The sequence below is a fragment of the Oryx dammah genome, unplaced genomic scaffold (assembly GCF_014754425.2).
Source record: "Oryx dammah isolate SB20612 unplaced genomic scaffold, SCBI_Odam_1.1 HiC_scaffold_17, whole genome shotgun sequence".
NCBI lineage: Eukaryota > Metazoa > Chordata > Mammalia > Artiodactyla > Bovidae > Oryx > Oryx dammah.
This window is the reverse complement of record NW_024070201.1, coordinates 13,828,704-13,950,142: the sequence shown is the minus strand read 5'-3', so window position 1 is coordinate 13,950,142 and position 121,439 is coordinate 13,828,704. Positions and strand designations below refer to the sequence as shown.

General features: G+C 38.3%; 1 protein-coding gene across 2 annotated transcripts; it reads right to left on the bottom strand.

Moving 5' to 3' along the window:
• Positions 1-7,696: 7,696 nt before the first annotated feature.
• MTMR2 (myotubularin related protein 2) lies at positions 7,697-119,680 on the bottom strand. Of its 2 annotated transcripts, XM_040257888.1 has the most exons (16): positions 119,399-119,642; positions 110,550-110,620; positions 76,365-76,470; positions 52,669-52,744; positions 45,617-45,711; positions 45,350-45,460; positions 41,447-41,548; positions 40,300-40,383; positions 30,500-30,649; positions 29,565-29,753; positions 21,268-21,453; positions 18,190-18,396; positions 14,716-14,808; positions 11,777-11,890; positions 9,789-9,965; positions 7,697-9,092 (listed from the first exon to the last, which is right to left on the bottom strand). In XM_040257888.1, exons 4-16 carry the CDS (start codon positions 52,712-52,714, stop codon positions 8,931-8,933), a joined length of 1,716 nt encoding a protein of 571 aa, XP_040113822.1. In that variant the 5' UTR covers positions 52,715-52,744; positions 76,365-76,470; positions 110,550-110,620; positions 119,399-119,642; the 3' UTR covers positions 7,697-8,930. The 2 variants fall into 2 exon arrangements, with proteins under 2 accessions (XP_040113822.1, XP_040113821.1); XM_040257887.1 differs by lacking the exon at positions 110,550-110,620 and having other exon boundaries at positions 119,399-119,680.
• Between the last annotated feature and the right edge of the window lie 1,759 nt (positions 119,681-121,439).

Genomic DNA, 121,439 nt, shown 5'->3' with positions numbered 1-121,439 from the left:
CTTCACATCATGTGGCCAAAGTATTGGAGTTTCAGCTTCAGTCCTTCCAATGAATATTCAGGACTGCTTTCCTTTAGGATGGACTGGTTGGATCTCCTTGCAGTCCAAGGGACTCTCAAGAGTCTCTCCAGTCCCACAGTTCAAAAGCATCAATTCTTCGGCACTCAGCTTTCTTTATAATTCAACTCTCACATCCATACATGACTACTGGAAAAACCATAGCTTTGACTAGACAGAGCTTTGTTAGCAAAGTAATGTCTGTGTTTTTTAATACGCTGTCTAGGTTGGTCATAACTTTACTTCCAAGGAGCAAGCGTCTTAATTTCATGGTTGCAGATTTTGGAGCCCAAGAAAATAAAGTCTGTTACTGTTTCCATTGTTTCCGCATCTATTTGCTATGAAGAGATGGGACCAGATGCCATGATCTTCGTTTTCTGAATGTTGAGTTTGTAGCCAGCTTTTTCACTCTCTTTCATCAAGAGGCTTTTTAGTTCCTCTTCACTTTCTGCCGTAAGGGTGGTATCGTCTGCATATCTGAGGTTATTGATATTTCTCCTGGCAATCTTGATTGCAGCTTGTGCTTCCTCCAGCCCAGTGTTTCTCATGCTGTACTTTGCATATAAGTTAAATACGCAGGGTGACAACATACAGCCTTGATGTACTCCTTTCCCAATTTTGTGCTAGTGAACACATTAACTAGGCATTAAAGAGATTCCTTTTTGCCTGGTGTTGAAATGGAGTTCTAGGATTTTATCTAGACAAGCAGCATGAAATGCAGTGGCTATGTGGTCACGAAGCGTATTCGGCCTTTTACTGCGTTGATTATGCGGTTCGGGAAAGTGGTGGGTGGCATGTGTACTGTGCTGTGGTGGGGTAGAGGGAGGCGGGGCGTGGCAGAGAAGGGAGTGAGGAAACAAGGATCATTTCCTGGAGAAGGCAATGACTCCTCGCCTTGAGGACATCTACAGGATAACTGCAGCAAGGATGCAGGAATCTGCACGTACATGGAGAACTGGAACCAGCTGAGTAGTACTTGTCCATAAAAGTTGAGTTTATGGCAGTGAGAATAGAAGGGTAAGCAGACAAGTGTCAGGAGACTCAGGAGCTTTGACTTAACCACACAAGTTTATAAATTTCATATCTCTAATCACGAAGGAAAAAGACTTGTGCAACCAATAGTCAGATAAAGTTAGAAAACATAGTATAACTGTAGATATAAGAAGTGCTAAGATTGCTCTCCCCAGCTTCCAAACACACCCCAATGGATTATCTTTTAGTTCTGTTAGGAACACCTTTATTACAAGTGTGTTTGTTTTTTGAACACATGTATTACATGCATTACAGAATGGGTATCACTAGCATGCACTGAAATAACACTGCTGAATACAGCATCAAGTAGCTTTGTTGGGAACAATATTATGTCTTCCTAAATACTTAACTACATGCATTTCAAAATGGGTGAGTATCACTTCCAATCCCTGAAATGACACTGCTGGAACACAGCTTGTAAGTAGCTTTGTTAGAAACATTTTTATTGTAAGGAGGTTTTCAAATTGAACAAATTTGACATGTAACATTGTACAAATTCAAGGTGTATAGTGTTACTTTGACATATATATTGGGATATGATTGCCACTGGAGTGCCATTTATCACATTATATAACTACAGTTCAATATTGTCTGCATTCATTACATTGTGCATTATCTCTATGGGTTATTTACTACTTGTTGCAAGTTTGTACCCTTAACGTCAATCTTGTCCCTCTAAACTCCATCTCCTGCTAACTGGTATTTTACTGATTTTTATAAGTTTGATGTTTTTAGATTCAACATATGAGACCATACAGTGTCTTTCTCTGACTTGGCATAATGTGCTCAGGGCTCCATGTTGCAAATGACTGGAATCCTTTCTCAAGGCTGAATAATATTCTGTGTGTATATATCCATTATTTGTATGCATTCATTCACTGATGGATTTAGGTTGCTTCCATATCTTGGCTGCTGTGAACAATGCTGCAGTAAACATGGGAATAATGCATTGTTTTCTTTGAAATCCTATTTTCATTTACTTTGTTTCTTTACCTGGAAGTATGAGATCTATTTTGAATTTTCTGATGAACCTCTGTATTTCACATAATAGTTGGACCAGTTTACATTCCCATCAACAGTGTACAGCTAACCCTTGAACACTATGTCTGCACCCACAGATCCAACCTCAGGTCATATCATACTGTAGTACCTATTGAAAATCACCCAAGTGGACCTGCACAGTTCAAGCCTGACAACTGTAAGGGTTCCCTTTTCTCTACATCCTCACCAACCAGCACCTGTTATGTATCTTCTTGATGATAACCATTCTAACAGTGGTACCTCATTTTATTTTTATCTCCCTGCAGATTAGGCATGCTGAACATCTTTTCATGTATCCATGGACCACTCTGCTGTCCTCTTTGGAAAAATGTCCATTTAGTTTTGCCCATTTTTCATTTGGATTTTTTTCATTGTTAGCAAGTTATATTTTTGTTTAAATATATTTTGGATATTAACCTCTTATTTAATACAGATCATCCCCTAGTATGATCCAGTTCCATTCCAAGAGCACATTCGTAAGTCCAATTTGTAAGTACAACAAAGTCAGCCTAGGTACCCAACTTACACAATTGGTTATACACCACTGCTTTTATGCTTGCTTCTGTACATCCTGGGCTTGAAATAAAGTACTGGATACTGTATGGTAATGTACAGCAAAGTACACAAATGCACACCCACTTGCAGAGGATGCAGGCACATGATTATGTACACCAGACACATGAACTTATGTGACTGGACCTGTGAAGGCCTGTTTGCGTCTTTGAGAGTTCCCAGCTTGAAGGTTTGTTTTAGTGGGGACTTACTCTATGTGGTGTGTAAAAATTTTCTCCCTTTCACTAGGCTATTTTTTCATCCTTTGTCTCTTGCTGTGCAGAAGCTTCTGAGTTTGATGTAGTCTTCTGTTTTCTGCTTCTGTTGTTTGTGCTTTTGGCATCATGTCCAAAAAAAATCATTGCCAAGACCAATATTGAGTATTTCTTCCCTTCTAGAAGTTTTATGGCATCAGGTCTTATGTTTAAGGCTTTGATCCATTTCAAGTTAATTATTTTAATGTATGATTTATGTTAATATATTCAAAGCAGGCCTTCTTTGATTACATTTCAAAAATCGCCCCTCACTGCCTTATTAATATCACGTTAGGCTGTTTTATTCACAACACTTACACTATTTAAGTTTTGTGAATGGTGTTAGGTAGGCATCCGATTTGGGATTCCCTGCAAGTGCAGCTGGTAAAGAATCCGCCTGCAATGCAGGAGACCCTGGTTTGATTCCTGGGTCAGAAAGTTCCTTTGGAGAACAGATAGTTATCCACTTCAGTATTCTTGGGCTTCCCTGGTGGCTCAGACGGTAAAGAATCTTCCTGCAATGCAGGAGACCTGGGTTGGGAAGATCCCCTGGAGGAGGGCATGGCAGTCCGCTGCAGTGTTCTTGCCTGGAGAATCCCCATAGACAGCAGAGCCTGGTGGGCTACAGTCCATAGGGTAGCAAAAGTCAGACACGACTAAGCACAGCACAGGCATCCAATATGGTTTGTTCTGCATGTGTTTCTCCAGTAACCCAGAACTTTATTGAAAAGACTACCTTTCCCCATTGGGTGTTCCTGGATCCCTCATCAAATGTTCGTTGACCAGTGGGCCTCCCTGGTGACTCAGATGGTAAAGAATCTGCCTACAATGCAGGAGACCAGAGTTCCATCTCTGGGTCAGGAAGATCCCTGGGGAAGGGAATGGCAACCTACTCCAGTAACATTGCCTGCAGAGTTCCACAGACACAGGAGGAGCCTGGCAGGCGACAGCCCATGGCGTCACAAAGAGTTGGACATGACTAAGCTACCAACACTTTCACTTTTCTCTCAGTGGGATTTAATTCTGGTCTTTCTATTCCAGTGGTCAGTGTGTCTATTTCTTGTGCCAGTAACATACTGTTTTTATTACTGTGGTTTTGTATTAATAGTATAGTTTGAAATCTGAAAGCATGATTCCCACAGCTTAGTTCTTTTTACCCAGGATTGTTTTGGCTATTTGGGGTTTTGTTTTGTGGTTCCACAAAAATTTTTGGATTGTTTCTTCTGTATCTGTAAAGAATGCCTTTGGTATTTTCATGGGAACTGCATTCAATCTATAGATAGCTTTGAGCAGTAACAGTCATCTTGACAATTTTAATTCTTCCACTCTGTGGGCATAGGATGTGTTTCCATTTGTGTCCTCTTTGATTTCCTTCAACAAAGTCTTTCTTGTAGTCTTCATTGTACAGCTCTTTCACTTCCTAGGGTAAACTTTTCAATAGTTTATTGCTTTTAATGCTATTTTGAGTGGGATAGTTTTCAGGTACTTCATCATTATTATAAAGGAATACAACTGACTTCTGCATGATATAACTTTATTGAAATTGTTGATTAATTCCAATAGTTTTTTGGTTGACACCACGATTATATCCATATAAAATCAAATCATCAGCAAATAGAGAAGTTTACTCTTTTCCTCCTGATTTGCATGCCTTTTCTCTGTCTTGCCTAGCTGCTCTAACTAGGAATTCCAATACTATAATGAACAAGAGTGGTGAGAGTGGGCCTTACTGTCTTCTTCTTGATCTTAGATGCAAAACCTTCAGCATTTCTCTAATGATAGCTGTTGGTTTGGGGCATACAGCCCTTATTGAGGTATGTTTTTCTTTTTACCCAATCTGTTAAAGGTTCTTATCATGAAAGGATGTTGTATTTTGTCATGAAAGATGTTTATCTTTTTTTGCATCTACTGAAATGGTCATGTAGCTTTTCTTTCACTTTATTGACATATTACATTTATTGATTTGCATATGTTAACCCATCCTTACATACTAGGGATCAGTCTCATTTGGTCATGGTATATAATCCTTTTTATGTGTTCTTGAATTTGGTTTGCTAATATTTGGTTCAGAATTTCTGTATCTATATTTAGCAGAGATATGAGTCTAGTTTTCTTGTATCATCATCTGGTTTTGGTATCAATGTACTGCTGGCTTTGTAGATGAGTTTGCAATTGTTCCCTCCTCCTCAGTATTTGCAAGTGTTTAGAGGAAGATTGTGTTGATTCTTTATATGACTGCTAGAATTCACCACGGAAGCCATCTGTCTCTGCAACTTTCTGTGTTGTGGCATTTTTGATTTTTGGATTACTGATTCAATCTCTTTACTAACTACTGGTCTGTCATGGAGATTCTCCTCAGAAACCCAGGGTGTTGCTGAAGAGCAGTGGGACCGTCCGACTGCAGCCTCAGAGCTGGGCAGACCTGTACTCGCCCCTTTCACATTCCCCCTCCTCTGCTGGGCAGGCCAGCGCTCCTGCCGCAGCCGGTTTCGCCACAAACCTCCGGCTCCCAGGCCTCCTCTGGGGGTTCATCCACCCAGTTTCAGATACACAGACGGAGAAATCTCAGGTGTCCTGGTGTGCTGTGCAGGGGCACTCTGTCCGGTTATGCATGTCTGATTCGTTACAGTAAAAGGGAGAGAAAAGGAAGCACTTGTGCCATCATGATGCTGACGTCTTCACTACAGGGTTATCTTGAAGGCACTCCATTTTGGAGACTCCTGCACAAAGTAAGTGAAAAAAAATCACAAAATGGATAGAGAATGAATTTAGAAAAGAAAACGTAGCTTTAATATTGATGGACTGGTCATGTAAATACTGTTATAAATTTTCTTATAACAAATTTCAGGCAATGACCAAACCATTATGGTACCACTTTTGCTAATACTGTTGTTGTTCAGTTGCTCAGTCGTGTCTGACTCTTTGCAACTCCACGGACTGCAGCACTCCAGGCCTCCCTGTCCTTCACCATCTCCTGGAGTTTCCTCAAACTCATGTCCACTGAGTCAGTGATGCCATCCAATCATCTCATCCTCTGTCACCCCCTTCAATCTTTCCCAGCATCAGGGTCTTTTCCAACGAGTCAGTTCTTTGTATCAGGTGGCCAACGTATTGGAGCTTCAGCTTTAGCATCAGTCCTTCCAATGAATATCCAGGGTTGATATCCTTTAGGATTGACTGGTTTGATCTTGCAGTCCATGGGACTCTCAAGTCTTCTCCAGCACCATAGTTCAAAAGCATCAGTTCTTCGGTGCTCAGCCTTTATGGTTCAACTCTCAAATCCATACATAACTACTGGAAAAACCTTAGCTCTGACTGTACAGACCTTCATTGGAAAAGTGATGTCTCTGCTTTTTAGTATGCTGTCTAGATTTGCCATAGCTTTTTTACAAGGAGCAAGCACCTTTTAATTTCATGGCTGCATTCACTATCTGCAGTGATTCTGGAGCCCAAGAAAATAAAGTCTGTCACTGTTTGTGCGTCTATTTGCCATGAAGTGATGGGACTACATGCCACGATCTTAGTTTTCTGAATGTTGAGTTTTAAGCCAGCTTTTTCACTCTCCTCTTTCACTTTCATCAAGAGGCTCTTTAGTTCCTCTTCACTTTCTGCCATTAGGGTGGTGTCATCTGCACATCTGAGGTTATTGATATTTCTCCCAGAAATCTTGATAGCACTTGAGCTTTATCCAGCCTGGCATTTCACATGATGTATTCTGCATGTGACTTAAATAAGCAGGGTGACAATACACAGCCTTGACATACTCCTTTCCTAATTTGGAACCAGTGTGTTGTTCCATGTCCAGTTATAACTGTTGCTTCTTGACCGGCATACAGGTTTCTCAGGAGGCAGGTAAGGTGGTCTGGTATGCCCATCTCTTAAAGAATATTCCAGTTTGTTGTCATCCACCCAGTCAAAGGCTTTACTGTAATCAATAAAGCAGATTTTTTTTGGAATTTGTTTTCTACGATCCAGCGGATGTTGGCAATTTGATCTCTGGTTCCTCTGCCTTTTCTAAATCCAGCTTGTACATCTGGAGTTCTCGGGTCACACACTATTGAAGCCTATCTTAAAGAACTTCGAGCATTACCTTACTAGCCTATGAAATGAGTCCACTTGGGCAGTAGTCTGAACATTCTTTGGCACTGCCCTTCTTTGGGATGGAATGAAAACTGACCTTTTCCAGTCCTGTGGCTACTGCTGAATTTTCCAGATTTGCTCATAGATTGAGTGCAAAACTTTCACAGCATCATCTTTTAAGATTTTAAAGAGCTCAACTAGAATTCCCTCTCCTCCACTATCTTTGTTTGTAGTAATGCTTCCTAAGGCCCACTTGACTTCGCACTCCAGGGTGTCTGGCTCTAGTTGAGTGATGACAACACTGTGGTTATCCCGGTCATTAAGACATTTTTGGATAGTTTTTCTGTGTATTTTTGCTATCTGTTTTTAAAATTTTCTGCTTCTGTTAGGTCCATATCATTTCTGTCCTTCATTGCTAACACTGGATATATTAATAACAGAAATTATACTTACTGCAAAATCAAGAGAAGGGCATAGGTTCAGTCTACTGAGTTAACAAGTAAAAAAATGCTGTTTTTGAGTATTATTTATCAGTTCAAATTGTACATATCTTTTTTTTGGCTGCAGCATGTAGGATCTTAGTTCTCTGATCAGGGATGGAACCTATGCCCCCTGCAGTGGAACAATTCAAATAACATTTCTGCAAATGCAACTTAAGACAACTTAGAACAAGGACAAAGTTTAAAAGTCAGTTGAAACTGTCTTTTAATTAAAGACCCAAGGGACAAGAAGCTCCTTTGTGTTACAGTACATAACATATGGCTCTTATACAGATTAAAACAGACACCAGGGAGTCGAGTGTTTATACCAGCGTTAGACTCTTCCTGTAGCAGGCAAAAAGTGAGGCAGGATTCCCTTTACTGGCATGGAGATTGTAATACATCTTTACATGCAATAAGTTCTTTGGTAGACTTAATCATTTGGTGGAATTACAGAATTTGCAAAGAAAAGTAGCAGTAAAATATTTCATGTAAAATTTGAGCACAGTATTTCTCATCATATGCTCTTTACACAGACTTCATAAAAACGTCAATCCTACTAAACTTTTAAATAGAGCCTCAAAACTCACCAATTTACTTCTGTCTTCAGAGACATACAAAAAGTAAATAAGATACAGTAGGGCAGATAATGAGTCTTTAAAATACGTTTCATGATGTTTCCAATAACTGATCTGAAGGATGTGGAACGCTCTGAAATCCTGGACAGCTGCTACTCTCTCCCTTGCAGTCTCCTCCCAAGCACATCTGTAAGGCATCGTTTTGGAATAGCTACCTAATATATCTTAAATTAAGCACATAAATAATGACGGCAATAATTTTCAACTACTACTACATCATAATATCCTCAATATCATATACCCTATTACATATGAAGAACATGGGTTTTGAATGGTAAAAGTAAATTACTACAAAAAAGACAAACCCATGAAGTTGAGAAAGAAGCATCAACCCATCTTGATTTATCTACACAGGGCCCAGTATGTCCCAGTCCACGGAATGGCAGGCTTGGCTGGAAGACTGATGCTCCACCTTCTGTGCAATGAGCGCTCTTCTGCCAAGAAGTGTTGTTCTCAAGTGGTTTGTGTTTTGATTTTAGCAAACACCAAAACTTCTGAGACAGTATTTTACTTTGAAAATCAGAAACTTGTTCCCACTGTGGAGCCAGGATTCAAGCATTTTAATATTCTTTGGGTGACTTAGAAGATTAGTGTTGTAATCATGTAATTACATGTGAGGTTATTTCCCTTAAACCACCTGCACTGCTACAGTTCTGAACTCATCCTAGAGAGATCTGAAATAAATAAAGTGACTGAAGTTCTCTCACAGACGGGTTCCACGTTCAGAAGCCCTCCTCCTCATGAAGCTGCCACTGTCATCAGAGTTCACGGCGACCGCGTCCCATCAGGCGGCGCTCTCACACGACCGTCTGCACAGGCGTGACGCACTGTGCCGGGGAGGCGGCTCTCTCTGACGATGAGGTTGATCGGTTAGAAATCTCTCTCTGTAGCTCCTCTACTTTCTTCTGAAGCTCTGCCCGTTTAGCGAGAAGCTCTTTGTATCTGTTGTGAATGGGCTCCTACGAGAACAATATACCATAAAGTTACTTAACTAAGCAATCCGGAACAAACCCGAAGTCAAATCATTCTGATATTTAGCTTCATCCCTAAATGTTCAGTGTGTGCTTTCAGCTATGGGACCATGCCCACCTTTCCCGAACAGCAGTAAAAATTAATTTCAACAACTCCAATGACCCGCGGCTCTTTCACTGACCTCCCTGGTCTCCCCAGGTGTTTCCACAGAACACCCTGAAACTGGTGCTTGGCCAAATACAACAAATAATTAAGTAACAACATAATCTAAAAGCCAATACTTAGAGATTTCCTGTCATTTAGTTGCAGACTTTTAGTCCTTTAAACAATTCTAGGCAGCAACTATTCTGTAACATTTTAAAAAATGGCTTTTAACTCCCCTAAAGCCATTTTCCCCAACCTCTAGAAGTTATCCAGCCCAGCACCCTCATTTAACCGAGAACAGAAGACGAGAACGAGCAGAAGTGATCTGTGCAAGGCCAAAAAGCCAGTCGTGACAAGAGCCAGGGAACTACTCATCCCTACCACAGTGCTGCTTCTACTATCCCACCGTGACTGTTAACAGGAAAAAATGGAAATTTTAAATATGCACAGATAACTTTTCTAGCCACTTTAAAGGGGACAAAAGTAATTCATACAACTGCCTGGATAAAACCTCTCACTGGATATTGCAGGGCATATACCTGGGGCTTCATCCGGGGGTTCCACCTTACGTAATATCCCACCCAGAGCTCTAGGTGGCGCATGCTGGCTACTGGGTAAAGGACATGATTGGAATAGCTCCCATAGAGGGGATTGGTGAAGTCTTCTAGCTGGCTATTTATGTAAGACCACAGCGACACGGTCCTCCTGGGAAGATTCTATAAGAAGGAAAAATAGGTTAAGGTTTTCCACTACACAAGCTAATTGTACTTTAGACGAAATTTGTCAAAAGGCATTTGTGATCATTTAAACTGTTTTAGAGGGACAGAACTCAGATACTTTGGCAACAGCACCACTTCGATTAAAATTAGAGGAGTGGAAAACAGTGCAGTTCCCCAAAAAGGCAAACAGAGTTACCATGCCAGCAATTCCACTCTTTATATACATCCAAGACAAGTGAAAACACATGCACAAGCAACCTTGTACACAATGGTGAAAGTAGCCATCGGTCACAACGACCGAAGAGTAGACACAATCCAAGTCCATCATCCGACAGACGGATGAAATGTAACATAATGATACAGCGGAATCCCATTCCGTAATAAAAAGGAACTGAAGTAATGATACATGCTACAAATTGAACCTTGAAAACATTATGCTAATTGAAAGAAGCCAGACACAAAGGCCACACCCCAAGTGATTCCACTTATATGAAATGTCTGGAAGAGGCAAACCAACAGAGATTACAGTGTCTGCTAGGGTCTGAGGGGAGATGGGAACGGGTAGGTAGTAACTACTAATAGGCATGGGGTTTCTTTCCAATGTTCTGAAATTAATGGTGGTGATGACTATACAACTCTAGATATGCTGAAAATTACCAAATTATATGCTTTGAAAGTGAATGTTATGGAATGCAAATTATAGCTCAGTTTTAAAAACATTTTTTTTAAGATATAGTAAATCCTACTTGAGGCTCTCAAAAACTGAAAGTCTCTTTGAAAGTTATCCACTGATTATCTAACATTCAATAAATTCTTGATTGGCTTGTGTGCATAGAAATATTTACTGAAGATGTAAGGGTGATTTTAAAAACTGAATATCTATCTTCAAGGAATTTCTAGTCTAGGAAGCACTTACTACATGGCCATTATCACAGTGTTTTGTATGGTTTATTTTATTTAATCCTCACAATAGTAAGCACTATTCAGTATATAAGTACTATTATCCCTACTTTACAAAAGCTGAAATTAACTTGCCCAACTTCACATAGTAAGTGAAAGATCTTAGATTTGAACCCAGGCAGCCTGGCTCCAGAGCAAGCATTCTTTGCCACTAGGCTTTACAGAAAAGCATGAAGAAACTGTTTGAGAGTCACATTTTTTAGATTGGAAATTGAAGCAGAGGGAGACACTAATCAAGATAATTTAGAACTTCATACATAAGGCAGATGTGTTCTGAGGAACACAGAAATAAAACTTGAAACATAATCATTATACATTTCTTATAAATAATATCAACCACTGAAAAGTGATATCTCTAGGTAAGTGGGGTAAGAAATTTAACTTTCTCCTTAATATCTTCTCAGTGTTTGAATGTTTTATGCTATTATTTTACAATTAAAAAAAAACTAAACTGGTTCATATGTATGAGAATGTATCTGGGAATTGAGCTGTGCATTCATTCAAATGCGTATTTTTTGCTAATTATATCTTGCTGCAGCTGCTTTTGATGGACTTCCATCCTGCAGGGAGTGTGGTAACAGGTACACGAGCACTCCTAAGACACCGCATACTTCAGTTCCCTTCAGCAGACGCTGCCTTCTACCCATCCTCATAACAGAGGTACTTTAAGACAGATCAAGCTCAGACGTGTGGAAAGAAGTGAGCATATTACAGTATATAAAAGAACACATGGCCAAAGGCATCATGCAAAAGAACAACTGTTCAGCTGAAAGCCATCCCAGGCTGCACTCGGCAGAAAAAGAGTGTATATATAGACAGAGGTGGGATGGGCAGGGATCGTGTGTTACCTCTTTGCCTCTCTGCTGTTCACTGTTACAGAGGAATGTTCCGAATAAACAGCTATACAGGTGGTCCAAAATGGTAATCAGAAAATATTCATTGAATTCAAATGCTGTAGGAAACTGCAAATCAAACATCAAAACACACGAAATAATTAGGACAGCTTCCCAAGCATGTTCATCCGTGTACATTGGTGGGTGCTTTGTAAAACTGCTTAAAATTAGGCTAAACAGTATTTAAAAACTATATATTTCTAAGCTATTATGGTATTATTAATATTTGCTTGGTTTTCTGTTCAAAAAATATCACTTTGCTGAGATAATTTCTCCTAATATCTCCTTTTCTTGTACAGTAAGAATCTGAATGTTCTGATCTTGCTGTTCTTCTGTCCATTTATCAGTTAACCCTCAACTTGAGGCTGATCTGACTTGTCTCTCTCTGCCAAGAATGACCATAAGCAACATAGTAAGATTTTTCTTTAAATTTTCAACAGCATAGTTTTTAGGAATTACACTATCAATGTCTTGAGAAAACGAGATGTGCGGCTCATTTAAAAGCCAACCTTACTCATCTTTTCAAGGAACATGCACTCAAACCATGATATCTTATAATCCAGTACTTTGGCAGCCTTTCTAAAAAGGAAAATTCACTCTTTAACTAGGACAGGTGTTTGACTGGATGTCTTACACAACATAATTTGGGGGTAATTTATCAAGGACCAATTACAGATCCAAGGAAGGTAAGGGATTTAGTATAATCCATCCTAACCATTTACTGTTTCAAGAATTATTTGAAAGCTTCTATGTAAGACTGTACCATTTATAGGACTGTGAAAAGGAATTCCATGAATATTTGGATTGTGGGTTTAGTAAATAAATACTGGTGCCAAGTTTTTCTTACAATGATCCCTACCCAATAGTGGATGAAAACAGCATAAACTGCACATAGGAGGGACAAGAGTGAAAACAACTTTGTCTTCAAATTTCCTAATATAAGCAGGATAACAAGGCAAATGTATCTTCTTAAACAATTTACTCTTGAATAATAATTTTTGTGGTTCTGAAGCAAATGAAGCAGGTGATAAAGCACATGTCAACATAAAGCCAATTAATCATAAAAAACTTTGTCAAATTCCATCCATTCATTTACAGAATAAATCCCATCTCCTGTACTGTTACTCTTAAACAGCTTATTTATTAGCCAACCATGAATGCACCCTACATCATTACATAGCAATTCGAAGGAGTTAAGCCTATGATTAGCCTTTTATCTTCTTGGCAAAACTATTAGCTCAGTTATGAGAAAACAGCTTAATTAGTGGAATTTCCTCACAAACACAACTAAAATAGCATTATTTAAATAGAACATTGTCCCTGCTATTGTTTTTAAAATCCTGAGCAGAGAAGGAATATTTTGTTCTCCTTATATGTTTAAAATCTAAAGGGCCCCTTCATCCTGCTTCCTGATCCCAGCAGTGAGAGATGATGATGAGGGCAGGAGGAGACATAGAATCTGGCTGATTGTAACACAACTGGTCCTTTTGATAAATCTGCTATTTAAGTCTCTGCATAAACATTCAATTATTTATAAAACTGGTGACTGCCAACAAATATTATTACTATTTCATATGGTCAGGAGCAAAATACCAAAGAAAAATATAAGCAGACATGTAAAATAAAGTGTATTTATTATATACACTTATATAACAAAATATATATTTTTTTTATTTATACATATATAGTGTATTTTAAGTTCTTCAGTGAAATAAGATTTAACATTACTTAGCAACTTAAGCTCAAAATCAAGAGTTAACTGCTTTTAGATGTATGGCATACAAAAAGTTAACACAATTACTAAGAAAGAAGTATATCTGTCATGTATTCTCCTATGCAACTGGTAAATGTGATCTATTTTGTTTTTTTAACAAACATACCAGAAGCAAGAGTTGCTCCTTTCAAGATACTCTCCCTGGAGAGCAGTACACTTAACCATCAGCGACACCTTTTGTAGTCCCCTGATAAGGCATATTTGATTTTTCCCAACACTGTCAAATACATCTTAAAATAGAATATGGTAATAGTTTAAAGTGGGTCTAGACTTCCCTGGCAGTCCAGTGGGTAAGACTCCACACTGCCAATACAGAGGTACAGCCAAAAGATTAAAACAAACAAACAAACAAAAGTCTTATTTCGTTTTTCTCTTAATGAAGTAAAGAATATTTCATTGAAGCTGAAATATAATGCTAATGCCAAGGAGAACCAGCAAGTGCCCTACTGTCCATTCCCGTGGCAGTCCAACAAAAGACCAACCAGGCTCCCAGTGGTTTGAGGTCTAACAGAACTCCTGGATAAATATCTGATATACCACTGAGCTGTACCTAACTTTTGGGTTCTCAGATCATTTATCATGAGTTAAACATTTTTAAGACATAAACTCTTTACCTCATTAGTAAAGTTTATCCCAAAATAAATCAGGTGTTTTTCAATCTCCTCTTGTATCTTTCCAAAACACTAAACCTAGTCACAGTAATATTTCAAATCATTTTCTAGAATGTTGATAGCTCTAAAGCACATAATCTCTCGCTCTATACCTAAAAACAAAAAAACTGAATATTTTATATATATGCTGCCATGATTTCCATCTAAACACATTTTTTTCATCAAAACTGCCTGAAATAGGATTTCATTTTGAGTTACCTTGACTATTTCATTTCTTTACCTCCTTTAGCAATGTATAAATGAATTTTTGAGTGACAATATTATCACTATTAAACATAAATTTAAAATATTAAATAAAATAATTTAATGTGATAATAATACTTCTAGTATCTAGGAAACTTATAAGAACTTCCACTTTACATGAAATGTAAGACAGTCAGTGACCAAACCCAACTCTGACTGGATAGCTTAAGAGAGAGCTCTAAGAATGGATATCCCAGATAAATTACCTGTCTTGTCATCTGCCAGACACAGTCAATAAACTGAAGAAAGACAGGTGATCTGTCTGCATCTGCATGGTTCTTATCTCCATGGCCAACTCTCTGAAGCAAAGAGTGAAATATTATATGAGCTCTGTAGGATTTTTCACCTTTTGATGAAAGTAATTTTATTTTTCAAGAAAAGTAACATTTTCTCAATATTTTATAAATTCAGAAAATCTTTTTGAAAGAGCACTGCAAGGAAAACAGAAATCACTAAATTCCACCAAGGAGAAATGTCTATTAGCATTTCAATCTGCAACCTGTCCAATTATTTCCTGGCAGGAGACACTTGTAACAGGAATTACAAGTCTGTTTAACAAATGAAGCAAAGATCCTAAAAAGCTGACAATGGGAGACAGGAACAGTCAGACCTCAGAGCCCAGATTTTTGTCCCGAAGATTTACTATGCCCTGAACATTAACAGTTCCCTGCACACTAGCCCCAGGAAGCACAGGTCTCCTTTAACACCTTGGCCAGGGCATGAGGGGGACCTACTGCACTGGAGCTCCAGGCAGTCTTTCAGAAAGAATCACATCAGCACAAACCTCTGAAAACTTTTAAAAAATGCTTGACATCTCCCCTCAAGCATGCACTCACCTACTTTCTCATCTTTTTTCTCCTCTGAGGACCTCTGCTCCAGATGACTGAGATAAACACCTACCTTATACCCCAAGGCAGTGATTCTAAAAGAGTGATCCAGACTTCCAGCAGTGGGAGAGGTCTGTGCGTTCAAAACTATTTTCATAATATTACTAAGACATGCTCTGCCTTTTTCAATGGGTTGACATTTGCACTGTGCCATGCTTAGTTGCTCAGTTGTGTCCGACTCTTTGCAACCCCATGGACTACAGCCCACTAGGCTCCTATATCTATGGGGATTCTCCAGGCAAGAATACTGGAGTGGGTTGCCATGCCCTCCTCCAGAATGGTGTAAAGGTGATGAAGGAAGAAAACTTTTGGTACCTTAAGAGGAAATCAGGAAACAAGGCATTGGAATCGAGCTATACTATAATTACTATGTTTGCCCTACCAAACACTTGCAGTTAAATCAAAGAAAAAAAGCTAATCTCTCTTAAGCCAATGTCCTTGATGAAGCAGTAAAAATTATTATTAACTTTAATATATCTCCACATTGGAGTATAATTTTTTAAGTATCCTATGTAACAAAATGGGAAATACACATAACATGCTTCTGTTGCAGGCTTACGTAGAATGTAGGAAACACAGCTTTTTCATGGAACATCATTTTAACTTGAAAGAACAATTGATATATGAATTATGGTTATTAAGACCTTAATAACTTGTAGATATCTTTTTTGAAAATATACAAAACTGAATGTGTCACTCACTTCAAGGAAAACAATGGACAGTATTTGTTACCAATGATGAAATTCAAGCTGTTGAATGAAAGTTAAATTTGAGGGAAAATTTTACCTGCCACATGAGTTTGATAATACTTAAAAGATTTTTCTGATAAAATTAGTACTAGTATTAATATCTGTGATTTTATTATATATAATGAAATGCATTGAGACTGGAGCTGTGTAAATCAGTAAGCCAGTATTTTCCCAATTACCAACATATGATATGACAAAATCATGCACAGGTAAAAGATCTACTTATTCAAAGTGCAAGACATACCAAAGGAATTTAATAGGACAAACACCAAAAAACCCATCGAGCTAGTTTTAGATTCCACATTACAAATAACCACGAAGAAACTACCATTTGTCAAGTTTTGGCACGGTAGAAAGAAAACTACCCATAATTCCCTGGAAAAAATTAAAATATCCTTTTTTCAACCTATATATCTGCATATGGTCAAATTTTCCTCATATCTTCAATCAACAGAACATATTGCAACAAACTGAATGCAGAAGTAGATAAGAAATTTATCTTCTATCAAGCCAGATATTAAAGAAACTTGTAAAAAATGTAGAATAATGCCACTCTTCTCATAAAGCTTCATGCTTGCCTAACATATTATGCTAGTTACTTTTCTTTAAAATGTTATTCATGCTAATATATAACAGGACTATGGGTTGAATGTTTGTGTTCCCCCAAAATTCACATGTTGAAAATCGAATGCCCAATTTGATAGTTTTAGGAGCTACCAAGGTCATGAGGGTAGAAACCTCATGAATGAGACTAGTGCTCTTATCAAAACGGACAGGCCCCAAAGAGCTCCCCAACCCTCTTCCACCATTAAAGATAACAGTGAAAGGTTGGCAGTCTGCAATCTGGAAGAGGGCCTTCACAAGAACCCTACATGCTGGCACTCTGAGCTTGGACTTCCAGCTGTCAAAACTGAAAAATACAGCAGTCCAAATGGACTAAGAAAATAGATTATTTCCTTAAACAATACATACATTTTAAAAATTTAATTTCTAATATGGAAAATACCGATATAAACAAAGTTCTTTGGGGTCATCAATAACTGTTAAAAATGGAAAGAGGTCCAGAAATCAAAAAGTTTGAGAATTATTACCCTATATTAAACATGTGCACATACCCTCTGAATCAGATGTGCTTTGTCAAATCCTGCTTTCAGATAACAATCAGGAGGGGGAAAATGGAGTAGGTAGTCAGAGTCAGCAATTTAGGAATCCACTGCAGCTTCAGTCTGAAATGTTTATGATTTTGGTTACACTTACATGAACATGTACAGCACTGGATGACTGAAATGTCACTCAAACGGTCTTATCATAGTAAGTACATGTTAGAGAGAGTTGAAAAATATAAGCCATCTGAATGGATATACCATTTTATTTAACAGTTCAAGTTTAAAGCAGCAGACTACCTTTAAACGTCCATTTCTTGCAAGGTTTTTTTAAATAAACACTGCTAGTGGATACTATGGAGAAGGCAATGGCACCCCACTCCAGTACTCTTGCCTGGAAAATCCCATGGACGGAAGAGCCTGGAAGGCTGCAGTCCATGGGGTCGCTGAGGGTCGGACACGACTGAGCAACTTCCCTTTCACTTTTCACTTTCATGCATTGGAGAAGGAAATGGCAACCCACTCCAGTGTTCTTGCCTGGAGAATCCCAGGAACGGGGGAGCCTGGTGGGCTGCCGTCTATGGGGTCGCACAGAGTCGGACACGACTGGAGAGACTTAGTAGTAGTAGCAGTAGTAGTAGTAGTGGATGCTAACAGCTAACATTAGAGACAGTATCTGGGCAAACATATTTCAGAAAGTCTTTCAGCTAACCTAGGAAAACGCTGCCAAAAATCACACTCTCAGGGGCTTCAAGGCCTCTGAGAATCTTACCTCGCGTCTCCAGGATCCTCTAAATAATCTGACAAGTTTCTGTTGAGCAGCTAACCCCATCAGAACAAAGGGTCAGTCTTATGTGGATATCAAGTGATTAAAAGACATGATCCTCACACGCCTGTGTGAGACGCACATGTGATACCCTGAGCCAAGGTTCTTCACTCACAAGCTGAAATCGATGTCCGAAGCTCAGCCACTCCTTTTCCACAAGGACTTCAAACCCTCGGGTGGTGCGGTAGTATCCGTCCAACATGAGCATGGCCAGGGAGGTCAGCTGGGCCGTGCGGTCCCAGCCATCGCTGCAATGCACCACCACAGACGTCTTTCCTGACTCCACCCTGTCGGCAATCCTGAGAGCCCCTGCAAGAATAAGCTGAAAAAAGGGTTTTTAAATGAATTTGTTTTAATTAAATGCTTTATTCCTCAACATTTGTAATAGTTTTGTTCAGAGATAACTATCTCAAAAACAGGTGGAGAAAAGAACATCAGTCCTTTCCTAAAAGGAATTTTTGTGAATGGTGGAAGATACTGACGCTTTGCTTTTAAAACAGAAAAATCTCAAAAATGCAGACTCCTATTAATCCACACAATGAAATATCCAAACAAAAGATAACTTCGGGTTCTAAACAAATCAAGAGTATGACTAATAAGAAAGAAGGATTAAGTTCCGAAGAGATCTATTTCTAATATTCTTCAAATATTCCAACATCATCCATATTTAAGTAAAAATAATATACCAATTGAATTCTTACCTGTTACTTAAAACAGTGATACTTAACCAAATCAGAATAAATATGAAAGCAGTAAAGTTGGATATTATAAAATATTCTACAGTTTTATAGCATTTATTGTACTGTTTTTATACCACACAGCAAGCAAAGCATAAAATTTTAGAGAAAGCCGACTTTTACATATTGGTATGAATGAAAAATTCTCATCGGACCAATATATTATCATGTCAATTTAACTGGTATCTAAAATAACTTCAGGTATTTTGTTTAAATATGCAGGCTCTCTCTGCAAAATAATTTACCTTCTCTGAAGTTGATCTTGATTTAAAACTAGACAGAATTAGATGTAACCTAAAGAGAAACACACAGTGTAATATCCTTTAAACTGAACAATAGAGCCCCCCTCTTCTCTGCAATGGCCCAATCATACTTTAAGAAGAGCATGATTACACAAACATAGATAAGAGTGAAAGAAAAGATATGCTATACTAGGCTTGGAGAATCTCATGATGATCTCCTTTTAATCATAATCGTAGGCATATTTTGGAAGTGGGATACTCCGAAGCAATCTCAATCTTGTCTATACATCAGAGTTATCTGTGAGCATTAAAAAAAAAAGGAAAAAAAAAAAAAAAAAACAAACCCTGGTCTCCATTAATCCTAACTCACTCTTTTAAATAACTTCCACCTGTAAGTCAAATATGGGGCTTCCCAGGTGGCTCAGTGGTAAAGAATCCACCTGCCAGTGCAGGAGACACCAGAGGTCTGATCTCTGGGTCAGGAAGATCCCCTGGAGAAGGAAATGGTGACCCACTCCAGTATCCTTGTCTGGGAAATCCCATGGACAGAGGAGCCTGGTCAGCTGCAGTCCGTGGGATCATAGACTTGGACATGACTGAGGGAATGAGCACACACAGAGCACGTAAGTCAAATATATATGCAAAATTACATGTCATTGATCTAAAGGGTTAGAACAGTCAGAAAGCTAAGACAACAAGGAAGAGTTCTCCAAAGTAGTCATCTTCATCCATTCATTTACTTAGAAGATAAACATTTATGGCATCCCCTACCATGCGGTAGGCACTGCTCACGGTGCTAGAACTATAAAGCAGCAAACGGAACAAAGTGCTGGCCTAATGAAGTTTATATTGTACTTAGATGAGGCCGGCCAGATGCAAAGAAAGAAAGAAACAGTGTGTCAGAGGGCAACAAGTGAAAAAGTACCATCCAGGACTAGGGAGTGCAGGCAGAACTGTCACTGTGTGTGGAGCAGTCAGGAAAGGCTTCTTTGAGAAGTTGATGTTTGAGCAGAGATCTAAAGAAAGTGAGCAGGTAAGCCTTGCAGGTGTGAAGGACTGAAGGAGGAGAAGGCGGTCCAGGCACAACTGTACCTCTTCCAAGGAAATATGTTTCTGTTATAGCCAGTTTTTTGGAGACAATGTTGTACCTGCTAAAAAATGATCTGTAATTTACAGAATGCTGCCGTGAATGTCAGTTCCAAATCAAGTCTTATGGTTTTCTATTTACACATCATACAATGTAATAGACGGTCCCCATGACCATGCTCTCTAACAGAAGAACGTTCATGTACTTTGCTACATTCAAGCTTCTATGTTTCTAGAAGAGAAACAATAATCCAAATAGTTTATAATTCTCAAGAGGTCAATTTAGCCTTCAATTTTTCTTAATTTTAGAGCTCTTAATGTGAGTATAATCTACTCTTTAACACGAAAAATCCTATTTCCATTTATTTCCTAATATTAATATGTGTGCTCATATATTATATAGAGACCTATATATAATATAGAGAGATCTATATTTTGGTAAGCTATGTTATTGAAATTCAGACCTATCTGAAAATATTTATAACTACATTAACTGAAATAATGTTCAGTGCTTCAAACGTTATGTTTAGGCAAGCTGAGGTTCATACAGTCTCCTTCATTTAACTACTTCACCTCATGTGCCTAACCAGAGTGGTTTTCAAAAGCTCTGTAACAATTATTTACTGGGTGATTTATTTACATCATATAGTGCCACCCTGGCTCCTGTGGGGACAAAGAAGAAATATGATTTATCCTGTCCTACTCTCCATGAATCAGCAATCCACATTAACTGACACATAAAAGTAATTAAATCAAGCACATGGGAGCATCTGATTAGCTGGAAAGAAAAGTAAAATGAAAAGCTCAGAGAAAATGGAAATGAATTCCATCTGGGAAGACTTTATCAAAGAAGTGACCCGGGACCTGAAGGATGGGCAGATGCAGATAGGATAGGAAAGAGAGGGGGAAAAAAGTACAACAGAACCAAATGCATAATACAGAAACCTAATTCATTCAAGCACCAAAACTTACAAGTAGTTCTAATTATCAAAGTAGTTATCAATTTTTCACTGTTTAAAAAGGTACTTTCATCTTGATTTCAATTGTAAGAGCCAACACACAAGAGGGCAGAGAAAGTCCTTGTGTGATAGTCTCTAACAGTTTAAAGAAAGAGTAACATATACCCACCTTAATATGTTCCAGCCAGTGAGTAGATTCCAAGTTAGACAACCAGTGGGTCTCCTCAATGTTGGGGTACACAATTTCCTTAAGTTTTCGTAAAGATTCTCTCATAACATGGATATTGTGGATATCTAGAAAAACTAGTTCTGCATTTTGATAGGCATCTTCACTTTCATAACCTCCCCCTTTTGCCTGGAAAAATACATCACAGGAAATAAAAAATGAATGCATATCCATTGTATGATGACATCCTTGAAAGAGTGCCATAAAATACCCAAAAGCATCAAAGCTGATGCATGTCACTGATGGACAGGAAACTCCATGGGAAAATGTGGCTGGCTCAGGGCAACTTAACACAACCACGCTGTCCCACATGTTCTTCATAAAACAAGAATATACATGCTCACCCTGACTTCCACTTGTTGCTGTTATTAAAATTATATATGATAACATATAGGAAGATACTTAAAGCACTATAATTTTACTCTCTATATCTCAAGTCCTACCCAAACATAATTTCATATAGAAGACTGAAGCTCCACGTGCAGGGACATCTGTCTAGTTTACACCTGACCCACGCTTTTCTTCACTTCATCTTAATATTTGCAAAGTGCTTTGCAATCATGGTGACTGACTTCTAGGGTAACTGCACAATTATTATTAAATAAAAAGACAAAACAAATATAAAAGTACAGAGTACTATAGAGTAATACTATCACTATTTTCAAAGAGGTAAAGCTACATCTACAGAATAGAATGAGAAATATTTGGTGTTCACAGTAAGCTACAGCTGGAAAGAAGAACCAAATTTTTCTGGGTTGAATCTTTCTCTGTTTTATGAATAAAATATTCTTTTGCCTTTTGGATAAAATATGCCTCTTATCTCAGGTATAAAATCATGCCTCTTAGAGCACTAATGGAAAAAAAATTAGGAAGATACTGGAACAGTCACTGTGGTTATATAAAATTAAGAGATCACATTTTTGAAAACAATAAAACTTACCTCTTAACCAACAACAAATTAGTGAAGAATAGACATTCAAGTTTCCTTTCTGACACTGATAGTGTGGGAAATGGTTTAGAGTCAAGATGGGCACAAGTACAAAATTAACAGCGTTTCATTAGGTCCCTGTTAACAAGGATTATTCTGGAGAGTCAGGACAGGTCACATCAGGGGCAGAGGGACATTCAAATGTGTTGCAACAAATCCTAGAAACAAGGCAGTATTGCAGCTACACAGATCCTGTCACGGAAACACACAGGACAAAAATGCTCTGGAATAAAGACTCGTACAACTTGATGAGTACGCCAAATGTTGTCATGTAACATTGAAAATACACTGAAAACACTGATAAGAATCCATTTTATGTAAATTATATTTCAATACAACTGGTATTATTTAAAAACAGAGCAACTAGATAGTAAAACCGAAGACACACAAAAAAATCACTGAAGACAGAACTAGAGGACAGAGCATTCCATCAAACCCCAAAACCACCAACAGTCACAAGATCTCAATGCTATCGGGGAATGTGTAAGGAAATGCAGAAGGAAGCAATGCATATAAGATGGACTAGAGAACAAGGGAGTCACAAGAGAGTCTTAGAGTTTTTATTGTTGTTCTGCTTCCTGGTTGTAGCTCTCTTCCTCCAGAACTACAGGAAAGAACAGGTCAGTCTAAGAAGTGCAGCTGAAACCGAGAAGGGTTCTGTCCATTCTAACAGATGAGTTATTAGAGAAACTCATAGATTAAGTGAAAGAACTTGGAAACAAATAGAAACAAAAGGGGAAAAAATTAGAAATAAAGACCAAATTAGAAGAAACTCAAGAGCAAACGAATACAGTGAATGTTAAATTAAAAGAAACAGACAATGAAAAGTAAAACATAAAACCAAAATGGAATTAGAAAGACATAAAAAAGATTCAAGAGAAAGCGACAAATGATGGAGAGAGGCAAAGAAGAGACGACCCAGGAGTAATAGCAGTCCTGAGGAAGAAAGCCAAAACTAAGAAATGAAATAAATACTAAGAATTATGATTAAAGAAAACAGTCATGATGCTTTTAAATTGAAATTACTAATGAAAACAGCAGACATGCATACCTGATAACATAAACCCAAAATACACAGCATGAAGACATATTCTGACAAAATAACTGGACTTCAAAGAAAAACAAAGGAGAAAATTCTTTGCACATCGAAGTAAAAAGATTGACTCAGAAAGAAAAGAAATTTAGTTTATGATCAGACTTTGAAACTTTATGACAAAAAAAAGGCAATATATTTAAGACATTCAAGAAAATCAAATGCAAATCAAGAATTTTATGCCTAGGAAAACCAAGCTGCTTCCCCCAACCCATGTCCATGCTCAGTCGTGACCAACTCTTTGGGACCCCATTGACTGTAGCCCACCAGACTTCTCTTTCCACAGAATTTCCAGGCAAGAACACTGGAGTGGGTTGCCATTTCCTGCTCCAGGTGATCTTCCCAACCCAGGCATCGAGCCCACGTCTCTTGTGCCTCCTGTACTGGCAGGCAGATTCTTTCTGCTGCTCTACTTGGGAAGTCCCTCATAAGCTGCTATCAGCAGGTGAATAACTCAGAATAGTGTTTCTATCAGCTCTGCTCAAAGAAGCACAAGCTGGAATCAAGATTGCCAGGAGAAAGATCAATAACCTCAGATATGCAGATGACACCACCCTTATGGCAGAAAGTGAAGAGGAACTAAAAAGCCTTTTGATGAAAGTGAAAGAGGAGAGTGAAAAAGTTGGCTTAAAGCTCAACATTCAGAAAATGAAGATCATGGCATGTGGTCTCATCACTTCATGGGAAATAGGTGGGGAAACAGTGGATACAGTGTCAGACTTTATTTTGGGGGGCTCCAAAATCACTGCAGATGGTGACAGCAGCCATGAAATTAAAAGACGCCTTACTCCTTGGAAGAAAAGTTACGACCAACCCAGATAGCATATTCAAAAGCAGAGACATTACTTTGCCAAAAAAGGTCCATCTTAAAGGATATGGCTTTTCCAGTAGCCATGTATGGATGTGAGAGTTGGACTGTGAAAAAAGCTGAGTGCCGAAGAATTGATGCTTTTGAACTGTGGTGTTGGAGAAGACTCTTGAGAGTCCCTTGGACTGCAAGGAGATCCAACCAGCCCATTCTAAAGGAGATCAGTCCTGAGTGTTCTTTGGAAAGAGTGATGCTAAAGGTGAAACTCCAGTACTTTGGCCACCTCATGCGAAGAGCTGACTCACTGGAAAAGACTCTGATGCTGTGAGAGATTGGGGGCAGGAGGAGAAGGGGACGACCGAGGATGAGATGGCTGGATGGCATCACCAACTCTATGGACGTGAGTTTGGGTGAAATAGGGAGTTGGTGATGGACAGGGAGGCCTGGCAGGCTGCAATTCATGGGGTCACAAAGAGTTGGACACGACTGAGCAACTGAACTGAACTGAACTTCAGACAAAAGAAAAAGACTAAAAAGACTTCCACGTAAGAACTGGTTGTGTGTACAAAATACAGTTACTTGTAGAAGTCAGAGGTAAAAGGGAGAATAAGTGTACAGAAGGGAGTATAAAGACTACCTACTCTGACAATGTAAATACAACACATGTATTTTACAATGGGAGCAAGTCCAAAAATTTTTTTCCCTAAATGTACTGGGGATACTAGTAACACTGTCTTTCTAGCACCATGGTAGGATAAAGCAAGTAATTATGTAACATAACAAATCTTATCATTCCCTCTGACTTTGAGAATCAGCATTCTTGGTGGGGAAGGAGTTACACATGTAATTTTGAAGAAGTTATGTGAGAACCTACCTGCCAATGTAGGTGACATAAGAGATGGGGTGTCAGGAAGATCCCCTGAAGGAGGGCATGGCAATCCACTCCAGAATTCTTACCTAGAGATTCCCATGGACAAAGAGCCGCCTGGCAGGCCACAGTCCATAGGGTCGTGAAGAGCCAGACATACATATGCATGCACACATGTAAAAACTCTTAACACTGAATTCAAACTGAAAGCACCAGTATGAACTCATGAAGTACTTTATCTTTAAAAATATATTAACATTTCCTGGCTCTATCCATTACCTAGTCTATCCAGAAAAGACTCAGAAATTGGACCAGTCCAGTAGCAAATAAGTATCCTTAGCACCAAATTATGGTTTCAAATACCATCTCCTACTAACAGAAACCAGAACTTCTTAGGGAAATGGCTATTCCAAGTCTGGGGCAGGAAACATACAAGATTTCCTGATGACTCTGCTGTATCTTATCATACCAGATAGCAAAGATTACGATGTGTGTGGCTCAGACACTTCAGTTGTGTCCAACTCTCTGCGAAGCCGAGCACTGTAGCCCATTAGGCTCCTCTCTTCATGGGATTCTCCAGGCAAGAATACTGGAGTGGGTTGCCACGCCCTCCTCCAGGGTATCTTCCCAACCTGGGGATCAAATCCACGTCTCCTGCATTGAAGGCAGATTCTTTACTGATGAGCCACTAGGGAAGCCTAAAGGTTATTTACTATGGTCATGCCAAACACACTCAGGAGGTAACTTGAAAAGTCTCCTTTTGATCAAAGGTGGAAAAAAAATTTTAATACTATCTGCAATGAATCAGAAATTGCTGACTACATACAAACACAATATGCACTTAGTTGTGTCCAATTCTTTGTGACCCCATGGACTACAGCCCACCAGACTACTCTGTCCATGGAATTTTCCAGGCGAGAATACTGGGGTGGGTTGCCATTTCCGACTCTAGGAGATCTTCCTGATCCAGAGATTGAACCTGTGTCTCTTGTGCCTCCTGTGCTAGCGGGCAAATTCTTTACCACTGTACCGCCTGGGAAGCCCCACTGCATTCATAATGTCACTTTAAAAAATTAGTCACACTCCTGGGATGGGAGGGAGTAAATGTATTATTGGGAAAACTGGTAAATAAGGAAAAGGAATCAAGTATTTACCCTGGCTTTCTTATATGAACTGAACTGCTGATTAAACACAATTTAGATAAGAGAAAGTGCTTCTTTTTAGAAAGAGTTCAACTAACAGCTGAAAAGAAAATTATGAACTTAAGAGTATCACCATTTTGCAACCCCACTGAAGTAACAGATCTCAGCACTGAGCTTGATCAGTTGCTAATATCCAAAAAGAAGAATCAAGCACAAATTGTGTGCCTCCTGATGTATCCCCTACAGCTTTGCCAAAGGAATTGAACCTAAATCTGAATAAACCTCTGAATTCATGTGAAGGAAATTCAGAGGACAGAAGAACGGTACCATAGCACAGTCAGCAAAGTCTGGACTGTGGGAAACTCCACAGTAAAATATACTGGAGAGAAGGGGGGAATCAGGGAGGGAAGTGCAAGGGGAAGACTGTAGATGGAGAGACTTAAAAGACATACAAACACAATCTTAACAAGGCGAGGCTAAACTACAGAGACTAGTGATGTGTATACTTCAGTAACAACAGATTAAGTAATGTAAGCAGATGACTACTATAAAAGTTAGGATAGTGGTTACCTTTAGCAGGGGTAGAAGGCAAATCTGATTGGGGTAAGGCGCACATGGAAGGCTTAGTGGCTAGTAAAGCTTTAAGTCTTGATATAGCTCATGACTGCAAAAGAAGTTTTCAGAGTCACACGGTTCCACACATATTCACACTGTTTCACACATTTCACACACTGCTGTATCACACAGATTCACACTATTCACACTGCTAAAAAAAAATACTCTTACCATGAAGATAAAAAATATTTGTGGCAAAAAATATGTATGCTTTTGCAAATTTTAAAAGGGAGATAGAGCAGGTGGATATTGGGTGAAGGTGGTCGAAAGGTACAAACTTCCAGTTAAAAGATAAATAAGTTGTGGGGATATAATGTACAATGTGATGACTATGGTCAACAACACTATACCATATATTTGAAAGTTGCTAAGAGAGTAAATTTAAAAAATTCTCATCACAAGGAAAAAGACACCATAACTACGTGAAGTGATGGATGTTAACTAAGCTTACTGTGGTGATCATTTCACAATATATATATATTTCAAATCAATATGCTGTATACCTCAAACATATACTTTTCTATGTCAATTATATCTCAATAAAACATCAAGGAAAAAGATATCTATCTAGCTGGTAAACTAACTTTCCTGAAGAATGACGGCAATATGTGCAAAACTTTTAAAAATATGAATATTTTAAATTAGGATATAGTAATGGTATAGCTAGGGAACTAAAATGTCAACAAAAGGTACTTGTTTTAGTTATATTTAAAATACTAAATATTAAACATCTAGTATTAAAATTAATATTAAAACTAATATTAAAATTAAAAATGTCAACAAAAGGTACTTGTTTTAGTTATATTTAAAATACTAAATATCAAACGTCTAATATTAGATGATTAAGTAAACAATGACATAGCTGTATGATGAGTACTCTAAAGTATTTCTTAAGAACAGTTATTGGAAAGAAATATTTTTTATAAAAATGAAAAACAATGAAACAAAACAATCAATATTTAATGTATAGAAAAAACAGTGGGAGAAAATATATCAAAGATCAGTAATTACAGGTGCTTTTTATTCCTTCACTTTGCCTATCCCTTCCTGGATTTTTGTTGTCTATTACACATTTTATGATCAGAAAAATGTCCCAATACATAAAATATACCAGTCTTCATTAAGAAAGAGATTTCCATAGTGAAATACATGTGGGAATCATTTTATAAGGAATATAACATTTTGCCTACTCCCTTTTCTGCCTTATATGCTTCTCATCCTAGAAAACATCTTTTAAAAAAATACACTTTTTTAATTTATTCAGCCATACCAGGTCTTAGCTGCGGCATGTGGGATCTTGTTCCCTGACCAGGCACAGAACAGCATTCCCTGCATCAGAAGCATGGAGTCTTACCCACTGGACCACCAGGGAAGTCCCTCATCCCAGATAACGAGTCTCATTCCCGCTAACTCATGGTATAAGTAATTACTGGGAAAATACACTCCAGTCCCTGGGGAACCAGTTTCATATGTACAGTGTCCTGTTTTGCCTTTAAGGGGAAATATTTACAGTTTAACAGGGAATGCCTGGAATTCAAAGTGTCCTCAAAACACTAAACAGGATAGAAATAATTTAAGTATACGCTCCATAATTTAATTAAAGGATGATCAACCCAGCAATGTTTATAATAGCAAAAAAAGAAAAAATAATAACCTAAATAACCAAAACAATTGTGTCTCTTATTTAGTTATAGAATTTGGGGTGTTTTAGTTTTGGAGGGAAGCCGTGTGGGTTTTTTTCTTTGTCTTATCTGTGAGGCAATTTTTTAAAGCTAAACTATCTCTCTTCTCTTTTCTTCTCCGGTAGTAGATTTTTCCAAATGGACCAGAATTTCTGTTTCCACAATGCTAATATTTATTCTATAGCAGAAATCAGGACCACTGCTTCAACTAACTGCCAGTCTTCAGTGTGACTAGCTTGTACAGGCGGAGGCTTGCCAGAAGAGAGCAGCGCTGGTCACTGAGAACTCTGCATGATTCCTACAATGGTGCTGGGCAGAGTTCAGTCTCACAAACTCAGTTTGGTGCCCAGTTTGGAGAAGGGAGAGTCTTGCTCCTATAACAACAGTTTATCAGGTAAGTTTTGCCCCGAAAACAACTCTGTTAGTTTTTATGATTCTCATTTTACAAAAAAGCCAATTAAAGTTACTAAAAAGATTAAAATTAAATGGGATTGACATGTACACACTGATATTTTGAAAACAGAAAACCAATAAGGACCAATAAGCACAGGTTATTCTGATCAATATTCTGTAATAACCTATATAGGAATAAGAATTTGAAAAAGAAAAGATACATGTATAACTGAGTCACTTTGCTGTACACCTGAAACACAACATTGTTAATCAACCATACTTCAATATAAAATTAAAAATAAAATTTTTTAAAGTTATACTATCAAGTAGAAGAGCCAGGATTAGAATCTGTATCTTTAGCATATGAAAAGCCTAAGCTCATCCTACTGCACTGTGTACATGTGCGCACGCTCAGTCACATCCAACTCATTGTGACCTCATGGACTGTAACCCTCCAGGCTCCTTTGTCCACAGAATTCTCCAGGCAAGAATACTGGAGCAGGTTGCCACTTCCTACTCCAGGGCATCTTCCCGACCCAGGGGTCAAACCAGGGTCTCCTGCATTGCAGGCGGATTCTTTACCACTGAACTACCTCCTGACAAACTCATGAAACTGTAACTATAATCTTAATTACTGAAAGAGGATCTCACCTTATTGGCAACTGCATTAACACTTGGCCGGGCGTCGAATATAAAGATTTTATGAGATTGGGCATTGGAGTCCATAATAGCTTGAAGGTATTTTTCATCTTCTTTGCTTCGCTTCCCACTCACCCCTACCATGGGCTGGCTACACCGAGTGATTGTGGCTTGACTTTCAGGATGAATCCATGACAAAACCTTAATGGGAGGAAAAGTGGCAACACACCCTTTGACATGCTTCTCTATTTATAGTTCTTCTCCAAAACATTACTCAATAAAACTCTGTTTTCTAACTGGATTCAAAGCTGAGCCATGAAAGGAAATATGAAGCTGCTATAAAAAAACATCATTTTTCTTTCAAGTCAACTCTGGCATGTGGAAAACGTGGTCTTATTAGTTAATCAGATATTGATTTTGAAGAGTCATTAATTTAAAGTGTTGTCTCTAGGAAAAAATACATTAAAAGGGGCTTAAGTAAACTCCATTTTTAAAGTTCAGCAAAAATGCCCAATTATAGCGTTCAGAGTCTACACATTTTTGTACCTAAAATTATTAGAGCTTATCTTTCCAGAATACAGAAATTCATCACAAATTTGTACGGTTTTCTTCATTCCAGGATTTAAAGGAAGAGAGCATTTATCACTATGACCAACTGTATAAGATAAAGAAATAGTGAATAATACCAGAGCCAACTCTGACTTCAAGTTAAAAGCCATGCAATTCTGAGCAGCTCTTTTATACCCATTTCAAACTCTCCAGAAACCTCTGTAGTCTAAGTCTTTCCTCTGGTTTTAATTTTACTCAATAACTCATTCCCTAATAGCCCCACAGAGGACCCGCTGCTGTAGCTATTTTTATCCTGCACCCAATCCCCCATTCATTATCCTCTGTACTATGTGGAGCACAAAAACAATGAGGAAGCTTCAGCACAGCTTCACACTTACTGGGATACGGCCCCGTGATCTGAAGGAAGCCACTCTCTTCAGCTCTTCATCAGGGATATTTGCCGGAACAACCAAGAGGGCAGGGTAGGTATCACAGAGCTCATATCGTTCATTTATCTTTGTTATTCTCCAGCTTTCATTTGGAATTCCCTACATGTTAAATAAACATAAGACAAAGAAATATCTGAAAACATTACAACAGAAGGCTCCTACTCAACTTCTCTTAAACTTCACTATCCTTCTCTTAAGTTGTTGGAATAGTTATTGTCTGCCTATGGTGATCAGGCTTTTAGGATGAGACGTTATAACATAGAAAATCTGTATTCATTTTGGCACTCAGTTTTATGTTAACAGATTTATTATGTTATTAAATACTGACTGAGTGCTGGGTCTGTCCTAAACATATCAAACAAAGGAAACAGCAAGACTAAAAATAAAAATGTTCTTGTCTTTAAAAAGAACAGTCTCATATAGTTTGACTGGATGACTGACTTTGCTGCCATTCATCTGTACAAAGAAATGTCTGAGGGCAGGCACTAAGCATTCACTAGAATGCTATGCACATATTTATCACATATACATAAAGTGAATTTTACAGTATTAATGTCGCTAATGTAAAACATATGAGAAAAACAAGAAAGTAACAGAAGGCAAAGCCACCCCCCCAAAAAAAGAAGCAAGAGAAATATTTTTTTTTTAAATACACATCAATTGTTAAACTTTGGTCCTTAAAGGTTAGTTATATTTATAACTGGTATACCACTTCACATATACAATTACTTAATAAGACACTTTAAAATTTCCATCCTCCATTAGTATAGAAAATAAAGCCATTACAGTAAATGGTTAGAATTAAGAAAATACATTTATTTTTAATTTTATTATAACTTTTATTTTTATTTTATTATAACTTTTTTATTATAACTGACAACTCATAATGAACAGAAAAAGAATCGAAAGAAACCAAATTACAGTAGAAAAATGTATATACATTTATTGAGCATTTACTATCTGCAGGTGCTATGCCTACACATGCATGCGCGTGCACACACACACACTTTACTGGACTCAGGTTTCATTAACATCACTGCAGAGATGAAGAAATGGTGGCACAGCTTATAATGTGACTAAAGGTAGTACAAAAATTCCATGTAAATTGTAAACCTATCCTTTTTATAATAAACTACATTGTGCCTCAAGAAAAATTTCACTATTCTGATTCACAAAATTGTTATAAAAACCTGAAATCAAAGTGCAGGAGATACTTCTCCTCCAAAGGGGTATTTCTCAAGCTGTTGCCAAACATCCAAAAAGATACTAAAATTAAGAAGGAAGGGAGGACTTCCCTGTACTAGAGTGGATGGGAATATACCTGCCAACGCAGGAGACAGGGGTTCTATCCCTGGTTCAGGAAGATCACAAATGGCACGGGGCAACTAAGCCATGTGCCACAACTCCTGAGCCTGTGCTGGAACCTGCGTGTTCCAGGACCCGCATGCCGCAGCTCTGAGGCCCACACCTGGGGACCCTGCTACGCAGGAAGAGAAGCAACAGCGACGAGAAGCCTGTGCACTGCAGAGAAAGCAGCCCAAGTCCAGTGACAAAGATACATCGCAGGCAAAAGTAAAAATAAATTAACTAAATTTTAATCAGAAAGAAGGCGAAATTCGTTCCCAGTAATCATGTGATAAATATTATCAACAGAGTTTCCATTTACACTAGGCATTTTATCATCAGTGCCTTACATACTATTTACCCCACTTATTTAGCCTGGCCCTAACTTGCTACCTATGATCTACATATCTCCTTTCCTCTTGCCTTCCTCAACTTTATACTCAGGTAAAATCCAAACTTATTTTCAGAAATAAAAGAAAGGTTTAATTAAAGATGTTTAAAACGTATTTACATGTAATAATGAAAAAAATAATGTACAATGAACTGGTGAGTTTACAGAGGAAATGCTCAATTAAGAAACTTCAGTCCAGTTCAGTCGCTCAGTCGTGTCCGACTCTTTGCGACCCCATGGACTGCAGCACACCAAGTCTCCCTGTCCATCACCAACTCCAGGCGTTTACTCAAACTCATGTCCATTGAGTCAGTGATGCCATCCAGCCATCTCATCCTGTCTTCCCCTTCTCCTCCCGCCTTCAATCTTTCCCAGCATCGAGGTCTTTTCCAGTGAGTCAGTTCTTCGCATGAAATGGCCAAAGTATTGGAGTTTCAGCTTCAGCATCAATTCTTCCAATGAATATTCAGGACTGATTTCCTTTTGGATAGACTGGTTGGATCTCCTTGCAGTCCAAGGGACTCCCAAGAGTCTTCTCCAACACCACAGTTCAAAAGCATCAATTCTTCGGTGTTCAACTTTCTTTATAGTCCAACTCTCACATCCATACATGACTACTGGAAAAACCATAGCTTTGACTAGACGGACATTTCTTGGCAAAGTAATGTCTTTTCTTTTTAATATGCTGTCTACCACTGAGAGACTTCACTTTCACTTTTCACTTTCATGCATTGGAGAAGGAAATGGCAACCCACTCCAGTGTTCTTGCCTGGAGAATCCCAGGGACAGAGGAGGCTAGTGGGGTGCCATCTATGGGGTTGCACAGAGTCAGACATGACTGAAGTGACTTAGCTAGGTTGGTCTCAGCTTTTCTTCCAACGAGTAAGTGTCTTTTAATGTCATGGCTGCAGTCACCATCTGCAGTGATTTTGGAGCCCCCCCAAAAAAAGTCTGGCACTGTTTCCACATCTATTGGCCATGAGGTGATGGGACCAGAGGCTATGATCTTCATTTTCTAAATGTTGAGTTTTAAGCCAACTTTTTCGCTCTGCTCTTTCACTTTCATCAAGAGGCTCTTTAGTTCTTCACTTTCTGCTTACATAAGGGTGGTATCATCTGCATATCTGAGGTTACTGATATTTCTCCTGGCAATCTTGATTCCAGCTTGCACTTCATCCAGCCCAGCATTTCTCATGATGTACTCTGCATAGAAGTTAAATAAGCAGGGTGACAATATACAGCCTTGATGTACTCCTTTTCCTATTTGGAACCAGTCTGTTGTTCCATGTCCAGTTCTAACTGTTGCTTCCTGACCTGCATACAGATTTCTCAAGAGGTAGGTCAGGTGGTCTGGTATTCCCATCTCTTGAAGAATTTTACACACTTTGTGGTGACCCACACAGTCAAAGGCTTTGGCATAGTCAATAAAGCAGAAATAGAGGTTTTTCCAGAAATCTCATGCTTTTTCAATGATCCAACGGATGTTGGCAATTTGATCTCTGGTTCCTCTGCCTTTCCTAAAACCAGCTTGAACATCAGGGAGTTCACAGTTCACGTATTGTTGAAGTCTGGCTTGAAGAATTTTGAGCATTACTTTACTAGTGTCTGAGATGAATGCAATTGTGTGGTAGTTTGAGCATTCTTTGGCATTGCCTTTCTTTGGGATTGGAAAGAAAACTCACCTTTTCCAGTCCTGTGGCCACTGCTGAGTTTTCCAAATTTGCTGGCATATTGAGTGCAGCACTTTCACAGCATCATCTTTTAGCATTTGAAATAGCTCTACTGGAATTCCATCACCTCTACTAGCTTTGTTCGCAGTGACGCTTTCTAAGGCCCACTTGACTTCACATTCCAAGATGTCTGGCTCTAGGTGAGTGATCACACCATCATGATTATCTGGGTCGTGAAGATCTTTTTTTGTATAGTTCTTCTGTGTATTCTTGCCACCTCTTCTTAATATCTTCTGCTTCCATTAGGTCCATACCATTTCTGTCCTTTATTTTGCCTATAACTGCATGAAATGGTCCCTTGGTATCTCTAATTTTCTTGAAGAGATCTCTAGTCTTTCCCATTCTGTTGTTTTCCTCTATTTCGTTGCACTGATTGCTGAGGAAGGCTTTCTTATCTCGCCTTGCCACTCTTTGGATTCAGATGCTTATATCTTTCCTTTTCCCTTCTCTTCTTTTCACAGGTGTTTGTAAGGCCTCCTCAGACAGCCATTTTGCTTTTTTGCATTTCTTTTTCTTGGGGATGGTCCTGATCCCTGTCTCTTGTACAATGTCATGAATCTCCGTCCTTAGTTCATCAGGCACTCTATCAGATCTAGTCCCTTAAATCTATTTCTAATTTCCACTGTATAATCATCAGGGATTTGATTTACATCATACCTAAATGGTCTAGAACCAAGAAACTTGAATGCCATCTTTAACTCATCCAATCAACAATCAATTTTTAGGATTTTTTTTCTTCCAAAAGCACCAGAAAACTTTGCTCACTCCTCTCAAGCCTCACTTCTCTTCTGTACCTCTGCAATCCATTCTCCACACTGCCTCAAAATTCTTTCAAGATGCAAAAGTTATCATGTCATTCTTCTGCCTAAAACTATCAATGGCTACCTATTTCTCTTGAGATACATTTAGAACTCTAGACAGGACTTGACAAAGATCCTCACACCCTTGCTCTTCCCCGCTGATCTCTGGCCACTCTGCAGCATTCTCTGGTGCTTGCTGTAGTCCAGCCTAAACCAAACACCTTCTGTTTCCAGATGGCATCATGTTCTCTCACCAGAGTACTTGCTCTATTAATCACAGGATTCATGACCATATATTTTGATTATTAGTTTATTTCTTTGAATCTGCCACTAAACATGTATCCTTTGGGAGTCAGGATTGTGTCTTTCTGTTTTAGCCACTAACACACACTAGGTGATACATGAATCTGATTAACGAATGAAGAAATCAATGAACCATAAGGAAGCTTCTACAAGAAGAAAAATTGGCTTTTGAAGTCTTCTTAGAAAATACGGAGTCGAAGCTGAAAGGGTCAGATCTCTTCAGATCCTAGTGTACCACCCTGAACCCAGGTATTTAACTCCTCTCTCTCTCTCTCTCAATGTCTTCTCATATCCTTCAAAAATCACTGCCAGGGAGAACTGCTGTAACCACTGAGACTGTATCATCTTCTTCAGAAAAAAACAAAAATGGGCTCTCCCAGTAGCTCAGCAATTCAAGAGACACAGGAGATGAAGGGTCAATCCCTGGGTCGGGAAGAGACCTTGGAGGAGGGCATGGCAACACACCCCAGTATTCTTGCCTTGAGAATCCCGTGGACAAAGGAGCCTGGTGGGCTACGGTCCATAGGGTCACAAAAGAATCATTCAGACACAATTCAAGTGACTGAGCATACAGCACACTTCAGAAAAATGGCTAGGTTGGAGTAGAATCATCGAGGTAAGCCATTACCTTAAGGGCTCTCGTTCTCCTCATTCTTAGAGAAATTGACATAACTATCTCCACTTAAGGAACTGCCTTCCAAGCAGCAAACTGGAGTTGGCTAGTCAGCACATACTTTCTTTGCAGACACTGTTAAAAGACATACTGACAACTGTTGATCTCTGACATACATCTTTCTGCTCTCCACAAAATCACTGCCCTTCAGTTAATGTATCCATTTGTCAGAGTCAATTTATAACCAAATTAACTGGATTATAGCTTTCCTTGTTAGTTACATCTCAGCTCTGAGAATAAAATTCTATTTTCCTTGGCTGTACTTGAGTGCTCTACTTGAGTGCTCTAGATTTGTTAACCAAGATATCTATCATATGATTATTTGTGCAGAAGACCATACTTATTTTTTATTTACTGATTTTTACCATTTTAGCAACCTGATGATTTCTCTTTACCTTACCCACAAATTTCAGAGTCCTCTGTAAATCACTACATGTGCAAAGAGACAATTAAACGAATATTCTCCCACACAGAAAACTTAAATGGTTATTCATAGTTTTATCCATTTTAAAAATATATGATCTAATTTCTTTAAGCACAATAATGGATAAGTCTATGCGTTTAATGGGACTTTCCTTTTGTGTTTCAGCAATAGCACACAAAAAAGCCAACCAATCATGATATGTTTTTAGAGCTTTACAATGTAATAAATACAATAATCATTTAGATAGATTTCTATGGTTTACAATGCACCTTCCTGCATATCACACCAACTCCTCAAAAAATCCATAAAGGTAAGTGAAAAATAAAGGCACTGTGGCACACCTCTAACTGTGAGAACTAAGCAAGAGCTAGAGCTAGCATTCAGAAGTGGAGTCTCGTAAATGCTCTGGCAGCAGACTGTGGTGACAGCTGCACAACTTCATATGGTAAACAACAGTGGGTTGTACACTTTAAAGTAGAAAATCTTATGGTATGTGAATGATATCTCACTTTCAAAGAAAAAAAGAATAGAGTGGCCCATGATTCTGAGACGGTATAATCTCCAAAATGTATTAAATGAAAATGAAATATACAGTGTGCAGAGAATGCTATTATCTGCTTTAAAAATAATAATAATGTACATCATGGCATCCTGTCCCATCACTTCATGGGAAATAGATGGGGAAACAGTGGAAACAGTGTCAGACTTTATTTTGGGGGGCTCCAAAATCACTGCAGATGGTGACTGCAGCCATGAAATTAAAAGATGCTTACTCCTTGGAAGAAAAGTTATGACCAACCTAGACAGCATATTGAAAAGCGGAGACATTACTTTGCCAACAAAGGTCTGTCTAGTCAAGACTATGGTTTTTTCCGTGGTCATGTATGGATGCGAGAGTTGGACTGTGAAGAAAGCTAAGTGCCGAAGAATTGATGCTTTTGAACTATGGTGTTGGAGAAGACTCTTGGGAGGCCCTTGGACTGCAAGGAGATCCAACCAGTCCATTCTAAAGGAGATCAGCCCTGGGTGTTCTTTGGAAGGAATGATGCTGAAGCTGGAACTCCAGTACTTTGGCCACCTCATGTGAAGAGTTGACTCATTGGAAAAGACTGTGATGCTGGGAGGGATTGGAGACAGGAGGAGAAGGGGACGACAGAGGATGAGATGGCTGGATGGCATCACCAACTCTATGGACTTGAGTCTGAGTGAACTCCGGGAATTGGTGATGGACAGGGAGGCCTGGCATGCTGCAATTCATGGGGTCGCAAAGAGTTGGACACGACTGAGCAACTGAACTGAACTGAACACACATTTACAGGCTATGTAGCATAAAATCTCTGAAAGGATATACAAGTGGTGAGTAAAATTATTTCCTAAAGGGAGAAGAGCTGGGACAGCTGGGAAAAATGCTGGCCGAGAAGGAAAACCTTCAAGTATATCCTTTCATATCTTTTGAATTTTATACAGTGAATTACTGAATTCAACTTTTAATTTATAAGAAAGACAAAGGAATACTCTGATGCTCTATCTTTAGTCTCAACATTTATGTTAAAGTTCAAGTTCTTTATATATTTTGGATATTAAGACCCTTATCAGATACATGGTTTGCAAAAATTTTCTCCAGTTCCATAGAGTGCCATGTATAAGGCTATTAATATCCAAAATATATAAAGAACTTAAAAATGACAAAAATCCGATTAAAAATGAGAAAAGGATTTGAATAAACATTTTTCCAAAGACATACAAACGGCCAGAAGACACATGAAACAACGCTGAACATCACTAATGTAAGGGAAATGCAAATCAAAACTACGAGATATTGCCTCAAACCTGTTAGAATCGTAATCATAAAAGAAAAAAAAATCACAAGTGTTGGCAAGGATGTGCAGAAAAAGGAACCCTTGTGCACTGTTGCTGGGAATGCAAATGGTGCAGTCACTATGGGAAACAGTATGGCAGGTCTTCAAAAAATTGAAAATAGAACTACTATATGATCCAGCAACTCCATTTTGAAAACATTAACTCAGAAAGATATATGCTTTCCCTGTCACCGCGGCATTGTTTACAATAGCCAACATAGGGACACAATGTTAAGTGCCCACTGATGAATGAATGAATGAATGAAGGAAGGAAGGAATGAAGGAATGAAGAAAATGTAATATATATACATAATAACATACGGGGGCTTCCCAGGCAGCTCAGTGGTAAAGAATCCACCTACCAATGCAGGAGACACAGGTTTGCCCCTGGGTCGGAAGGTCCCCTGGAGGAGGAAATGGCAACCCACTCCTATATTCCTATCTGAAAAATCCCATGGACAGAGGAGCCTGGTAGGCTACAGTCCATGGGGTTTCAAGGAGTAGTGCACATCTGAGCAATTGAGCACACACCAAGCTGAGTGCCGAAGAACTGATGCTTTTGAACTGTGGTGTTGGAGAAGACTCTTGAGAGTCCCTACAAGGACTACAAGGAGATCCAACCAATGCATCCTGAAGGAGATCAGCCCTGGGATTTCTTTGGAAGGAATGATGCTGAAGCTGAAACTCCAGTACTTTGGCCACCTCATGCAAAGAGTTGACTCATTGGAAAAGACTCTGGTGCTGGGAGGGGTTGGGGGCAGGAGGAGAAGGGGACGACAGAGGATGAGATGGCTAGATGGCATCACTGACTCGATGGATATGAGTCTGAGTGAATTCCGGGAGTTGGTGATGGACAGGGAGGCGTGGCGTGCTGTGATTCATGGGGTCACAAAGAGTCAGACACGGCTGAGCGACTGAACTGAACTGAAACACACACATATATATACATATATATAGTAAGATAGAGAAATCACTCCCTCTCTAAATGGAATTATATTGCTGTCCAGTCACTAAGTCATGGCCAGCTGAGACCCCATGGACTATAGCACAGCAGGCTCCTCTGTCCTTCACTACCTCCTGGAGTTAGGTCAAATTCATGTCCATTGAGTCAGTGATACTATCTAACCATCTCATCCTCTGCTGCCCCTTCTCCTTTGCCTTCAGTCTTCTCAGCATCAGGGTCTTTTTCAATGAGTTGGCTCTTGAATGGAATTTTATTCAGCCATGAAAAAGAGCTTGTCACTCTGTGACAACATGGATGGAACTTGAGGACATAAGTTAAGTGAAATAAAACAGAGAAAGCAAGTATTGTACAATGATCTCACTTACATGTGGAATTAAAAGACAACAATGACCAAAAAAACCCAAACTCATATATAAAGGGAACCAACTCATGGTTGATTATTGGAAGTAGGGGGTCAGGAGTGGGCAGAAATGGTAAAGGAAGTCATAAGGTACAAATTTCCAGTTAAAAAGTAATGTAGTTACAGGGATAATCTAAGGCATGGTAACCATAATTAATACTGTAGTGCATATTTGAAAGTTGCAAAGAGAATAATCTTGAAAGATCGCATCACAAGAAAACAAATTCTGTAACTGTGTATGGTGACACAGTTGAGCTGTTAACAAGTACTGTGGTAATCATTTCACAATACATATAAATATTAAATCATCATGTGATATACCTGAAACTAATATAATGTTGTATGTCAATTATACTTCAATGAAAACAAGGAAAGAAACAGAAAAAAGAGATTATTTTCATTTTCTTTGGTAATAAACTACACCAAGTAGTGTCCTCTCCAATAGACTTTAACGTAGTTAACCCAAAGACAAAGTGCCTAACTCTCCAGCAAAAAGTCAATAAATTAATGGATTTTTAATCTTTTAAAGTCAAAGACCCTAAAGCACCTGTATAGAGTCCAATGCTCTATTCTGACTACTGTATTTTCTAATCTCATAATTCTCTTTTCTGAATGTGTGTATCTGTTTATTTACTCTTTTTTAAATTGGAGTAGAGCTGATTTACAATATTGAATTAGTTTCAGATGAACCACAAAGTGATTCAGCTATGCATATTTTTAAATTTTTTTCCATTATGGGTTATTACTTACAACAACAAAAAACCACATAACTATATAAAGCTGTTTGTTCACTTCTATGCATGAAAGTTTTGTTGTATTAAAGAATATAGAATATCAAAAAAAATTTTTTTAAGTACTTACCTGCCTTCTATACTCCAAAAGAGAGTCATATAGCTTCCACCCATTTTCAGGGAATACTTCTTTATACTCAAAAGCAAAAAGAGACTACAAAAAGTAAACAGAGTTAACAGCTAAAAAAGACCTTTAAGAAGGTAATGAATCAGAAATGCACCTCTATCATACCCCAAGTTTTCACTGACTTATCTGAAAGGATATTTTGTACTGGTATCCTTTTTTTTAAATTGTTGTTTTAAGTGTTTGTTTTGTAATCTTGAAAGTTTGTGTTTTTTTTATCTTTCAAACACAGAAAAGCACAAAGGCCTGCCACCAAGATTTATCAAATGCTAACATATTACCATAATTCCTTCAGATATCTTTAGTAGCTATTTTAGGTTTACTTCTAAATAATGAAAGACATTACATAAAAAAAACAACTTCTGATCTAATTAATTAATTAGACACCACAGATGTCAGCAATTAAGCAGCTTTACAGATTATGCAACATATTATAAAACATACTGAAAAAACTTATTTGGGGGCATGCAATCTGTGTATCAAAAATGAAAATTTATCATTAATATGGACAGAATGGCAGGAACAACTATGATGAAAAGCATTTAAACTTGAGTCAGAAAACCAAAACCGATTCTAAATTTTACTCTTTACTAACTGTGCCACTGAGTTAACTGCTTACCTGCTTCTGGTTTCAACTTTAAAATATGGATAAACAATATTTACCACCATAGGGCTACTTTGGATGTTAGATTATATAAAATAAATGAGTAAACCTAACACTGTTAATAGCACGCAAAAGAAACTCAGTTCTAAGTATATCTTTCCTCCTAATATTGCTAGACTTAACTCTCAGCTCTCAATTAAAAAGGAGATTTCACATACAGCTTTTTCGTCATGGAAACATCCTGGATATAAAGATCACATAATTAAACAATGTCAATCTGCAGGAATAAACCTCAGAAATTAGTCCAGTTTCCTCATTTTATACCTTTAAAAAGACTGGTCCCATAGATTATATTAAACCTAAACTACACATCTGGTTAAAAGGCAAAGTGAGATTGCAAACACCAAGATTCTAGATAGCCTAGACAAGTTTCTTTACACTACACCAATAATTATAATAGATTTTTCAAAGATAGATGAAATCTCTTACCAGGTTATTAGAGACAGGAAATGCATATTTCATTAGATTTTCAAATATTGATCTTCTTGTCCGCCCCTCAGGTTTATGAGCAAATCGTAAATTCCGAATATCCTAGAAAAGAGTCAGGATTCAAGTCACCTATCACTGTTTGCTAACTTTTTATTTAATGAATAAATAAGCCAACTTGGAACTATCTGTGAATGAGGGATACAAAAATATATCAGACAACAGCTCCTGGAGGAAGGGAAGTTACAATGCCTTATTAAGAGAAATAAAATAAACACAGGATACACGGTGGGATTCAGAGAACTGAAAACTCCCTTCTGTTTATAAATTCAAGTTGGGCCACTGAAGGAGGCAGCACCTGATGTAGGCACAGGAGATTAGAGACGTTACATCTGAAATCACAGTATTACACGAGTCATACACACACTGTCAACAGTATGTCCTTCCCCGTTAAAGGCCATTTTCTGTTATGAATTTCCCCACCAAAAATCTAATTAGCTATTGTTACATATTTCATAAAGTCTTCACTCCAATTAAGCTTGGTGATCATTTTCCTATTTATAATTCCTTCTCAGGACTCACTTCCATTGGATCTTTAATTCATAAGTCTCTGGCTAATAGACTGATAAAACCGAAACTCTGCCTAAAGGTCTTCCTCCTTTCCAGGTCCCAGGCTCTTCAATCATCTACTAGCAAAAATTCTGAATAGTTTGGTTGATATCATCCAGGCTCTATATTCAGATATAATACCAAAGTTCCCTTCCCTTATTTGTTTTCAAGTGGGTTTCTATACTCAGACTGAATGTAGATACCCACATTCCAATTTAGTGAGATTTTAGCAGCACGAAAAAAAATTGGGATTAAGAATAATTTCAAGACTATTCATTTTGTTTTCATCTAGAAAGAATTCCAAATAGCTTCATTAAACTGCATCCCGTAAAAATGAGCACAGGAACTACAATGCACTTACAGACATGAACAAGTAGAACATTACAAATCTGATCCAAAATTAGAAAGCCACCTTCTCAAACAGATGTGTGAGAACCTAAGCTTTTTGTCTTTCCTTAGTGAATATTTTTACAACAAATAGATATTCATAATCATTCTGTTAAACACAGAGTTTTCCAAAAGTACTGTAGCAGTGTCCCTACAAACGTTTGAGTTTACTCATAATGGTCTTGCTTTATGGGAAGTTATATTTAAAATGATCAAAATTTCCCAACCACCCTCTTCCATGGCCTCCTATATCCATTCTATGCTGTATTTACTCCTACACCACAGAAAAGCAATCAGGAGACAATGTGCCTGTCACTTGGTTGACAGCTCAGTTCAGTCGCTCAGTTGTGTCCGACTCTTTGCGACCCCATGAAGCACAGCACACCAGGCCTCCCTGTCCATCACCAACTCCCGGAGTTCACTCAGACTCACATCCATCGAGTCAGTGATGCCATCCAGCCATCTCATCCTCTGTCATCCCCTTCTCCTCCTGCCCCAAATCCCTCCCAGCATCAGAGTCTTTTCCAATGAGTCCACTTTTCGCATGAGGTGGCCAAAGTACTGGAGTTTCAGCTTCAGCATCATTCCCTCCAAAGAAATCCCAGGGCTGATCTCCTTCAGAATGGACTGGTTGGATCTCCTTGCAGTCCAAGGGACTCTCAAGAGTCTTCTCCAACACCACACTTCAAAAGCATCAATTCTTCGGTGCTCAGCCTTCTTCACAGTCCAACTCTCACATCCATACATGACCACTGGAAAAACCACAGCCTTGACTAGACGGACCTTAGTCAGCAAAGTAATGTCTCTGCTTTTGAATATGCTATCTAGGTTGGTCATAACTTTCCTTCCAAGGAGTAAGCGTCTTTTAATTTCATGGCTGCAGTCACCATCTGCAGTGATTTTGGAGCCCCCCAAAATAAAGTCTGACACTGTTTCCACTGTTTCCCCATCTATTTCCCATGAAGTGATGGGACCGGATGCCATGATCTTCGTTTTCTGAATGTTGAGCTTTAAGTCAACTTTTTCACTCTCCACTTTCACTTTCATCAAGAGGCTTCTTAGTTCCTCTTCACTTTCTGCCATAAGGGTGGTGTCATCTGCATATCTGAGGTTATTGATATTTCTCCCGGCAATCTTGATTCCAGCTTGTGTTTCTTCCAGTCCAGCGTTTCTCATGATGTACGCTGCATAGAAGTTAAATAAGCAGGGTGACAATATACAGCCTTGACGTACTCCTTTTCCTATTTGGAACCAGTCTGTTGTTCCACGTCCAGTTCTAACTGTTGCTTCCTGACCTGCATACAGATTTCTCAAGAGGCAGGTTAGGTGGTCTGGTATTCCCATCTCTTTCAGAATTTTCCACAGTTTATTGTGATCCACACAGTCAAAGGCTTTGGCATAGTCAATAAAGCAGAAATAGATGTTTTTCTGGAACTCTCTTGCTTTTTCAATGATCCAGCAGATGTTGGCAATTTGATCTCTGGTTCCTCTGCCTTTTCTAAAACCAGCTTGAACATCAGGAGGTTCACAGTTCATATATTGCTGAAGCCTGGATTGGAGAATTTTGAGCATTACTTTACTAGCATGTGAGATGAGTGCAATTGTGCGGTAGTTTGAGCACTCTTTGGCATTGCCTTTCTTTGCGATTGGAATGAACACTGACCTTTTCCAGTCCTGTGGCCACTGCTGAGTTTTCCAAATTTGCTGGCATATTGAGTGCAGCACTTTCACAGCATCATCTTTCAGGATTTGAAATAGCTCAGCAGGAATTCCATCACCTCCACTAGCTTTGTTCGTAGTGATGCGTTCTAAGGCCCACTTGACTTCACATTCCAGGATGTCTGGCTCTAGATGAGTGATCACACCATCGTGATTATCCAGGTCGTGAAGATCTTTTTTGTACAGTTCTTCTGTGTATTCTTGCCACCTCTTCTGAATATCTTCTGCTTCTGTTACGTCCATACCATTTCTGTATTACGCTCTTAAAGGCCTTCCAATGATAATGCAAAAGCATATAAGTAATTACTAAGGCATTAGTTTCAATAAGAGATTGATAAAACTTCTAAAATTGTCATAAGAAAGGATCTTTAAAGTTATGAATGTAGTGTTGTATCCTGCTGGAAGACATGTTTCTCCTTCTTGAGAACCTTCTGACTAATCCTGTTATTTGAAAATGTACATTATGGGAGTGGGTCTGGTAAGATCTTTCTATTGTTAGTTCTAATTCCATTATCTTAAAATGTAAACCAAGGGAGTGGGTCTGATAAGACCTTTACAACCTTGAGACATTCTTCTGATTTACTGTTAACAGCCAACTAAAAAGGTATATAGCTCCCTTTCCTAAGACTAGCAAGGGGGCACTCTCTGTCCCTCTTCTGATGTCTATGTCAGAAGCTTTCTCTGTCCCTTTTTATGCTTTAATAAAACTCTGCTACACAGAAGCTCTTCAGTGATCAAGCCTGGTCCCTGGTCTCAAAGAAAAATCTTCACAGATCACAAATCTAACATTGTTCACTGTAAGCAATAAGTATCAATGCATTTATAGAATGAGTTAGATAATGAAATACAGAAGGTCTACCAAACGAAGTCTTCCCCACTACTGTTTCAGAAGCAGAAAAATTATGAAAACTAAAAATAGGTAAGAGGTAAATACATCATAATCAGTTCTGTCACTACAAAGTACTACGAGTCTTAACTGCTCAGAGCCTTACGTTTCTAATTTTTAAATTAAATTCACAACAGATCACCTTTTTATTACTCCTAAATGTTGTTTTATCCTACTAGAATGATGCTTCTTGCATGAAATCCATTTGATATTTTGGAAACCAATTTCTAAACACTGCCTCTATTTAACAGAAAGTTTTCCAAACAAAAAAAAAGAAAAAACTGCATACATATTACAACATTTACCTTGCACACAGTTTCCAGTCCATAAGAATTTTCACCACGACTAGAAGCACCACCAATTTTTTCTACTCTGCTTATAACACCAAGAGAAGCATCTAAAACAAATGGGGGATCCTAAAAGAAGGGGAAAAAAACACATTAAAACCGAGCAATTAATACTGTATAATTATAGCTGAGAAAAATAATTATTTAACTAAAAATGATTAAAGATGAACAAACAACACACAGATGTACACACACACAAAAAAAATCTAATCCAGCAAGTCTTACCCGTTCCATGCTTTTGAAATATAACCTGTAATTCGTAACAGTCAGAGTTCCTCGTACAGCACCAGTGAATGGACATATATAAGTTACATCTTTGGCTGAAAAGAAAAAAAGCCCACAATTTACTCTCTATTGTACACTATTAAAAACTGCACTCTGATCTTTCACAAATAAAATGTAACAGCATTCTGACCACTAGTTTAAATTATGCTTGAAAATCACAGAATCAGTGATTCCAAGAGACCTCGGGAACTAAATCCGAGCTTCCAACCATGCACTACAATCTGGGGAGGGAAAGCAGAGTAAGTGGGAAGGACTAAAGAAACAGAGGGACATCCTTTACTCTGGACAGACACAGGGAAACAAAGGCAGACACCCTCCCTGATGGACAGAACAGGCATGGCAGTTGGAGCAGTGAGTGGAGAGGGGTGGTGATGGTGGGAACAGCCATCAACGTTTCAAGTCACTATCCCCCCATCATCTAATCACAGCTCCTAGATCTTCTTCCCTAGTCTACTGGTTTTCTTCTGACCGTAGTCTAGTTTGTCAACATTCCTCTGAACATACAATACCTAAAACATAACACCAGTAACTCCTGATCTGATTATCTTTATGGGGAAAATACTGTAGAGAAAAGAAATTGTATATGAACTATGATTTCTTAGAAAAATATACTAGCATAGTAAGAGGGTATTATGTACCTGATTAAGAAACAGATATCAAACTTTGTAGAGAAATAATCACATTGTTAAATTAAATGTTAAATGAGGAATCTATACAGTATTATTTCTTTTTAAAACATGCATTAATTAAGCAGGATAACTTGACTACCACTAGCTCAAAGTATGGAGAAGGCGCTGTCACCCCACTCCAGTACTCTTGCCTGGAAAATCCCATAGACAGAGGAGCCTGGAAGGCTGCAGTTCATGGGGTCGCTGAGGGTCAGACACAACTGAGTGACTTCACTTTCACTTTCATATACTGGAGAAGGAAATGGCAACCCACTCCAGTGTTCTTGCTTGGAGAATCCCAGGGACAAGGAAGCCTAGTGGGCTGCAGTCTCTGGGGTCGCACAGAGTCGGGCACGACTGAAGAGACTTAGCAGCAGCAGCAGCAGCTCAAAGTAATACTTAATATGGTAGCGTTCATATGCCCAATACAAAGGTTTTTCTATTTTAAAATATTCACAAATCCCTGTTATGTCATCATTGCAGCAAATCAGCAGATAAAGGAATATCTTCATTGTTCCAAGAAACTGAGGCACAATTAGAAGCAAAAAACTTCTAAGAACCTTTCAAGGGGCTTCTGGGAAAACTCAGGAACATGAAATATGCTTAATAAGGCATGCAACTTCCTGAGTTTGCTTTCTATTCCTCATTGTGAAGGACTGACTGCTTAGTATGGAATTTGAAATGAGACTGATCTTCTAACATACATTTCTAACCTTCAAAATGGCTCCTTTGGGAATATACAAGTATGAGTTACATTTTTTTAATCACTGTTTCCAATGCATTTCCAATGTTTCATTTAGAGGGAAGATATTAAAATTAAATAAACCCATCATTAAAGAAAGATACATAAACTTGACTTGCATACAATTTCTTGCCCTTATGAATTTTTACCTCAATTGGGAAAGCTTTACTTAGTGTTACTAAAAACATTCCTGGATTCTTTCCAGAGCCAATTTTCTTCACTCACACAAGAAAATCAATCTTATTATTCTGTACTCTTCTACAGGATATGTCCCTCTTAGTCCCAGTCCAAAGTTTTTGCTACAACTTCCTCTTTATTATAAAACCATGAAATACTGTGCTTCAAAAATTAAAAGTACTCTACTAAACACAAGAGCTTATAGCTATGTTACCATTATCATCATTAGGCTCTGCTTTGCTCTGTCCCTTTTATCTTTTTCCTCAGGCTGATAGCAACTAGGTCACTCTGAAGAGAGAATTTATGCCTAGCAGGGCTTGTATGAATTAGAAGAAAGACTGTGACTAGGAACCTTATCAGAGCAAATGACAATAAAACCACCACTGACAGAATTTATAAAGTACTTTTCACCTGAGTATCTGCCTTAACCTTCAAAATCACCTTTAAACATTAAGACCTCTAACTATCTACAATTTTCAGATGAGAACACCAGGGTTCACAGAAGTAAAACAAATCGCCTAATGCTTCAGAACCAGTAACTGCTAAGATTAGGACTTGAGTGCAGTTTCCATGACTGTGAACTCAAACCTCCTTCCAGAGCATCATGCAAATGGCTTCGCTGGTGGCTCAGATGGTCAACAATCTGCCTGTAACACAGGAGACCCTGGGTTCACTTCCTGGGTCTCCTGTATCAGGAAGATTCCCTTCCCCTGAAGAAGAGAATGCAATCCATTCCACTATTCTTGCCTGGAAAATTTCATGGACAGAGGATCTTAGCGGGTTACAGTCCATTGGGCCACCAAGAGTTGGACACAATTGAGTGACTAACTCAACTGTGTCGCTTTTAAGCTACTTTTAAGCCACTCAGGTAACATGGTCTGTCTTCTGTGTTAAAGGGTGAAATACTGCAGTTGGGGCCATCACTACTGCTGATGTGCCCGGGCCAATACCTTTCAACTATTGCTGCTACTGTTAAAGCATTCTGTTGATGTCTCTAACACCACTGTGACTTTTAAAAAAATGTCTAAACTGCAAATTTACATTAGGCCAACTAGGAACGTTAGTTGGTCTAATGTAAATGAATTTTTTATATGAACTAATTTTCTATATGAATTAATACACTCAAGGGTACTCTATCTAGCCTCATGCTTCCCTGGCGGCTCAGACAGTGAAGCATCTGTCTGCAATGTGGGAGACTCAGGTTCGATCTCTGGGTTGGGAAGATCCCCTGAAGAAGGAAATGGCAGCCCACTCCAGTAATCTTGCCTGGAAAATCCCATGGGCGCAGGAGCCAGGTAGGCTACAGTCCATGGGGTTGCAAAGAGTCGGACATGACTGAGCGACTTCACTTTCACTTTTCACACTTTATATTACATTTAATTTTTTGAATAATCAAGTCTATCTGATGATTTGAATCAGAGTATTTATTTAATATATTAGGTATTTCTCTAAATTTTGCAATACTAATACTGCCAGATGCTGAAAGAGCTTAGATTTACTGATCTTCTCAAATTTTCCCTAAACTCACAAAGAATCCATAATAGTTTCTACAGGGTAGACGAATATGACTTTGAGAATACGTATCTGGAAGGGTGAAAAGTACATGCACATGAATATAACGTACGCAATCTGTGCAGAGAAGCACAAAAACACACTCTACGCAATATGAAGGAGGAAAGTGCACTAAGCTATGGGATCAGAGAAGGTTCAAGGAACACAGGCATGAGAGCTGTGCCCCAATGGTTAGTACCCTTTAGATGGGTAGAGATGCTAATACAGCATTCAGTAAAGAGAAGAAAATAAAACACAGACGTGGGAAAGTAAAGCAATTATTTGGACAAAGTATACAATCTGGATTGCTCTAATTTATACTGTATCACATTCTCTTCATTCCTTCTTAATTTCCTCCTCATTGGCTCTTCTTCTACCATATAATTGTAAAATGCCTACCAAAGCTATGTTCTTGGCCCTGTTTTTAATCCATACACTCTGAGTTATTTTCATACTTTCATTTTCAACCAATATCCATATTCCGATGATTCCAAAATATGACTTCGAACCTGATCTCTCTCCTAAACTCCTAAAAGTTTCTCATAGGTACCTGAAATTCAACATAAATACTGTGCCAAGGGCTCATGAAAATTGAGAGAAAAAGATAACACTCAATAAATTTTTGGAGCTTGCTCCTCTGGATCTGGTAACTGATTGAATGTCAGAGCTCAGAAAAAAAGAGCAGCTGAAGATGACTCCCAGATTTCTGCCTTGAGTGAATGGACAACCAGTGTTAATGTTAACTGATGGAAAGAAGAAAAGGAATAAATTTAGAAATAAAGGTGATGACTACAGGCTTGGACATGTTGGGTATAAGGGTATCTATAGAATACCCATGGCCATGTGTCTAAGATGCCGGCATCATTTATCTGTATTAGGACAGAGGTTCACATTAACAGCAACAAATTCTGGAGTCATCAGTAAATACATGGTAGGTAAAGCTACTAACTTAGATATCATCAACCAAAATGAACAAATGAGAGAGGAACAGGAAATAAGCCAAGGATGAAGTCCTAAATGGAGTGCTGCTATCTAAAAAAGAAGCTAACAAAAGAGACTGAGTGATAACGTGAAACTCTTTTATAAGGTCATTTATCACAGTGGAAATAGCATATGCTTTTAGGCTCAGAAGAGGGAAAAAAACTGTCACAGTGCTAGATATAACTTTACTAGCCAGGCAGTCTTCCTATGCCTTAGTTTCTTCATCTGCAAAATGCGATCAGCATCTTTCTCAGAAGGTCATTGTGAGGGTGATTAAATCAGACGGGAAGCACTCAGTAATGGTAATTATCATTATTATATAGTATCAAGTAGTAATAATACATAACACCTTACTGAGTAAGTAGCTCAGGAGAACTTAGGATACCTGAAGGGAGTAGGGGGGACAAAAGGAATGGGCAAGTATTCACCCAAGAGTTACAAGTAACAAGAGAGAAACGCTGAACATGAAGGAACGAAATGAGCCACAGGCAACCACAACACAGAGGACAGGTCCCCTTTGGCCTGCTGGTTTTTACACAAGTAAATGACCCTTGGCTTAAGACTTCCCCAGTGGCTCAGACGGAAAAGAATCTGCCCGTACTGCAGGAGGTGAAAGAGATGTGGGTTCAATGCCCGGGTCAGGAAGATCCCCTGGAGAAGGGAGTGGCAACCCACTCCAGTATTCTTGTCTGGAGAGTCCCATGGACAGAGTAGCCTGTGGGCTACAGTCCATAGGGTTGCAAAGAGTCGGACACAACTGAACGACTATCACTTTCAAGTTCTTTTTAAAATTATGATTGATGATAAAATGAAAGGTGACTAAGAAATCATTTACGGTATTCACCTACACATTACTTTATTTCTCAAAAGCTATGAGTATTTTAACAGCTGTATAATATTCCATTGTGTACGTATGTGTGTGTGTATATGTGTGTATGCTGCTGCTAAGTCGCTTCAGTCGTGTCGGACTCTGTGCAACCCCATAGATGGCAGCCCACCAGGCTCTGCCATCCCTGGGATTCTCCAGGCAAGGACACTGGAGTGGGTTGCCATTTCCTTCTCCAATATGTGTGTATACCACATCTTTTTCTCAATCATCTTACACTATTTCTTTAGAGTTCTTTTGTGAATACAAGCATACAACCCTTTCATTTTTTAAATGACATGGACATGTACTTGCTGTACTATACAGTTAAGTTACAGGTATATTTTAAAGGCAGTATTCCGCTCATTGTTATTATAAAATAATGGTTATATCCCGTGTTGTACAATACATCCTTGTAGCGTATTTTATACCCAATAGCATGTATGTCTTAATCTCCTGCCCCTACACTGCCCCTCCCTCTTTCCTCTCCCTACTGGTAACCACTGGTTTGCTCTCTGTACTTGTGATGAGTCTACTTCTTTTGTTGTTATATTCACTAGTTTGCTCTACTTTTTAGATCCCACATATAAATGATATCATACAGTACTTGTCTCTTTCTAACTGACTTCATCTAGCAGAATGACCTCTAAGTTCATCCACGTTGCTATAAATGGCAAAATTTCATCCTTTTTTATGGCTGAGTTGTATTCCATGTCATACACACACAAACACTCCCATATATACACACAAACACTCCACATCTTCTTTATCTAATCATCTACTGACGAACACTTAGTTCACTTCCATATCTTGGCAACTGTAAATAATGCTATGAACACTGGGGTGTGTGTATCTTTCTTAATTAAGGCTTTTCTCCCCCCAGATATACACCCAGGAGTGGAACTGCTGGATCATATGGTTAGTCTGTATATATTTCATCTTCTTTATCCATTCTTCTGTTAATGAATACCTAAAAAGGAATGAAATCTTGCCATTTTTGAGAATATGAACAGACCTGGAGGATATTATATTTAATATGTCATATAGAAAGACAAACACCATATATTTCCACTTATATGTAGAATCAAAAAACAAAAGAAAGGAATAAATATAACAAAATAGAACAGACTCAGATACAGAGAACAAAGTAGGGGTTATTAGGGGGTAGAGGGGTGGGGAAAGGAGCAAAACAGGTAACGGGGATTAAGAAGTACAAACCGCCAGTTGCAAAATAAACAACTTACAAGGATGTAATATGCAGCACAAGGAATATAGTCAAAATTTTATAATAACTATGTATGCTGTTTAATCTTCAAAAATATCAAATTACTATGCTGAACACCTAAACTAATACTGTAAGTCAACTATACTTTGATAAATGAATATCTTAAAAATACAAAAGCTATGGGTATTTTGTATACTATCACACAAATATAACAAAGTTAAAGCATAAGGACAAAAAAATAGCTTCAAAGTGTGTTTCCAGTCCATACAGTAAGTTAATACTTAGTTACTTAGGTTGGATAAAGAAAGGCACTGACATGCAAAGGACTCACTTTGCAATGTAGATGAAATCTATTTATCCAAAAATTGACAAATTTATTCAGAGAAGGAAAAATAAAGAAAAAGAGAATGTGTTTCAAGAAAAATTACTTGTACAAAGTGACAATTCAATTTTTTATCTATTCAACCCGCTATCTAACTGCACTAATTCAAAATAATAAAATTTACTGTGATGGAATTCCACAACAGTTTTTAAAATAAGTCACCTTCTTTCAAACCAGAAAAGCAGCAAAATATAACTCAATGGCATGTTTCCATTAGTCAAAATCCAAACACAGTCAATAGGTCTAGATTGAGAGCACACTGAAGGCTGGGAAGGCTGTCAGGAACGAGTCTGTCAAATAGGAGGTGTCTGCACAGTGAGCCTGTTCTTTGTACACTGGAAACACTGAATAGTCTGTACAGTCACAGAGGAGGAAATTCAACAAAAAATACCATTACAGACCCATGTCTTTAATATTTTCTCCTGGAAGCAAGGGCGGTTCTTCCATTTCTGCTAATTTGTTAGACTCCCTCAGGACCTGGATTGGAAAAGAGAAGAGAGGGCAAGAAAAGAAACAATTTTTTATTCAAAAGGCTAATTTTTAACTTAAATTTCAACTGAGTATGCTTGGTCTTATTTAAAGTAATAGCGTTATATCACATATACTATTATATGTGATTATAAAGACTGTAATGTTGGCATGTGTAACACATGAAGCTGCTATTTTTCTACAAAACATTTACCGAGTGCCTACTTTGTAGAAGGTGCTACACAAAACACTACATTTTTTATTGACTCCTACAATGGCCCTATAAGGGAAGGTGTCATTATCCTCATTTCCTAGATAAGGAAAAAGAGGCCAGAAGCAACAATCATCTTATAAAAAATCCTATAGCTAAAAAGCATCAGAACCTAGATTTGAATTATAGTTTTGGTGGACTACAAAGCTCATTTTCTTTCCCTTCAGCCATATCCAAGTGCCTTACTGCATTAAGACTTACATAAAATCAAACTTTTATGTAGATTTAATGTTTAGAGGATCTGGAAATGATGTTGATAAAGAGTCTTGTTGAAAAAGAGATATTTAATAAAATAAAGATCAACAACACTTACTGAGGAGTTACCTTATGAAGGGTGTTACACTGGATTCCAAGAATGTAAAGATACAGAATCATGGTTTTCTAATGGACTTACAACCCACAGAACACATGCGAGCACACACCAGTGTGTGCATGTGCACCTGCACCTGTTTTATGCCAAGTATACCCCACGACTTCCAATAGCCTGAACTTTCACCTCTCACTGCCAAACAATAACCTTCACTGTCTCCAATTCTTTACCTTCCATCAGTTCCTCAACCTTCTGCAACCTGGCTTTGCCACCTAACCCAACTTTTTGCAGGGAACCTGCTTTCTCCCCAATAGAAAGTGAAAGTGAAATCAGTCAGTTCTGCCTGACTCTTCGTGACCTTGTGGACTGTAGCCCACCAGGCGCCTCCATCCATGGGATTTTCCAGGCAAGAGGACTGGAGTGGGTTGCCATTTCCTTCTCCAGGGGACCTTCCCAACCCAGGGATCGAACCCGGGTCTCTGGCATTGCAGGCAGACGCTTTACCGTCTGAGCCACCAGGAAAGCCCTCCCCAAAAATCTCCTCATTATTAAAGACAATGGATATTTCTCAGTCTTTATTTCTATTTCCTAGCTACATCTGATACTACCCACACTTACCTGCTCCTTGAGAGCACACTCTCCTGGCTAACACTTCCTTCTCTGGCCACTCTTTTTCAATGACCTTTCTATTCCCTTTTCTTAACCTTACTTATTCCTCAGAGGTTTGTCCCATTTCTCATCTTACTCACTTCCTGTTGATTTCATACCTTACCTATGACCTTACCTCATTTCAATCTATATCGTTAGCCAATATTTTTCTTGGACTCCAGTTCCATACATCCAATTGCTTAATGTCCCTCTCCCTCTATATGTTCCACAGATACTTTGAAGTCAAGAGATCTCAAATCGATCTGTGTTCCATACTGAGCAAGAGGCACTACTAGCCATTTGATTGTCAAAGTCAATTTTGTAGGAGGTGGGCGAGCAGTGGTCTCTATGAGCAGACTCAGACGTTCTACTTCAACCCTGATTTGTTTCATTAGACTGAGAACCAAAACAACTAGAAAAAAGATTCTCAATTTTTTTTTGTTATATAGCATTTGACTTTTATTTCCTTCCATCCAAAAAGTAGACTGACAGTCCTCAAAAGAAGGTAAAAAGGAAGAAAACACAAGGTACTACAACTGCCTTAAAGGTCACCTTCCACAGGCCATCGAAACTAGGTCAGAGGTCTGCAGGCAGGAGCCCCTCTCCTCCCTACCAGACTGTGGAAGAGACACCGTAGTGCACACATTTTTGAATTCCCAACAAAAATAAAATACGAGGCACACACATAATTTTTAACTATCTTTTAACAGTAAAAAAGTAAAAAGAAAGTCAAAATTGGTTTTAATAATATATTTTACTTAATCCAACAACTCAAAAACAGTCATTTCAAGATATAATAAGTATTTTTAAGTAAAAGATACTTTATATTCTTTTACTCATACTAAGCCTTCTACATCCAGAGTATGTTTTATACTTCTAGCACATTTCAATCAGACCAGCCACATTTCCGGTGCTCAACAGCCATCAGTCTAGTGGTGCCTGAATTGAGCAGCACTAATCCAATGACTCTAATTCTTACTGAAAATCAAGTCATTCCCAGGTTTAAGTTGTGCACTTAGGGAGGATGAGACAAAGGGTTAAACATTACTGCTACAGCCCAACACTCATCAAGGTTAATAAAGGAAGAACTACAAAGAACAAATTACTTCTGTTTAATACATCTGCAAGCTGAACAAATTCACTTTTGAAAATTTAATCATTTATTTCATAAAGCAATACCTAAAGAACTAAAATATATATATATATTTTTAACATTACACATTCTAGAACTCAAAAAAGGTCACATTTTTATGGTATCTCATTGCTAGTTCCTGATATAATCTTTTATGTAGTCATAAAAGAAATGTAAGCAAAAAGGAAGAGAGATAAGGAGGGAAGGAGGAGAGAGGGTGGGCCTATGAAGATACAGAAAATCAGGATGAAAACTTGCACAATGCAAATATATACAGACTTCTTGGTTTCAAATTCTAACTGTGCTACATGCTATGTAGGTACTCTTTTCTTTTATCTTTTGCGACTGGTTTATTTAACTTAGCATAATGTCTTCAAGTTTCATTCAGGTTGTAGCATATGTACTCTTAGACAAGGTGTTCAATTTCTTTATGCCTCATTTCCCCCACCTATAAAATGGTCATAATCACAGTACTCCACAAAAGGGTTGTTATAAATTAAATGAGTTAATACACAAAGTATTTATATTAGAGTTGACACAAAAATGTACTTAACAAGTATTTTCCATCAATAACAACAGCAAAATATTTAGACTAACAAGACTGCCAGAATCTGGTAAGAATTTCTACCAATTATGAAAACAAAAGATATAAATAATAACACACAGTATACTGAAAAAATCAGACACATGTGAAAGATCATATAAAGGGAAGATACTTTATTCTGTGCCCACTGTCTACCATTTGATTTGGAAATTCAATGTTCGTGTCACAAAGCTGGACACTGGTTCTCCACCGCACAGATTTACTTCTCATAGTTGTTAGTGTTGTTCCCCATGATCTCCTCTCTTTCTATATTTCTGCATTCAGTAGGAAGCTACAATCCCCGGAAACTATGTGCACTGCAGACAGGCGTGGAGACAGAGGCAGTTCTGGCAGAGGCATGGGTGCGTGATGAGATATAATCTTCATAAGTAAAGCTTTGCAAAGTGAGAAAAGACACAGAGAAATGCATGTCAGTAGTACATGTCAAGAACTGTAGGCTCTCTCATACTCTCTGACTAGAACGTCAGAAAGCAAGACAATGAAGAGAAGCAAGATGGACAGCATTGTTTGGAAAATCTGCACCAGATGACAGACTTTTAATAACAGGTATACACTGGAGGTTTTACATGAACAACTCACTTAGAGCTCAAGATACTGGCATAAAAAGAAACTCAAACAACTGAACAAGGCAGGCCAAGGACAATCCAGACACTTTGTTTACTGGCAAACACTGACTCTGAACAAATCTATCTGTAACAAAACCAAAGGAAAAAAAGGGGGGAGGGGGAGCCTAGAAAAAAAGATTATTTGACAAGAAGTATCAGCTTGAAGCTCAAAAAAAAAACCCAGCAGTTTTCTGAAAATAATTTCTATAAACATTAATAGAAACAATCTGTAAGCTATTTGCATACCTAAAAGTAAATGAGCCATACCCCCCAGGAAACAGGAACAGAAAGGTGAGACAGAAACTAAGAGAAATGGGTAAAATAAGGAACTGCTTACAAAAAATTTTAATGTAATAGCAGAAATAAAACCTGTGCTGGTATTAATAAAGAATTAAATGAATTATTCAGAAAGCAGCACTTATGTAGAGGGCAAACATGGAAAGTCCTCTTAAGAATTTGTAGAGAAGAACAGACATAAAAATCATGAGGGAAGATGATAACCAATAAAATAATTCTATTCCCTAAAGGAAAAAATTAAAACTGGTTAGAAGTAATAATCCAACATGTAACTGAAGAACATGTTTTTGAAATTGAATAAAGAGAGTCGAACATGACTGAAGCGACTTAGCAGCAGCAACAGCAGCAGCATTCTATGTTTGCTGATCAGACTAGTTTACCGTGTTCCAAATTAAAAAAAATCAATGAAGAGAGCCATATATGAGCACATCTTAGCAAAACTTTTTGAACTGTAATGAAAAGACAAACTATGGCTACATAGACAAAAAAATTTTTAAGGAGAGTTTACATACAAAAGCAAAACCCAGCTATCTTCAGGTTTCTCTGTAAAACTGTATCCCAGAAAACAATAAGAAAATGTTATTGGATTCTTAAAGGAAAAGTCTGTGATCACTCTAATACGGAAGTCATTCTCAGATATGCCAAGTCAACAAAAATATAGTGCATGTGTCCTGCTTTTGAAAAAAAGAAAAATAAATTACTTGAGGCAGTAATTAAGCTGAAAAGGGGGAATGAAAATTAAAATATATATAATAAATTTGTGGTATCCAGCAAAGACAAGTTTTACATCCTAACTACCCTGCAGTCAAAACACACACACACACACACACACAAAACAAAAACCAAAAAACATTTACTGCCACCATATAAGTCTTAGTTTCATCATTTATATTATTAAGGTAATATTATATCCACCTTACTAGTTTGTGAATATGAAATGAGATCACTGCATCATAAAGGGACTTGCAAAGTGCTATTAAAATGTAAGAAACACTTATTCACTTAACAGAAGCATCAGCATAAATTGGCACTGTCTCTTGTCACAATGGCTTATTCACATGGTGCTTTATTCCTCTGCTCTAAAATACACAAGGATTAATATTTGAGATAGGATGTCATAATGGGAACCATATATTTAACTCTTGAACTATTAAACTCCTAGACTTAGCTACAGAATAGCAAGCAACTTACTGTTCTAAAGAAAGCAGCAAGAGGAATGATGTTAGCATCATGGTAGCATAAGACATCTCTTGTTTTTGTTGCCCTTTAACATCTAAAATTTGGCATCTAACAATGAACAAAACTGCCTCATGGGAGCTATGGAACCCAGCATCATACGCTGAAGGACCTAGAAGGAGCCCCATCCACCTGCGCAATGCGTAACAAGCAGAAAGAAGCTGGTACAGGATGTGGAGCCAGCAGGAGCCTGTGAACCGACTCTAACCCCTCTTAACTGCAGTACCTGGACAACACGGGACTTGGGCAGATACCCACATATGAGAACGCCTTTATGGAAGTTCAGGTTTCTAAAGAAGTTCTAGCACTCCCATCAGAACAACAAGAAAAACACAAGTTTGGACATTAGAGTGGGTAGGAAGACCTTTGCCAGTATCACCCTTCCCAAGAACATAAACCAGACCAACAAAAAGTATCTCTCAGCTAGTAAAGGTTAGAGGAGGTTAACTGTTACTTCAAGTGCCAAAACAGCAGTGTAAAATGACAAGGGACATGAAGAATAAGGGAAACCTGACACTCCAAAAGATCATAATCATCCTCCAGCAACTTACGGCAAAGATACAGAGAAAAGTGATTGATCCCATAAAGAATTCAAAATAGCCATCTGAGGAAACTCAATGAGTTACAAGAAAATAAAGACAATGTTACAAAACCTGAAAAACAATACATGATCAAAAGGAGAAATAAACAGAGACAAATCATTAAAAGAACTAAACATAGATTCTGGAGCTAAAGAATTCAAGGAACGAAATGAAGAATGTAAGAGAAAGCATCAACAGCAGAAGAGAACAGGCAGAAGACAGAATCCATGGTTAGAGGACAGAACTTTGAAATAACTCTGTCAGAGAGAACAAAGAAAAAGGAATGAAAAAGAATAAAAAGGAACTACATGATCTATAGGACACCATCAAGAATAAACAGCAGAATCATTAGAGTTCCAGAAGGAGAACAGAAAGGAAAGGGGTAATAAAGCTCATTTAAAAAAATAATAGCTGAGAATTTCCCAAACCTGGAGAGAAGGCTGCACATCCAAGTTCATGAAGCTAACAGATTCCCCCCATTAACTCTAAGACACATTATAATGAAACTTGCAAAAACCAAAGACAAACAGAAAATCCTAACACCAGTAAGATACACTGTAACCATCAGGCCATCAGTGGATCTCCAAGCAGAAACCTTACAGGTGAAGAGAGTGGAATGAATGATATTTCACATTTCTTTTAGTCAAAGAAAGAAACTACCAGCTAAGAATACTCTATCCAACAAAGGTATCCTTCAGAAATGAAGAAGAAATAAAAACTTTCTCAGATGAATAAAAGTTAGGTCTGTCACACAAAACCATCACTACTAGATCTGCCCTACGAAAAAAAAGGCTGAAAAGAGTTCAAGTTGAAATGAAAAGACACTAATAGTAACAGGAAAACATATGACAATGTACAACTCACTGATAAAGGTAAATATACAGTGAGATTCAGAAAACTCAAATTCTGTAATAGGACAGGTACATTAACCACTTAATTTTAAATATATTATATAGTTTAAAGGAAAAGACTATTAAAAATAACTAGAGCCAGTATAATTTCTTCATGAATATACAATATAAAATGAATTTTGACATTAAAAAAGCTCAATACAATCCCTATCAAAATTCCACTGACATTTTTCAACAGAAATAAAGATCTTTTGTATGAAACCACAAAAGATCTTGAATAGCCAAAGAAATCTGGAGAAAGAACACAGGTAGAGGCATCATACTTCCTGATTTCAAACTATTTTACAAAGCTATAGTAATCAAAGCAGTATGGTATTGGCATTAGAAAAATACATAGATCAACAGAATGGGATAGACAGCGCACAAATAAACCCACTACTATATGGTCAATTAATTTACCACAAAGTTGCTAAGAATATACAATGAGGAAAAGACAGTCTCTTTAATAAATAGTGCTGAGAAAACTGGATAATCAAATGCAAAAGAGTGAAATTGGGCTCTTAATCTTACACCAAACACAAGAATCAACCCAAAAGGAATTAAAGACTTGAATTTAAGACCTGAAAGCAAAAAATTCCCAGAAGAAAGTATAGAGGACAAGCTCCTTGACATCAGTGACATCAGTCTTTGCAATGATTTTTTTGGATTTGACACACACACAAAGGCAACAAAAGAAAAAGTAAACAAGTGGGACTATATCAAACTAAGGACTTCTGCACAACAAGGGAAACCATCAACAAAATAAAAGACAACCTACCAAATGAGAGAAAATATTTGCAAATCACATTAATTGATAAGAGGTTAATATTCAACATACAGAGAATTCATATAACTCAGTAATGTGTTTGGAAATTTTTATAATAAAATACACGGAGGGAGGAGAGTAAGGATATTAAACTTGGCCAGTCATCTCAGGGAGAACCACTGCAGATCTCTGACAGAGGTAAATGGCATGGTCAAAGAGGTGCACAAAACTAATATGATAAAGATGAGACAATAACAATATAGGAGGGAAACACCAAAATCCTAAATTAGTCCATGATGAGAGAAATAAAGAGGGAGAAGAGATAAACTGCTGGAAGAAGTGATCAAATTTGACCCTAGGTTTATAAAACAAATGCAAACAATTATTTCATCACACATGATGATTTTTACTTGAAGAGAACTGCATTTCAGATATGTCAGTAATGAAACAGGAAACATAGATTAAATGAAAAAAGGAGTTAAGGTCAAAACAAAGAATTAAAAAACACAAGGGTCCTACCTGTCTAAAATGAGAGTAGAGAAACTAAGACAGCAAAGCCACACTGATCAGGCATGTCAGCACTCATATGCAAATATCTCCAGCAGAGAGAAAGTTAGGTAACAGTCAGATATGAGAGGAAGAGAGACATTCCCCTCAGGAGACACCCTCTGGAATACATAAGATGTGTTCTCCTACTGAACCAAAGCCACTAATTGGCTAGCCAATCTGTTCTCGGTCAGCTGCATTAGACGCTGACTTGACTCAGGAGCTCTGGCTATATCAATAGATGATGTTGTTGTTCAGTGGCTAAACTGTGTCTGACTCTGCAACCCCACAGACTGTAGCACACCAGGCTCCTCTGTATTCCACTATCAATAAAGATTACATACAATCTGTTCTTTAATAGCAGTTAATACAATATTTAACCCTTTTCAAAGAAAGTCTATTGAGCACATTAAAATCTTGCTGGTGGAAACAATAAACAAACCAAAAAATCCACATAGATTGAAATTTATAACTTTTTTAATTCCTAAAACAGAATTCACTTTTGCCCTATCTCCAAGCATGTTTCTTCCCCATTTTCTTCCATGGCCTTTTTATCACACTATTTTCAGAGTGCTCAGTAACTTTCCATGAGACTCTAACCAACCTCCCTTTCTCTCCTCTCTGATTAGGAAACTATTATAAAGGAAATTCAGAAACCTTGTCTATAATGATGATCTGGAAATTGGCAAGCTTAGGGGTCAGTTTTCACATGGAATGTAAGATAACAGAAAAACAGGAAAAGAATTCTTTCTGAAATCTGCAAAACACTAAATTATAACCACCTAAAAGGGGAAAAGGAGTCCGTAGAAGTTATAAACTATCTTTCACAGTTTCTTTATGTACTAAAACAGTAAATAATAATAAGAATAAACATCCTTCATTGGATAATTCTAGGAAAAAATCATTTCACATCAATTTCACTTTATCGTTATTTTTTATACTTGACAAACCACAAAGTACGCAAATGAACCATAAAAACCAATCTGAAAGATTCGTGGTGCCCTTAATGCAATCAGAGGGTTGATTTCTGCAAAAAAAAAAAAAAAAAAAAAACCAATCTGAGCAGGGTAGAGCCACACACTGGCATCTGGGATGTATCTTATTGGTTATATATTTGAAAATACATCCAAATTCAAGCACAAGGAAGCCCTTTTTTATAACACTGCCAAGGAAAATTTGGTTTTCAGCTGAAACCACAATTAGTAAGAGCTGGATAATATTACATCATCATCAATGATTCAACAACGACAAAAAAAGGGCGAGTATGCACACAGGAGCAGGCTGGAAAGCATCACTTCATGCTACAGGTTATTTAAAGATAGGGAGAGGTACTAACTGATGTCACCTGGGAACATGACCTTATCTGGAAATACAGCCAGTGCGGAAGCAGCTAGTTCAATGAGGATATACTGGATAGGGTGGGCCCCTAATCCAGTACGACCGCCGTGTATGTAGGACGACATCCCTATGAAAATACAGAGACACACGGATAATGTCACGTGAAGATGCAGGCAGAGATTAGTGTGATGGATCTACAAGCCAAGGAACACCAAGAATCATGGGTCTTCCCCAGCAGCTAGAAAAGAGGTATGGAACAGATTGTGAGGGCTCTGAGAACCTCTGAGCCCTCAGAAGTAAACACCCTCCCAACACCTTGATTTCAGATTACAAGCCTCCTAAAAGGAAAAAAAAAAAAATTTTTTTTTTCTATCCTCTCTCTCAACACTTCTGACATAGATATGTGGGTTTTTCCATATCAAGGAAATCTCCAGTTCTTGGCAGATACCACCTGGGTATTCTACATCTCAGTTACCACACTATCACCGGTGGTTAGTGCAGGTCAAACGTTGTAAGGGCTTAGTCCCACAAGACCGCCCCTACACTTCAAGCACCAATCTCAAACCCTAGACTGTCATCTGTACTTCTGGCCAAACATTCATATAGCAAAGTTTCCCACAAGCTCTTCTTCAGTTCAGTAATTTACTAAAATGGCTCACAAAACTCAGGGAAACATCTTACCTACATTTGCCAAATTTTTATGAAGGACAGCCCTTAGATACCAGTATGTGGTATAAGGCTGTGTGGGATTTCCACACCTTGAAATTTCCATACCCTTAAAGTGTGCACCAATCTGGAAGATCTCTAAACCCCTCAGTCAGGGTATCTTTATGGAGGCTTCACTACTAGATCGACTGGATTACGGCCATTAGTGATCAACTCAACCTCCAGCCTCTCCCCCCCTCCCCAGAGATGGAAGAGGCTGGAAGTTCCAAAAGTAATCAAAGGTGGGTTCCCGTGATAACCAGGCCCCATCCTTAGGGGCTTTCCAAGAGTTATTTATTAACACAAACTCAGGTGTGACCCAAGAGGGTGTATTATGAATAACAAAAGATGCTCTTTACTTTTATCACTCTGGAACCAGAGACTAAAAAGCCAAATATTATAACCAAAGATGCTTCTTTGGCTCTTATCACTTAGAAGACGACAAGTTTTAGGAGCTCTAAGACCTAAAGATGAAGACCTATACATATAAATGTATTTCTTATTACATACTCCAGAACTGTGAGAGAATAAAATTCTGTTGTTTTAAGCCACCTAGTTTGCATATTCTGTTACAATAACCCTAGGAATGAATATACCTGATATGAAGAAAAATTTTCAAGTTTAAATCTTAAAATGCAAGGTGTTCTATAACTGTTAAAACTTGAAAGCAACTGAAAAGTCCTCCAGTAAGTAAATGGACAAACTAACTGTGGTATATTAATTCAAAGGAAGATTAGTTAGTGATGAGAAGAAATGAGCTATCAAGCCCTGAAAAGACATGGAAGAATCATAAAGGTATATTGCTAAGAAGCCAATCGGGCTATGTACTGGATGATTGCAACTATGTGACATTCTGGAAAAGGCAAAACTATGGAGACAGGGAGAAGACCAGTGGTAGCCAAGGGTTCAGGGAGATGGGGGAAGGACAGGGAGGTGGGGTAAAGAGTGCTCTCAGGGTAGTGAAACTACTTTTCATGACACAGTAATGGTAGAAAAATGTCATTATACATTTGTTGAAACCAGAGAATATACAACCCAAGAGTGAACCCTCATGTAAACCATGGATTTTAATTAATATTATGTGTCGATATTGCTTCATCAATTATAACAAATGCAGCATACTAATACAAGATATATCAATAACCTCAGATATGCAGATGACACCACCCTTATGGCAGAAAGTGAAGAGGAACTAAAAAGCCTCTTGATGAAGTGAGAGTGGAGAGTGAAAAAGTTGGCTTAAAGCTCAACATTCAGAAAATGAAGATAATGGCATCTGGTCCCATCAGTTCAGTTCAGTTCAGTTGCTCAGTCGTGTCCGACTCTTTGCAACCCCATGAATCGCAGCACGCCAGGCCTCCCTGTCCATCACCATCTCCCTGAGTTCACTCAGACTCTCGTCCATCGAGTCCATGATGCCATCCAGCCATCTCATCCTTGGCCGTCCCCTTCTCCTCCTGCCCCCAATCCCTCCCAGCATCAGAGTCTTTTCCAATGAGTCAACTCTTCGCATGAGGTGGCCAAAGTACTAGAGCTTCAGCTTTAGCATCATAGATGGGGAAACAGTGGAAACAGTGGCTGACTTTATTTTGGACGGCTCCAAAATCACTGCAGATGGTGATTGCAGCCATGAAATTAAAAGACGTTTACTCCTTGGAAGAAAAGTTATGACCAACCTAGATAGCATATTGAAAAATAGAGACATTACTTTGCCAACAAAGGTCCGTCTAGTCACGGCTATGGTTTTTCCTGTGGTCATATATGGATGTGAGAGTTGGACTGTGAAGAAAGCTGAGCACCAAAGAATTGATGCTTTTGAACTGTGGTGTTGGAGAAGACTCTTGAGAGTCCCTTGGACTGCAAGGAGATCCAACCAGTCCATCCTGAAGGAGATCAGCCCTGGGATTTCTTTGAAGGGAATGATGCTGAAGCTGAAACTCCAGTACTTTGGCCACCTCATGCGAAGAGTTGACTCACTGGAAAAGACTCTGATGCTGGGAGGGATTGGGGGCAGGAGGAGAAGCGGACAACAGAGGATGAGATGGCTAGATGGCATCACTGACTCGATGGACCTGAGTCTGAGGGAACTCCAGGAGTTGGCGATGGACAGGGAGGCCTGGCGTGCTGCGATTCATTGGATCGCAAAGAGTTGGACACGACTGAGCAACTGAACTGAACTGATAATAGAAATATAAATTTCTTTTGGTGATCTATTTTATAATAGAAATATAAAATTGTTGTTGATTCATACATATCAATTTTGGCTTTTAGTATGCCTTGTAATTTTTTGTTAAAAGTTGAACATAATGCATCAGGTAAAAAGAGCTGAGATAAACAAGTTCCTAAAGTGGTGGTTAGGTGTGGAGGCGGAAGGAGAAATGTCCCATAGTCCTGTGTCTCAATCTCTTAATCCTCTGTCTTTTATAAAGACTGTGACATTTATAAGTGCTTCTTTCCTTGTGACTCAGTCGGTGAAAAAAAATTTGCCTGCAATGCAGAAGACCTGGGTTTGGTCCCTGGAGGAGTAAATGGCAAGCCCCTCCTGTATTCTTGCCTGGAAAATTCCACGGACTGAAGAGTCTAGCTGGTTACCGTTCACAGGGTCACCAAGAGTTGGACACAACTGAGGGACTAACACTTTCACAGTCTTCACCTCCACCCCCATAGGACAGGCTGGCCAGAGGGTGCTGCAGTTTGTATTTCTCTTCACCCATGGGGAAGGTTAGAGGATGCTGGAATTGGTTATCTCCCTTTCCCCAGATCAGTTAGGCTCTGACAAAACCCACAGGCTAGGCTAGCAAAACAGGTTCTTTTGAGGGCAGGTTTAAGAAAAACAGAATGTTCTGGACATTTTCAAAATAGCTGCTTTTCCTCTCCCTCTGCCAGTATCAAAAGAATTTTTCTAAGCCTTCACTGTAAGAACCTGGTAGGGCTCCTGTTGGTAAATCTCACAAAACTATGAAGACCCACCTAAGACTGGGACGCCCCTGGAGTTTTTCACTTTCTACTTGTCTATGCTGATTCTGCAGTCCATGGGGTCGCAAAGAGTCGGACATGACTGAGCGACTCTACAACTACCACATAATTAAATATCCTCTAGGCACAGTTTTACTTACTTCTTTACCATCAACTGAATATAGTCATTATTATCCCTGCTGCATCATGACTGTATTAAATATACTTTTATGTTCATCAGTTTTTCCACACTTTCTAATTTTTTAATAATTTCTATATATATTTCTATTATAATTATTTGGCTGTTTTTACTGAAACTTTTAACACATTTAAAGTTTTTATTCTTTTAAGCCTTAATGACATTAATATTATATGTAATATAATCTGCAAATCACATCAAAATAATTACAAACCCAATAAATAGGCTATAGACCACTGAACAGTATAGTAGGCAAGACTCTACTTATTTGTAACTTAGCCAACTGCTGACATCATAAACTTATGTTCAGAAGAGTTGAAGAGCTTTTACTCCGATACCCAAAAATTCTACATAGGAACTTTAAAGGCAGATTTTTGGGGGGGTATCAAATGCTTTTAAGGAAGATTTTTTTGTGTACCAAAGAGTAATGGTGAGGGTAGTAGAAGCACTGGTGATTCTGACTTTTCCTTAACCTTGTTTATATTTCCCATAAATTATTATTACATTATATTGCTTTTATAATTAAAAAAAAACTCTCAAGGTTATTATAAAAGATACAAACTTTTAGAAAGGAGAGCCAATGGACTCTGGAGAGAAAAGTTTCAGTAAAATGGAAATCATAAGGGTATGGTCTAAAGTCATTTCTTTATTAAGCATGGAAATGAGACAACCATGAACATTTTCAAGGGGATTTCCATGAAGGAGGTACACCTTAGTGACTGCCTGTGTCTTTCAAATTCACCTCATATAATTTCTGTAAAGTCTTTCACCATTGCTATGTCTCTGACTTATCTAAGTATCTTCTATCAGAAAATAAAGATCATAATGGGCTAGAAGGGACAGAGGTGGCAGGGAGTCTGATTAACAGACTGAGCATCATTTGCTTCACTAAAGAGCAGAGTACACTCCAGATATGTGAGCAAGTGAGCATGAAAGGAAGTGAGATGAGCACATTTTGTGTAACAGGTGAGACTATCTGAAGAATCCCTATAGAGGTGGCATCATACTTGTTGACAGTGGGCGATACAGTGTGACAGCTGTGATAGGACCAAACACAAAGAACCCTGAACACAAGGCTCAGAAGTCTGCAGTCACCACAGTAAGAAACAAGGATCCCCTTGAAGAATTTCAAACCGGGGTATCACACATGGAAAGTGATGTCAAAGGAAGATGAGCTTTATGACGGTGCATTAGCTTCAACAGACAAAGACAAGTCTCTCAGACATAAGAACTAGGGGACTACTAAGGATGGAAAGTAAAGGGAAATGAGCATTCTTCAGAAGATAACGACATTTTGTTAAAAAAGAAAATAACTGAATATTTCTCATTTTCTTCAACTGATTTAGTCAAAACACTTTTCCTGGGTACCTTCCACATTCCAAATACTAAACTCTAAGGATACAAGAAAGGAAAACAGATACATTCTTACCTGTATATATCTTATAGCATATTCTCTTTTTCTTTCCAGAAAGTTTATTTTTCTTTGAATTCTTATTTTTTGTAAATACCCTCCAAATACTTTAAGTGTGTTTAAATGTAGTAGAACTTTATTTACTTATAATATAAACTGTTTTAGAATGCTCTGCCCTTTCTGCTTCCAAAGTATACCTTTGTGATAGTACCTGTCACATAATAATCACTGATTTGCTTATCTCCTTTTCCACTACATGATTCTAACCTTCACACTGGCTGAGGCCAGGTCTTACTGGATACTTTCTCCTCACTCAAGAAATTTCAAGAGAATGCAGTGAGTTAGTGAATCCTATTTAGTTGTTAAGCCGTGACCCCATGGACTGTAGCCCACCAGGCTTCTTTGTCCATGGGACTTTCCAGGCAAGAAGATTGGAGTGGGTTGCCATTAAATGCACAGATTTCATTGGGAACTATGAATAAAACACAAAATTTTCTTCTTTAGTTTCCTAGATGTAGCCAACAGGTGGTTTCAAATTTCAGTCAATTAGGAGTGCTCCTCAATCTTTTCCACCAATTAAATACAACAAATGGGAGGATGAATGTTCCCAGCATCCCAAGGAACTTTAGGTTGCAACTGGCCACATGTGTGAAATAGATTTTAAGTCACATTGATTCAGGCACTATTCTACATACTAGAGAAATAACCAAGGCTCCTGCCTTTGCAGAGCTTAAATTGACAGAGGTAAGATGAACAGCAATCAAATAAAGAGGAAAAGTTCGTTACCATTTTAGCATAATAAAATTTTTTTTTTAATAAATGAAACTTTTAAAATTTATTTTTTGTATCTTTTAAAAAATACGTATTTATTTGGCTGCATTGGGTGTTAGTTGCAGCACTCAGGACCGCGGCTCACAGACTCTCCAGTGGCGGCACGCGGGCTTGGCGGTTGGGGCGCACAGGCTGAGTTGCTCCCGCGGCATGTGAGATCTTAGTTCCCAGACCAGAGATCTTCCTAACCACTGAACCACTAGGGGGGGCCTTCTATAGCTTTTCTTTTAAGGTTAACACTTTGGGTCTTATATTAACGTTCTCTCCTGACATGTTATAAAGACATTATATTTTAAATTTTTGATTTTTCAATGTTAAGTCTAAAGAATTCAGTTTTTGTGTTTGAATTAAGAATTCAATTTTTCTTCTCCAATATGGCTAACCATATGGCTGATATGGCTGATTACCAAATAGTTCATTCCTCCCCCAATGATCTATTATACCAACTCCAACACAGAGTTCCTATAAATATCTGTTCTTGAACTTTGTTATTTTTCATTCATCTATTTCTGTACTAATTACTTTAGCGTTATATTCAACTAAATGAATCCTCCTGCTTCATTTTTCTTATTAGTAATCTTGACATTTTATCTTTCCATATAAATTTTAGGATCAGCTTGTCAAGTTCTACAGGATAAACTTGAATTTTGTTTGAAATGACACTGAGTTAACTGATATATTGAAAATATTTGACATTCCCAAGCTTTTCTGTCTACTCATATATTTGAGATAGTTTTAGGCTCTTTTAAAGTTTTATAACTTTCTCCATGAAGTTGTTACATATCTTTTATAAGACAAGTGATATAATTTTGTTGCTCTTGTGACTAGAGTATTTTTTAAATCACACTATCTAAACATTTTTGCTAAAGTATAGAAGCATGGTTTTTTTGTTAAATTATCTTATATCCAGCATCAGTGCTAGAAGTGTACATAATAGATTTTTCTTAAATCTTCTGTATCAACAATCATCAATAAATAATGAAGGTTTTGCTTCTTTTCATTCCTTATATTATTTACCCTTTTCTTATTTCACTGGCTAGGACTTCCAGCATAATGTTGACAGCAGTGACAGAAACCAGCGTCATGTTTCTAAGATCCAAGTAAATGGCTTCTAACACACTTCCATTAAGGATGAGGCTTATAATGGAGTTTTTAGTGGATATCCTTTATTTGCCTAAGTTGTTCTTTTCAATTTGTAGGCTGTTAAGAGGTAACATTGGTATGAGGGGTGGTGGTGTTAGTCACAAATAAGGGCTATCTTCAATCAATTTTTGCTCGGGCTATTAAGATAACTATGTATAACAGAAACTGTTCTCCGTTTACCTAACATCTGCTCTATGAGCCTTAACTCATTCTGACTAGACCTGCATACTTACAGAATGTGTCAAAACTACATTCACATATATACTCTAGAAGAAATAATCCAATTATCTGCGACCTTTGGTTCATAAAGAAATATTAATAATGTAACACAAATTTTGAATGGATAATCACATTTGCTTGATTTAAGCCCATTAATATTTCAAGATGAGGAAAGATGGTTATAAACAAAACCCAAAATACTACAACTTTTATCTCAAATATACACATATATAAACTATATAAATACATATACATATTCTGAGATCATATGGGTGAGGACTTCTAAAATAATGGGATAAAAAACACAGAATAGAGTATCAATACAATTTGATTTTGAATTGCAGACAAACATCATCATAAGTGCCATGTCACAAGCATCAACAAAGGGAAGGGAATACTGCATAACCTGACTTTTAACTTACCTTTTAATCACCGTCATTTAAGGAATACACTTTAATTAAAGCCCAATGCCATATAAATTACATTCTGTAAATAATAATAAATATAAATAAATAGAGCCGTGCATTTGAATTTTAAAGTTCTGTATTTCATGAGATTTTAGTCTTTGGTGAACAAATAAATCAACCAAACACAAGTTTCCTAACTTCTTAATTCTACTGTCAAACTCTAAAACTATGTTCTTAGTAGGAACATAGTTGTATTAAAGAAAGCTTGCTTTTTAAAATGGAAAACTTATTTCAAAATAATTTGATGATTAAAATTTTTATATGGAAGGATTTTAAGTTTTTTAAATGAAATTCAATAGGCCAAGTGCCAAAGTAAAGAACAAAGCAAACAGAAAACACTACAAGTATTATCACTTGTAGAGGAAGCATGAATCAATTTACCAAGCCTGAGACTGTGCTCAACTTTTCAGAAACACATCTACTGGATTAAATCTGTATATGACTTTTTCCAGAACAAACTACGCTTACAAGATGAAAAAGTAACACAAACGGAATTCTACCTGAGTAAATACCCCTTATCCCTGACGATTTTTGATTCTGCTTTACTGATGCGGGAGCAAACAACCTTGTTTGAATAGGAAATTCTTAACTAACAGAAGCTTTCACAGGTGTTACTCTATTACAACACTATCCTTTGAGGGAAGAGTCACTTCATGGCAGAAAACCTATACAATCTGATTTAATATTTTTAATGAAACTGAATTAGCTTTTCAACGCATTGTGTTCTTTCTACTTCTATTTAAAAGCTGTTATTAATGGAGCTTATAAAATGCTGAGGCTCAGAGCAGAGATAAACAGTGATGCTCTAAGGAAAACTCAAAGCCCAGAGGTTAACCAACTTCAAATCATCTGTGAATGACAATTTGCAGGCCAAGCCCCTCATCTCATAAACAAAGCCAAACTGTGATCAGTGAAAGAAAAACACATAGCTGTCTGCAGTGAGTTCCACCTATAATTAACTAGAACACTACCATTTTACAGCTAAAGGTATATATACTAAAAGCAAAATATCAACAACTAATGAAACTGAGAAAGGGGAAAAATCAGATTTTATTAGAAAAACCCTCTTTTAGAATTAGAGAGAAAAGCAATTCTCATTTATTAAGGAATGCTGAAAACTGCTACTTCTACCTCAAAAAATGGCTTAAACATACTTCTTTGAATTAAGAACTTCTCACTTCACATTCCCTGGAGAAGCAATGGCAACACACTCCAGTATTCTCGCCTGGAGAATTCCATGGACAGAGGAGCCTGGTGGGCTACCATACACGGGGTCACAAAGAGTCAGGCACGACTGAGTGACTAACAGACACCTCACATTTGAAAAAACTTAGCAGCAAAATCACAGGAGCACAGTCTCTCTGGGTAACATGCTGTACAGGAATATGACCAACCCGAGACCAAATAAAATGGCAACACCGAGCTGTGTGTCTTTAAGCACATCATTTAACTCAGCTGTCCTGAGTATCAAGCTGCACCTCTGTCAAATGGGATAGTGATATCTGTCTCACAGGATTGTTGTGATGAGACAAAGCTTGTATAAATATTTATCCAGGTAACACACTGGATTTTTTTCAATTATGAGAAGCACATCCTTCCTTCCATCCTACACATACAACTGAAATCAGGCTTCATTTCTTAAATGATATTAGATGCTCCTCATTCATCTCCGTCCCATAACTAAAAAAAAGACTGTGATTCAAGTAAACATTATATCTAATTATCAAAGGTATGTTTTAAAGTGAAGGAACATGAAAACAATCACCCTAAACATATTAATTTCCTTTTTTTCTCTGCCTTTCAGGCACCCTACCATGGTAAGTACAGTTAACCTTTGGTGTCCAAAATTATCTTCTCCTTCATATAACATTTAATACTCCTTACTATAACATTTAACAACTGTCTCTTCATTTTTCTAATGAAAATTATCTCAGGGCCCCACTAAATTGTGAAAGATACTGAACTAATAAGGCACTAATGGGGACAATCCCAAAGTCATGGACCTGATGTATAATTTAATAGATTCCTTTAGTATGCTACTGCTAAGAGAGTCACTAACTCAGGACATTTTTGTGTCTACTGTTAAACCTGAAGAGACAATAGCATAAAGTAAGACTACTCCAGACAAACTTGCATATGTGATCACGATTCTCATTATTTCCAAATAGGATGTACGCAAATGATCTTTTGCTTCAGAAGGAGAAAAAAAGTCCTGTGTTACCTTTTTTTGTTAAAAGAAAGAAAGAGGGGCTTCTCCAGGAATCCAGCTTGCAATGCAAGGGACACCGGTTCCATCCCTGGTCCAGGAAGGGTCCCCATGCCATGGAGCAACTAAGCCCATGAGCCACACCGCTGAGCCCAGGCATCGCAGCTACTGAAGGCCTCGTGCCAAGCGCCTTTGCACCCCAATGAGAGAAGCTCCTGCAAGGAAAAGCAGCCCCCGCTCGCCAAAACTAGAGAAAGCCCACGTACAGCAATGGAGACCCACCACAGCCAATAAATAAATAAAAAGTCTTAGAAAAAAGAAAGAAAAAGAGAGGGAGGGTGAAGGAGAGAGGGAAGAGAAAGAAAGTGAGCGCACCTGGTGCCCAGATCAAGCTTTCAAATGCCATTTTCCAATAAAAGAAAACTGGCCCCCTGAGAAACGGATGATGATTCCAGGCTTGAAGTGGGAAGCATCAGGATGAGTGGGAAGCATCTTACAGTGACAAAAAGTAAGGAAGAGTGACTAAACAAAAAACAGACGAGAAAAACAACAACAAAACACCATAATGGGAGTTTGTCAAAGGGACACAAGATCTGACTGAAAGAACTCCCAATCTGAAACTGAAACAAGGTTAGCAACAAAGTAATACTGCATTGTAACATATGAAATAAACATCCATGAGTCTACACTGACACAAATAAATAACTGCATAACTCAATAAATGAGGTCACCGCCACTAAGTCACTCCAGTCGTGTCCGACTCTGTGCGACCCCATAGACGGCAGCCCACCAGGCTCCCCCATCCCTGGGATTCTCCAGGCAAGAACACTGGAGGGGGTTGCCATTTCCTTCTCCAATGCATGAAAGTGAAAAGTGAAAGTGAAGTTGCTCAGTCGTGTCCGACTCTTCGAGACCCCATGGACTGCGGCCCACCAGGCTCCTCCGTCCATGGGATTCTCCAGGCAAGAGTACTGGAGTGGGGTAGAAGAGACAAATCTCTCAAGCAAAAGAAATAAAAAGTGTTCCACTCTATCTGGGCTCCTTAAACATGGACTGTGCATAGTTACTTCCTTTCAAAGAGTACACTGTAAGGGTAAGAAGGGGGGAAGAAAGAGTATTTTATAGTGACAGAACCTATCACTACCTGAACCAAGAGATTAAGGTCAACATTGACAGTGACAAACTGTTGATAGTACATACCACCTTTGATATGATGTGATAAAAACGGTTCTTCATCTCTGTGGTCTAACACATAGCCCCAGTCTAATTAAGGGTAAAACATCAAACATTCTCCAAAGTATCTGACAATGCATGTGTGCTAAATCACTTCAGTCACGTTCAACTCTGTGCAACCCCATGGACTGCAGCCCACCAGGCTCCTCTGTCCATAGGATTCTCCGGGCAAGAATGCTAGACTGGGTTGCCACGCCCTCCTCCAGGAGATCTTCCTGATCATCTCTCTTACCTGTCCTGCACTGGCAGGCAGGTTCTTTATCACTAGTGCCAGAAAGAAAGAAAAGAAAGTAAGTCTCATCAAAAAGAAAGTCTGAAATCACGGCCAAGAAGTGCCTAAAGAGACACGGCTACCAAATGCACTGTGATATGGACCATGGAACACAAAGAAGGACGTTAGATAAAAACTCAGGATATCTGAATACAGCATTGACTTTACTTAATAATAATGTATCAACACTGGTTCATTAATTTTAACAAATATACCATACTAATGTATTGTAACCCTGTAGTATCTTTGCAATTTTTCTGTATATCTAAACCTGTTCTAAAATTAAAACTTTACTCAAAATAAGAAATTAAAATGTTTAACATATAATTTAACATTCAGTTCAGTTCAGTCACTCAGTCATGTCCAACTCTTTTGCGACCCTATGGACTGCAGCACGCCAGGCCTCCCTGTCCATCACCAACTCCTGGAGTTCACTCAAGCTCATGTCCATTGAGTCAGTGATGCCATCCAGCCATCTCATCCTCGGTCGTCCCCTTCTCCTCCTGCCTTGACCCCTACTTTTCCCAATGTAAACCACTCCTACGTACATACAACATCCTGAGGAAATATAGGGGGTCTACTCGCAGCAAGCTGACAATGGAGGCCTTCTTTCAGCTTCCTACAATGTACTGCATTTCACATGTGTGCCCAGGAATTTAACCAAATTTAATGTAACCATAAGGAATTTAAACAAACTAACTCTCACAAGAACACACAAATGGTTTAACATATTTTAGGCAAGAAATAGCAGGTAGAATATAACATTAATAATGTAAGTATAGGCTAGAAATAAAAGCAGTATTTCTCCCATTCCTAATATGAGTTCTTTATCAGTCACATGAGGTTTAAAACGATAATTTTTAACTAATAAAAGCTGATCAGAAGTAGGCCAAAAACTTCAAAATTATCAAGAGGCCCAGAGGCCCTTAATGCATTCTTTTAATGTAATGAATAAACCAGTTAGATACATATATCAAATGTGTATTTTAAATAGTAATAAATTAATGAAAGGTAATAGTAGATTTATATCCACTATCATTAATGATGAGCCCTGCCGTAAATGTATGTTATGCTTCAAGATAACAGTTAATGATATTATGAAGCCTTTTAAATCAGTACAACATATATCAGATTCTAAAAATAAACCTTTATCATTTGTAGTGAAGTTTAAAGTGCTATAACCTATTTAGTATTTTGTGACCTTTCACAAAAGATAATGGCTAATATGCAGACGCCTTTACAGATGTTTCTATCCAGTCTTTTTACATTTGTTGTAAAAAGGAAAAGCAGTACGTCAAGGCTGTATATTGTCACCCTGCTTATTTAACTTATAAGCAGAGAACATCATGAGAAACACTGGGCTGGAGGAAGTACAAGCTGGAATCAAGACTGCCGGGAGAAAGAGCAATAAGCTCAGAGATGCAGATGACACCACCCTTATGGCAGAAAGGGAAGAAGAACTAAAGAGCCTCTTGATGAAAGTGAAAGAGGAGAGTGAAAAAGTTGGCTTAAAGCTCAACATTCAGAAAACCGAGATCATGGCATCTGGTCCCATCACTTCATGGCAGATAGATGGGGAAACAGTGGAAACAGTGGCTGACTTTTTATTTTTCTGGGCTCCAAAATCACTGCAGATGGTGACTGCAGCCATGAAATTAAAAGACGCTTACTCCTCAGAAGGAAAGTTATGACTAACCTAGACAGCATATTCAAAAGCAGAGACATTGTTTGCCAACAAAGGTCCGTCTAGTCAAGGCTATGGTTTTTCCAGTGGTCATGTATGGATGTGAGAGTTGGACTGTGAAGAAAGCTGAACACTGAAGAATTGATGCTTTTGAACTGTGGTGTTGGAGAAGACTCTTGCGAGTACCTTGGACTGCAGGGAGATCCAACCAGTCCATCCTAAAGGAGATCAGTCTTGGGTGTTCTTTGGAAGGACGATGTTGAAGTTGAAACTCCAATACTTTGGCCACCTCATGCCAAGAGCCGACTCATTGGAAAGGACCCTGATGCTGGGAAAGACTGAGGACAGGAGAAGGGGACAACAGAGGATGAGATGGTTGGATGGCATCATCGACTCGATGGACGTGGGTTTGGGTAACTCCGGGAGTTGGTGATGGACAGGGAGGCCTGGCGTTCATGGGGTCACAAAGAGTCAGACACGACTAAGCAAATGAACTGACTGACTTATAAACTACAGTAAGTTATGTAGCAACCACAGCACAATATTTAAGTGACTTAGCTCCAGAACTGGACTACATGAGCAGGAATACTGACAGTAAGATTAGCTATGAGACCTTTGACATGTTATTTAATCTATGAGTTATTGTCATCTGTAGAATGGTGGTAATAATAATTTCTACCTTACAGAATTGGTGGAAGTATTATAAGAGATATTTCACTAAAGCACTTACTTAGAACAACATTTGGCACACGGTAGGCACTCAATAAATATTAGTTATGACTGGGAGTAAAGCATTATGGGAGTATTCATGAAAATCTTTTATACCACTACAGAATTCATTAATTACCTTTTGGCAAAGAACTTAGAAGACATCAAACTCAGAAATGAAACATATGTTTTTTATTTTCTTTTTTACAGATAAAGTTAGAATAGCCTGTTCTAGGATATTACATACAGATTCAGGTCTTTGAGAATGCTCCATCAATGTCTTCTGCCTAATTAGTTAAAAGTTATATTGATAGTGTGGCCACAAACAGCTGATAGCAAATACTTCACTAGGACTTAGGAACAATATACATACCCTCAAATCAGGAGAAAAGTTCTCTGCAGAAGTTGATATGGAGTCCGATGAGACAACAGAAGCTGATTTTGTATGCACTGAATTCTCTGAATGAGAAGTGGAAGCACTACAAGATACAAAAGCACAGGACATTTGAAAAATGGGCATGTTAAAAATTCAGAAATTTTATTAACTGTAACCCCACTGTTTATTAAAACTTCTACTGCCAACCAGTCCAATACTGCCTATTCAATCTTATCTCTAAATACTGATAAATTGCAAGCTCTATTCCTAAGAATAGGGCTAAGTAGTCTTACCATCCACATTCCCTCCAGACAGGCTTCCCCAGTATTTATGAATACACTCCATGTTAATTCTTTCTTTTTATCTAACCATCCAATTAATCACTCAATTATCAGGCCAGTGTGCAAAAATCCATTACACCAGGCACTATGATTTGGAGATAGATAGGGCAAAGCTCTCATGTTCATAAAGCTCACAAGCTTGTGGAAGAGACAGATAAAGAGCACAATGTGATAACCCTAACTATACACATACATACACCCCCAGGTGGACAGAGAGCAGAGAGACAGAGAAGCACCGTGATTATGAATCTGGAAAAAGGAAAAGAAAGTACCTAACTCTACCCAGGAAAGTTCAGGGAAGACATCACAGAGCAGGTGATATCTGAACTGAGTCTTGAAAGATAGGAAATTGCCAGGCTGACAAACAAGCAAGGGAATTCCAAAAATAAACAAAAAACACTAAAAGTATAGAATTATCAAAGAGCACAGAACACTTGAGAAACTACAAATAGTTTGACAGGGTTAGATGAGCAGAAGGGGAAAAGATAATGATGGAAAGACAAGCCTGTCTTTGTACCTTGTAACTTTCCCCCACAACCAAATTGTGTGTTTTTTTAAAAAGCTTGTCTTAAATATCCATTTTTTCCATTACACTAAGTAATCACACTAGATACTTTTATTCTCTTAAATTCTTATAGACCTTTGGATACCTGATCACATACTAACTTTTACTGTTTATTGGTCTCAAGTATGTAAATGTTGTCTCACCAATTAAAATTTCAATGTCCCAAGAAGGATGAGTGTCTTTATTTTCTATAAAATCTACTTCAGTGCCTTTGTATATAGTTAATGTGTATTATGTTTATTAAATTCAAAAATACAGTGACAATAAACTGATGCCACAAACTGAATGATTTACATCATTTCATCAGTAGAAGAAACTTAAATTATTTACGGAAGAACAATCAATGGGAGGAAAACCTCAGACATTTTGAAGTGAAACTTAAAGTTCTGATTAAGAAATACATTTTTCTAAAGCTTCATTCCCAACATATTAAAAGCCTACTTCACACGAAAAGTCAAGATTCTGATATAATAATCCACCTTGAGGTTGTGATATTTAGAAACCACATTTTTGTTTTAAAATTTGTCCACTATAATACCTGCATGTAGTGAGTACTAAGTTATGTTTACAATGTGAAAATCATCTCCTCTCAAATAGTTGTCAGTTCATTTTTATTGAGGTTTGGATACTAAAAATATTGTATATATTTTAGGTGTACCACATGATATTCTGATATATGTATTCACTATGAAATGATCACCACAATAAAGCTAATTGAGACACCACCACCTCACACAGTTACCTTTCTTTTTGTGGTGAGACAATTTGAGATCTACTATCTTAGCAATTTCAAGTATACAATATTATTAAACTATAGTCACTATGCTATATATTAGGTACCCAGACATAATTTATATCTGAAAATCTGTCCCTTTTGATATGACAAATTTTTCCCCCTTATCAGATATGATTTGAAAACATTTTCTCTCACTCTGTCGGTCACTTTGATATAGTCCTAATAGTTTGTTTTTGCTTTTGTTACCTCCCCTAACGGTGGCAAATCCGAGAAACCATTTTCAAGACCAGTAACAAAGAGCTTTTCCCCAATGTTTTCCTCCCAGAGTTTTACAGATTCAGGTCTTACTTTTAAACACTTAATCCATTTTGGTTGATTTCTTGTGTGATGTAATATAAGGGTCCAATTTCACCCTTCTGCATATGGATATCCATTTTCACCAACACTATTCATTGAAGAGTCTATCATTTCCCCACTGTTCATTCTTGGTGCTGTTTTCAAAGGTGGATTGACTGTATATACGTGTAGTTCTACCAATCTGTTCTGCTGTCCACTGTTTTGATAACCACAGCCTTGCAATACAGCTTGAGGTTAGGAAGTGTGATGCCTCCAGCTCTGTTCTTTGTGCTCAAGACCACATTAGCCATTTTGGGTTTTAATGGTTCCATACTGACTTAAAGATTGTTTTTTCTATCTATGTAAAATGCCATTAGAATTTTTATGTAGCATGCATTGAATCTGTAAGTCACTTTGGGCAGCAATGACATTTTAACGAGATTAATTTTCCCAATTCATTAACACAGGATAACCTTCTATCGATTTGTGTCTTTTTCAATTTCTCCCATCATCGATTTATAGTTTTCTTCATACAAGTCTTTAACTTCCTTGGATAATTTTATTCCTTAGTATTATATTTTCTTTTTTTTTTTTTTTTTAATGCTATTGCAATGAATTCGTTTCCTTAGTGTCTTTTTTGGAAAATGCATTATTAGTATATAGAAACAACTGACTTCTCCATGTTGATTTTGTATCCTACTTTCCTGAATGTATTAGTTTTTTGTCCAGTTTTTTTTTTACAATGTTGCATGTATAAAATCATGCTATCTACATTTTTATATATTTATACAATGTGAAAATCATCTCCCTCAAAATAATCACTTCATTTAAATGAATGAAAATGGCAAAAAAAAAAAAAGAAAATGGCATTCCACTGCAAACACTTCAAAAAATTTTTTTTCAAATACAAACATCTCTTTATTAACTATTTCAAAGTATAATTGTGGTTAATTGTTTTTGTGGCCAAGAATCTATAATATGACAAGGGAACAGTCATAAGAATTCTATTATCTTTAGATAATAGAATATCTTTAGCTTTATAGTGTAAGGAAAGAGAAATTGATAGGCTGAGAATGATTCTTTTTTTCTGTACCAATTTATGATTAATTAAAATAACACTAAACATAACATTAAAATAACAAGGAAAACAATAAAAATTTAAGCACAGTACTCTGGCAAATATTGTTTGCTGCCTACTCCATATATACACACATTCCTTTCTTTCCTGATCTGCCTGAGGACAGTTATGGTGAGCCCAAGATGACATGCTTGCTTTTGGTTCTTTTGTGTCTAGGAGACAATGGGACACAATTTTGGTCAGTGAAATTTAAGGGAAGTCTGTTCCATTGTTTTGGAAGTCTTTTAATTTCTTAACAAAGAGGAGTAGAAATAGCAAGGCCCTTCTTAAGCTTTTCCACTTTCTCTTGCCTGGACCAAGAACGCAAAGCTCAGAAATACTGGGCATCCTGTAAATGGGAGCAAGTGTTGGCCTATGCAGGACACCAAAGGGCATAAAGTCCTGGTGAGCAGGTGAATCCACCCCAACAACTCCCTACTTTGGGAGTCTTGGTTACATAAAATAAATGAAGTTCAATTTTTAAAATCACTGTAATGGAACTTCTATTCTGTACAGCCAAACACAAGTCTCTAAGTGTTATAGCAATCAACACTTTACAAAGTCTATTTCGAACAAGCTGAAATGTGTAATACTACTTTTTATGTGTATGACCTGAGAAAACAGAAAAATATGTAAAGGCAACAAAACACAACTTGGAATTAGGGTAGTGCAGACCTAGAAAAAAAACAGTATCAATAGGAATATTAGAGTATGTCCCATTAAGACACCAAACAGTTCTTTAGAGCCAAAATATGAAGTAAACAAATCTAAAAGAAAATAAACACAACCAGGTATTGTAACTAGTACCTTGCAGTCTCAAAGAATCAGTCTTTCAAGCAGAAGTGTGGAAAACAGCCTTTAATTATTAACCTCTTTTTTCAGATACACATAAATATAAATAGATATTATGATCTATAACATATTTGAATAAGCACTAGAAGGTTTTAAACTCCAGGCAAGATACGAGGGGCTGGAGGGGACACACGTGTGACCATATCATAGTACTGTTGTTGTGATTATAGCAAACACAAATACACATACACATACCACTACCATCACCACCACAACTGCTGAAAGTTCTGGTATAAACATGAAGTGGCTACTCAAGACTGAAGGTGGCTACGGAATGCAGAGCTCTATTTTCAAGTTATTTTTCTCTTGTCATATGGGCTTTGTACATGCTTCTGATCCCCATGGCTACTAAGATAATGTAACTTCATTTCCACTCTTCTTTTCCATTTCTCCACTGCTCATCTTGAGGTCAAGCCCTCTATGTTTACCTTTTATGAACTGTTTCATAAATAAGCTCTGTATTTCCCTGAATTCATCCCACTGCTCATGCAACTCCAAAACAGAATGCCCATTTATCTTATCTGGTGGCTCAGACAGTAAAGAGTCTGCCTGCAGTGTGGGAGACCCAGGTTCGATCCCTGGGTCAGGAAGGTCTCCTAGGGAAGGAAATGGCAACCCACTCTAGTCTTCTTGCCTGGAAAATCCCATGGACAGAGGAGCATGGCAGGCTACAGTCCATGGGGTCGCAAAGAGTCAAACATGACTGAGCTAATTCTCTTTCTATTTATTAACATCCTATTGTTACTTACTCTTTAAGACCCAGTTAAAAGGCCGGTTTTTCCAAGAAGTCTTCCCAGGTCATCCAGTGGAATAAAACTCAATCATCTATACTTCTGCCTATACTCTATAATGGCATTTAAATCTTTAGACTAGAGCTCTTTGGTTACACTGCCTCCTCCTTTTAAAAGATAAACTTCTAGAGAATAAGAATTGGCAAGGCATCTGAACTCAGAGCAAAGACTGCAGTCTGCTAATCTCATTAAGTCTGGAGAAGGAAATGGCAACCCTCTTCAGTTTTCTTGCCTAGAGAATCCCATGGACAGAGGAGCCTGGTGAGCTACAGTCCATAGGCTCGCAGAGAGTCAGACATGACTCAGAGACTAAACAACAACAATCTCACTAAGTAACCAATGCCGCTTTGGTCCTCAGTTTTCCTAGGCCCATAAACTTCAACACACAAACTTCAATCCAAACATTCTTATTATCCTTGTCATCGTGAACCTCTTCAAAAATGCCAGACCTTCAAGTCCAACTCTCTCTGTTTCCTCTGTCCATTTTCCCTGCCCAAGTCTTCTTTCAGCTAACTTTTCCTTTACACTGGACTTTTTACGCCATATGGAATAAATTCTCTTCTATCTTCAACCAAATTCTCCCCTCCACCTTTTTGCTTCAGCTGAGATCTCCTTCCAGGAGCCCACTTCTGTGCAGCCTTTTCTAGAGAAGACTCTTGTCCCACATCTAACCAAATCCAAAGGTGAAGCCAGCATTCCCCCAGCTCCTGTCTCATGCTTCCACACTAGTGTCCCTTTTCCATCTCCATATATAAAAGCCTTCTTCCTCCGAGGTGCTTGGTATTCGTGCAGACAACCTCTCTTACTATCCCCCACTCACCTTTTAATCACTGCTTCTCACATTAGCAAAGACTTCCTACTAACCTGGCTCACTTTCTGCTCTTAAAGCTTCTTTCTACTCTGCCTTCATCGCAGCAATTTTAATGTCCATAGGGACAAACTAGCAACCGCCTAGCTCAAAATTCCTCACTTCCTACATTCCTCATCTACATCCCCACCTGAGCAATGTGTTTCTGCAGCACATACCCCACTTTACCATTTCTGGAAACTACCCAGTCTTTGTCATCAAAAACTCAAGGAAACCAGTATCTGACTGCAGATGCTATTCTTTCCAAACATCTCACTTTCTTAACTTTCCCTTCATTGAATCGTCAATCCAGTGGTGACAACTCATCCCTCAACTTCTCCATTTGTCCTTATTCTTCATGCTTACTTTTCTCTCTCCCCTGCTTCACCTCCTTCTCCATCCAACCGCAAATACCCAGTGTAACAGTTTACATTCTCTTTCGGCAAACCCTCGGTGTCCTGTTTCTATCCACTGACCACCCCTGCCCTGCTAATCCCTAAATTCCCTATCTACTTTCTTCTGTGTGAATGGAGTAAATCTTCACGTTGGGGCCATCTTAAACTCACCGTTAGAAACATTAGCTAGACCTCAGGCAGTGCTCAGCAACACTCCCACTTCCCAAGTGAGCTTTCTAAACCATCACCATTTTTTCCCCAAACCAATCACATCCAATCAATCCAAAGTTCTATAGAGTCCACCTCCCTACCATCTCTTGAATGCATCCTTTTCATATCCTAATTTTTACAGTCTAGCGCAACACCTTTTCCCTCAACTACTCATTCAATACATCATCCCAAACTAATACCAAAGTGATCTTTCAAAAACAGATCTGATCCTATTATTCCTATGCTTAAAACTTTTTTTTAAAAAACTGACATATAATAGATACATAACATTAGTTTCAGATGTACAGCCTAACGATTCAATATTTGTATATATTGTGCAGTAATCGTAGAAAATCTCATTAACATCCATCACCACATATATTAACAATTTGTTTCTTCTGATGAGAACTTTTAAATCAACTCTTAGCAACTCTCAACTAAACATTATTATTAACGATAGTCACCATGGTATACATCACATCCCCACAACTTGTTTATTTCATAACCAGAAGTATGTATTTTGACCACCTTTACCCATTTTACCCATTGCCCCCAACCCAAATCGCCTGCCTCTTGGCAACCACCAATCTGCACTCTGTACCTATGAGTTTGGTTTTTGTTTTTCAGATTCCACATGTATTTGTGAGATCATATAGTATTTGTCTTTCTCTGACTTATTTCAGTAGACATAATGCCCTCAAGATCCACCCATGCTGATGGAAATGGCAATATTTTCTTCTTTTTATGATTAAATACTACCCTATAAATAATGCTGAAGTTAATGTGGGAGTACCCTTTCAAGTTAGTGTTTTTGTTTTTCTCAGATCAATATCCAGAAGTCAAATTGCTGCATCACATGATAGCTTTATGTTTAATTTCTGGAGGAACCTCCATCCTTTTTCTGTAGTGGTTGCACCAATTTATATTCCAACCAACAGTCTACCAGGGTTCCCTTTTTATCCACATCCTGATCAGCATTCACAATTTTCTGTCTTTTTGATAACTGCCATTCTAACAGGTATGAAGGACAGGGCAGCCTGGCATGCTGCAGTCCACAGGGTCTCAAAGAGTGGGACACGACTGAGTGACTGAACAGCAACTAAACAACACAGATATGAAGTGATATCCCACTGTGGTTTTGACTTGCATTCCCTGCTTAAACCTTCAAAGGAGTACGTCAAGGCTGTATATTGTCACCCTGCTTATTTAACTTATATGCACAGTACATCATGAAAAACCCTAGGCTAGAAGAAGCACAAGCTGGAAGCAAGGTTGCCGGGAGAAATATCAATAACCTCAGATATGCAGATGACACCACCCTTATGGCAGAAAGTGTAGAGGAACTAAAAAGCCTCTTGATGAAAGTGAAAGAGGAGAATGAAAAAGCTGGCTTGAAACTCAACATTCAGAAAACGAAGATCATGGCATCTGGTCCCATCACTTCATGGGAAATAGATGGGGAAACAGTGGAAACAGTGTCAGACTTTATTTGGCGGGGCTCCAAAATCACTGCAGATGGTGACTGCAGCCATGAAATTAAAAGACGCTTACTCCTTGGAAGGAAAGTTATGACCAACCTAGACAGTGTATTCAAAAGCAGAGACATTACTTTGCCAACAAAGGTCTGTCTAGTCAAGGCTACGGTTTTTCCAGTGGTCATGTATGGATGTGAAAGTTGGACTGTGAAGAAAGCTGAGCACCGAATTATTGATGCCTTTGAACTGTGGTGTTGGAGAAGACTCTTGAGAGTCCCTTGGATTGCAAGGAGATCCAACCAGTCCATTCTAAAGGAGATCAGTCCTGGATGTTCTTTAGAAGTACTGATGCTAAAGCTGAAACTCCAGTACTTTGGCCACCTCATGCGAAGAGTTGACTCATTGGAAAACACTCTAATGCTGGGAGGGATTGGGGGCAGGAGAAGGGGACGACCGAGGATGAGATGGCTGGATGGCATCACGGACTCAATGGACGTGAGTTTGGGTGAACTCCAGGAGTTGGTGATGGACAGGAAGGCCTGGCGTGCTGCGACTCATAGGATCGCAAAGAGTCAGACACGACTGAGTGACTGAACTGAACTGACTATACTGCCTACAGAATCGCACCCAAACTCCTTAGCACAACACCTGAAGTCTTCCATGATCAGGCCTTTGTTCCATATATCTAGCCATAGCTTCACTCAACTGAACCCACTGGGAATGGCGTGCAGACTCTCTTAAGTTCTTTAGCCATCTCATGCATCTGCACCTTTGCTGCTGACTCTGCTGTCTTTCCCTGTAATGTCCTTCATACACTTCCCTGTTTGTCCCTATCCATCTTATAAACCTAACTGCTTCTTCCTTCACTGTACACTGTACATATTTCTATTGCAATACCTGTAAAATTTTACTGTATCTACTCATCTATGAGCTCCTCTTCTCAGACATTTTTGTTGCTTGTGTTGCTATTCCAAGATCCTTCACCATAGATTGTTTTCTCAACTTGGTTACAATAAAATATGTAAAGTGTCTAAAAAAAAGCACCACATGACTAACTGCTATTATTCACAACAAATGTTATTACACAGAAACTACCCTACCCCAAGTGAGATTAGCTGCATAAATTTAAAAATTATAATGACAACGTTGCTGTTTCACTTCTCATTATTACTACTTCCAGCTGTGACATACAAGTCAGAATACAAATATGCCTCAGTGACTATACTCTTAGGTTTATAAGGGGTGGGGGTGGGGAGGAGACAGCAAGGACTATAATTAAAGACCTGGTATTCACAAAACAAGAAATTATATCTTTTGGACAACATTATGTTAGATAATATGGATTCAGAAGTGAAAGACATCCAACTTGAAACTGACAATATAAAATTAACTTTTTCTATACTAAAAAGCTCAAGTGTTCTATAAAGTAATAAAAAGGACACGGTAGTACTACCAGAAGACAACTAATTATGTCACCAAAAATAACCTTTCTCTGGAAAAAATCAGAGTAGAAACTAACGCTCTTTTGCCTATTATGTTTTCCACAGAACTACCTTTCCCAAAACTGTTTACTTCAATTTGACAGCCATTTCAATTGCATGAAGTCATGTCCATTAAGGAACAGTTTATATTTTTTTTTCTTCTTCCCTTCCTTTCTTTCAAATTGAACAGGATTTTTATTTCCCATTTTCATGTCTTACTCTAGCTCAATACACTTTGGATAAAAAAAGCCAGAATCAGCTCATAACTGGATGCTCTCAGTGATGTTAGTCCCATCACTTTTTAATATGTAATATTCAAATCTATAAGAATAATTTTTTTCTAACATCACTCCAACAATTATTTAGCACTTGTGTTCACTATGATGAAAGTGCATATACTGCTACCCAATTACCTCCAAATCAAACTAAGTATCTTAACAGTATTCAGAGTGCCAAGCTACTCCACCATATCTAATTCTAGCTCAAGTTTACATTTCATTCCAGCCAGACACAACTGTTCCTTGCCACTGGTCATGAGAATCAGTCTTAAAGTTAAATATTTTTTAACTTAGTCTCCAAACTGTCTTCTCTTCTGACCAACTCTGGTTTTTAACCACCCCAAACTTATCCTGAAGGTATATTTTCCACAATAAATCAGTCCTGTTATTCTTACTGATTCAATAAGTCATTTCAAAACCTTTGCAATTGGTTATGTTTATATTGAGGTACTGTTTATACTGATTCAATTTTCTCTATCTTGATTCACTGCATAACACACATATTTCTTCAAAAAAATTAACAGTTACAAAACCCTATGTACAAAACTTTGCTGTACATCTGGCTGCAGGATGCAGCTCGTCTCTGGCTGCACCCAGATTTCCCACACCAGATCCAACTCCTTCCTTAACTACCTTCCCCTGACACCTAGAAGAAATGGAGTAGCCCTCATAGTCAACAAAAGAGTCTGAAATGCAGTACTTGGGTACAATCTCAAATGACAGAATGATCTCTGTTTCCAAGACAAACCGTTCAATATCACAGTAATCCAAGTCTACGCCCCAACTACAGGGGCATATAGTTGGAGCATGGACTTTAGCTTCGGCAAGAAGAAGCTGAGGTTGAACGGTTCAGACGTTCTAGAACTAACACCCAAAACAGATGTCCTTTTCATCACAGTGGACTGTAATGCAAAAGTAGCAAGTCAAAAGCTACCTGGAGTAACAGGTAAATTTGACCTTGGAGTACAAAATGAAGCAGGGCAAAGGCTAATTGAGTTTTGCCAAGAGAACACCCTGGCCAAAGGAAACACCCTCTTCCAACAACACAAGAGAAGACTCTACACATTGACATGATCAGATGGTCAATTCCAAAAACAGATTGATTATATTCTTTGTAGCCAAAGATGAAGAAGCTCTATACAATCAGCAAAAACAAGACCAGGAGCTTACTGTGGCTCAGATCAGGAATTCCTTATTGCCAAATTCACTTAAATTGAAGAAAGTACAGAAAACCACTAGACCGTACAGCCATGACCTAAATCAAATTCCTTACGATTAAAGAGTGGAAGTGACAAATAGATTCAAGGGATTAGATCTGATAGACAGAGTGCCTGAAGAACTATGGACAGAGGTTTGTCACTCTGTAAAAGAGGCAGTGATCAAGACCATCCCCAAGGAAAGAAATGCAAAAAGGCAAAATGGTTGTCTAAGGAGGCCTTACAAATAGCTGAAAAAAGGAAAGAAGCTAAAGGCAAAGGAGAAAAGGAAAGATATACCTATCTGAACGCAGCTGCTACTGCTGCTAAGTCACTTCAGTTGTGTCTGACTCTATGCGACCCCATAGACGGCAGCCCACCAGGCTCCCCTGTCCCTGGGATTCTCCAGGCAAGCAACATGGGAGTGGGTTGCCATTTCCTTCTCCAAGGCGTGAAAGTGAAAAGTGAAAGTGAAGTCGCTCAGCTGTGTCCGACTCTTAAGGACCCCATGGACTGCAGCCCACCAGGCTTCTCCATCCGTGGGATTTTCCAGGCAAGAGTACTGGAGTAGGGTGCCACTGCCTTCTCATCTGAATGCAGAGTTCCAAAGAATAGCAAGTAGAGATAAAACAGCCTTCCTCAGGGATCACTGCAAAGAAAGAGAGGAAAACAACAGAATGGGAAAGACCAGAGATCTCTTCAAGAAAATCAGAGATACCAAGGGAACATTTCATAAGGACAGAAATGTTATGAACCTAACAGAAGCAGAAGATATTAAGAAGAGGTGGCAAGAATACACAGAAAAACTGTACAAAAAAAGATCTTAATGACTCAAATAACCACAATGGTGTGATCACTTAAGTAGAGTCAGCCATCCTGGAATGTGAAGTCAAGTGGGCCTTAGGAAGCATCACTATGAACAAAGCTAGTGGAAATGATGGAATTCTAGCTAAGCTATTTCAAACCCTAGAAGATGATGTGAAAGTGCTGCACTCAATATGCCAGCAAATTTGGAAAAGTCAGCAGCGGCCACAGGAAAGGAAAAGGTCAGTTTTCATTTCAATACCAAATAAAGGCAAAGCAAAAGAATGTTCAAAATACCGCATAATTGCACTCATCTCACATGCTAGTAAAATAATGTTCAAAATCCTCCAAGCCAGGCTTCAACAGTGTGTGAACCGAGAACTTCCAGATGTTCAAGCTGGATTTAGAAAAGGCAAAGGACAGAGATCAAATTGCCAACATCTGCTGGATCACAGTAAAAGCAAGAGAGTTTCAAAAAAACATCTACTTCTGCTTTACTGACTACACCAAAGCCTTTGACTGTGTGGATCACATCAAATTGTGGAAAATTCTTCAACAGATGGAAATACCTGATCACCTTACCTGCCTCCTGAGAAATCTGTATGCAGGTCCAGAAGCACAGTCAGAAACAGATACGGAACAATGGATTGTTTCCAAATTGGGAAACAAGTAAGTCAAGGCTGTATACTGTCACCCTGCTTATTTAACTTATATGCAGAGTACATCATGTGAAATGCTGGACCGGATGAAGCACAAGCTGGAATCAAAATTACTGGGGGAAATATCAAAAACCTCAGATATGCAGATGATACCACCCTTATGACAGAAAGGGAAAAATAACTATAAGAGCCTCTTGATGAAAGTGAAAAAAGAGAGTGAAAAAGCTGGCTTAAAGTTCAACATTCAAAAAACGAAGATCATGGATTCCGGTCCCATCACTTCATGGCAAATAGATGGGGAAACAATGGAAACAGTGACAGACTTTATTTTCTTGGGCTCCAAAATCACTGTAGATGGTGACTGCAGCCATGAAATTAAAAGACACTTGCTCCTTAGAAGAAAAGCTATGACCAACCTAGACAGCATATTAAAAAGCAGAGACATTACTTTCCTGACAAAGGTCTGTTTAATCAAAGCTATGGTTTTTCCACTAGTCATGTATAGATGTGAGAGTTGGACTATTTAGAAAACTGAGCACAGAAGAATTGATGCTTTTGAACTGTAGTGTTGGAGAAGACTCTTGAGAGTCCCTTGGACTGAAAGGAGATCCAACCAGTCCATCCAAAAGGAAATCAGTCCTGAATATTCAATGGAAGGACTAATGCTGAAGATGAAATTCCAACACTTTGGCCACCTGATGCGAAGAACTGACTCACTGGAAAAGACTCTGATGCTGGGAAAGATTGAAGGCAGGAGGAAAAGGGGACGACAGAGGATGAGATGGTTGGATGGCATCACTGCCTTGATGGACATTAGTCTGAGCAAGCTCCAGGAGTTGGTGATGGACAGGGAAGCCTGGCGTGCTGCAGTCCATGGTATCACAAAGACTCGGACACAACTGAGAGACTGAACTGAACTGATACGAAACACTGAATTACAGAACAACCTCTGCCCTTGAGACTTCAGCCAGAAACAGACATTATACCACATAGACATATCAATAATACCATAAGAGCTACAAATAAGAATTGGGGAAAAAAACTCAAAGGAAACGGTAATAACTTAAGGATTGCAGAAAAGAAGAAATACATTCAGCTGAACCATTTGAAACTGAGGGAAAAAACTCAAAAGTAGAGGAAGATAAACAAAGTTTCATTTTCCTTCTGGAGTTACTGAGGGTATTTTAGTATATATGCCATATATACAGTATTCCATTTCTATTAAAAACTGTCTTAGGACACTAGAGCAAACATTTCGTAAAAAGACCATGTCTTAGGCCTTCCCTGGTGGCTCAGTGGTAAAGAACGCACCTGCCAATGCAGGAGACGTGCGTTCAATCCCTGATGTGGGATGACCCCAGATGCTGCAGAGCAACTAAGCCTGCAGGCCACTACTATTGAGCCTGTGCTCTAAGAGCCGGTAGCTGCAACTGCTGAGCCAACATGCCACCAACTACAGAAGGCCACGCGCTCTAGAGCCTGTGCTCCACAACAGAAACCATGGTAGTGAGAAGCCAGCGCAGCGCAGCTCATCTCTGGTCTCTGCACTAGTGAAAAGCCTGTGCAGCAACAAAGACCACCACAGCCAAAATTAATAAATAAATAAATAATTTTTTAAAAGAGAAACCATGTCTTACGTGAATGACAAATAATCCTTACACAACTGGTGGGAATTGTTTTTTGACTGCTAGTTCCCAAAAGGTTAAAGAAAAAGTTGTTGAGAATTAAGAAACCAGGATTTTAGTCCATTCTAGCTAATAGCAGTATCCGCAGCTGAGTGACTTAATCCCCACTCTCCATTATAGCTCCATTATCCATGAAAAGTACCGATCAGACTATTTTAGTGCTTAGTTTTTTGATGGTCAGATACCTCTTTGAAAATCTCATGAAAACTAGTCCCTGAACTGTTTCCAATGTCAGCCACTTTAAGGTCAAGAATCACGTCTAGATGGTCTCTTTTAGTTCTAACATAGTCCAGAGCTTCGGAAATGAGTATTCTACCTTTTGAAACAGTCACACAATTATCTACAGAAATACTGAAAAATGAAATTGACTGTCCGAAAGGCATATGTGCATGTATGTGTATATACACGCAAGTGTTTTCTAATTAAGTAATCAGAGACTTGAATAAGTTTTATTTAAGACTCATAGCCTAAACAGAAATATTCCAATATTGTATTTCATGCAATAGAGTCAAAAGGAAACGAAATCCAACAGCTACACTTATTTTAGGAACTCTGGGCTATCATTTTGTAAACTCAACACTGCCAATTATAGATAAACAGAAATAATATTCTATCAAGAAATATTTTCATTGTTATAATATCAAGTGACTTTTATCATAAACTATTTACCTTTCATTGTTTAAATATTTAAACAATTAAATTAAGTATTTTCATTGTTTTTATATCAAGTGATTTTATCAGAAACTATCTTTTAAAATACAATTGAAAAACATTTTAATTAGCTAAGTAATGATTCTTTTTTCCTTTTAAAAAAAAAAAACTGAACCACAGATGGGCCACAGAAGTCTCCACATCGTGTCACTTCAAGCACAATGGAAAGACCTTCACTGTCTGCCTCCCTGGCCCTACCACACATCATCAACATCTTCCTCCATTCAGATGCCTGAGCTTAACAATTCTGTATCAAACATCATAAATTTCAAAACATATCTGTAATAATTTATGGGAGATACCTCCGTAACAATATAGTTTTCTAAATGAAAAATGTCATCAGAATGAACGGGAACACAAGAACACAAGGCCAGTGACTCAGGAGCATTGTCCTTGCCGATGGCTGCCGTGGCGCGGTTTACAAGGCTTCCTGGTCCGTGATCCGCACTCTTCCTCTAACCCGCGGCCTCAGCACACTGGACTCATTATTAGCGTCAGTGGCCTGACTCATTGGGGTGCTTTGCCTCTGCCAAGGTGAAAAAGGAAAACACATGACTTGGAGTAATCTGGGGACTTGCATTTCTGCCAACACACTCATTTTTTTTCAAACACCACATGTGCTTTTCCTTCACCAGTCTCTTTCCAAATCTGCACACCATATTCCATTTCTTAAGAGTTTAGCTGCCTTCCACATTACAGCAAATGGTCTATCTTCAATGGTTCCACTTGCTTAGTACCCACTCCTTCCCCAATTCCTTCCACTTTGGCTTTTGACTCTACCAATTCCTTAAAATGGCTCCTTAATATATTTATTAATGATCTGATTTTTTTTTTTTTTAAAAAAAGAAGGTCTTTTCTCAGTTCTGATACTATAAATTCAGCTCTCCTCACTAGCATATTCTTTTGGTTACTTCATATCTAAGTTTAATTTCATCAATACTGTTGAGCACCTATTATATGCAAGATACTACTATCCTAGGAGTTACTACGTATTAATACAGAGATAAACAACAGGGTTGCGGCCCCTAGTGAACTTTCACTCCAAAGTACTTACTACACAACACAACATAGGATACAAAAAATAAAGAGAAAGAACTTAAGGATCTGGACTAAGGGCTTCAGAAGGTTTTAAGAAAGAGGTAATATTTTGAAGTTTGAGCATTCTTTGGGATTGCCCTTCTTTAGGATTGGGAAAAAAAAATTATCTTTACCACTCTTATGGCCTCTGCTGAGTTTTCCAAATTTGCTGGTATATTGAGTGCAGCACTTTCACAGCATCATCTTTTAGGATTTGAAATAGCTCAACTGGAATTCCTCACCTCCACTAGCTTTGTTCTTTATGATGCTTCCTAAGGCCCACTTGACTTTGCATTCAGGATCTCCGGCTCTAGGTTAAGTGATCACACCATCGTGGTTATCTGGGTCATGAAGATCATTTTTGTATAGTTCTGTGTATTCTTGCCACCATTTCTTAGTATCTTCTATTTCTGTTAGGCCCATACCATTTCTGTCCTTTATTGAGCCCATCTTTGCATGAAATGCTCCCTTGGTATCTCAAATTTTCTTGAAGAGATCACTAGTCTTTCCCATTCTATGGTTTCCTCTATTTCTTTGCACTAATCACTGAGGAAGACTTTTTCTGCTATTCTTTGAAATTCTGCATTCAGATGAGTATACCTTACCTTTTCGACTTTGCCTTTAGCTTCTCTTCCTTTCTCAGCTATTTGTAAGGCCTCCTCAGACAACCGTTTTGCCTTTTTGCATTGCCATTTTGCATTGCCATTCTGATGGTCTTGAACACTGCCTCCTGTACAGTGTTACAAACTTCTGTCCACAGTTCTTCAGGCACTCTAATAGATCTAATCCTTTGAATCTATTTGTCACTTCTACTATATAATTGTAAGGGATTTGATTTAGGTAATGCTTGAATGGTCTAGTGGTTTTCTCTATTTTCTTCAATTTAAGTCTGAATTTGGCAATAAGGAGTTCATGATCAGAGCCACAGTAAGCTCCTGGTCTTGTTTTTGCTGACTATATAGAGCTTCTCCATCTTTGGTTGCAAAGAATATAATCAATCTGATTCCTGTAATGACCATCTGGTGATGTCCATGTGTAGAGTCTTCTCTTGTGTTTCCTATGACCAGTGCGTTCTCTTGGCCAAATTCTATTAGCCTTTGCCTTGCTTCATTCTGTACTCCAAGGCCAAATTTGCCTGTTATTCCAGGTAGCTCTTGACTTCCTGCTTTTGTACTACAGTATGACGAAAAGGACATCTTTTGGGGGTGATAGTTCCAGAAGGTCTTGGAGGTCTTCATAGAACCATTCAACTTCAGCTTCTTCAGCATTACTGGTTGGGACACAAACCTGGATTACTGTGACACTGAATGGTTTGCCTTGGAAACAGAGATCATTCTGTCATTTTTGAGACTGCACCCAAGTACTGCATTTCAGACTCTTTTGTTGACTATGAAGTTACTCCAATTTCTTCTAAGGGATTCGTGCCCATAGTAGTATATACGATGGTCATCTGAATTAAATTCGCCCCTTCCAGTACATTTTAGTTCACTGATTCTAAGATGTTGATGTTCACTCTTGCCATCTCCTGTTCGACCACTTCTAATTTATTTTGATTCATGGACCTAACATTCCAGGTTCCTATGCAATATTGCTCTTTAAAGCATCGGACTTTACTTCCATCAACAGTCACATCTACAACTGGGCACTGTTTTCACTTTGGCTCCATTCTTCTTCTTTAGTTCCTCTTCTCTTTCTGCCATAAAAGTGGTGTCATCTGCCTATCTGAGGTTATTGATATTTCTGGAGTTATTTCTGGAGTTATTTCTCCATTCTTCTCCAGTAGCATACTGGACACCTAGCGACCTGGGGTGTTCATCTTTAAGTACACTCATCTCACATGCTAGGAAAGTAATACTCAAAATTCTCCAGGCTAGGCTTCAAGAGTACATGAACCGTGAACCTCCAGATGTTCAAGCTGGATTTTAAAAGGCAGAGGAACCAGAGATCAAATTGCCAACATCCACTGGATCATCAAAAAAGCAAGCGGCTTTCAGAAAAATATCTAATTCTGCTTATTGATTACACCAAAGTCTTTATCTATGTAGATCAAAACAAACTGTGCAAAATTCTTCAAGAGATGGGAATACCTGACTACCTGACCTGCTTCTTGAGAAATGTGTATGCAGGTCAAGAAGCAAGTTAGAACTGGACATGGAACAACAGACTGGTCCCCAACTGGGAAAGGAGTACATCAAGGCTGTATATTGTCACCCTGCTTATTTAACTTATATGCAGAGTATACCATGAGAAACACTGGGCTAGATGAAGCACAAGCTGGAATCAAGATTACCAGGAGAAATATCAATAACCTCAGATAGGCACAAGCTGGAATCAAGATTGCCAGGAGAAATATCAATAACCTCAGATAGGCAGATGACACCACTTTTATGGCAGAAAGTGAAGAGGAACTAAAGAGCCCCTTGATGAAAGTGAAAAAGGAGAGTAAAAAAGCTGGCTTAAAACTCAACATTCAAAAAATGAAGATCATGGCATCTGGTCCCATCACTTCACGGCAAATAGATGGGAAAACAATGGAACAGTGACAGACTTTATTTTCTTGGGCTCCAAAATCACTGCAGATGGTGACTGGAGCCATGAAATTAAAAGATGCTTGTTCTTGGAAGAAAAGCTATGACCAACCTAGATGGTATATTAAAAAGTGAAGATATTACTTTCCCAACAAAGGTCTGTCTAGTCAAAGCTATGGTTTTTCCAGTAGTCATGTATGCATGTCAGAGTTGGACTATAAAGAAAGCTCAGCACCGAAGAATTGATGCTTTTGAACTGTAGTGTTGGAGAAGACTCTTGAAAGTCCCTTGGACTGCAAGGAGATCAAACCAGTCAATCTGAAAGGAAATCAGTCTTGAATATTCATTGGAAGAACTGATGCTAAAGCTGAAACTCCAATACTTTGGCCACCTGATACAAAGAACTAACTCACTGGAAAAGACCCTGATGCTGGGAAAGATTAAAGGCAGGAGGAGAAGGGGACTACAGAGGATGACATGGCTGGATGGCATCACCAACTCAATGGACATGAGTTTGAGCAAGCTCTGAGAGTTGGTGATGGACAGAGAAGGCTGGCATGCTGCAGTCCATGGGGTCGCAAAGAGCCGGACATGACTGAGTGACTGAACTGAGCTGAACATTTGAAGTTAGCTAGAATATAGAACCGTGCTCCTTGGAAGAAAGGTTATGACAAATCTAGACAGCATATTACAAAGAAAAGACATCACTTTGCCAACAAAGGTCCATATATTCAAAGCTATGGCTTTTCCAGTAGTCATGTACAAGTGTGAGAGCTGGATCATAAAGAAAACTGAGCATCGCAAGAATTGATGTTTTTGAACTATGGTGTTGGAGAAGACTCTTCAGAATCCCTTGGACAACAAGAAGATCAAACCAGTGAATCCTAAAGGAAATCAACTCTGAATATTCACTTGAGGGACTGATGCTGAAGCTCAGACTCCAATAACTTGGCCACCTGATGCGAAGAGCCAACTCCCTGGAAGTCTCTGATGCTGGGAAAGACTGAGGGCAAGAGGAGAAGGGACAACAGAGGATGAGATCATTGGATGGCGTCACTGACTCAACGGACATGAGAGTTTGAGCAAACTCTGGGAAATACTGAAGGACATGGAAGCCTGGCATGCTGCAGTCCATGGGGTCACAAAGAGTCGGAGACGACTTAGCTGATTCAACAAGAAGAAGAGGTTCGATATAGTCTCAAAAATTTCACTAAATATACAACATGAAAAAAAGAAAAAGAAATAGGAAATTCAAGACATTTTAAGGCCACTGTTAGAGACAGCCCACTCTGGCTGAAGCATGGGATACTTATAAGCTCAATCAGATATACAGCAGAAAAGGTAATATTTTATTAGATTGTACAAGTCCTAAAAAATAACCTGATATCTAGATGGTTCTGAAAACAGTGAGAAGACACTGAAAAGTCTCTGTGCTTGCAGAAGATCATCTTAACAGTGGGTCAAAGAATGGATGATAACAGCAGGAAAACCTATTTGGAAACTATTAGGAGACCTCCTCAAGGTAGAGGTATTAAGGGCCTAAACTAGCAGAGAAAGGAAATAGGAGTGGATGCAAAGGACAGTGGAGACAGAATCAATAGAACTCAGCAACCGACTTGACATGATGAGAGAGGGAGAGAAAAGGGTCAAATACGATCCCAAGTATTGCTGATGGAGAAACCAGCGTGCCAATTAGACCAAGGAAAGTAGCCAACAAGGTTCTTCCTGGAATTAACACTGAGGTGGCATCAAGGTCTCCCCATCCAGCAGTGGACCAAGATTTTACATGTTACTTGGTCAAGCACCTGTTCGTTCATTCATTCAGGCAACTTTGACTTACACTACATTTCTCTAGTCCATTATGTTTCCCATTCTTCCAGACAAATATTTCATATGGTCTTTTCTTTCCCCATCCTCTATTGCCCTCTCCATCTTCAATATTAGTAGGTGACCCATTTCACTGAAAAATACAGAGGTAATCAAAATAGATCTTTCACAGGCTCCCTCAACTACAATCTCTTTGCATGTGTATCCATGTACTCTGCCTTTCTTTCTCTTACTGTAGGGAAGGCATCCATAATTCCATCTAAAGCCAGCTCCTCCACTGAACTATTATCTCCCCTCATCTTTGCAAGAAAATCTCTGCAGCAATTTTCCCTCTGGTTCTTGCAACAGAAAAATTTTCCTCTCCTCTCAGTCATTCCAGTCAACATAGAAACATGCTATTATTTCTCTTAACTTAAACTGACACCAATTCGCTTCTTTGAGCTTCCTTACGGCAAAACTCCTAGAAACAGAAGTCTACTCACTGCTTCCAACTCCTCGCATCTCATTTTCTCTGAACCAGCTTCCAACAGGTCAACAAAAATGCTTGATAAAGGCCATCAAGAACTCCACTTCGCTAAAGTCAGTTGTCAATACTCAGTCCCCATCTGAGGGCAGCATTTGACAGAGCTGAGCCTTCCTTCTTCAAAGACTTCCTATCTGCAGCTTCCCAAACACTGTACTCTTATCGCTGCCTCGTGAGCCCCGCTTCCTCTCAGGTCTCCTATGGTGATTCCTTTTCCCTTCTGAACCTCCTAACACTGAATTCCATCTGAACTCTGTCCTTGAAACTCTTCTCTATGCACACCTCCCCTCCTTTATAATCTCATCCAGTCTCACAACTTGAACATTTCTAAGTTGATGAGCCCAAATTTAAACACCGTCGCACACTTTTCTCTTGAAATCCAGATTTCAATTATAAATTTGCTTAACACCTTCGGGTGAACATCTAATATACCCCAAACCAAATTCCTGCTCTTCTTCTTGATACCAACTCTAACATCTTAGTAAATAGTAATTCTATCCTTCTCTGGATTTCCCAGGTGACGCAATGGTGAAGAATCTGCCTGCCAACACAGGAGACACAGACTCGATCCCTGGGTCAGGAAGATCCCCTGGAGAAGGAAATAGCAACTGACTCCAGTATTCTTGCCTGGGTAATTCCACAGACAGAGGAGCCTGGCAAGCTACATTCCATGGGCTGCAGAGTCAGACACAACTGAGCACATCCTTCTACACTTTCTTGAGCCAAAAATTCTAGAGTGAACTTCTGACTTTCCTCCTATACTACATGTTCAGTACATCAGGAAATCTGCCTGGTTGCACCCTCAAAACAAGTCTCTTTACTCTTTTGGCTATAATCATCTGCCTTCTAGATAATTCCAACTGCCTACCAACCAGTCTCCCTGCTTCTGCATCCTAGTCTCTTCTCAACAGAGCAGTCAGATTAACCATTCTGGAACATTTGACATAGTAACCCCTCTGCAAAAAAACCTCCTGCTACCTTCCCTCAGCACTCAGAACAAAAGCCATGAAGTCCTTAAAATGCCCCTAAAGCCTTCCACAATCGCCCCTCTGCTTCTCTGCACTACAGCAACAGCAGAGCCCTCGCTATTACTCAAATACACCAGGCAAGGCCCCACTTCAAGTTCCTAATATTTTCTGTTTATCTATAACTCTCTTTTAAATATTGTACTTCTTCCTTTTTCCAGCCTTTTTACTCAAATGTTGCCTGCATAGTGAGACCTTCCCTGGCCATTCCATTTAAAATTGCAAACAACTCCAAATCCACCCACTCATTCTTTACTCATCCTCCCGGCTTTATTTTTCCAAATCTGATACAATTGTTGTTTTACTTATTTTCTGTTTTCTCCATTTAGTTAATACTCGCCGAGTACTTACTTACCATATGCCAGGAAGAGTTCAAATACTGGTAAAGATTAAATGAAATAATGCATGCAAAGAGTTTAGCATATTACCTGACAGAAACACCAGAACAATGTAAAATATTATTTTTATCTAATGGAGACTGGAATAGCATGCCTCCTACTATCGTCAGAGAACTCCAGTTTTAACAGAATGAGGTTAAACACAGAGCTAGAGAATTAAGAAAAATGACACTCTCAGCAATTTGATCCTTAAAGAAACAAGGAGCTAAATTATCCATAATCAGATAGTCTTTGCCAGAGAATATTTAATACAATTTATTTAAAACATGACAAGAAAGCAAAAATAACTTCTGGAAAAGAAAGTTTCATATTTCCCTTCTAGCAATCCGTTCCAATTATTAAATCACTGTTGGAAACATAAGATCCTTTCTACTTTCATCACAAAAGCTGTGTACTATTTTATTTCATGACCAAAAAAGGATATGTACCATTATGTGTTTAACAGTGGATTACTATAAGTAACCATACTGAAAAGCATCTTCACAATAAGAAGCATGGGACATTTTGGCAGATGCTGACACATAACTAATCTCTCATTCTAACTGGGACATGTAAGTTTAAGCTACAAGGAGAAAAAGGAAAATTAGGTCTCATGAGTCACGGAAAGTCATTTAGCCTCTCAAAGCCTCAAGTTCATAGGGCAACAGGGATAAAAATACTCGCTCTTCTTAGCTTACTGGATGGTTACAAAGACCAAGTGAAAATAATGTGAAAATACTATCTAAGCATTAAAATTATTTTCTATATAAACACCATTACTGGGGGTACAGGGGGAGGACCATTATTCAACACTGATAATGTATTAAAGTGAAGCTACTGTTAAAATGTTTCAGATATATATGGGGCTATCTAAGAACCAAGGCATCAGGAAGACTTTCTAGACTAGCACCATTCCTCTCAGATGATTCCTTGAATACATACCCTTCTCACCACATTCATCTCTGCTTCACAGCTGCTTTCTACAGTTCTTTGCTAGTGTTTTCAAGCAAGCTTACATTTTCTGGTTAGGTAAAATGCTCAAACTCAGTAAATGTTTCTTATCAAGCAAACTTCAAAAATAGCTCTTTAGAGACTAGCATTTACAACACATCTATTATATTTAAAATGGCAGTAATAGAATATTAAGCCAGATCAATTTATACTAAAAAAAATGTAAAAGGATAACTGATTTATAGGAAAAGACATTAAATAAATATTTGAGATGATCAAATCTATCGTTACAAACAGTAAACTGTTAGTCGCTCAGTAGTGTCTGACTCTTTGCAACCTCATGGACTGTAGCCTGCCAGGCTCCTCTATCCATGGAATATTCCAGGCAAGAATACTGAAAAGGGTTGTCATTCCCTTCTCCAGGGGATCTTCACAACCCAGGAATCAAACTCGAGTCTCCTGCATTGTAGGCAGATTCTTTACCATCTGAGCCACTAGGGAAAACCATCAGACAAACGATAAAAGACCTATGGAAGTCAACAAATGTCCAAAAAAAAAAAAAAAAAATCACATCATCTTACTTTTGACAAAATCCAGATTGAGTAGAATCTGTCACACAAATGAGAAGATGACATACAGAGTCACAGGTTCATGGTCCAAATACTTTTATTTTAATGACCAATTAGTGTCATTATAGTTTCACCGAGTGATTTCAAAAAGATTAAAAGAACTGTAGTTGTGGCCATTCAAATTAAATTATAGCCATTCCATAGTATGTGGTTTAATCACTAAATGCCACCTCCCCCTCATGACAAAAAAGATTTCTCCAAATGTAAGCATACGTGAGAAACACAACTATGTTTCCAAAGTTAGCAATCATTCTCCACTATCCATATTCCCTTTAACTAACAGGCTACCAAATGGGTCATTTCCTATATCCAGTGCTTCTTCTTTGGAGTGACCTCCAAAATGGTGCAGGAAGTGTTGAGAAAGTGAGGGCTTTGTGAACGATGACATTCAATGACATTCAATGAACTCAATTCAGTGATGACATTCAAGTCATAAGGAAGACGTGAGGGGTGGAGCTGCTGTACAAGATGGTCTCAAAAGTTCAAATCTGAGATCCTGTGACTCAGAGCATACAATCTTGGACAGAAAATTCTAAGACTACAAATAAAGAGCTATGGTTCTAACTATTGGAAAAATTTGCTAGGCTGGACCTTATCATTTTTTAATATTCCTTTCAGCTCCTGATAGTCAAAATGCCCCTGGCTATCCCTTCCTAACACGCACATGTACACATACATACAAATGAACTATTGTCCCATACGGAAACGTGATTCAACGACTTCACTGTCAGTATGAAAATGTGATTCACAGACTTTGCTGTCAGTATTACTTCTTAGCTATTTTGCATAAACTTTCCCTATAAGAAGGCTGCCACACAGCGCCAACATCATACAATTTTATTCATCTTCAATTAGCATGGGCATCTGCCCAAACCTTCAATCAGGATCATTAAGAAATAACATCAAATTATAATTATCTTTTTCCTATAAATCCTTTAATGGAGCTACAAAAAACCACCAAAAAGGTTCAAATATCTAAGCCATAAATAAATAGAACATTCCCTGCATAACCTGCAAGTAATTAACAAGGTTCAAAATAATGGAGAGGTACGAGGGAGCCTGGTGGGCTGCCATCTATGGGGTCGCACAGAGTAGGACACGACTGAAGCGATTTAGCAGCAGCAGCAGCAGCAAGTGTACTTTGGAGCAAAAGCAATCCTAATACCTCAAGGGTAGGCAAAACAATTTTTGCCCTCAACAGTAGTAATATCTTTACTTAAATAAGTGTGCTATGTCAAAAAAAAAAAGCATAAATGAAACACCATTTAGAAATTAATAAAGTTGTTATAGAGAGAATATTTTCTCAAAAGCTACAAAGCTGATTAAAATATAACTAGCACTGTGGAATACTCTTGTTAATAATACTAATTATTCTACATATTTATTCATATGTAGACTGCTTTTCTCAAGAGGATAAAAAAAAAATCTCAGAATAAAACTGCCATTATATGCTTACACTCTAAATTCTGATTCATTATATTACCCTTAGGAAGAGCAGTTAAAGATTACATGAACACGTAAACAATTCACATTCACAAATGTGCTCATCCAAATTTGCGAAGCCACAGCCCTCATAAATGGGAAACCACTTTCAACAGAATTCCCCTCTTTAACCCATTTTTCATTCTACCCTAAATTATACTATTCTCTTTACTCCTAATTTAAAGGAATCAAGTCAGTATTATTTTAATGTTAATGTCTGGTTCCGCAAAATAACCAAATGAACATACATACATATCCATGAAAGAATAGAACTTAGGTATATAGACAGTAAAAGGGGTAAGAAAGCAAGGGAATTCCAGAAAAAAAAATCTGCTTCACAGATTACGCTAAAGCCTTTGACTGTGTGGATCAAAAGAAACCGTGGAAATTCTTAAAGAGATGGAAAATTCTTAAATACCAGACCACCATACCTGCCTCCTGAGAAATCTGTACGGAGGTCAAGAAGCAACAGTTAGAACTGGACATGGAAAGACAGGTTGGTTCAAAATTGGGAAAGGAGTACGTCAAGGCTGTATATTATCATCCTACTTATTTAATTTCTATGCAGAGTACATTGAAATGCTGGCTGGATGAATCACCAGCTGGAATCAAGATTGCTGGGAGAAATATCAACAACCTCAGACATGCAGATGACAACACTTTAATGGCAGAAAGTGAAGAGGAACTAAAAAGCCTCTTGATGAAGGTGAAAGAGGAGAGTGAAAAAGCCGGCTTTAACTCAACAGTTGAAAAACTGAGATCATGGAATCCAGTCTCATCACATCTTAGTGATGAGTGATGACTTAAGAGTGTCAGGAAGATGCTAGACATCTAAGCGTTTCATAATAGTACAGTGTGGAAGTGAACGGGTATAAAAGATGCAACAGAAACACAGCAGAGAAAAATGGCAGAAGGGGAAAAAGTGGAAGCAGTGGCAGACTTTATTTTCTTGAGCTCCAAAATCACTGCAGACAGTGACTGCAGCCATGAAATTAAGAGACATTTGCTCACTGGAAGGAAAGTTATGAAAAACCCAGTTAGCGTATTAAAAAGCAGAGACATCACTTTGTCAACAAAGGTCCATCTAATCAAAGCTATAGTTTTTCCAGGAGTCATGTACAGATGTGAGAGTTGGACCATAAAGAAGTTGAGGGCTGAAAAACTGATGTCTTCAAATTGTGGTGCTGAAGAAGACTCCTGAGAGTCCTTTGGACTGCAAGGAGATCAAACCAGTCAATCCAAAAGGAAATCAACCGTGAATATTCACTGAAGGACTTATGCTGAACCTGAAACTCCAATACTTTGGCCAGATGATGCGAAGAGCTGACTCAGTGAAAAAGGCCCTGATGCTGGGAAAGACTGAAGGTAAAAGGAGAAGAGGGCAGCAGAAGATGAGATGGTTAGACAGTATCACGAACTCAATGGACATGAGTTTGAGCCAACTCCCGGAGATGGCGAAGGACAGGAAGCCTGGCTTGCTGCAGTCAACGGGGTTGCAAAGAGTTGGACAGGACTTAGCGACTGAACAACAAAGAGAAGCATAATACAGGAAGCATAATACAGGATGGCTGTAGTCATACTATTTTTCAATAGTTCTGCCACTATGTCAGCCAGAGTGACACAGTTTTCTTTCCACCACAAGATCAAAACAGAAATCCCATCATCTGACTCTTAGTCATTCCCACACATTTACTTGTCTGCTGTTATTATAACAGAATGTCTTTTTCCCTTGCTACACCATTCCTAACAGCAGTGTTCCACCCTTTTGGTCTCAAAAGCTCTTCTATTTCAAAGTGTAGCATTTAGGTGAACGAAGTTATACAAACTAACCATTGGTAGGCAGGCAGAGGTTACTTGTTATATGCTTTTCAAAACAGTATCTTTAAGATTTTCAACTTTTTGTTTCAATCAGATTTTAAGTTATACTTATTCCTGAAAGTTACAATTATTCTTGAGAATTAATCAGGCTAAAAACTTGCTACTTAGGACAGTCATGTCTAAACAAATGAATTTGGGTACCTACACGGAAGTATTTCTTACCTCATACTACTGAACTTACAGCATCCCTGATAATGCTGCAAAAGCAGAAAAATCTGTCTCCAGATACTTGTTCCTGTTCAGTTGCTTATCACGTTCAAATATTCCCATGCCTCAAAGTACTCCTCAGTTTCCTTGCCAGGATGGAGACTCGGAATCTCTACCTCCACTAAAGGACTCCGCCATTTCCCCTCTCGTCTTCACTCTCTCCCTCTCCCTTTGCGGAGCAGGAACTTCCTAAAGTTGCCTGTTTCATACCCTCCCCTCTGACAGTTACTGACATCACCCATGTATCAGGGACTAGGGATAGCTTTGAAAACAGATTCATTTTCTCCATGGGACTTAAGAATACAACAAAGATGCTGGATATCTAAGTATTTTGTAAGAGAACAGAGTGGAAATGAAGGGATATAAAGGATGAAGCAGAAACACAGCAGAGAATACAAAGCTCAGAGCACAGATGCAGACTCAGAAGCACTCAGGAGCTGAACACAGAAGCGGCAGCGTCACAAAGACTTGGTTTCACAGCTTAGCAGATAATAATTCAGGCAAGTTACTTAGTCTAACGTCTTTCTTTATAAAATAAGGTAATGATACCTTATTTAGACCATAATAAGGATAAAAAACACATGACCTGTAGAAAGTAATTAGTGCTAAACTCTTTTAACTGGTAGAAAGTGTTAAACCAATAGTATTGTGAAAATACAAAAGTACCCTGGTCAGAAGGGAAAATAAGATAAAATAAAAAATAAAGGTCTCCTTTCAAGTAACCCACTAATTAAATTAAAATGAAGCAAAGTCCTTGGCACTAAAAGTACTTTTCACTCAGATGTGCACTGTAAAATGTCATTTGACTAAGATAACTAAATGTATAAACTTTTGAGCTTAAAATAAAAAAGTTTTAGTTAATGGACAAATCACTTAATTCTAAGCATAAACATCACGAGGAAAAATTTTAAATATATATAAATATGTATATGTTACACACATGCATACATGTATCCTGTGTAACTTCTGACAGATTCAAACAGAAGACTGGCCCAAATAAAACCAATTCCATCACCAGCATTTTTCAGTGTAACTATCAGCAATGTACCAACCCTCTTGACTCTGCTGTCTGCTGGGCTCGTAACGCAATTAATTAGCATCGACACTTAGTGGTATTTCACAATGACAAACAGAAAAATAAAACTCAAGCATCAGAAGATGCCAAAAATAGATTTATACTCCTCTTAGTTCTCCTGATTTAATAATTCAAAATCCAGTAAAAAATATTTCTATTATAACAAAAGTGAGAAAGTGTCTGCCAGGCTCCTCCATCCATGGGATTTTCCAGGCAAGAGTACTGGAGTGGGGTGCCATTGCCTTCTCCGTGTGAAAATTAGGGGTGCAGATAAATATGCCCCCACTTTACACTCCTAACTCAAGTGACAGGAAACAATTCGCCTATCTTTTCACATATCCTCATCAACTAATGCCTCCCAAGAATCTGAGAAAGCTTGCATTTCTTTTATTTCCAGTCACTATTGACCACAATCATTACAGTAAGATTTAAATCACTTGCCTTATATAAACGGCTTCACTCCTAGAGCCAATTTAATTTTTCTTCAGTATCGCATGGGAAGAAAAGGTTCTTTTCAATAAAGTATTCTCCTGTAAGTAATGTCCTGAGCACATACATAGCATGTTTGTCCAAGAACATTAAAGAATGTACTCTACATTCTGACTGTGAACAGGCTTTTCTAGAAATGCAAATTTTGCTGTCAATACTTACACAATAGACTACAGTACATAAGCACTGTTCATGCTCTATTCATCATTCTGTTGAAAGTTTTATTAAAAATAAATAAAAGGCCTGCAGTGTGTATAAAGCACTTGGGATACAAAAGACCTATTGTCAGAATATTTGTAGGATCTCCAAAATAGAAAAACAACTCCCCAAACAAATTATTTACAAATTATAGTTAATTATTTTTTAAATGGTACACCAGAAACCTGAATTTTTTTTTTACTTAACCAACCCATAGTTTAAAAGAGGTGGCACAGTGATCTTATCATCATGGCATCTGATTAACAAAGATGAGACTACATTCCTCTTCAGAGAAACAAAGGGGGATTTGAGCTCTGAGACAGCTGGTGCAAGTTGACATCTGGAAAATCTCTAGGTTCTAAGGTACATGCAACCTTTGTTATAGTTTAATTTTTATTATTTTAGTTTCAGGTCTATCAACTACATTTTCCTAACTAAAAGGCAGGACATGTTATTTGGTAATGCAAGAGAAAGTATGAAAAACCAGGTTGCATACAAAATAGTTTACATACATCTTTTTTCTACAGAGTACAGTTTCTTCAAAGAACTTATCTGGAAATATAAATAAATAGGTGAAAGAAAAAGTATTCTGGCCAAAACAAAATGTGCCTATGGGGGATGAGGTAAGAACTGGAGACCAGGAGGGACCATGAGTTCCAACACCCTCAACAACTCCTTTTTAAAGAGTTTCTCAGGGACTTCCCTGGTGATCCAGTGGTTAAGAATCCGCCTTGCTATGCGGGGGATATGGGTTCAATCCCTGTTTGGGGAACTAGGATCCCACATGCTTTGCCACAACTAAGACCCAATGTAGCCAATTAAATAAAATAAATGAACAAATTTATAAATAAATAAATAAATAGAGTTTCTCAGAATCCCTTCAAAAATCCTGATTCAAACTCTGATGAGAGTAGAAATTAAAACTCACATGGTTTCATACAAAGCCTACAGAGGAAAAGTTATGTATAGATCAGTTTAGCTGAGAAAGATTATTGGAAAGCTGATATGATTATTAGAGCTCAAAGCACACTACACAGATATTGCATTTCCTTTTAGAAACAAACAGTTCCATCCAAATTGAAGTATCAGGACAGAAACACTACAAAGAGGAGAGTTGACCTATTCTGTAAATGCTTGCTCAACACTTTTACCCGAACAAATACAGAAAATACATTGGGAATTCACACACTGATAAATGACCTTGCATGTAATTTTCTCATTCCATCATGCAAATATAATTCATTATTAAAACTCTGAAGTCACGCATCCATTCTTCAAGTTATCTAGAAGGACATTTTTTCTTTTCCAAATCAGAGAAAAACAAATTATTACTATTAATTGGTCACAACCCCATCAACATGAGATACAAGTTTTCTGCAAAAACTTCAGTAATATAAGTGAAGTTGACATGGGTGTTTTGTTTTATTTTGCAGTCACTGAAACATTTTGTAGGAAAATAAGATCATTCAATATATCTTTCTCTTCCTAGCCTGGGATCTGCTACTGCTAAGTCGCTTCAGTTGTGTCCGACTCTGTGCGACCCCGTAGACGGAAGCCCACCAGGGCCCCCTTCCCCAGGATTCTACAGGCAAAAACACTGGAGTGGGTTGCCATTTCCTTCTCCAATGCATAAAAGTGAAAAGTGAAAGTGAAATCGCTCAGTCGTGTCCGACTCTTAGCGACCCCATGGACTGCAGCCTACCAGGCTCCTCCATCCATGGGATTTTCCAGGCAAGAGTACTGGAGTGGGGTGCCATTGCCTTCTCCGTAGCCTGGAATAGTTACATTAAAAATCTAGTGTTCTGGCATCATACAGTGATTTACTCTCCCTTAATTTTGAATACTATTCACTATTTACCAGATTAAGCTGGTTGCTTTTTCTTGCTTGTTTTTGCCTTTTTCCCTCGGGCTATATAATGAAGATGAGGAAAACATCTCTCTTTTAAAATATTTTTGAAGTAATTATACTTAACATTAGCATAGCCCTTTACAAATGTCAAAGAGCTCTCATACATATTCTCTTTCATACTTATTACCAACTCTGGAACTAGACTGTCTGGTACTAAATCATGAGTCTACCACTCTGATGTGACTTCGAGGAAGTTACTAAACTCTCTGTGCTTCAGTTTCCTCATCTATAGTGATAATTCTCATACTTCACAGGACTGTTATGAGAATTCAATGACTATATATAAAATACTTAAAACAGTGCCTATTACATAGTACACACTACATAAGCATTATTTTTTTAAATTACTGTCATCAAGATAAATCATCATATTCAGGTCTCACAACAATTCTATAAAGACAGCAAGTATCATTTTACCCTTTTTCCAGATAAAGGAATCAGGCTCAGAGATATCAAGCCGAGTCACAGTTAAGAAGCAGAATCCAAACTAAAAATACTCAGCCCTAAGAAAGTACCAAGACTTTTCACTACATTAGGTTGTATATATTACACAGGACAAACTTTTTAGCTTACATAGTTCAATATACTTCTAAAGACTATAATTACTACTCTTTTAAACGTTTAAACACTCAAATAATTCTAGGCAGCACACACTGGTAGCCATGCTAAGAATATACCTTTCTTATTCAAAATAAAACTTCATCTCTTGCTAAGCATTTTAAGAGTAGCAAAAGTGAGTCAGATTTCCAAAGAAAATAATTGGACTGGCTGGACAAGGTAAACCTATCATTAATTTTCCAATATTTAGAGTTTATTTTTAAAAACAAAATGTATACCCCATGAAACTTGAACACGTTCATATTATGATTTATGTAGGGCAGGGAAACAGCATGCATTTAGAGTCAAAAGTTCAAGTTCTAGTTCAATCTCTTCTAAGCAAGGACAATGAACAGTCATGCACTCCTCTGAGCCTCAAGTTACTCATCTGTCCAATGAGAATCTCCTCACAGAAGATAATGTAGGTGAAACACTTTTCTAACTATAAACTACACCAAAATGTGTTAACATTACCATTAGTTACTTTGATTACACTGAGGAACAATACTGAACATTCATTCACTCACCATTTTTTTCCCCAAAGAAAACTGCTGACAGAAGTCTTGCAATATAGAAGTATCACTCTGAGTACTTTGTGTAATTGTATAAGGTGACCATCTGGATTGGACTACCACAAGGAAAGAGAAATTTCACTGGTAACCCACAAAGTATCTATTCTAGTACCATGTACTTCCAAGGAGACACAGTAAAATCTGAACAGAAGAAATAAGAGAACAGACCATGTCACAAGCATCTGTGTATTTTTCTTTCTGATTTTAAACAGTAAATGTTTTTAATTTAATCATAAGATAACTAACTGCACATATTATCACCAGAGCAGTAACCAGAATATATTACATTTGTGTGATACTTTTACAGTGTTCAAAGCATTTCATACATATCATTATAGAAATCCAATATTACTGTTTGCTCACGTGTATTTTAATACTTATAAAAATTCCACTCTTAGGCAAGTCCCTTAACGTCAGTGTCTCAACACACCAAAAAATGAAGGATTTACACTACATAGTAGATAAGACTCCTTTTTAGAACTACCATATGTACAATTTTAAGTCTGTGATTACAAAAAGAGTAAAAAAAAAGTATTTAATGGGAAGAAAATTTTAAATTACAAAAATACAACTTATTAGAAATGAGTATGTGATTTTAAATGTCCCTTTTAAAAATCTTACAGTGAAAATATGTTCCAAAATTTCTGGAAAATTGAGTTAACAACATTTTATAGTTAAACTTTGTAAATTTGAGAATCAAAGAATATGTCAAAGAAAATTGGATAAATACATTTACTAATGTAAGGTTAAAATTCAGTAATTATCAACATATCATATACAATACAATATAAAATACAACACTAAAATTAATTCACACATAGTTCAGAAAACACTTTAGAATATTTTCATACTCAGAGATATTGTGAACATATGAACTCTAACAATGGAGTATCATACATACAAATGACTTCAACTATTTAAAGTCTCTGGCTTAGTATATAAAGTATCAACTTCTGTACAAAGAAAATAAAACCACTCCTAATTGTACCTTATAGAATCCAAAGGCGAAAAAAAAATTTTAACAGCAACCTGTTTATACTATTTACCAAGCACCTACTATTAGCTACCATCATTCAAAAATGAAATCAGATTCTTCCTTTTCAGAAGCATAAAATTTAAAGATCAAGTAGAGATATGGCCATGGGTGCGGGGGAGAGAGCAGTTACTCTTTCTGGACTGGACTACCAGGGGCTTTTTCCCACCCAGTGATTCCAAAATCAGAACCAGTCATCCATCTGACTGAAGAGGAAGAAACAAACAGTTCATGTTCTTCAGTTATTTTTTTCAGGAACAGTGATGAACTGCTTATGATTACACACACACACACACACACAGAGACAGACACACACACACATACACACACACACACACACACAAAACGGTCTGGCCTAACTGAAATCATGCCATGACTTGAAGTCTAGAAGCAGGAGTCAGGAGATCACTTCTGGTACTAAATATCTCTGTGACTTTGGAGAAAACACCACCAAACCATTCCTGGCCTTCAAACATTTATGGTGTCTTTGGGTTAAGTTACTAAACTTCTCTAGGTCTGTTCCCTCAACTACAAACTTACACAGTTGTACTAGAATCCAAAAATATCTGATTAGTGGTTCTCACTTTAAGGAGAGATTCCTGGGCCCATTCCCCAGGATTCAGAATGTCTGGTTCAGAACCTAGGAAACTAAATGCTCATCAAGCACCACAAGTGACTGAAATGTGCAGGTGGGCCTCAGGCACACTTGAGAAATTAACTAGCTCATCTCTAACACCCTAACTGTATAAAAAGATGACATTACTCATTTCAGCACCAAGGTCTTATTCAGGAATTCTAGATCTAGCTCAATGTGCAGGACATTATCTATGTTAAGCAAATATTTATAGAGAGTAAGAAAGGAAGGAAGGGAGCGGGTAAAGACAGAAGGGAAGGAAGGGAGAGGCTAGCTAGCTTACTGGTCATATTTTTACCTAAGAAATACAGAACAATAGTAAAATTAAAACTGCATAAAACATACATCAGTGGCTGGAAAGTGAAGACCTCAGTCTCCACACACATACAATTTTAAATACAACATCAGCCCTTGTCAAAGTGCAAAGTCTAGGAAGGAAAAAGCAAAAAATAGTACATGGAAGCCAAAAGAATTTCAATGGGAAATTACTGATGACTAAAAATTGGTGACTATTTTCCCCAGGTAGAAGAGAACAGAATTTAAGGACTAGGACTTGGATTTGGGACTACAGTTTGAAGGTACTGGTTACTCACACACATAAATTTCATTTGGGATAATATATGAACTGCAGAAATATTGCTGGCAATATTAACTTTCATCCATTTTTTATTTCCATTTTCCCATTCACTTACATTATAATTTTTGAGATGTTTTATCTTCACTTCTGATGATCTTCAAATGTCAATGGCTCTTAACACATTAACTGTAAACAAACACAAAGGAACTTAAGGGAATTCAGATATTTAAGGAATCCTACAGTAAAATAGTCTAAAATACTCTGTAAAGCCTAAAGGGGAGGGATGGGCAGAAAGAGGTTTTGGCATCATGTTTATTCTTTATTAATTTATCTGATATTCAAAATGTAAGCCTGTTCTAACTGAAAGTGATACTATCCTCTTACTATACAGGCAAAGAAAAAAAAATTATCCTATTTTCCATTGGAAGAAAAAAACATTTGAAACTGGAGAAAATTCTCTCCAAAGATCAAAATTCTGAACTTAATATACTGTGCACCTCATCCTTCTGCTCAGCAGAAAGTGCAACTGGTCAAGGAAACTCACTTCCCCGTCAAGACACCCACCCGACCTGCCTGGGACTGCCCTCTCACTGCTGAACCAAGTTCTTTCCTGGAGCTGGAGCACCAGATCGCCAGCCATGATGAGTTCATTTCAGCACTGAGCCCCTGAAGTTAAACAGGACTTGGGTCCAAATGTCAAATTGTTCTCCCTAATCTGCAGTTTTCTCGTCTGTAAAACATGAATAATAATACTGCTTCTTTCATATAATTAGGAGGATTATATGAGAAAATGCATATAAGGAATTTTAGCACTATACCAAGCACACAGTTAGCACTCAATAAACATTAAGTGCTTTTATTTACAATATTATTGTGACTATTGATATTACTACTATCGTTTACTAGAACAACTTTCACTTGAAAAGCAAAGTTTATCTCACGTGTTCATATTTTTAGGTACTGCTTTCGGTTGTAACAGAAGAATATTATCTAGTACCAGAAACAGAGGACATTTATATTATGTAAAATTTTATTCTTGACTTTTGCCAGGTGTCCTGGCTCAATTCAAGAAAATTAAGGCTCATGATACTAGCCCATCACGAGTCAAAGTTATTACACTTTTGGCTAACACACAACTTCCTAACAAAGTCTTACTTGAGCAACTACCCACTTGCTGGTTTCAGTATTGCCAATGCTGTTAGATAGAAGATGGATATGTCTGTTACTCATGCCTATCAAATCCCTTGAGCACAATGAATCACAGGAGTCTCCCAGAAGAGACTCCTCTACCCTCCTGCATTAATCCCCAATGATTAAACTCCTTATGTTTGACAATACATGCTTAAAATATTAATATTTAAGTTTGGTAACAAAAATGCATAGAACTTTTAGATTGAAGATACAAAAATAAACACAAGATATTGGCAAAAGCATTCATAAACTAACATGGCCCTGAACAGCCTGCTTTCCTTTCCTTATGAAGACCAAACCTTCTCAACTGAAATGAGAGAAAATACCTCATTATAACCTGATGCAGCATTCTGGGAGGATATTAAACACATGGATACATGGCCTCGAAATGAATGCCAAAGTGCAGAGGAATAAGCAGTGTAGGCCACTGTCCTCAGACCACCACTACTTTACCCAACAATTCCTTGAGCTTCTCAAATGAAATAGCACAGCTGGTCCCTCTTCATTTGATTTCTATTTGCTTTTCACTTAATGCCACGGGAATAAATAAATGCATCCTTTTCACTGTATGGTCCTAGATTAAGATTATAAAAATCTAGCCTAAGATAATACACACACACAGAAAGTAAAAACCTTAAAAACCCAAAAGTTTAGAGGGCTCCAAGATACAGTTCTCATTTTTGGTTTGCTACAACATATCATCTCTCTCTTTCCAGGCATTTTCCATTGTGATCACTGCAGGCAAATCTAAGAATGTCTCTGGCATAAGTAAGTGTTGTACACTTCAACTGAAAAATATTTTCCTTGCTTTAAGATGATTTATCTGTATATATGGGAGAAGCTACTGCCTGTCTTCAATACCTATTCTCTTCTATTCCTTAGACACACATTTCCAATTTTTAGTTTAGAATAAGGCCTCCCAGAAGAGACTACATAATCTAGCCTCCACTGTGGCTAGGTATGGCATGGGACTATGATCTGGCCAACTGGATGTAAACTTAAAAGGTGGTATGTGACTTCAAAAAATGTATCCTTTAAATAGAGGCAGCATGCCTTTCTTCTTCCTGTCCTCCTTTGTGACTCATGAAGATCAGTGGTTAAAGAACTGCAACAGTAATTCTGGCTTTCATGGTAACACTGGAATGTAAGATACAGTGAGTTAGAAAGAGTCTATGTCCTGGATACTTTATATCCATTGTATCAGATCTGTATTAACTATTCCTGGGTTTTTATGTGGGGCAAAAATAACACAAAATTATCTTTGTTTTATGACAAGGTTACTTTGGATTTTCTGTTATACTCTGCTAAACCTAAACTTAAAAAAAAAAAATTAAAAAGAAGAGTTTTCCAACTAAGTGTATTTAGGTTTTTTGAAGTGTATAGGTTGAAACATTTTAAAATTTTTATTATATAGCATCTGCCCTTATTTAACCTAGACTAAGAATTACTTAAACAGCCCAAGAGTTAATCACATCCAGTAAAGTCTTTTAAAGAAGGAAAATTCATCAGCAATTACTGCCATGGTATTAAGGTACTTGGCCAGGAGAAGAATTAGAAAACTTGCTCATAAGTGGTCTATAGTGATGACAACATTGGTACATATATAGAAACACATTAAGAGGGATACCCACAGTTAGTTCTGTGTAATAAAGCTACAGGAAAGGGAATTGAGGTCACTGAGGTTATTATTTTCATTAAAAGGGCATCTTCCCTGTCCCTTTAATTATAACCACCTTGTATCAATCTTTTCATTTTATATAGTTCCATTTTTAACCTGACTTCCTGTGTAAAGCAAGCTTATCAAATCACTCCCTATGCACCTCTCAATAGCTTTAATCCTATCCATTGATTTAACTAAATCATAGATAGGCCAAGACATAGCAAGTGCTTTACCGACTCAAAACTAACCTCCTTTAGAAAGAAAATACTCTATACTAATCTAGAGAATTTCCTGAATCACACGCAACCTTTGTCCCTGGTGAGTTTGAATACAATAGCATTAACTGGAAGCTTTCCAAAATAAACTCACTGTTTTCTGAACATCTGTATCTGGGTTATTTCCTTCCCTTGGACATAATCCTTTATTGGTTCAGGTGATAGCCTTCTGGAATTCTTTTTAACAGTTTCAAAAATTATATGTTACCACTAATGCGTCTCACCAAGGACCTATTTTCATAAGCCCCAAAACATATATTCTTGTTTTGGTGTTCTTTCTTGTGGCTAAGAAAGAAAAGCTCTCAGGAAATTTCCTAAAAGCCAGATATAATAAATCCACAAGAGATGGAGTTTTACCTTTCATTATTTCAGTCAATATTTTTACAACAGTGCTCTCAAGTAATAGGCTTGGAGTTACTAAGCAACCATCAGTAAAAGACTCAAAACAGTGGTTCTCCAACTTCAGCATGAATCAGGATCACCTGGCTGTCCTGATAAAATACAAACGCTGGTCTCCACCCCCAAAGCTTTGCATTCAGCTACATCTGAGGCAGGGCCAGGAAACCTGTATTTGAACAAATTCCTAAGGGATGCTGATGTTACTGTCTTGGAACTACTGAGCTATAGTAACAGAACACTGATGATGACAGAGTAAGCAGGTAAAAATCATACACAGGACCCAGTTTCAACTTCAGTATTAAACTGAACACTTGTGATCAATAAGTAATCTCTGTACATGTTCTTCCAGAAAAATATACACAAGTACTGATTAGTTCACAATAATATTGGATCTTATCTAATAGAACTTAAAGGTTCTTTTAGGGTCCTGTTATAATGAAACTCAAAATAAGTAATTTTTAGGCTGTCAAAATGTTCAATGTCTGATGCAAGGTGTTAATAATAAGGCCAAGGTTGGAGATACAATCTATTAGCTTCACTTTGTTCTGTAGCTATAGTCTGCTAACTCAGCCAGCTGCCTCAGAAGTCATGCCAAGAGTCAAAAGGAGAACTGGTAAGACTGTCATTGGATACAAATCCATCACCACTACTGAAAAAAACAACCTGAAAGGATACTTCCTACTGGCATCACTTCTAAGTGACCTTGGGGCTGAAACCAGGAATGAGACCCTCCAGTGAAATGTAGTTTAGAAATCTTAAAAACTCCTACCTCTTTGGGCTATGTCTGTGTGTGCGTACAAGCATGCTAAGTTGCTTGACTTGTATCCGACTTTTGGCAACCCTATGGGCTGTGGCTGGCCAGGCTCCTCTGTCCACGGGATTCTCCAGGCAAGAACACTGGAGTGGGTTGCTAGGCCCTCCTCCAGGGGATCTTCCTGCAGACACTGAACCTGCATCTCCTGCGGCCCCTGCGTTGCCAGCAGATTATTTATCGCTGAGCCACCAAGGAAGCCCCTCCAGGCGGTGTATCATCAAAATTCATAGAAACAGAAATCCACGATCTGCTGTTTTCAAATGATGATAATTTTAAGGAAGACATGCAATTCAAAAATGTAATTAGCTTGAGCTACTTTTTTGATTATATTATGTGCACCTCCTCTTTGATTGTTTTAACCTAAGTTAAATGTAAATATAGGACTCCCTTGTAGCTCAGTCGGTAAAGAATTAAGATGCTCATAAATGCTAATGAATTTATACACTAGAAATCAACTGATAACCAAAAACAATCTGAGACAAACAAATGGTGCCCAGAGAAATTAGAAAATGAGGATATATCAGATGAAAGAAATACAGATTAAATAACTGACAAACTAAATTTGAGAGAAAGAGACCAAAGTAATCAAGACAGATGGAAAATCCAGTAGGCTAAGGAAACAATGTTGTGAAGATAAGAGGAGTGGGCAGAGAAAAGATAATTCAGACAATAAAAACGCCTGGGGTGTCAAGAGGCTTCACACAAGGGCCCCATCAGCTCGAACCTGAACTTGAGACTTTATAGGCCACATTTCACTTTGGAAAACCTTTTAATTCTTTGAGTAGAAACAACAAATAAGACAAGTGTTGAACATTCAGTCAACATTTCTTTATTCAATCATCTACTGGGTGCCTCTCTGGCACTAGATTTATTAGCATGATTGTGCACAGTAAAAAATAATCAAAGAAACCCACTTAAGCAGTACATTCTCTAACAGTGTACAAACTGAAAGATGGAAAAAAACAGACTAAGAAGCCAGATGAGTATCAGTATAGTGTTAAATTCTGCTGTATAACTTCTACAATTCTGAAGCTCAGGTCTACCCTAGCTGCCATATCTGGCCCACAGTACTGTTTTATCAATAGTCTGACCACAAAAATCAGAGCAAGACCAACTGGAATACAGTCAGATAATCAGTGTGCTGAAATGAATTTTTTTCCACAACTCTCTCTCTCTGTGGGGCAGGACATGTGTGATGAAGGAAACAGCAGGAAATACAAGAGCTGCTGAACCATTCACTCAAGTAGGCAATACCAAGCAGGACTCACCAAAGAAAAATTAGCTTAAGCTTGCAAGATGACATAATTGCTAATCAGCTGTAGCTGATAGAAACTACTATCTAAATATCATATTAAGAATGAAATTGCTCTTCTGTGAACAAAGATATAAGGTTTATAATGACCTAGAAGGCAAAGCTAGAAGCAATAGCAATTCTGAGCTGACTACAGATTTATAGATATACATAGACTGTGGATATACAGATATTAAAACTAACATATGTTTAGTGTGAACCACAGATCCCACAAGAGCCTAAATTGAGTGTGTCATTTTCCAAAAAACAATGGGCAACCACATGGGTTACAGTACTATTTTACAGATTTGTATTTTTCCTACTTCCCAGAAGAATATAAAACATTTTACAAATGAACACATTTAAACATAATATTTAAGCTGGCTCCATCTAATAGTAGGATTATTTGAAGGAATTAAAGATGAATATATTACCAACTTCAGTTATAAATTTGACTGAAGACTTTTTGCCAAATTGAAGGTGCAGCTACATAATTTCCATTATGAAACAAACAGAAAACATAAGCAAAATTTTCCTTGACCTAAACTCAGCAGAAATTTGGTAATCTAGTGTGCAAATCACAATCTGTAATACCCTGAATAGAATTATTAACTATTATTTTGCAAGAGATATCAAAGTAATTTCACAAGGCAATTTTCCTAACTGAAAATAAGAAAACGAGAATTTTCTAATTGCATAAAACAAAAGCAGAACTACAATTTAAGAATGAGATTTCTGCAAAAGACTGAAACAATACAGTTCAAACACCAATATTTCACTTAATCATAGGATAACAAAAGTAATAACCCTAATCTGGGTAGTTACGTACCATTGCTGTTGTAACCATAGTTGTCCACCCTCCCTCGGTATTAGAAGCATCTGTGATTGACTGTTACCCTAAATTAAGTTTAAAATTAAGCTTTCTAACAAGCGTCTACAATCCAGCTATCCTATAATGTTGATTAAAGTGAGTGCCACAAATATGTGTAATGATTCACAAAATAAAAGATATGAAAGAATTTAGCAGGATGAATTCTATAGACAATCAATAAATATTATTTTTCTACTTTTCCAGAGAACAGGAATGAAAGCTGGCATTTTCCTGTGAAAGTAGAGCCATACTTATAGTTTTGTCTGGAGAGGATGAAGCCAACAAACTCCAGTCAAAATAAGTTAAAATATATACATATAAACTTTGAAGTTGTTGGGCTTTTTCTTTTAGTAAATAAATGTGCTTAACCGGCAAAACTAACCTAGTTATGTGATATAAACATTTAGTGTAATTTCAAAAATTCAAAACAAAGGTTATTATCATTAAGATATAGAACTGAGAGATTTTTAAAGCTTAAAGGGACCTTACAGATGTTCTAGATCAACCCTCTCTTCCCCCTGCCTTATTTCAAAAGATGAAAAAATCGCAGACCGGAGACGTTAAATGAGACAGGCCAAATGACAAACTAAGCCTAGGACTAAAGAGCCTGAGCCTCCTGACATCCAGTACTTTCTTTCTAACAAGAGTATGCTGCCTCCTGTGGTTCCAAATCCTCCCTTGGATGAGATTACTTTAGCTGTCTCATTTGTTTTCTTTACATTCTATCTATCCTGAGCCATAGTTGCCATTTGTAACTTTCCCATAAAATTATAATTTTCCAACCTGTTTTCTGAATGATTTTACAGCTGAGTGTAAATCCCCCAGTCTTCTAAATTTCATTGCAGGCAGATTCTTTACCTTCCGAGCCACCAGGGAAGACCTAAATTTTAGAGCTATAAACCTAAAAAGCACCTGAAACAACAGCACACTAGTGGTATACAATCAAACGCAAAATCACTCTCCGGCATAATTCAAACTACAAATTCAAAAAATAAAATTTACTAAGCACCTCTGACAGGCAGGGTCTCTGTTAAATGATGGTGATATGAAAACCAATACGATATGATCCTTGTCCTCAAGTAGCTGATAGTCTAGTAGAGAAGACAATTAAACCAACACTGTGCTTGTTAAAAACACTGTAAAAGGGGGTGGGCAGGTTGCTGTGAACACATTTAGGAAAAGAATCTAATGAAGAAAGGTGGGATCAGGTAATGACTGACTTCCCAATGAGGTCCTGAACAGCAACAGAAAAAAAATAAATAAATAAAACGGCAGTATCATCCATATTTAGCAGAGTCCAAAACGAATTAAAAGAGAGGAACAGAATTTAAAGGCTCAAGAGACAGTTTTCTATGACAGTTAACCTGGGCTATCCTCTAATGCACATTAATGAAGTCTCCTTTAGGTACAGTTGGGAAGGTGCCCTGGAGGAGGAAATGGCAACCCACTCCAGTATTTTTGCCTAGAGAATCCCATGGACAGAGGAGCCTGGCGGGCTACAGTCCATGGGGTCGCAAAAAGTAGGACACGACTGAGCAACTAATAATAATTCCAATTTATTCACGGGAAAAAAAAATGAAACGTGCTAGTTTACAGCGATTTAGTATCTAATAACTAATAACAACTAGACTTTTTCAAAGGAAAAGAACCTGATTTCACTGTAGCAGTATAACAATACAGGTCTTCCTATTTCTTAATAAAATTTACTATTTTAAAACAACAGGGAAAAACTGCCTTTGAAACACGTCAAGTTAATATTCACGACAGCCCTGTGAAAAGCTACATAGTAAAATCCTCCTCAAAATTCCAGGGGGAAAAAAAATCTCAGCTGATACAAGATGGAAACCTGGAGAACCGGTAGGTAGCCCAGGAAGGACGAAAACTACCACTCATTCCTCAGGAATAATAACGTTCAGCTGCAAGATTCACGGTGTGGGTACTCACATTTTAAAGCAAAGTTGGGGGGAGGGCGGAAGATCAGAATGCAAGGAAACCTTAAAATAAGTGAGTGAAGTGACGGGAAAGAGCGGAAAGGGTGGGCAAGAACCCAAAGACCCAAGACTGAAAGACGGATGGAAAAAAGACTGGAGAAGGGTCTCAGAAAAGAGTCGTCAAGGGAGAAAGGCAGGGAGGAGACGGGGGGAGGGGACAGAGTTGTGGAAGGGCTGTCCAAAAAATGAATTAAAGGGAAATGAGAGATTAGAGGATGTAGTGGACGGAGGCGTTCTCGACCGCAGATAAAAACACCAGAATACAAAAGGTAAGGCCGATGAAGAACCGCAGAGTTTTAACCTCCTCTTTCCCAGCCTCTAACCCGCAGAGAGGAAAAAAGAAGAGGTTCCCAGCCTGAGGGAAGAAATTCCGGCGCAGCTTCCCAGTCCCGGAGCCCGCGACGTGGGGCACCGTCCAGCGGGTCCCGGGCTCCTCTTCATCCCCCTCGGGCGCTCGGCGGGCCCCGGTTACCTGGACAGGGAGTCCACGCTGGGCGGCCGTGCTACTGCTGGCTGAGAGCCAAGGCTTTCGCAACTCGAGCTCTTCTCCATGGCGCGGCGCGGGGGCAGCCGGAGGAAAAGCCTGCGGCGACCTCCGCGGCTGCCAGGCGGGAGGAGCGGAGGGCGGGGTGCGACGGGCCGGGTCCGCGCTCAGGCCCGCGCCGGCCCGGCAGGGAGACCGGAAGCGGCCATGTTCCCCCAGCCTGCACCGCGCGCGGGCGCTGCCGGGAGCCGGAGGAGCCCGCGGCGCCCCGGGGGCGCCCGCCCTCGCGCGCTTCGCGCGCCGCCACCCCGCGCGGCCGCCGGAGGCCGGGGAGCGCGTGACGGCGCCTGAGGGCCGGGGCTCCTCTGAGGCCGGCGGCAGCCGGGGCTGCAGGAGGAGGGGCCGTTTTAAAAATATGAAGCAGCGAGTACTACGGACGAGGGTCTGAAGACAAGGATCTTAAGGACGGGGACGATTGTGACGGGAATGTGGGGGTCGGGGAGGAGAACAGAATAATAAAATGTGGGCAAACCGCAGGATGAGAGGCAGAGGGACGTGGGAGATGAGGAAGGGAGGCCCTGAACACAGGGTCGCGTAAAGGATGAGGCTGTGAGAGCTGAGATGGCGAAATACTCATCACGTCAAGAGCTGAAAATGATTAAGTAATTGTTCCTTAAATCCTACTTTAGGAGGCTTCCTTGGTGGCTGAGAGGTTAAAGCGTCTGCCTCCAATGCGGGAGACCTGGGTTCGATCCCTGGGTCGTGAAGATCCCCTGGAGAAGGAAATGGTAACCCACTCCAGTATTCTTGCCTGAAGAATCCCATGGACAGAGAAGCCTGGTAGGCTGCAGTCCACGGGGTCGCAAGGAGTCGGACACGACTGAGCGACTTCACTTAGGAGAAGGAAATGGCAACCCACTCCATTACTGTTGGCTGGAGAATCCCATGGCCAGAGGAGCCTGGTAGGCTGCAGTTCATGGGGTCGCAGCGTCTGAAGAGACTAAGCACGCAAAGCCTACTTTAAAGTTAGTGGATTCACATCCTGTCTCTCTCAGTTATTTGCAGTGTAATCCAAGGCATGGAACATTAATTTTTTAATCTGTAAAACAGGAAAACCAGCTTCACAGATTATATGAGTTCAGTTCAGTCGCTCAGTCGTGTCTGACTCTTTGCAACCCCATGAATCGCAGCACACCAGGCCTCCCTGTCAATCACCAACTCCTGGAGTTCACTCAGATTCACGTCCATCGAGTCAGTGATGCCATCCAGCCATCTCATCCTCGGTCGTCCCCTTCTCCTCCTGCCCCCAATCCCTCCCAGCATCAGAGTCTTTTCCAATGAGTCAACTCTTCGCATGAGGTGGCCAAAGTACTGGAGTTTCAGCTTCAGCATCATTCCCTCCAAAGAAATCCCAGGGTTGATCTCCTTCAGAATGGACTGGTTGGATCTCCTTGCAGTCCAAGGGACTGTCAAGAGTCTTCTCCAACACCACAGTTCAAAAGCATCAATTCTTCAGCACTCAGCTTTCTTCACAGTCCAACTCTCACATCCATACATGACCACAGGAAAAACCATAGCCTTGACTAGACGGACCTTAGTCAGCAAAGTAATGTCTCTGTTTTTCAATTTGCTATCTAGGTTGGTCATAACTTTTCTTTCAAGGAGTAAGCATCTTTTAATTTCATGGCTGCAATCACCATCTGCAGTGATATTGGAGCCCCCCAAAATAAAGTCTGACACTGTTTCCACTGTTTCCCCATCTATTTCCCATGAACTAATGGGACCGGATGCCATGATCTTAGTTTTCTGAATGTTGAGCTTTAAGCCAACTTTTTCACTCTCCACTTTCACTTTCATCAAGAGGCTTTTTAGTTCCTCTTCACTTTCTGCCATAAGGGTAGTGTCATCTGCATATCTGAGGTTATTGACATTTCTCCCGGCAATCTTGATTCCAGCTTGTGCTTCTTCCAGCCCAGCGTTTCTCATGATGTACTCTGCATATAAGTTAAATAAGCAGGGTGACAATAGA

Coding starts and splice junctions, on each gene's coding strand:
- MTMR2 (XM_040257887.1), bottom strand. CDS start 119,478: ATGGAGAAGAGCTCGAGTTGCGAAAGCCTTGGCTCTCAGCCAGCAGTA. Junction 52,745..76,364: donor ACTTTTCTCCTGATTTGAGG/GTATGTATATTG, acceptor TTTCCAATCCAG/GTCCTGAGGGAGTCTAACAA. Junction 9,093..9,788: donor ACCCCCGGATGAAGCCCCAG/GTATATGCCCTG, acceptor TTGTTCTCGTAG/GAGCCCATTCACAACAGATA.